This window comes from Lithobates pipiens, unplaced genomic scaffold, assembly GCF_037356315.1.
Source record: "Lithobates pipiens isolate NorthernLeopardFrog02 unplaced genomic scaffold, aLitPip1_a1.2 Scaffold_25, whole genome shotgun sequence".
In the NCBI taxonomy this organism is placed as follows: Eukaryota; Metazoa; Chordata; class Amphibia; order Anura; family Ranidae; genus Lithobates; species Lithobates pipiens.
Window position 1 is genome coordinate 147,550,155 of NW_027507787.1, and position 138,247 is coordinate 147,688,401.

At 44.9% G+C, this 138,247-nt stretch overlaps 1 protein-coding gene across 2 annotated transcripts; it reads right to left on the reverse strand.

Annotated features, from left to right (window-relative positions):
- Positions 1–7,461: 7,461 nt before the first annotated feature.
- Positions 7,462–89,470, reverse strand: TRUB1 (TruB pseudouridine synthase family member 1). 2 transcript variants are annotated; one of them, XM_077454934.1, is made up of 8 exons: positions 89,200–89,470; positions 86,312–86,404; positions 70,816–70,871; positions 53,879–53,960; positions 47,234–47,306; positions 40,226–40,365; positions 24,173–24,229; positions 7,462–11,433 (listed from the first exon to the last, which is right to left on the reverse strand). In XM_077454934.1, exons 1-8 carry the CDS (start codon positions 89,453–89,455, stop codon positions 11,231–11,233), a joined length of 960 nt encoding a protein of 319 aa, XP_077311060.1. In that variant the 5' UTR covers positions 89,456–89,470; the 3' UTR covers positions 7,462–11,230. The 2 variants fall into 2 exon arrangements, with proteins under 2 accessions (XP_077311060.1, XP_077311061.1); XM_077454935.1 differs by lacking the exon at positions 7,462–11,433 and adding an exon at positions 11,484–11,642.
- Between the last annotated feature and the right edge of the window lie 48,777 nt (positions 89,471–138,247).

The following is a 138,247-nucleotide window of genomic DNA, read 5'->3' on the forward strand; positions in this document are numbered from 1 at the left end:
ACCTGAATAAAATTAAAATGAAACAATCCAAATGAATCATCTGGGTCAGATGATGTCTTATTAGATGAAATGCGTCAGTCAGGCTCTGCTGGTGCCACTGCTTCACTTTATACCAATATTGCAAAACGCTTTTTATCTTCATAAAATGTGAGTGTTCCCTTTTTTTTTATATACAAGTAAATGTTTGATCCATAATGGAATTACACTATGTGGCTTATTCCTTCTTCTTATAAATATATACCCAGGAGGAAAATTCTCTGATATATCCTTTGGCCAATATTCCTTCGGTGGGCATTGAAAAATAAAGAGAAGGACTATAGAAGTCTCTCCCTTCCATTGGATATCATTTGTGCCGAATGATCCCCCTGGGTGTATTACACCACAAGCCTTACTGAATCATTAGGCATACGCCTATTTGGGTTCAACTTTTCCGGTAAGCCTTATATATATCGGTGGTGGATTATCTACTGACAAACTGTCTGCACCAAGTTTTTTCAAGTCACCATGTTGTCATATATGGACGTTGAAGTTATTCCATGAATATATTTTTTGCTTCACGTATTACTGTTTACTATACAGCTATCAATTCCAATCATTTGATAGTTTATTTATTTGATTTTATGAGGTTTTTTGAACTCATTATATGTATAATTTTTTGCTATCACTATTTGCAGTTATTGCATTGGTGATTTATTCATATTATCTTGCCATGCAGTAATTTGATATGATTGTGTTCTTTTACATGTGAGGTTTTGCACTGCACCTGTTGTCACATTTGTTGTCTAGTATATCTGACATCATATTAGCGCTACACTTTCCTTTATACAATTTTTACCACTTTTTTGCAAACCAATCTTTTGCTGTGTCAGCTGCTAACACATTCCTTAAAGAGACAGCGAGGTTTTGTTCACATATACTTACACAGAGGAGGGAAGCATCACTATAATAGTTCTTGCTACTACAATGATCCTCACTGTCTTTCTTGTTTCTTGTTTCTGTGCCAAACAACTGCCTCTCTGCATAGTGGACGTCAGGGGTCTCTAGCTTGGCACAGGCACCATTCAGAGAACACCTTGCACTTTTCTTAATGACTGGATGAGGTGGAGAGGTGGGGCGGTGATGTCATGATATGCTCCTATCCATTCAGAGAACGCTTTGCATTAATTGAGAAAACTGCAAGGTGTTCTCTAAACTGTGTCCATGCTGATCAAGCAACCCTGTGTTAACTATGCTGCAGGCCAGCAGCTTGGCCCAGAACACAGAAGATGGCGAGGCACATTGTAGTATTGGTGGTTGCTACAGCAATTCTCTGCCTTCAGCACACTTAACATTGGTCCAAGCTGGAAATCCTCCAAAAGAGGACGCCTATTATAAAAGGACGTTCCTAACTGTCTGCATCAAAAATTCACTCGTTGTTTGGCTTGTTGGGAAGAAACCAGGTTGCCTGCGTGTACTTTCTGCACTCTCCCATTGTGGTGCTTTTCACCTTTCCAAACTTTACATGTAGAGTTTCTTGGTTATGTATGTCATTTGTTTATTTTTTTAACAATTTCCATAAAATGTAATTAACTTGTAACAATTAATAATATCAAACTTCAGCGAGCAGATGGATCTTTCTCCATCCAACATGCTTTGTCCATCACCCGTTCAGCGTCTTCGCCATTGTTGTTCTCTTTCACAACAAACAGAGCAAAACATTTGAAATTTGTCTGCCAGCTCTGGAGCAGAAGGTTCTGGAGAATGAAATGTTTATTGGATGTTTATGCTTTGACTTTCCTGTAAATCAGGAGGGTGTGGGCACGTTGGCCAATTTCCACCAATCTCATGGAGTGTTGTCTCTTGTGCTGGCACTGTGATCGCTGATGCTGGCACTGCGCTGTGCCCTGCGGACTATATGTCTTGTGACCAGGACAGGGAAGGTCCTCCAATATTTCAGCTTGTTCTGTCCATAAAATATAAGAGAGTTTTTTATGATATCATCTAATAATAAAGCTGGTGGAATTGAGCCTGGAAATGTTACCAGAAATAACAGCCCCCCCCCCCCCCCCTTCATTTTTGGTGCAACTCATCCTTGCTACTGCATAAGAAACTTGTCATTGCTTTATCTACTGTTTATACCCTTAGTAACATCATTGTGTTCTCATTCAACTGCACTCTTCCTCTGTGTCTCATTCGCCGGATATGTCAGGCATTGTATCTGTCACTGTGCATGACTTTATATTGTATCTCCGCACTCCTTGTTTGGAAAAAAAAACAAAAAAAAAACATTAACACTTAGGCCTGGTTCACACCTATGCATTTTTTAGTGTGTTTTCTGTTGTGCAGAAACGCACTACAGTCCATTTAACATGGTTTCCTATGGGTGTAGTTCACTTCTATGCATTTTATGGAAAGGGCCAGGGACTTGTTTCTGCTTTTTGATTCCATAGACTTCATTGGATCAAAAACATGTATTGAAAAATGCAAAATGCACCTGCAATATGAAAACTGCAACCTGCATAGGTGTGAACCAGGCCTAAAAGTGATTGTAAACAATCACCTTGTAAAACAACCCATTCAGTTTAAAACAGAAATGAAAGGCAAAACATTTTTCTATAGATATAAAAAAAATTATAAATACCTTTTTTTTCCCCCTTGATCACATTCCCTCTGCATAAGAGCTGGGGGGAGAAGCAGCAGCACACTGAGCTTTTCAGTGAATGGCTGTGCAGGACAAGCCTGATCATTGAAGGAGAGCATAGCTAGAAATCTGACCACAGTATGTTTTTCTTATAGGCATAAAGATGAAAAAAAAAAATCCCCCCCCAGCCCCACTTTCTTAACTGAGTCCAATCTTGATCCACACTGTGCCCAAGATCTCTGGCTCCCTCCTTCCTCATAGGCTCACAGATAGCAGCGGGAGCCGATGAGGAGGGGGTAGAGGGATGGGGCCGAGCTGTGCTTTGTGTGGACACACAGATCTGGCTCAGGAGCGAGCCCACCCGAGCCACCCTAGTGAGGGGGGAGGGGTGGGCCAAGCTGTGCTTTGTGTGGACACACAGATCCGGCTCAGGAGCAAGCCCACACAAGCTCCCCCAGTGAGGAGGGAGGTGTGGGCCAAGCTATGCTTTGTGTGGACACACAGATCCGGCTCAGGAGAGAGCCTACACAAGTGCCCCCAGTGCGAAGGGAGAGGTGGGCCAAGCTGTGCTTTGTGTGGACACATAGACCTGGCTCAGGAGTGAGCGCACACGAGCGGCCCCATCAACAGGGATAGGCAACCTGGGGCCCTCCAGCTGTTGTGGAACTATATTTCCCATGAGGCATTGCAAGGATGGTAGTTACAATAACTCCCAGAGGCATGATGGGACTTGTAGTTCTGCAACAGCTGGAGGGCCCCAGGTTGCCTATCCCTAAAACAAAAATATATAACATCAATACCATCTCAGTCTACATTGACCATATGTTCCCTGCTCCAGCTCAGGATTGAAGGGCAGGTCCTTCATTTATTGGACATTTTGCATGTGGACAATGGCCATCTGACTAGTGTGCATTGCTCCTTTATCACTATTCTATCTCTGTGATTTTATGTTATATATTTTTGTTTTATGCTCACAGGTCACTTGAATTTATTACATTTTGATTTTTTATTGTGGCCCTTTTATATTGGGTCTAATTTAGCACTACACTTTTTATTTGACATTATTACTTGGACTTTGTGTGTTAGTAGCTTTCCAATTTGCACTTATTTCATTTGTCTTTTTGGGTTTAGCACGGTATTTTCCCTTTATTTACATACGCTGTAATTTGTGTCCTACCGCTGGAATTACAAGTCCTGACTCTGGTAGGAGACTGTGGCCTGAATAACTTTTATTACCCTTACTACCAACCTGACCCCCTGCAACCTGGCTTGTTCCACTACTATGCAAATCTTGACATTCACAGAGAAAAAGTGGAGGGCTGGCCTATCTGCCTTCACTACTTCTTATTGGTTCTTCCATGTGCTGGGAGACCTCAGTGTCCAATAGGGAGCCGTTGGCAGGCGGAACTTGCCAGCAATGTTTTCAGACAAATCTGAAATTTACATATTAGGGAGCCCCGCCTCTGCGGGCTCCTGGCACACTACTGAAGATAATGAAAGGTACAGTCACATCTGAGGCTATATGCATTTCATCCCATATTCAACTGAGTTTATTAGGTTTATGACATAGCCCAGCTGGTCACAGAAATAGATATGCAACCGAATGGAACTTGTACTCAAACACTGCCCAATTCCATATTCCCTTCTGTTACAGCAGTTGTGCCGGATGTGTGAGTATGATTGCACAATGCAATAGGTGCAGAGCTTAAAGTGGAGGGCCACCCTGAAAACAAAAAAATACTAAAAATTACAAAAAAATCTAAAAAAAAAAAAAAGAAAAAATTTTTTATTTTTTTTTACTTACCAGAAATGCCTGTTGCTAGGCACATAATCCTAATCTTCCTCTTCCTCCTCCGCGGAGATCTTCTGTCTTCTCTCCTCGTCGCGGCGTCTTCTGGGTAATGGGTCGCGCTGTGTTCTGGGAACTGTGTGTTCCAGAACACAGCGCGTCCCATTCAGAAAGTGCTGCGGGACTCGCGCATGCGCAGTAGGAAACGGGCAGTGAAGCCATAAGGCTCCACTGCCTGTTTCCCTTAGAGGGAATGGCGGCGCCGGGACCCGAGAGCCGAGGGACGGGTCGGCCTCGGGCGGCCGACATCGCAGGCGCCCTGGACAGGTAAGTGTGTTTATTAAGTCAGCAGCTGCAGTGTGTGCAGCTGCTGACTTTTTTTTTTTTTTTTTTAAACGGCCCTCCTCTTTAACCTAAAACACTCAGTACAGAGTGTCACTGAGCAACAGACCAGGTCAGACACACCCCTCCACTTCTTAGCATGATAAGTTTATGTGGAGGGGTGTGGCTGTTACTCAGCTCTGCCAGCACAGAGCACTGCAGGGTGAGAGAAGGAAGCAGCATTTTCAAGCACAAATCATTACACATGGGGTACAGGACCTAAAAAATAAAAGCAGTTATATCAACAAGGATATTTTTTTTAAATACTGTTTTTGTCAATAAACTTTACCTCAAATGTAGTCAGATTTTTCCATCAAACTGATTAATGAATACAATTTTTGAAAAGTGAAGGGGTAAATCACTGGATCAAACTGCTTCCCTATAATTCATGGTTTATACTCATCCGGAGGAGATACAACGAAGGGGACGGGGTATGCGATTCTTGAAACGCTCTCTCCTTTTCCATAATCTGTCTGCTCTGTGGAGATAATGTTGAAGCTCTCGCTCACACACACCAGGCTGAATGACATTTTTATTGTAATAACAGATACAATTATACACAAATCTCAGCAAATCCACCTTTTCCAGCAATTGGTGAGGGGATTTAAAGTTAATCTGTCGCTAGCTGCAGTATCAGTTATTAACAAGAGAGCAGGGGGTACTGTGGTCAGTGTCACAGGGCAGGGGGCTCCGGTCAGTGTCACAGGGCAGGGGGAGGGGGGGGGGGCTCTAGTCAGTGTCACAATTGCAAGGGGGATCCCGTTAGTGTCACAGTGCATTGGGGCCCTACCATCAGTGTCACAGTGCATTGTGACCCTGCGGTCAGTGTCACAGGGTGGGGGGCTCCAATCAGTGTCAGGGGGTGGGGGGCTCCAATCAGTGTCACAAGGGAGATCCTGTTATTAGTGTCACAATGCATTGGGGCCCTGCAATCAGTGTTACAGTGCAGCGAGGCCCTGCGGTCAGTGCCACAATGCAGCGAGGCCCTGCGGTCAGTGCCACAGTGCAGCGAGGCCCTGCGGTCAGTGCCACAGTGCAGCGAGGCCCTGCGGTCAGTGCCACAGTGCAGCGAGGCCCTGCGGTCAGTGCCACAGTGCAGCGAGGCCCTGCGGTCAGTGCCACAGTGCAGCGAGGCCCTGCGGTCAGTGCCACAGTGCAGCGAGGCCCTGCGGTCAGTGCCACAGTGCAGCGAGGCCCTGCGGTCAGTGCCACAGGATGGGGGGCTCCAATCAGTGTCACAACTGCAAGAAGAGCCTGTTATTAGTGTCACAGTGCATTGGGGCCCCTGCTGTCAGTGTCACAGTGTAATGAGGCCCCACGGTCAGTGTCACAATACATTGGGGCCCTGTGGTCAGCGTTACAGTGCAGTGAGGCCCTGTGGTCAGTGACAGTGCATTGGAACCCTGTGGCCAGTATCACAGTGCATTGGAACCCTGCTGTTAGTCTCAGAGCGCATTGGAACCCTGCGGTCAGTGTCACAGTGCATTGGGACCCTGCTGTCAATGTCACAGTGCAGTGAGGACCTGCGGTCAGTGCCGCAGTGCATTGGAGCCATGCAGTCAGTGTCACAGGGTGGGGGGCTCCAATCAGTGTCACAACTGCAAGAAGAGCCTGTTAGTGTCACAGTGCATTGGGGCCCCTGCTGTCAGTGTCACAGTGTAATGAGGCCCCAGGTCAGTGTCACAATACATTGGGGCCCTGTGGCCAGCGTTACAGTGTAGTGAGGCCCTGTGGTCAGTGACAGTGCATTGGAACCCTTTGGCCAGTATCACAGTGCATTGGAACCCTGCTGTTAGTCTCAGAGCACATTGGAACCCTGCAGTCAGTATCACAGTGCATTGGAACCTGCGGTCAGAATGACAACGCATTGGAACCCTGCGATCAGTGTCACAGCACATTGGAACCCTGTGGTCAGTGTCACAGCACATAGGAATCCTGCGGCCCATGTCACAAAGCATTGGAACCCTGCAGTCAGTGTCACAGTGCATTGGGACCCTGCTGTCAATGTCACAGTGCAGTGAGGACCTGTGGTCAGTGCCACAGTGAATTGGAGCCCTGCGGTCAGTGTCACAGGGTAGGGGGCTCCAATCAGTGTCACAACTGCAAGAAGAGCCTGTTATTAGTGTCACAGTGCATTGGGGCCCCTGCTGTCAGTGTCACAGTGTAATGAGGCCCCACGGTCAGTGTCACAATACATTGGGGCCCTGTTGCCAGCGTTACAGTGCATTGGAACCCTGCAGTCAGTGTCAGTGCATTAGAACCCTGCAGCTACAGTCAGAAGCACGATTGTCTCAGGAGTTCTTCATACAACCGTCTACAACTTTTTATCCTGGTAAGAAAGAAGTGCCCAACTAGTGGAACATCAAGAAAACAGGAAATGGCGTTGTATTGCATTTACCATCCACACTGAGCCAGCCACAGAGACATGAGAACATGCCCTTCAGCCTGCTTGTGTCCAACCCATTAGGGCTGAATCAGTACCATACACAGTACCGTCCTCAAGGACCCCAACAGCACATCAGTTTCAGTTCTGTTCCCCAACTGACCCAAGAAATTAATGTTTTCTTATCACACAAAAAAGTAAATTCTGCATTTTTAAAATAACTATTTTAATTGAATGTATTTTTTTGTGATGTATTTCAAATAATTGCAATTACATGTAAAGTCACAATCTCTTGAACAAAATTATCATTTATTTTTTGCACACTGTAAAAGGAACAAAGTCTCTCTTTTATTCCACACAAAGTATAAGCAGTTAAGTTTTTTGCAGCTTTGAAGGCAATAACAATGTAATTTACAATAATCAACACAAAAATAAAGCAGAGCTGCTACACCTTATACACAAGTAAATACATTAATGGTATACAAGCAGTGACTTCAACCAACAAAATAAATCAGTGTCAAAACACATGGAAATCAAATAGTACCATTTACAGTTCATATACAACAGTAATCTTGTAATGAATATATATCCAAATCCCTGAGCTTCACCTTTGCATGTAAAACTGACCCCTTATCCACTTGCCCTCCGGAAGATTTACCCCCCCTTCAGGACCGGGCCATTTTTTGCTATATGGTACTGCATTAATTTAACTGACAATTACAGTCATGCAACACTGTACCCAAATAAAATGTATGTCCTTTTTTTTTTTCCCTACAAATAGATCTTTCTTTTGGTGGCATTTGATCACCACTGCATTTTTATTTTATTTTTATTTTTTTGAGCTATAAACAAAAAAAAGCTGACAATTTTGAAAAAAAACAAGATTTCTTACTTTTTGCCAATATATCCAATAGAAAAAAAAAAAAAAATTGAGCCAATATATATTTTGCTACATATATTTGGTAAAAAAAATGAGCGTATATTGATTGGTTTACGCAAAAGTTATAGCGTCTACAAACTAGGAGATATTTACTGGAATTTTTATTTATACTAGTAATGGTTGCGATCAGTGGCTTATAGCTGGACTGCGATTTTGCAGCAGTCAATCTGACACTTTGTGGGAACCAGTGACACTAATACAGTGATTAGTACCAAAAATATACACTGTTACTGTACTAATGACACTGGCTGGTAAGGGGTTAACATCTAGGGCGATCAAAGGGTTATATGTGTGCCTAACCACTGCTTTGTGTTTACTATGTGGTGCTTGTACTAAGGGATGTGCTGGATTTTATTCCCTGCTTTGTAGGGAAACAAAATCTCTAGTTCCTCCCCGCTACCAGCACAGAGCTCTGCCTGGTTTACATAGGCAGAGCTCTGTTCTGTCGTTCACCTCGCTGATCAGCGTGTGCCGGCAGACATCCATTGGCCGGCACACGCTGATCTGCTTGTGCTGTGACGAATCACAGCACAAGCGGTGTGCCTCTTACCTGGAAGTGGTGCAGGAGAGACAGTCTGCCGCCGTAGATGGTCGTTAGGCGGTGAAGGTCAAGTGAAGGGAAATCTCTCCAAAAAGGGACACAGATAGCAAAAATAAATAAATACAAAATTGACAATGTTATAACCTACCTTACTCTATCCAAAAACAAAAAAAAGTTTTGTCTTTTGTTGCACTTAAATGAAAAGGCGGTCTGCAATGCTATAATTGATGCTCCACACCATCTACCACTGGAAACCTTTCCTCCAGGTCCTCTAACACATTAAATTTAAGTAAGAAAATATTGTCTAAATAGATTTACGGTATCATGTGTATTCTTTAAATCTTGGTGTGTTTTCTGTATTTCTTCTAGATCTGTGCAGTAATCCATTGTGACACTTTTCCTGTAATAAAGACCAATCACTGCTGCTCTTTCCTTGTGCAGGCTGACTGGTCTTTTCTCCGCCCCCCTCCTGTAGTTTTCTGCAGGCAGCCTGCAGTGGGTGGAGTTGATGGCCCCTCCCACAGCTCTGCTCTCTGCACAGGATGTACAACACAGTAATGATGGTTCAAATAAATATCTGGGTCTGCAAAGGGTTTTGGTACACACAAACGGGATCGATATCTTTTGTGGCTAATAATCAAGTGATTTTATGCCAGGAGTTTAGCTATAAAATAGAACCAATGTATTTTTTTATTTTTAGTCAAACACTTTGAAATTTAATGTTTTTGCACAGCAGCTGGGAAACCTATTGAGAAAAACACAAGACGTACTTTTGCATGCCTTTTTTTTTTTAACTTGCTATTTCAGAGAGTGTTTGCATTAAAAACCATACTTTACAGAAGACAATTTTAGCCATGTAATACCTTTAAAGTGTTTTCCATACAGGAAAAGCTGATTACTCACCAGTAATAAGTGCATTAAGCACACCATGCAATGTTTTAAACATCCAGCACAGTGTCATGATGTACAATACTGGAATTTTCCAGTATAATTCTATGCATTGTTGAGCTCTTATAAAGCCGAGGTTTAATTTTCTTGGAGTTACCCTTTAAGTGAAGAAAGTTTAGAGTGGCTGATGGTTCAGAGAGTCTATTATTGTGCAACAGTCCTCCTCTCAGGTTTTATTTTTGTCCGTGTTTCCGAAGGGGGGAAGTTGGCTCTCTATATTTGCCCTTGGGACACTGAGACAGAAAACGGGATGGAAGACCCAAAATGTTACACTTGTCACTAGAACAGGAGTAGAGAGGAGATCTACCAATAGGGATAGATATTCCAATAGAGCATTGCTATCTAAAAAGCACTGAACATGCAGTGAGGGGTGTTGTATTCCCTCTTCACGGCCTGCTCTAAACCCTGCAGAAGAGCACTGCAGTTGCAGAGCAGCTCCATTCACATGCGACAGGTGGTACATATAAAAGCATCACAACTGAAGCACATGTACATCCCTGGCCTCTGCAGCTTAAAATGTTTGAAATCTTTAAAAATAACAAAAGTTTACAAAAGTAATACATACCTACTCTGTGCAATCGTTTTGCACATAGCAGCCCCAATCCTCTTCTTCAGGGGTCCTCCACTGGCACTCCAGGCCCCCCCCCCCTTCATCGGATGCCCCCATGGAAAGCCGCTTTCCCTGGGTGTATCCATGTCGGCTCGCTTCTGGGACTCAGCCCCTTGCATCACAGGATTTGACTGATAGCAGTAGGAGACATTGGCTCCCACTGCTGTCAATCTGTCCAATGAGGAGAGAGACAGCTGCACATCGCTGGATCGGACTCGGGTAAGAAAGAGAAAAAAAAAAGCTGCCGCACAAAGGGTTTTTCACTTTAAGCATAGAATGCATGAAGGTGAAAAACCTTGAGACTTTACAGCCACTTTAATGGGGTAGGGGTGAAGGAGCCCTAAGGGAGGATGACTCATTCTTTGGAAGATTTACTTTCTGTTGTGTATCGGACAAGAAATGATGGGAATTCTACCAATTGGTGACACAGGCAGCTAAAAATAAAATACTGACTGGGTTCTACCCCCTTCCCCCCCCAAAAAAAAATGGCTACAAATACACATTAATGAATGGAAAAGAAATTAATGGAAAATAATTAACATTAATGAATGGAAAAGAAAATACATTATATTCCAGTGGTGATTAAAGTTTTTGGGTAAAAAGAAGTCGTTTTTGACAACGTGGTTGGAGATGCTGCGCAGAGCATGACAATCAGTAATCAAAGGTAATAACATATGAAAAAGAACATGTTATAAAATAAGCAGGCACTAAAATAGTACTATAGGTTAGGGTTTGGTGCCAAAGAGTGAACGGCCCTTCGTGATTGTTCTATATTCAGGGATGTCCATGTATCATGAAGGGGAAATGTGTTTTTATTCAGCATGAAGGTTTCCTACACTGCTCTGCTACCCAATTCCTGAAGCACCAATGATGCTGATAAATGAGTCTTCAAACCAATTCCCAGGAAGACGGAGCTCCTGAATCTGCAAGATTGAAATCTCTTTTGAAGGGCTTTTTTCTCTCATCTTTCTGGATGTGCAATTCACATGTGGATAGTTTATAATGTGGCCATCCAACGTCACTCTCCAGTAGGCTCGCACACCTCCTCTGTTCTAAGGCGTTTGGCCCCTGGCTTTGCCGGCAGGAGTTGGGAATACTCCTGTAAGGACTGGGCGACCTGTTCAATGCTCCAGCTGTCCTCTCTGAGAGCATGCATCTCCAATGTGAAGGGGCCCTGCTTGGTGCGGATCAGCTCCTTGACGCTGGCACAAGTTGACAGGGCTGTCAGGAAAAGGAAAAAAAAAAAAAAAGAGAGGACATGAAAAACCACAAAACACTGCCCCTGTGAAATTATCAATGTCTGAGGATTTAACTCTCATCAGCTGAAAATCATCCAGATGAGCCGAGGGGGTCTGAACTGGCAGACATGGGGCTTCGCTAATGCCGGATTAGAGACTGTCATGGGTGGGGGAAGGTTTATCCGTTTATGCCTAGAGTAGTAGGGGATGGGTGAGGTTGGAAGAAAAATGAGGGGAAAAAAAAAAAAATTCCAAGAAGTTCATTGAGATCAATATATATATATATATATATATATATATATATATATATATATATATATATACACACACACACACACACAATATATATATATATATATATATATATATATATATATATATATATATATATATATATATATATATATTTTATACCTGTATTTATGGAACGCTATACCCACAGTTGAGCCAGAGAAAAGCAAAAAATAAAAAAATAAATAAACCCTTATGAAGCATTGTCCAATTTGTTCCAACAGGGAAAATAAAATCCTTTCCGACCTTCTAAGTCAGTTGGGTATTTGCTGGATCAACAACCTCTGGTGCTATTACTTATATGTGTAAACATCCAATTATATTCAAATGCGAGGGTCGGCAACCCGTCGATTGCAATCTACCCGTGGATCGGCCTCCCTGGCTTACCGACCCTGGTCCAAAGTGCTTTTCAATGGTGCGGAGAAGGAACATACCTAGCATGCAGCACTGATCCCCGCCCCCTTCTCTCAAGTGCTTCCCAGCCACTTGAATGGATGAGTGAGGAAGGATGGTGGAGATCAGCTGGCACTTCACTGTTCTACCTATGCAGGAAGTTTCTGTCCTGCTGCGACGGCTGCACACAGCCTACATCTGTATGCAAATGCCCTGTGTGCAAATGACGGACATGCTGAGCCCATCCATTGCCCCACTGCTTACTAGCAACCCATTGCATACTGACCGTCCACTGCCTCACTGCTTACTGGCCACCCACGCATACTAGGCATCCACTGCCCCACTGCATACTTAGCCATCCGCTGTATACTGGCCACCCATTGCATTCTGACCATCCACTGCTTACTGACCACCCGCTGCATACTGGCAGTCCACTGCCCCACTGCTTACTGGCCACCCACTACTTACCGACTGTCCACCGCCCCCCACTGCATACTGGCCGTCCACTGCATACTGGCTATTTACTGCACACTGAACATTCGCTGCCCCACTGCATACTGACCGCCACCGCTCCACTGCATACTGTACATCCACCACCCCACTACATACTGGCCAACCGCTGCCCCACTGCACACTGTCCGTCCATGGCCCCACTGCCTACTGGCCACCCAATGCTCCACTGCTGTCCCACTGGCCACCCACTGCGTTCAGACTGTCCACTGCCCCACTGCTTACTGGCCACCGACTGTCCCACTGCTTACTGGCACCCCATTGCATATTGGCCGTCCACTGCATACTGTCTGCCCACTGCTTACTGGCCAATCACTGCCCCACTGTTTACTGGCCACCCACAGCATACTGACTGTCCACTGCCCTGCTGACACTGTCACACACTGTCTACTGCCTTAATGCCAAGTTTCACACCCAAGCTAAAATTTTAAAGGTAGGCTAAGCTTATATTTTTACAGAGATGTTTGTTTTCTTATATTTTTATGGGTTTTCTTCATACTATCCTTACAATTTGTTGGAGGTTTGCTATTTATTTTTTCAAACAAATGTATTACAAAAAGGGGCTGAACTCAGATGATCTTTGATCTTTTTCATGTTGTTCAGAAAGATCTCCACCTCTTAAAATGGTTGCCTACCCCTGTTCTAATGCATCCAGCTTTAAAAATAAATAAATAACTGAGCTGACTAGAACTAGTTTCTGAGATGTCTATTCCACATTTGAAGAAGCCTTTTCCATACGCAGATGTTAAACCTCATTCTTTAAGAGGGTCCTCTGGACTGATCTCAAAGTGAAAAAATGTCCACAATGTAGTGTCTGCAGCCTTTTACGACCTACAAATAGTACTAAATACCTATGCTGTAATATTCTGTGTCTATACCAAAACCATAAACCAACTTATACTAAATCTATACAGATCAATTAAATCAAAAATGAATACAGTCAATAATGAAAAAGAGCATATGAAGTGCATACATTAATGACTGGTGTACCAAAGTCCAATCTTAATAGTGAATATCAAATAAATCAATAAGAAGTCAATAACAATTGAACCACACCAGCAGAAGTAACAAGAGGATATTGCAGAAGGATAGGTTCCCCCTAAAGACTTACAAGCACAGTAGACTCCTCTTGCTATATGGGAAGGGAGTCCAACATATTTGGTGAGTGCGGAGTATTGCCAGTCCCCCACAAGGTGGATGCACAGACACCATTGGAGTACGGAGCACAACAGCACTTTTTTTTTTTTTACAAGGAATAGACTTTGATTTGCACTGCCATCACATTATCCACTATATATGTCACTTTAATTTACTTTGGTACATAGTCATTAATTTTTAACAATTGAAAGAACTTTTAAAGTAATTAAATGTCAGTAAAAGAAAATAGTTGCATGGTATACAGAAAAGTGCAGGTATACATGTTCACAACTAAGAAAACTGTACAGGGGAAACCATTCATAAACATCTAAACAGAATAGACTACTTGTTTGGAGCATCTGATAAAAGGTCAGGATCACATCTTCATCTGAACCAGTGGTGGATCCTGGACAGACATTGGAGGGTCTCGTATGGAAAAGGGGGGGGGGGGGGCAAGGGAGTGAAGGGTAGGAGAGGGAAGAGGCAAAGTGATGGGGGGGGGGGGGGTTCGGACCCAAGGATAAAGGGGGAGGAAATCACAAAAAAAAGGGGAGGGAGTGAGCAGTAGGGGAACCTCAATCATATTGGGGAAGACCCAGTCAAGTAGCATGTACAATTCTATGGGTCCACCTCTGGGCTAGGTGGAGAAAGCTCCATTTGCAGGTAGCCCCAAGAGTCTATCCAGGGAGGACCAGATCTTGTTAACCACTAGGCATCTGCGGTATAGCCGAAAGACTGCTACAGTGCGGACTCCAATTGCCGGGAGGGCATCCATGGACGTCCTCCTGTTTACCTCTGCAATTCGCGCGCCCGCGCATCGGAGAAATTCTTTGTTGGCCGTGTCCCTTGGACAGAGCCAAACACGATCATGCTAAATGGCCAATCACACCGACCATTTAGCACTCGATCTGAGCGTGCAATGAGAGATGATCTCATATGTAAACATGAGTTCATCTCTCATTGCCATCTCGCCCTCCTCCCCACAGAGACAGCATGTGAGGGAGAGCGAACGGCTGCAGAGTCGGTGTAAGTTAAAAAAAAAAAAAAAAAAAAAAAAAAAAAAAAAAGGAAAAGAAAATAAAGTGCCCACAGTACCTGCCAGTGCCATCTGTCATCAGTGCCATGTACAAGTGCCATATGTTAGTGCCATTTGCCATCAGTGTGACGTGTCATTGTCCTGGTGCTCCAGGGCCTTAAAAAGTGTAATAGGTAGTCAACAAGTTAGATGTGTAATTTATGCTCCTAGAACACCTGATTGCGCTCCCTGCATGTTGGGCCTCTTTGAGTGGCCAGGGTATGAAAAAGTCCCACACATGTGGTATCATAATACTCAGGAGGAGGAGTAGCAGAATGTATTTTGGGGCATCATTTGTGGTATACACTTGCCATGTGAGAGAAATAACCTATTACAATGACAATTTTGTGTGAAAAAAAAAAAAAATCTTTATTTTGCAAACAATTGTGGGTAAAAATGACATCAAAAACCTCACCAAGCTTCTTACTAAATACCTCGGAACGTCTACTTTAAAAAAAAAGGTCATTTGTACTTTCCTGGCTTGTTCGGGTCACAAGAAATGAGATAGGCCACCAGTACATCAGGTGTGATCAATTTTTTATGATTTGCACCACAACTTGTAGACTTTCGATCTTTCACAAAGACCAAATAATATCCAGGAATTTGGGTTATTTTTACCAAAGATATGTAGCAGTATAAATTGTGGCCAACATTTATGAAGAAAAATAATAATTTGCAAAATTTTATCACAGAAACTAAGAAAAATTTGTTTTTGTTTTTTTTCAAAATTGGCAGTCTTTTTCCATTTATAGTGCTAAAAATAAAAAAACCGCAGAGGTGATCGAATACCAACAAAAGAAAGATCTATTTGTATGAAAAAAAAAAAAAAAAGGACAAAACATTTATTTGGGTACAGTATTACATGACTGAGTAATTGTCATTCAAAGTGTGAGAGCACTGAAAGCTGAAAGTTGGTCAGGTCACGAGGGGGGTTTAAGTGCCCAGTAGGCAAGTGGTTAAATTTACTCGGACAGTTCCTATTGATGTACACAATTCTATACAGAGGTAGGACATTATTAAGATTATTTCTCCAGGGGACAACGTAGGGTGGTAGTGTAGCCTTCCATTTCAGCAAAATCTCTCTACGGCCATAGTATGTAGCGTATATTATGAATAGTTTGGTATATTTCCGCACAATGGAGTCTGCGATTACATTCAGCAATGTGAACTCAGGGGTTAGTGAAATGGTAGTTCCTGCAGCCTGATTAACCACCTTAATACAGGGCACTTACACTCCCTTCCCACCCAGACTAATTTTCAGCTTTTGGCGCTCTCACAGTTTGAACAATTAGTCATGCAACACTGTACCCATATCAATGTGCAGGTTTTTTTTTCACACAAATAGAGCTTTCTTTCGGTGGTATTTAATCACTAGTGTTTTTTTTGTGTGCTATAAAAAAAAATTCTAATTTGTAATTTTTGCCAAAATTTATACAGCTACATATCTTTGGTAAAAATAACCCAAATTAGTGTATACTATTTGGTCTTTGTGAAAGTTAGAGTGTCTACAAACTATGGTGCCAATCACTGAAAATTGATCACATCTGATCAGGCCTTCAGTACATCAGGTAAATCTCATTTCTTGACACATAGTCCATTCACACAGGGGAAACACGACTTCCAGCGAGACTTTGGGAGGCAACTTGGACACGACTTGAGTATGAATCACAGCACGACTTGAAGCAACTTACAAGGCAACTTGAAGTTGCCTCCAGGACAGGGGACTTTGCCAGTGGCAAATCACATAATAATCAGCTCTGTGGGAGGGAGGGGTTTACCTAGAAACTATTGTTACTTCCTGGAAAGTTGCTTCAGTTAAGACAGGGGATCAGACTTGAAGGCAACTTCCATTGAAATCAATGGGTACAAGTTGCCTTGAAGGCAGATTGAAGTAGTACAGGAACCTTTTCTGAAGTCGGAGCAACTTCAGTAGTGTACATTATGTGCCCGTTCACACAGGGGCGACGCGACTTGCAGCGCGACTCACAGACGAGACCTGCACACAACTTCAGCGGCGACTTGCTAAATGACTTCTGTATAGAAGTCAATGCAAGTCGCCCCAAAAATAGTACAGGAACCTTTTTCTAAGTCAGAGCGACTTGAGTCGCTCCTATTAGAACGGTTCCATAGTACAGAACGGAGCGCGGCTTGTCAGGCAGCTAAGTCGCCTGACAAGTCGCGGTAGTGTGAACGGGCACTAAGACGGCTCTCATTCACTTACATTGATTTTATCATTTTGCGTGACTTGAGGCAACTTGGGACGACTTCAAGTCGGATCTAAAGTTGCCCCTGTGTGAATGGACTCTCACAAGCCAGGAAAGTACAAATACACCCCCAAATGACCCCTTTTTAGAAAGTAGACATTCCAAGGTATTAAGTAGGTAGCACGGTGAGTTTTTTTAAGTTGTAATTTTTTCCCTCAATTCATTGTCATATTATCAGGTTATTTCTCACACACAGCATATATCCATACAAATTACACCCCAAAATACATTCTGCTACTCTTCCCGAGTACGGAGATACCACATGTGAGACTTTTACAAAGCCTGGCCACATACAGAGGACCAACTTTGAAGTGGCACCTTCAGGCGTTCTATGAGCATAAAAGACACATCTCATTTCTCAATGACCTATTATACTTTTGAAGGCCCTGGAGCACCAGGACAATGGAATTGCCCACAAAATGAGGACCCAATTTTGGAAAGCAAACGCCCCAAACGTATAATCTATGAGGCAAAATTAGTCTTCTGAATGGTTGATTTTTTCCAGAAGCTTTTGGAAAATGTGGAAAAAATAATGAAAATGCATTTTTTTTTTTAAATACAAAGTTGTCAATTTATAAAATATTTCTAAAACATAGCATGTATTACACCCCAAAATACATTCGGCTACAAAAATTACACCACAAAATACATTCTGCTACTCTTTCAGAGTAGGGCAATACCACATGTGTGAGACTTTTACACAGCCTGGCCACATACAGAGGCCCAAGATTGAAGTAGTACCTTTAGGCGTTCTAGGAGCATAAATTACATATCTAATTAATGAAATACCCATCACACTTTTGAAGGTCCTTGAGCACCAGCCCAGTGGAATTACACATAAAATGAGGCATGGGCAGCAAATAGGTACTCGAGTACTCTGATGAACTGGTGACAGGTACTCGGGTACTCTGATGGCCTGCTGACAGGTACTTTTGATTTAATTGATCTGTTTAGTACAAGTTGGTTTAGTTATAGACAAAATATTACAGCATTATAATAGGTGGAGCAGGTGCTGCCTATTATTCAGCTAATTTTCATTTGGCCCACTAGTGGGGACAGTATTGACAGCAGCAGCCCAAATTATATCACCCTCTACCTCCATGGAGTGAATGCCCAACATTTATACTATTTGCGAACTACAAGTCTCAGCCTGCCTAGCTGGGATTATACCATTTTGTGCTGCAGATCAGTGTCCAAATTTTTTTTTAAAAAAAATCTTCCCTCAATTTATCCCAGATAGACCCCTACAAACAAAATGCATCTAAGGACAAACCATTTTTTATTAGGAAGTCAGAGGGAAAGCCTCCAGTGGTGACCCCCAGTGACATCAGAATTTCCTCACTTCCTGTTGTGTCTTTTGGACTGAAAGTAAAGTAAAATCATTCCAATGGGACACGGACAAAAAAAAACTGATACAGAGGCCCCAAACCTTTTGTACTTCATCCAAAACTAAAAGTTTAGGCTTTAGTTATGCCAAAAAAAAACTGATACAGAGGCCCCAAACCTTTTGTACTTCATCCAAAACTAAAAGTTTAGGCTTTAGTTATGCTCCCACCTATCAGCATGTCCCTTGTCAACACATAAGTACTGGAGCTCAACTGACTGGCTCCTTGTGCTTCTCCATCCTCACCACTGGAGCCTTGCTGTACAGCAACTGCAAGATGCTGATACCAGGTCGGATTTAGATATTTACACTGCCTGTATTTAAAAAGAACAATTTACTGATGTATTAATGAATACAGTGCTGTATTAACTTTATTTTTATGTATATATGCCTGGACGTTAAATATTTTCACATTCAATAGTTTTTATTTAAAACAGATTTTTCACAGACCAAAAAGAGCTACATATTGATAATGGTCACCATTAATAAGGCTACATAAGATGGAAATCTGCAGGCAGCCTATGGGGTGGAGAGTACAAGCCAGTCTTCCTGCATGCAGCCCTGGCCTTGACTCTAAACAGACTTACATCAAGCATCAGATGCCGGATGTCATTGCATCTTGCAGTCTCTCTCCAGCATCCAATCAAACCCTGGCAGAGGGTAGATGGCGCAGGCAGCTGTGTGCTGCAAGACATCCTATTGGACATCTCACAGCTCAATCATCAGAGATGGTGCAGTCACCCTTCAATACTTATGAGACTTCCAGGTATCAGGGGGAGAAGAGTGTTGGCTCCACACAGTGCTCCGTAGCAGTGTTGAGCTGGCACTGTCCACCAGAGATGGCGTGCTCTGGGGCATGATGTCAATAAGTGATGAGAAAGCTGCACAGGGCTGGAGGACAGGAAAGTGTTTTTTTTTGTGACAGTGCCCCAACAGGAAATATAAGGGACACTTTCCCTATAAGGCCACTTTGGATTTTTTTATTTTTTTGGTGGGAGGGAGGGACAGGGGCCATACAGAGGCCATAAGGGGCTACACAATTTTGATGCATGCCCTCTCTGCACTAAAAACAAAATGGTGAGTTGGATACAGGGGGTAAATTTGCTGTTGGGCTGGGACCAACCGATAACAGACCAATAAACTTTTCCAGCCAGGAGAGGATAGAATATTCACCTGCCACATGCCTTCCAAAAGGCTCTGTGTTTGCAAGCAGCAGCAGTAGGTGAATATCTGGGTCAGGAAGACAATAGAAGCCAGGAACATAAGACAGGAAGATCCGCCGACCTTTTCATAAGGACTGCAGATAGCAAAAATCAATATTCTTCCTCTGTGACACCCCATGTACGAGGCTAGCAATCAGCTTCATCCAAGAGGTAACAAATGCAGAACAATAAGCACATCAGAGACTAGGAGGACGTTATAGGGACAAGAAAAGCCTAGCTGACCTAGTTCTAACGAGCGCAATGGAGAGCACAACTTATTCCATTTATTTATACTACATTTTTGTCAGATGAAAATACCCAAGAAAAATCGATTTTATCAATATATTTTTTTAGAAATATTTGTTTACATATCAAATTGACACTTTCTCTAAAGTATAAAAACAGCAGCAGTACCAGATAAAGCTTATAGTGATACTAAATCCAGGACCCTGCATTCACTATATCTGGTCTCCCATGGTACACAGAACATGGAAATGCACTTATTTTAGTAAATATAAACTGCTAAATATCTTCTCACCAGCAGTATAAAGCAGTCTTGTGACTTTTATCAGTGTCTGGTTAAAGCTTGTAGGAGTTTTATCTACTCCGAGTGTCCAATGATGCTGCAGGACCCCTGACCCTCTGTCTGGACAGTGCCGATTGGCCCTGTGCCGATCACATCAACCCTCACAAGCGAAAAAAAAAAAAACCCTCTCTAGTAATACACACCAAACTGAGCATGTGCAGAGTGACTCCAAAGGCTCTGTCTTATCAGGAGATGGATTGGGGACAGTGGAAGAAGGTGAGGATCAGAGAAGACAGGATCAAACAGCCTTTTTACACAATACAGAGGATTAACCCCTTCGTTCCACAGTGTGTATATGCTTTACTGCATATACACACTGACTTTACTGTTGTGGGTTTTGTAACACTTTAATCGCTGTTTTTGTGCATTTGAGAAACCTTTTAAAGTGACAGAATTTACATATTAGAATTATGTCCAAAGCCTGTTTTTTTCCCCACCTGATCAGCGTAGTGGTGACAACACGTCCGCCTCTTCCCTAAACAGCCCATTTATTATATATTTATTTATATTTTAAATTGTCCTTTGAAAGTCACTTATAAGGACATTATGTTAGTCACTTTTAAAGTGACTAATGCAGTAAATCGATCACAGCTCCTGTGCAGAAAAGTGAATAGCACTTGTGCTCCCCTCTCAATTCCACACTCACCAGATAGCTGCACCCCTGCAGGGGTAAGGCACATGTAACCAGATCTGCCTTGGATGCTGGTATCCAGTAGAAGAGCCTCCTCAACGGGATGTTAAATCATGGGATGTCCGTATACAGGGCTGCTGATAGAAATCATGGGGCCCCGTACAGCCTACCTGATGGGGCCCCCTTTAGCCACATCCCTGGCCCCGCCCCTATACCGAGAGGCTAGGGTATACAGGCAGCACCCCCCACCAATTTAACACAACTAGAGGATGATCAAATGAAATGGAATCAGTATATAGAGGTTAACTTTTTCTGAGAGATATTAAAGGAACACTCTAACCACAATGACCACTTCAGTGATTTGAAGTGATCAAAGGTGGTAGGAGTCAGTATGTGGGATGGCATATGAATATACCAAGGTGGTATAATGATTGGCTTCTAACACGGAGGGCTACACATAGATCAAAATTTGTCCGATTACTGCTAAACTGAATTTTGATGTGTGTGTACCCAGCTTTACCCAATTTCTTGCTTTAGCTGGCTTCTTCCAGCGCTGAATGGTTCCCTACAGCGCTTGTGTATGTTTTACTGACACATAGGTGTCCTTTTATGAAGCAGTGAAATCTATTCACTACTTCATTCTCCGGCATTCACAGAGGAGCTCTTTCTCCTCTGTATGTCAGTTTATAAAGCGGAGTAGATCGCTTCACCCTTGGAGGAGTGAAGCGATCTACAAACGCTTCTAACACTGGAGAACGGCCCCTAATACTGGAATCTCGTGAGACTTTACAAGTTTACAGTACGAGAAATTCACCAATACACAGAGATGTCAATTTATTAAGCAGTGATAAATTATCACAGCTCAATACACTGACACACGGTGTGATTAATGTTAGTAAAATAAAGAGTCCCCCTACATAATATATACATGTATACACACACAGACATTATATATACATGTATATACACAAACATTATATATATATATATATACACATTATATATAAATATGACAGGGGGACATGGTTACAGTGTTGGGGGTCTGAACGAGGCATAAGGAAGTTGATCATCTTCCTCTTTCCTCTTCAGATCCCCCCACATTCTGTCTTCACTCCCCGATTCTCCACCTCTGAGTTGGTGAATCGGGGAGTGTGAATTCTGACACAGATCGCCAGTGAAGCGCTGAGATCGCAGCTTCATAAACTGGCCATTACTGTGTCATTCAATGAGGATTCTCAGTGTGCGGAGATAATCGGCGGGAGAACATATTCAAACACTTCTCCCCCGATTATCTCTGGTTCATAAACTGTTTATGGGCTGTGATCAGCGGCGATCCTCTGGATCTCCACTGATCACTGCTTCACAAACAGACACCTAAGCCCAGTTGCTCACACTTCAGCCCCCCTGCGATGTGATGAGGTTTGGTGGAGGAAGAGGGCTCTGCAGCTGGCTGGAGCATGGAAACAGGTAAGTGAAAGAGTCTATTCCCCCCCCCCCCCCACACACACTGCAAGGTTGGACTTTATTTCATTTCCTGGAGATGGGTTGTATTATATATATGTATACACTTTCTTTGCTGTTAATACTCAACTTTATGAATATGTTAGGAATATACTGGGACTTTTCAGGTGCTATATAAATATATTCAACATACAACTATATTAAAAGAATGATTTTGTGAAATGCATCTGTGTGTAGTCCCTGAAAAGTCCCATTATTTTCCTAGCATATTCATGAATTTAGCTTTCACTTCCACCAGACCTGTCCTGCTGAGGTGCAGGGCAAGATTACAGCACAGATTTGTACAGAGGCAGAATGGGGATCACAGGAGAAGAATGCAATCTGTCACCTGTTATCTTGCCTTGAGGAGAGCTCCAGTGTTCTGTCCTTCCCGAGGAGGGGGGGGGGGGGGGGGGAGGCTCGGGTGCTGATAGTAATACACTAGGAATACACGTCCCCTCTTCTCTTATCCATAGACCCCTGTGTTATCTGAGATCCAGGCTCCTGGGGTGATGCTCTCCTCCTCCCTCGGTCAGCCCTGTGCAGTCAGACTTTTTTTTTTTTTTTTTTTATTATTCTAAATGCTGTTAAGATTGCTCGGGCCCCCCCTACTGGCTGGGCCCAGTACAACAGGGTCAGCTGTACTGGCTTATCAGCGGCCCTGTCCGTATATGGATAGAAAAAGGGACACTCCTAGTGCAAGTCCGAAAACATAAAAAAAAGATTTTATTGGGTTAAAATAGGCACTCAATCATGCCAGGAACAATTGCAATGAAAATCCATGCGTTCCACAGCTGTCCCAGACCCACGGATTTTCTTTGCAATTGTTCTTGGCATGATTGAGTGCCTATTTTAACCCAATAAAAAAAAAAATAATAATTTATGTTTTCAGACTTTCACTAGGAGTGTCCCTTATTCCAGCCATCCATATACGGACATCCCATGATTTAACACGCCGTGGATTAAGCTCTTCTACTGGACACCAGGATCAAAGGCAGATCTGGTTACATGTGCCTTACCCCTGCAGGGGTGCAGCTATCTGGTGAGTGTGGAATCGAGAGGGGAGCACAAGTGCTATTCACTTTTCTGCACAGGAGCTGTGATCGATTTACTGCATAAGTCACCTTGGAATTGGAGTCACTTTGAAAGTAATTTATAAAAAGGACATTTACATTAGTCACTCTGGAAAGCTATTTAAAAAATATATATATATATAAAAAAATATATATTTTTATTATAATTATTTATAGTATTGACAACCTTTTTTTCTTTTGTCCGAATGCAAAAAAAACAGAAAAATAAAAAGTGGCACGCAAATGCAGCAGCTACCAGAAAGCCTCCCTTTGGCTTGTGTCATATTGCACATCAGAGGACTTCTATCAGCTCTGCAATGCTTACTGTCTGCTTTGATCTGACAGGCTGTGGATAGGGTCAGGAGCTGGCACAGTAAGAGGTTACCCCTCACATGGCTGTGATAAACAAACAGATCTAGATTGACCAGTTGCCGATTCCTGGTCTAACATAATTCTAGTACTAGGGACTGGAGGGGGAAGGGAGGAGAACTACAGAAGTTAAGCACTGGCACAATCCTCAGTAGAGATGTGACACTCATTCATAGACTAATGTGCATACGGAAGGAGAGAGGACATGGGAAGATGAGAATCTACAGGCTCCAAATATACAGTATAATCAAAGGGTGACACTGCTGTATTTAGCTCTTTGGGCAGGAGCCCACTTTAAGGCACTCACCTTTGCCAAGGTCTCTGACCAGACTGCGGACATAGAATCCGCCTCCACACTCGATGTCTGTGGGGAGAGAAAAGCATATTATATTGGCAGACTTAGTACAAGCAAAGCTGGAGTCAAGACAGGAGCAGAACTGTTTTAGGTCTATAAGAGGTTATATCTGAATAATTCATTTGTCAGTGTCATATAATGTTCAGCAAAAAGAACAGTATTTAAATACGCGCAATAAAGTATTGAATGACGTGAACAGCCATCCACAAACTCTAAATTTTACTCTGTAGTCTCATATTAATGATATCGGGAAGTGTGCTAGGACCCATCCCCATGTCATTAATAAGAGGGGTCAGGAGGTGTTCTGTAGTCCTGTCCTAGGGCGACAATGCTGATCCTCTATAGATACAATACAGAGAACAAGTGTGGTCACCCTAGGACAGGAAGTGTTTAATTTGTATGATCACCAGGTGAAAACTAGGGAATAAAATGTAAAGAAAACAAATTCAGTGAACACTTCTAGAGACTCGTAAGCTGCAATATTACATTGTTGATCTTGGGTTCAGATACATTAAGAAACTGCAGGTACCACTCAATACAAAAATAGTCATTCTTTTTAAACATATAAAGAAAAATGCAACACTGCTCTTTTCTTTATGCGTTTAGTACAGTGTTCTGTATAACTACATTGATTGCACGCTGCTTTACACTGACCAAATCAGCACTGATACACACTTGTCATTTCTTAAAGTTGAAGTTCATTCTGCGGATATCTTTTCTTTTCAAGTGGCTGTAAACCCAATTCATGAAATCTGAGCTGGGCACATATCTGTAGTGTTATCTTATCTCTCTCCAAAACCCTAAGTCTTTCTGCTGTTTCGTTTCTGTTATCAGCATGGTAACTTCTGCCAAGTTCTCCAAGATGGGAGATAAATGCAGCCTAAGATTTGTATTGGGGTGGGTGCTATAAACAGATTAGCAGAGAGCTTGTCTTGTCACAGTACAGCTCTGAAAATATCTTTGTACTTCTGCCTATGTGGAGGAGGGGTGTGCGCCTTTCCTCCAATCAGCCGTCACACAGTGTATGCCCAGACTCCACACCCAGTGGTGAACAGAAAGAAAAAAATCTCTAACACGATGTGTACTTTGTAAAGAATATAGCAAGCTGAAGACAGCAGATATAAAATGTAAAACTTATGTAGGGAGATTTGTTTCATCTCAGTATCATCTGTGGCCGTTCACTTCACTGGGTATAGGAGAGGGTTTACATCCACTTTAGGGGTGGATGTAGTTCAGTGCATCAAATGACTTTGGGACAAAGCACCCCAAAGTCATTCAATGGATATGACAGAACCTCTACAATTCGGAGTACTTAATAAGGGCCAGTTCCACCACATGCAGTCCAGTGCATTTTTTCTGCATCATAAACACATGGATAGTATGTTATATGGTTTCCATAAGGCATAGTTCACACCAGTGCATTCCAGTTACAGAAAATAATAAAGTATAACATGCTGCAGTTTTTCTGCACGTAACTGTACTGGAACACAGTAAAACATAAAAACGCACTGGAATGCATAAAAAATGCACTGGAACACACGTCACCATTGAGCCTAGGTTCACATTGGTATGATTTAGCATGCGATTTGACATGTCAAATCAGTCAAGGCGGTGCTGCATCAATTCCCAAAAGTAGTTCCTGTACTGCTTTTGGCGACTTCAGAGGGCGATTTGTATAGACATCTGTGCAGGAACCCGCACAGATGTCTGTCAAATCACCACTGAAGTCAGACTGCATTGCTGTGTTAGAATCACGTGAATTCAGCTGAATTTGCATGATTTCTAACCTGCTCCAATGTGAACCTAGGCTTAAGGTGAAGGGGGAAAAAAAATGCACTGTAATGCATCAAAAACAAACTAAAAATGCATCAAACACGCACACGCAGAAATGCACCCGGATCGTATCTAGACTGAGTTTCTCTCTTCCTCTCTTGATGCGCTTGTGTGACGTGGGGAGGAGCCCGTGGGGTGTGCTGAGTGTATTGGTGGCAGCACCTTTTTGTGCACACTACTTGGAATTCACTTTTTTACATCAGTAACAGGTAATTACATGGTCATTTTTTTCCTGTTCATGCTCACAGAGGCTCACACTAAGGACCCTTTCACACGGGCAGATAGAATTCAGCTTTTAGGTATGGATAGATCAATTTCTCTACCGCAGCTAAACTCAGACAATGCTTTCCTATGGCCCCATTCACACACTGCATTTAACAACGGTTTTGTTACGTGGGGTTGGGTGCAGTAAAAAAAACAATTGACTGCGTCCAGGACCGATTTATTGCAGCTATCTGCACATAACTGCAGGTAATCTCAGTGTACTATTCCTCCTGTAGATAGCATTGGCAACAAGGAAAGAAAAACAGGAACAGCACAGCAGAAATTGCAAGAATGTTCCAATGCAGCCGCATGTAAACACAAGTAAATGTTGCTAATCGCAATGTACAACTGCAAGTGAACGCTGTGCCAGGATTCTCAGAATTTTAAAATAATCAAACATGCTTTTAACAGCAGCAGAACATCTATACCCGTTTCATGTTTTTTTTTTTTCCTCATCTCTGATCTGCTCTTTTCTCCTCACACACCATTTTCCTTTCCACTCACTTGTTCACTTGCACCTTGCTGTTGGGCTCTAGCAACGTCCCACATTATAGAGTATTTACAGTATACACAAGATATTGTTAGATATGAAGCTCACTCACACCACTATTTGGATCTTTGTCCTTCGCTTTCTTGGGGATCATGTTTATGCACCTGGTCGGTCCCTCTTCTGTGGGTCTCTTCCACAGCTCCCGGTACAGATGAATTTGGACAGGCTCTGACTGACACCTCGCCCCCCATTTTCCAGACTTATTACGATGTAATTACTCATTAGGGATGAGTAACTCTCTACCTTTTTTGTACATATCCTGCCCATTGAGGACTACAACATTGGATCATACTGGTCTACTCATGTTTTGAGTTCTATAGATTTGTGTGCACCCGCCCCTTAAGAGTGGCACTATCCACGAAACGCGTTGGTATAATTTTGAATGCACTTATTCTTATGCAGACCCCCCTACTCAATACATTAGCTTGAGTTCTCCACCATGTAATTTTAAGTGTTTTTACTACATCCAGGATTCGTTCCATACCACACAGTGGTTGGCTGGTTGCTACCAATGTTTGAATTTTTATATATGGTCTGTAATATGTGATTGACAATTTTATTCATTGCTGCGGGTATCATGTCATTTTGCCATGTTCCTTGTTTCACCAATAAAAACATGTTTTTGATACCTACTCATCTTCTAGCCATGTCTACTCATCTCATTAAGACCCTTTTCACACTGGGGGCGTTTTGCAGGTGCTATAGCATTAAAAATAGTGCCTGCAAACTGCCCTAAAACAGCTGCTTCATTCACTCCAGTGTGAAAGCCAGAGGGCTTTCACACTGGAGTGGTGCGCTGGCAGGGCATCAGAAAGAGTCCTACCAGCAGCTTGTTTGGAGCGGTGAACTCACTGCTCCTCCCTATTGAAATCAATGGGACAGCGCTGATATAGCACCGGCAAAACACAGATGTGGCGGCATTTTCTGGGCCGATTTAACCCCTTTTCGGCCGGTAGTGGGGGGTTTAAAAATGCCCCCCGCTATCGGTTGAATAGCAATGTTAAAACAATCTTAAAGTGGCGCTAAAATTTCACAAACCTATGTTTTATGTATATGTGGGATTTGTACTGGGGAGACAGCAGGCAGCACCTTCAACAGTGCTAATGCAGAGCGGTGTTAGAGGAATAGCAGGAGACAACGCCATACCTCTTGACAGGTCTGTTCTGCACCAATTCCTCTGCATATACAGTGCTGCAGGGAAACAAGATCCAAAAGAGATCTGCTCAAAGCAGGAGGAAAAACAGGAAAAAAAAAAAAAAAACACACAACTGACACTCAACATTAAGAAGGTGATCAACCGCCGATAGCAAAAAAAAAAAAAAAAAAAGAGAACATGGAAGCGGATTCTGATAATGTAAGGGTGTAGTATTTTTCCAAATATCCTTTTTGTATTTTTGTGATCTTATAGAAAGCTTTAGACAGCTTAGCTATGTGTCTGTTAAGCCAGCTATACATGGATCAAAATTTAGCCAACTCAGCAGGGACCAGACAAATTTCAATGCTTGTATGGGAAGGGTGGTTGTAAAGAAATCGATCACATGACTGACTGCTGTACATCCGTCCTGGAAATTTCCTCACAAATCAGTGCCACCGGCAATAGCCACCAGCACTGATCATTGTTTTCAGATGGCAGGAAAGTCCCTTCACTGTCCCCCCAAACTCCAAAGGCACGATGGGAAGATTTCCCCATCCACCACAAATGTGTGGATGGGGGGAAAATCAAGTAATTTTTTTCATCAACCCACTGATAAAATAAAAAAAAAAAAAAAAAACTAAAAACCTGAATTATCTATGGGATGCCTCAATGTTCTCTAAACATGGCGCAGGGCAGGGCCGCTGATAAGCCAGTACAGCTGACCCTGTTGTACTGGGCCCAGCCAGTAGGGGGGGGCCCGAGCAATCTTAACAGCATTTAGAATAATAAAAAAAAAAAAGAAAAAAGTCTGACTGCACAGGGCTGACCGAGGGAGGAGGAGAGCATCACCCCAGGAGCCTGGATCTCAGATAACACAGGGGTCTTTGGATAAGAGAAGAGGGGACGTGTATTCCTATCAGCACCCGAGCCTCCCCCCCCCCCCCCTCTGTACAAATCTGTGCTGTAATCTTGCCCTGCACCTCAGCAGGACAGGTCTGGTGGAAGTGAAAGCTAAATTCATGAATATGCTAGGAAAATAATGGGACTTTTCAGGGACTACACACAGATGCATTTCACAAAATCATTCTTTTAATATAGTTGTATGTTGAATATATTTATATAGCACCTGAAAAGTCCCAGTATATTCCTAACATATTCATAAAGTTGAGTATTAACAGCAAAGAAAGTGTATACATATATATAATACAACCCATCTCCAGGAAATGAAATAAAGTCCAACCTTGCAGTGTGTGTGGGGGGGGGGAATAGACTCTTTCACTTACCTGTTTCCATGCTCCAGCCAGCTGCAGAGCCCTCTTCCTCCACCAAACCTCATCACATCGCAGGGGGGCTGAAGTGTGAGCAACTGGGCTTAGGTGTCTGTTTGTGAAGCAGTGATCAGTGGAGATCCAGAGGATCGCCGCTGATCACAGCCCATAAACAGTTTATGAACCAGAGATAATCGGGGGAGAAGTGTTTGAATATGTTCTCCCGCCGATTATCTCCGCACACTGAGAATCCTCATTGAATGACACAGTAATGGCCAGTTTATGAAGCTGCGATCTCAGCGCTTCACTGGCGATCTGTGTCAGAATTCACACTCCCCGATTCACCAACTCAGAGGTGGAGAATCGGGGAGTGAAGACAGAATGTGGGGGGATCTGAGGAGGAAAGAGGAAGATGATCAACTTCCTTATGCCTCGTTCAGACCCCCAACACTGTAACCATGTCCCCCTGTCATATTTATATATAATGTATATATATATATATATAATGTTTGTGTATATACATGTATATATAATGTCTGTGTGTGTATACATGTATATATTATGTAGGGGGACTCTTTATTTTACTAACATTAATCACACCGTGTGTCAGTGTATTGAGCTGTGATAATTTATCACTGCTTAATAAATTGACATCTCTGTGTATTGGTGAATGTCGCGTACTGTAAACTTGTAAAGTCTCACGAGATTCCAGTATTAGGGGCCGTTCTCCAGTGTTAGAAGCGTTTGTAGATCGCTTCACTCCTCCAAGGGTGAAGCGATCTACTCCGCTTTATAAACTGACATACAGAGGAGAAAGAGCTCCTCTGTGAATGCCGGAGAATGAAGTAGTGAATAGATTTCACTGCTTCATAAAAGGACACCTATGTGTCAGTAAAACATACACAAGCGCTGTAGGGAACCATTCAGCGCTGGAAGAAGCCAGCTAAAGCAAGAAATTGGGTAAAGCTGGGTACACACACATCAAAATTCAGTTTAGCAGTAATCGGACAAATTTTGATCTATGTGTAGCCCTCCGTGTTAGAAGCCAATCATTATACCACCTTGGTATATTCATATGCCATCCCACATACTGACTCCTACCACCTTTGATCACTTCAAATCACTGAAGTGGTCATTGTGGTTAGAGTGTTCCTTTAATATCTCTCAGAAAAAGTTAACCTCTGTATACTGATTCCATTTCATTTGATCATCCTCTAGTTGTGTTAAATTGGTGGGGGGTGCTGCCTGTATACCCTAGCCTCTCGGTATAGGGGCGGGGCCAGGGATGTGGCTAAAGGGGGCCCCATCAGGTAGGCTGTACGGGGCCCCATGATTTCTATCAGCAGCCCTGGCGCAGGGTGTACTACAGATAACATCTGGTTTAATACTTGGCCAGTCGGTAGGCTCAGGTGGTTCTGTTGGTGCAAGCTGTGAGATTAAATATCTGGAGCACCTTCTACCAAAAGGTCTTCCCTGCTGGGCTTTTGCCCTCTGAGGATGCATCTGTAACATCTGTCTTGTCGCAGTTTTTAAAGCCTAGAAAAATGGAGTGCTGAAAAAAAATCTCCCTACCTAGGAGGACCCATTGAAAAATAGGATTTTGTACTCGCCGTAAAACTTATTTTCTCTGTAGTTCACCGACTGACACAGCTCCTCTCTTAGACCATTGGGTTGTTACACCACCTTACTAGGCCTAGGCATAACATGTAATAATAAAAACTAGATCTTTCTAATTCCGCCCAGGGGTCGGTCCCTTAGGCAACAACCCCACAGCCTGCCTTGCAGCTTTAATACGTCAACAAGCAGTATAACTTAAAGAAAAAATAGGAGGGGCGGGTGCTGTGCCAGTCAGTGAACTACAGAGAAAAGGATTTTTTTACGGTGAGTAAAAAAAATCCTATTTTCTTACGTTCACCGACTGACAGCTCCTCTCTTAGACCACTGGGACGTTCCCAAGCAGTGCCAAAACGAGGGGTGGGGGGAAAAAAAAAAAAAAAAAAAGCATAAAAAAAAAATAACTTCACCCACCATGGCATGTGGGAACAGTGCATTAGACATGTGTGATTCGTTTTGTACGAATCTCAAATTCGTATAAATTTCCCTAAATTCGTACGTTTGGGAAGATATGAAATACGAATTGCCCTGCGTAAGAATTTTGTACGAAAAAAGGAACTTTTGTTTACGAATCCGAAGGAGGAAGTCAGCACAAGGATGGTGGGAGCCCCTCATCTAACAAAAATTCGTATTTCGCATAGGAAATTCAACAGAATTTCGTATTTCAGATAAAAACCAAACTTCCATCAGCATCGACTGTCATATTGAGGTATATTTTTGCCTTTAAATTCATTGTAATGAACGTTCGTACAAGTTAACGAACCGAACGACAATTCGTATTTCGTATGAATTGAAATTGAATTTTGTATAGGAAATACGAAGTATGAATTTTAATACGAATCTTAACGGAACAGAACAAAACAAATTTATTGACGGCGCCCATGTCTACAAGTGCATTACTTACATTTTTTCCTGTTTTTTTTGGTAAAAACGCAGTAAGTACAATTGCAATTATACAGCCGCCTGCAAAACTTTGCAGCCAAAACAGGCATCAGCCTGACATCTACCTGACATCTACCTTGTAGAATTTTGTAAAGGTGTGAACAGACGACCAAGTCGGAAGGCCCAAGATGTTCCGATTGCCCTTGTGGAGTGGGCCGTGACCAGAAAGGGGGGGGTCACCTGCCCCTTCAAGGCGTAGGCCTGTACTGCAATCTGCCTGATCCACCTGGAAATGGTGACCGGTGAGATCGCCATGCCTTTTTCGGACCTGCCACTGAAACAAACAAGGAGTCTGACTTGCGAAAGGGAGCTGTAGCAGACAAATACACCCTCAGAGCCCGAACCATGTCCAAGGCATGAAGGGCCACCTCCTTAGAATGTATCGGCTTAGGAGACAGAGATGGTAACACAATCTAAAAGGAGGTAACACAATCGAAGGAGAAAACACCTTTGGCAGAAAAGAAGGTTGCGGACGCAACACCACCTTATCCTTGTGGATAACCAGATAGGGCGACTTGCAAGACAAGGCTCTGATATTTTCAAATGGCACTTCAAATGGTTTTTGAAGCGCCATTAACACCAGGTTCAGATCCCACGGGGGTAACAGTGGACACACCGGAAGAACTACATGTCGTACCCCCTGAACAAAAGTGCTCACTAGAGAGAGACATCAGGGGTTGCTGAAAAAAGACAGCCAAAGCTGAGATTTGTCCTTTAATGGTGCTTAAAGCCAATTTCTGGTCTACTCCTTGCTGTAGAAATAGTAGGATCCTGGATATAAAAAAGGAGCATGGACACCATCCTTTCTCCTAACACGTGAAGATCTAGGCCTTTCAGGTATGATGATATATCTTCTGGGAAGAAGATTTGAGCTCTCAGCATTGTTGGGATCAGTGTGTCCGAAAGACCCTGGTTCCTCAATACCTGGCTCTCAATAGCCACGCCGTTAGAATCAGCGATGGTAAAAGCTCTGAGAGTCTGCCGCTTGTCTGAAGGGAGAAACGCTCTCGCTTCCATGGAGTCCAGCAGTAAGCCTAGGTACTCCAAGCGCTGAGTCAGTACAATCACCAACTTTTTTAGGTTCAACAGCCACCCAAATTCCTGCAGGGTCTGCATGGTGATCGTCACATCCTCCTCTAACTTTGTGGCGGAAGATGCTCTCAGGAGGAGATCGTCTAGGTAACCCACGATCGTGATCCCGCAGCAACGCCAAAACAGGAGTCAATACCTTGGTAAAGACTCGGGGGGCTGAAGCCAAACCAAAAAGGGAGAGCCACAAACTGGTAGTGGGCTTCCCCAACTGCAAATCGCAGAAACCTCTGATGCCGAAGATATATGGTTATGTGCAGGTATGCATCCTGGATATCCAAAGACGTCCAAAGACATCAGGGAGTCCCAACTACTGAGCGAACTGATTCCATTCTGAACCTCTGGACTTTTACAAAGTAATTGAGGGCTTTTAGGTCCAAGATTGGACATACCCCTTCCTTTTTGGGGACTACAAACATGTTTGAGTAGAACCCCTGGAAACGCTTCGATTCCGGAACAGGTACTAACATCCCGTGACTCAGCAGGTCCCTTACCGCTCCCAATAGGGCCTAACGGCGAGCCGGGAGTACGTGTATGCTGGAGGGGAAGAATCTGTTTTGTGGCCAAGAGAGCTCTATCTTGTAGCCTGAGGAAATCAGATTGCAGACCCATTGGTCGGGCAGCCGAGAGGTCAACTGGGCTGCAAACCCCCGAAGGCGACCCCCCACCCTTGTTGCGGGCAGAGGCAAACCTTCAAGCGGTAGCACTTTTGCTCGCAGGCTTGCGGTTCCAGGGACGCTTTGGTCCTTCAGTGGACGTCCTGTCGGGCTGGGGACGCTTCGCTGAAGCCCCGGGCGGACGAAAAAGCCGTTTGTGAGCAGAAAATGAGGGCCTTTGCCTGCGGCGTGGCTCCTTAGCCTTCCTGGCCTGTGGGAGTAGTATACTCTTACCACCTGTAGCATTCTTTATAATGTCATCCAATGAGGCTCCAAAGAGCCGGCCGCCAAGGAAGGGAAGCCCTGGACAACAGGGGAGAGTGTCCAGGGCCGTGTCACAAATGTACTTGAGGCCTTGCACTAATTGGTCTGCTAGTTCCACGCATACAGGAGAGGCTTGTTGCTCTCCCAATTTGCTGTGCAAAAGTTTTGCCCACTCAGTGAGCATCTGCGACACAAGTGCGGATGCCAGCACTGGTCGCATAGTTGATCCCACATCAGTAAACAAGGAACGAGCCACTGCCTCGGCCTTCCTGTCCATGGGGTCCTTAAAAGCAGGAGTCCCCTCTACTGGGATCGTGGTTACTTTGTTTAACCTGGATACTGGGGGGTCCACAACCGAAAGAGCATACACATTTTTGAAAAGGCTCTCCTCAAAGGGGTAATGCACTGCCATGTATTTGGGGACCGAAAAGGTCCGTTGCGGTCGACCCCATTCCTTGTAAATGAACTTATCGAAATAAGTCATATGGGAACACCTTAGGTGAATGGGCTGGCTTACAGGACCCAAAGGGGACCGCTACATCAGCAGAGGGATCTGCTGGCTCCTGAATTTTCAGGGTATCACGCACAGCTATGATAAGTGCTCCAACAAGCACTTTGTCGCACAAGGACCTGAGCGGGGACTCATCCTCACTGTCCGTTCGGTCCTGGTCAGCATCATCTGAAACGAAAGAACAGGGGTCACCAGCCTCAGCAGGGCCCGAGTCTGTGTCAGAGCTCTCCCCTTTTTTTACCACCTTTGCGCCCACGCACCGCCTCCATCTTGCCAATGAACGAATTAAGGGCCACGACAAAGCGTCCAGAGGCACTGCACTGTCTGCACACGAACCAGTTGCAATTGCCTGGATTTCGGGAGAAGAAACACCAGTTTCTGAAGCCATGCTGACCTTACCCTGTCTGCCACCTGTTGAGGACTTAGGTCCCACCCTCCTAACTGCTGCTGGCTGATGGACTCTTTCCCGCAGGACTCACCACCCTGACTGGTTCTGCGCCAACTAGCTAATAGTGCCTACGTCCTGCGTCAGCTCCGAGGTGCATGGGAGACCACACTGTGCTGTGCAGAGCTGCACTGAATGGTGCTGAAACTGACCAAAAACGTGTTCGGGCTTCAAGAAAATGGCCACCGAGCGTCCAGTATAAAAGGACATAATCACTGGGAAAATGGCTGCCAAACGACAGTAAAATGGCTACAGAGCAAGCTGCTCCTTGGTCACACAAAAAATGGCCACCGAGCACTGTATACCATGAGGGACAATGAAAAATAATTATAAAAATGGCGGTGAAACAGCGGTGGAGTGATCAACAGACACAGCCTCCAGACACCTCCAGGGAGAGACCTACACACATCCAGGCACAGCCAGCCAGTGCAGCCCTCCCCCAGGTGAGAGCCCCCACAGAGAGCCCCATGTCTATGCCACAGACACCGCTCAGCAGTCCATGCCGGGAGAGAAGAGAGGGAGGAGAGGGACCCCCGAATCGACCTCCCAGGGAATGCCCAGCTGCTCAGCCTCACCGAGGCAGGGAGAGCTGTACTTACCAGTCCTGCGGAGCTGGGAGACATTCCATCACAGACCCACTCTCCAATCAGTACGGGGTGGCTGCTGGCCCAGCACACCGACATCAGTAGCCCGGTTATGTGTGTACCCCAGAGCATTTACGCTCACAGACCGCCTCTGGAGCTGAGGCATGTCGTGGCCGACCCAGCGTGGAACTCTGGTCTGCATAAGCTCACTGGCCAAGCTGGGGAGACTACAAGGATAAGATTATCCAGTCTGTCATCCAGCCGGCTGTTGATAGCAGATCACAGGATCTTTAATCTTGCGCAAAAAGCAAAGCTTATGCAGAAAAAAAAAAAAAAACATGGACCGTAGGGTTCCTAGGTCCTTCTTCACTAGGCAGAAAAACTGAAGCTGCAAGGCAGGCTGTAGCTTTGTTACCTAAGGGACCGCCCCTTGGGCGGAACTAGAAAGTTCTAGTTTTTATTATTACATGTTAACATGTTATGCCTAGTCCTCTCCTGAAGGTGGCGTAACAACCCAATGGTCTAAGAGAGAAGCTGTGTCAGTCGATGAACGTGAGAGAAATACTGGCTACCATGGATGTTCTACTGTTGACCTAAAAGAAGCAGAGTGCAGTTGTCCCCTACATGGATGTGGGGAGTTGAAAGTCAACACAGGAACTTTCCAAGCTGTCCTACCTTGAATTCTCAAACTGAGATACCACTAGCACCTCAGCTGTCAAGGAACCACAATTGAAGTTTAAGAGTCCAGGCAGCATAGAACTGTGAGAGACCCAGAAGGTTAGGAAGATTGGCAGGTATCATATGTTTCCCTCCACCCTCCTTCATGTTCTCCATATGCTGGTGCAATACAATTCTACAAAACCATAACTAAAAAGTGACTTGGGGCCAACCATTCTGAGCATCCAGAGAAGATAATCCTTCCTAGAAATGAATCTGTCTGGGACCCATATTGCCAAGTGGAATGTGGGCATTCACAATGTAGACACTGATGAGCTGAAGATCAATACATAGTCATATCTATTAAGGGTAAATTACCAAAAGCACTATATACAGACAAAAGGAAAAAAAACAAAAAACAAAAAACAGATCTGCATTCAATAGGTACCCCCAACAGACATCAACACTGGGTTCTGGCCTCCATAGGGCCTATCTCCACTTCTCAGTCTCAGTAACACATGAACGAAAAAGGCCGCACTACAAAACTCAGCAGCTGTATACTTTTGTTGAGCCACCAGGTACAAGACAGACCACATAGTGTTTGTTACTCTACCTTGTACCTGGTGGATCAATAAAAGTATACAGTGGCTGAGAGATTTGAAGAGCGGCTCGCTTTCTCCTTTAGAACTTGGAAACGTCTGAATGAGAAATAAGTGAGGTGCAATGGGGGAAAATAATGATACAAAACTATTTTTTTTGCTGGTCAGCAACAGGCATGTAAATACGGTTAAAATTTATATTATGAAAAAAAAAAAACAGAACAGGAAACAAAAACATGAGTCCGATTAAACTAAATTTTCAGGTAAAATGTGACAATAACAACTTCAGAACATGACTTGCTTTAAATCATTTGTGGTCAACTTGACGTAGGGGCCTCAAGTGTTGCCGCTGACATCACCAAAGGGCCACACATGATATTTACTGACTATAATGCTACAGAAAGCTTTTGAAGATTGCAGACATGCGACAAGAGATGGTCAGAGACTGCAGACATTACATAAGAATTACTGAGGATTATGGACATGGTTCCTTCTAAGCGATTGCCCATTCAAGGGCCATGTTTGCCTGCACAGGGATGCCCATGTGTTCCACGCAAACCTGTACAAGCAGTCCTGTTCACATCAACTGGGACACAGCAGCTGCATGGAAAACTGCTGCCCCCAATTTGACATCTGTGCAGGTATGTGTCCCTGAAGGTACACTGTGTGTTTGAGGACATGCACCCGTTTGCACCTGCACCCATATGGCTGTCATATTGGGAGCAGAGGCTGTGTCTGTGCATTCACTGCACTCCAGAGCTGCACGATTAACCCTTTCATGACTAAGCCTATTTTTGGAATTTGGTGTTTACAAGTTAAAATCCATATTTTTTGCTAGAAAATTACTTGGAACCCCCAAACATTATATATATATATTTTTTAGCAGAGACTCTAGAGAATAAAACGGCGATTGTTGCAATATTTTATGTCACACGGTATTTGCGCAGCGGTGTTTTAAACGCAACTTTTTGGGAAAAGGGACACTTTCATGAATAAAAAAAAAACAAAGCAGTAAAATTAGCCCAATTATTTTGCGTAATGTGAAAGATAATGTTACGCCGAGTAAATAGATACCAAACATGTCACACTTTATAATTGCGCGCACTTGTGGATTGACGACAAAGTACGGTACCTAAAAATCTCAATAGGCGAATCTTTAAAAAATTTTTACAGTTACCAGGTTAGCGTTACAGAGGAGGTCTAGTGCTAGAATTATTGCTCTCGCTCTGACGATCGCAGCGATACCTCACATGTGTGATTTGAACACCGTTTACATACGCGGGCGTGACTTCCGTATGCGTTTTCTTTGCTTTGCGAGTTCGCGGGGACGGCGGGCGCTTTAAAAAATTTATTTTTATTTATTTATTTATTTTATTTATTTTAAAATGACTAAATTGTTTTAAAAAAAAAAATTGATCACTTTTATTGCTGTCACAGGGAATGTAAACATTTCTTGTGACAGTAATAGGTGGTGACAGGTACTCTTTATGGAGGGATCGGGGGTCTAAAAGACCCCCCACCCCTCCTTTACACTTCAATGTATTCAGATCGCCGAAAACGGCGATTCTGAATACCGGATATTTTTTTAAAACCGGTGTTCTGCCGTATAGTGTCCGGCCATGAAATGGTGTCCGCCCCGTACTGCGCATGCGCAGTACGGAGCAGACGAAGCTTCGGAAAATTTCCGAAGCTGAACGGCGCCTGCGCCGTGAGTGGAGGTGGTGGCCCCACCATCCAAGCGGACATAGGGTTGTGAGTATTAAAGGGCCCCACGCGGGCGAGCTTCGCTCGCCACGCTTCGGGCTCGGCCTCGCTGCGCTCGGCTCTTTTTTATTCCTACTCTATGTCCACTTGGATGGTGGGGCTAGAACCTGGACTCACGGCGCAGGCGCCGTTCATCCTCGGCAATTTTCGGAATCTGTGTTGCTGTGTACTGCGCATGCGCAGTACACAGCGGACACTATCCGATGGAGGACGTTATTAGACAAGACACCGGCGCCATTGGCAGCTGAGTAAATGGGAAGTGACGTCGCTTCCGTGTTTACGATTACGGCTTCATTCCAGTCTCTGCCCAGCAGCCGGAGGCAGCGGAATTTGAATCGGTGCTCCCGATCGAGCGGGAGCACCGGTAACAGCGGCGGGAGGCGGCGGGAGGGGGGGGGGCGTCCCCTCCCGCTCCTCCGGCATAACAGCCAAGCGGCTTTTAGCCGCATCGGTTGTTATACCTGGATAGCCAATCGCCAGCTGAACAAAACGGTACCGGGATGATGCCTGCAGGTGCGGGCATCCCGGTATACCCCCCGGAAGCAGAGTACGCAGATCTGCGTACGCTCGGCGGGAAGGGGTTAATTGTCAAGAATCAAAATCGCGATTCTACTCCTGTCCCGATTTTATAACAGCATTTCCCAATTCTATGCAACATGTGCACAGTGCTCTGCTCACTTCTGACGAAAAAAAGAATTCCAGGCAGCCTGCCAAGTTAATTTCAACATCTCATATAAAACAAAGTATCATTTCATTCTTAGATCAAAGGGATGAACTTTGTGTGCAAATGAGGCAGTTTAACCACTTAAAGGCTGTGCAGCGCTCTTTCAAATGCAATTTTCAAATGCAATTTTTAAAAAAATACACAAATGAATTGAAAAAAATAACTAAAACAGTAAAATTAGCCCATTTTTTTTTTGTATAATGTGAAAGTTAAATGTTACCCCATGAGAATCGTGTTCTTTCTTCTAAGCCAAAATATTGCGATTCTCATTTTAGCCAGAATCGTGCTGCTCGACTGCATACCAATTGACATTAATAGCAATGTTTGCAAGAAGATGGACAGAACATCTGCCCTAGTGCATCTGTACGCTTATGTAGGTCTATTTGAACAAGGCCTAAATCTTCCTTTAAATCTCACCCGTGGCACATTTGATATTTCTCTCAGCAAGATCCATTAGAAAGAAAAAAAATTATAAAAAAAATAAATAGTATGACAAAAGGAATGGACATCATAGAAAATAAAGCGTGAAATAAATAAACCAAACCATTTAACTCAGAAGTGCCCCTGGAAGAAGGGAGAAAGGTTTGGACCATCTCGGTACCTCACGGACGTAGACAAGGAGATGTCTAATTTTATATAAAAGAAATGTAATAATATATAGAATATAAAAACATTGCATGACAAAATAGTTAGATACAATTGATAATTACAGCCCTGTTTGCCGCTTCGAACAATTATACAAGAAATGAAGGTGACCCCCAGTGCTGAAGTGGGGTATCAAATATGACGAGTCTTGGCGATTGTCCTTAAATTAGTTTGGCAGCAATTGCCGCTTCTTCATAAAAACTCTCAATTGAGGCAATATCCCATTGACAAACTACTAGAAGCCAGTCTAAAGAATATTTTCTTTTACTGGCTTGAGCAAGAACCAAGACACAGACTACCATCCACAGGGAGGAGGGCTGCAGGTTGGGCACCAGGGATATAAACAGACAATTGTTTCTTGTTCAGGTGCAACACCCAAGTGAGAAAAGAGCAGGGCCGATGTCTGGCACCAAAAGCAGCACATGAAGTTTTAATTCTGATATCTGTGATAGAGATCTTACCGAGAGTGAACAAAGGGGGCTGGAAGTCAGTTATGGACAGCCCATAGACAGTGACCAGCCTGGCAGGCTTTTCTTCCACTTTGACGCCTTCTCTGACCAGGCAGGAGAGTCTCTTCCCATCCTTCTTCAGAGCAGAGAAACTGAAAATAAATAAATAAAAAAGTTCCAAATCTCTGACATTGCATCCTGCTATCAAACTAGGATATGGAGAGGGGCCAAACTTGCCATGACTCTATAATCACAGGGGACTCAACAGTCCTGACCCAGTTGCGGTGCAGACACATTGCCACCAGTCCTTGGATACCAAACTGTGAAAATATAAATCACTTAAGCCTTGTACACACGGTCGGAGAATCCGTTGGAATGTGTCCTATCCGACTGTGTGTGGTATGCATCGGACTGATTCCGTCAGAATATCCGTCCGACCCAATTTTCCAACATGTTGGAAATATTTCCCGACCAACTGGGCCGGACGGACCCAATCCGATCATGTGTAGAGCATTTTCATCGGACCAAGTGCCACACATGCTCAGATCAAATTCCTACATCAAAGCTATTGGCTACTAGCCTGAATGTAGTCCCATCGTAACGAAATTACGTCATCACGTTCTGAAAGATCGGATTTTTCGCCAACTTGGCCCGACCGTGTGTATGCAACAGTTTCGGACACAATCCGTCGGACTAAATCCGTCGGGCAAAATCCGACGGGCAAAATCCGACGGGCAAAATCCGACGGATTTGGTTGGGAGAATCTCCGACCGTGTGTACAGGGGCTTAGACTCCTTTCATACTGGTGGAGTCCACCAGCAGATCTGCCTGCTCAGCAGGGGATCTCTCCTCTGAGCAGGCAGATGACAGGTCCGTGTCCGCTCTGCCACGGACACAGCCTGCTCTCCTCTATGGGCTGTCGGATGGAAATGGACCCCCTGTCCCGTTTCCATCCAAGTGTCATCCGATCTGCCAGACAGATGGGGAACGGATACCAATTAGCCTGCTTATAGCTGACAGGATTGGATGACGGTGGGTGTCAACAGACACATGTCCATATAGAGCATGGATATGCAATTAGCGGACCTCCAGCTGTTGCAGAACTACAAGTCCCATGAGGCATAGAAAGACTCTGACAGCCACAAGCATGACACCCAGAGGCAGAGGCATGATGGGACTTATAGTTTTGCAACAGTTGGAGGTCCGCCAATTGCATATCACTGATATAGAGCAATGGATGGTCTGGTCGGCCTGAAAAAATTACAGGTGGACCCAATCGGTCCGTTTCTGTCAAAGGGGCCTTATATCACTTCAACGCCCACATCTTCATAACCCTTAAGGACCAGAACAAGATGATTGCAGGCCTGGAAATTTGACCATAGCATGTCCACTTTTACTGACGGCAAAAAAGAACTGTTGGATTGCACTAGCTGGGATTCATCAAGCTGTGCTTTGGAGGTATTCCATCTGGATTTATTTCACCTCTCCATAAAACACACTCAAATTAATAAATTCATGTGAAGGTACAAGTATTTTTTGTTTTCTATGAAGGAGGGAAGGGTTAGGCCCTGTTGTCTATTTGACACATATGGGAATATATTGGAATGTTCTCATGGCAAATCCAAGGCTACCATGATTCGCTGGCTTTAATACTTGGAGTCAATGATTAAAGGATGCATCCAGTGAAGCCAGAATTTATCTCCACAGCTATAACAGCTTACAGGCACAAATTATTTGACAAGGAACTCATTCTCCCTCTCTCATTTTTTTTTTACCTTCCCTTACTTGTTATAAAGGTTTGCCCTCAATTCACAAACTTGCCTGCCGAGCGAGTCCAGCTACTCACGTGTCCCAGATCAGGTCCAGCGCCACCATCTTTCCTTCCGACAGCGGGCGCCCAGCTGCCTTGTTTTGGTTGCTGCAGCCAGCCCGCAATGCCATGCACCAGGCCTGACACCCAACTGCTGAAATTCCCTGCTCCCGCAGCCTCCTGAATACAGGATGAGGACATCCCAAGAGGCTTCGGGAGAAGGGATAGGTCGTTCACACCTGGGTAAATACGGTAAACAGTTAACCCTGCCAATGACATTTATACAGTAATCAGTGGCTATTTTTTAGCTCTGATCGCTGTATAAAGGTCAATAGTCCCAAAAAAAAAAAAAGTGTCAAAAGTGTCCAATCGTTTAAAAATCGTGATAAAAATCGTGGATCACCACCATTACTAGTTAAAGAAAAAACTACTAGTTAAAGAAAAAAAAAAAAAACATAAATCTATCCCCTATTTTGTAGACGCTATAACTTTTGCACAAACCAATCGATATATGCTTACTGCGACTTGTTTACCAAAAATATGTAGAAGAATACGCATTGGCCTAAACTGAGGGAAAACATTTTTTTTTTTTTTTTTTTTATTAGGAATATTTATTATAGCAAAAAGTACAAAATATTGTGTTTTTCAAAATTGTCCCTCTTTTTTTGTTTATAGTGAAAAAAAAAAAAATCTGAGGTGATTAACCACTTTCAGACCGGACCATTTTGCTGGTAAATGACCAGAGGTCTTTTTACAATTTGGCACTGCGCTGCTTTAACTGGTAATTGCGCGGTCATGCAATGTTGTACCCAAACAAAATTTGCGTCCTTTTCTTCCCACAAATAGAGCTTTCTTTTGATGGTATTTGATTGCCTCTGCGATTTTTATTTTTTGCGATATAAATGGAAAAAGACCGCAAATTTTGAAAAAAAATGATATTTTCTACTTTTTGTTATTAGAAAAATCCAATAAATTCAATTTTAGTCATACATTTAGGCCAAAATGTATTCAGCCACATGTCTTTGGTAAAAAAAAAGTCAATAACTGTATATTTATTGGTTTGCGCAAAAGTTGTCACATCTACAAACTAAGGTACGTTTTCTGGAATTTACGCAGCTTTTAGTTTACGACTGCCTATCTCAGTTCTTGAGGTGCTAAAATGGCAGGGCAGTACAAAACCCCCCCAAATGACCCCATTTTGGAAAGTAGACCCCCTAAGGAAATTGATAAGTGGCATGTTGAGCCCATCGAATATTTTATTTTTTTGCCTCAAGCGATTGAATAATGACAAAAAAATATTTTTTTTTTTTTTTTACACAAAGTTGTCACTAAATGATATATTGCTCACACATGCTATGGGCATATGTGAAATGACACCCCAAAATAAATTCTGCTGCTTCTCCTGAGTACGGGGATACCACACGTGTGGGATTTTTGGGAGCCTAGCCGCGTACGGGGCCCCGAAAGCCAAGAACCGCCTTCAGGTTTTCTAAGGGCGTAAATATTTGACTTCACTCCTCACTACCTATTACAGTTTTGAAGGCCATAAAATGCCAAGATGGCACAAAACCCCCACAAATGACCCCATTTTAGAAAGTAGACACCCCAAGTTATTTGCTGAGAGGCATGTTGAGTCCATGGAATATTTTATATTTTGCCACAAGTTGCGGGAAAATTACAAACTTTTTTTTTTTTTTTTTTTTTTCACAAAGTTGTCACTAAATGATATATTGCTCACGCATGCCATGGGCATATGTGAAATGACACCCCAAAATTAATTCTGCTGCTTCTCCTGAGTACGGGGATACCACATATGTGGGACTTTTTGGGAGCCTAGCCGCGTACGGGGCCCCGAAAACCAAGCACCGCCTTCAGGCTTTCTAAGGGCGTTACAGTTTTGAAGGCCATAAAATGCCAAGATGGCACAAACCCCCCCCAAATGACCCCATTTTGGAAAGTAGACACCCCTAAATTTAGGGGTACACTAGTGAGACTAGGTAATAAATGGCGGGTGCCCTGAAACTATAAAAAAAATAACTAACCAACCAGCGTCACCTGTAACAGTTATATGGTGATCACTGGTGAAAGGGTTAACTAGGGGGCAATCAGGGGGCTTTATGCGGTAGTATATGGGGGTCCCTGGCGCTATAAAAAGCTGCGGCGAACCTAAATACCTACCTGCCTAACTAGCGTCACCTGTGACACTAATACAGTGATCAGAAAAACGATCGCTTATTAGGCTGGGTTCACACTGGAGCGATGTGGGAACGCCACGAATGCGCGGCGGGTTCCCGCATCACATGCCTCCCGGCGGCAGTTCACACTGCCCTATGTGAACTGCTGGGAGTGTCAGTGAAATGTTAATGACACCCCCAGATCAGTTCGCATATCGCAGTGCGATCTGCAAACTCGGATCGCATGGTGTGAACACCCATGCGATCCGATTCTGCTGCGGACCAAAAAAAGGGTCCCGTGCGAGTTTGCGGCGGGTGCGGCGGGTGCGACACGAATTCAGCCATACTATCTGTATGGCTGAACTCGAATCGCACAGAGATCGGATGTGATTTGCACTGCAGTGCGGTGCGAATCACATCCGTTCTCATAAACCGCTGCAATGTGAACCCAGCCTTAGTGACACTGGCGACGGGGGGTGATCACGGGGTTAAACCTTTATTGGGGGGGTTAGGGGGGTACCTTAGAACTAAAGGAGGCTAACCCTAACTGCCCTAACAGTTATTACAGTCACAAATGACACCCGCCGGGTGATCAGGGGGTTAAACCTTTATTAGGTAATAAATGGCGGGTGCCCTGAAACTATAAAAAAATAACTAACCAACCAGCGTCACCTGTAACAGTTATATGGTGATCACTGGTGAAAGGGTTAACTAGGGGGCAATCAGGGGGCTTTATGCGGTAGTATATGGGGGTCCCTGGCGCTATAAAAAGTTGCGGCGAACCTAAATACCTACCTGCCTAACTAGCGTCACCTGTGACACTAATACAGCGATCAGAAAAATGATCGCTTATTAGGCTGGGTTCACACTGGAGCGATGCGGGAACGCCACGAATCCGCGGCGGGTTCCCGCATCGCATGCCTCCCGGCGGCAGTTCACACTGCCCTATGCGAACTGCTGGGAGTGTCAGTGAAATAATGACACCCCCAGATCAGTTCGCATATCGCAGTGCGATCTGCAAACTCGGATCGCATGGTGTAAACACCCATGCGATCCGATTCTGCTGCGGACCAAAAAAAGGGTCCCGTGCGAGTTTGCGGCGGGTGCGACACGAATTCAGCCATACTATCTGTATGGCTGAACTCGAATCGCACAGAGATCGGATGTGATTTGCACTGCAGTGCGGTGCGAATCACATCCGTTCTCAAACCGCTGCAATGTGAACCCAGCCTTAGTGACACTGGCGACGGGGGGTGATCACGGGGTTAAACCTTTATTGGGGGGGTTAGGGGGGTACATTAGAACTAAAGGGGGCTAACCCTAACTGCCCTAACAGTTATTACAGTCACAAATGACACCAATGCAAAAAAATAAAAAATAAAAAAAAAAGCAATTGGTGTCACTGTGACTGGGGGGGCAGGGGTAATTGGGGGGGTAAAGGGGGGTAAAGGGGGGGTGTGAGTGTGCCTGGCATGTTCTACTGTATGTGTGGTGTGTTGGTGCAACTCACCGAACCTCTCTCCTCGGTGCCGGAACGAAAAATACCGACACGGAGGAGAGAATACATCACTTCCTCTCCTGTGTTTACATTACAGGAGAGGAAGTGATGTCACGGAGGATTTCCATTCGTCGAGAGCGATCGCGAGGGGGTGGCCATGAATGAATGGCCGCCCCCTCATCCCGGATCGCTCTCGAAGGAATGCCGACCGCCGCAGGCACCGGGGGGGGGCCCGATCGGGCCCCCCACCCGCGGGCAGGCAGGGACTTATATATACGCCCATATGCCTGCCCGTGCCATTCTGCCGACGTATATCGTCGTGCGGCGGTCGGCAAGTGGTTAAATACCACCAAAAGAAAGCTCTATTTGTGGGGGGGAAAAAAAAGGACATCTATTTTGTTTGGCTAAAACGGCGCACAATTGTCAGTTAAAGCGACGCAGTGACGCATCACAAAAAATTGCCTGGTCAGGAAGGGGGAAAATCCCTCCAGGGCTGAAGTGGCACACTTACACAACCATGTTATTTTTTTATTTTTACTTCCCTCCACCTAAAAGATTTCAGTTTGTTGTTCAACTGAGTTGTACAGTTCATAGGTCACATTAAAAGGTGGAAAAAGTTCCGAAAAGATTTATCTTTGTATCATTTTTTTACATCACAGAAACCTGACATTTAAACAGTGGTGTGTAGGCTTTATCCACTGTATATTCAACATTACTGTAATAACTATGCCACTCAAATTAGTGTGTGCTGTAAAATGCCTCCAGCATTGCTCCTGTTTCTTCTTGCCGGGAGGCTGCCATTTTGCTGAAGCGCAGAGCCCCTGAACAGCAGTAAATCAAAGCAGAACTAAACCCATCAATTTAATGGTTTTAATCTGTCCTTAACTAAACTGTAAAACCATCAAATGGCTGTTGTCCTTGGCTGTAAAGGTCAGTAGGGTTTAATTCTGCTTAAAGGCTGTCAGCCGCTACAAACTTAGCAGTGCCTAAAAGCACATAGCAACTGAGCATGGGTGAGATAGTGTATTGGTCGATTTTAAACAGTATAGGCACTTATTTGTAATATTTTAGCAGCTATACCCGCAAAAAGGGCACAGCATAAAGTCATCAAGTAGGACTTAATTTTCTGACTAAAGGAAAAGTAAATAATTTAGAGAGCTGGAGGAGGAGAAACAGCAATGCACTGGTCTTCCCAGTGCACAGGGGAAGGCATGATAGAGCAAGTCAAATCATTGGAGAGCAGACTGAGTTCCCAGCACAGTTATAAAACTGACCTCTATGCTTTCCTTGCCTAGCGTGGTCAGTTTTTAATGGGAAAGCAGAGGGACTGGCAGCAACACCAGGGATTTCACACAAAGAAAGCAATACAAAGTACATGGTACAGCAGGCACATATCAGGAATATGAAATGTTGGGTTTAGAGAGTCTTTAAGCCAGTGCATTAACAAGCCAGCCAGGCAACCAGCATTGCAGAAGTAGTCAGCAATCTCAGCCCCTTATTTTCTTTTACAACAGTTATAAGAATACAGATATACATACAGCGGAGGAACCTGCATGATGTTTCCTGTAAATGTCTTCAGTGCCTTCTCCAGGTCCTCTCTAGTGATGTGATCTGCAGAGAGAAAACAACTATTACTTAACTTTAATATAGACAGAGAAAGGAGTGGGGGATGGATGGATGGATGGATGTCTTGAGCAGGACATAGAGCAGCTCATCCAGCTTTTTCTCTGTACATTTTAGCGATACAGTGACTTTTCAGCATTGGCTAGGTGGAAGGAGAGATGGGAAACTTCTAAAATTGTTCATTTGCAGTGAATTGCCCCCAACAACTTTCCTCTACCATTTATAAATGGTCTCAGCAGCTGCCACTTTCTATTACTACAACAAAGACAACTCTGTAAGTAACTAGGAATGGAAATTCACACCAAGGCGGCACATGTCTGCACTGGTTTCAAGGAATTGTCACAAATACCTGTCCAGTCCTACCATCAATAATATGCACTGTGTATCAACAACGGAATGTATTTTTCCATAAAATCCAAATTGTCACTTTTTTTCTATCCTTTGTTACATCTCAGTGCTGCAGTTCTCCTGTAGCCTTCCAGTGTACATGCACTCCAAGGATGGCTGCCTGGCATTTCCCAATGGATGGGGACAACAGACCATGCCGGTGTACTGTGTGACAGCATGGCCACTTACAGTCATAATGGGAAGCCCGTGAGGCAGGGGGGAGAACACCGCATTTAAGGGAAACTGCAGTCTGTTCTGAAGCTTTCCTCCAACCACTTTTCAATAATAATATAAATATATATATATATATATATATATATATATATATATATATATATATACACACACACACATATATTATATATATATATATACATACATATACACACACATAAACTGTATTCGGCAAATATGCTGCAGAAATCTCCCTCCACTGAGTCTGGCTGCAACCATTTTAACTGTGGGCAGCTGAAGCTGCTGCCTGTTCACTTCCTGAATTTACAGAGGCACACCTCCAGCTCTGCAGCTCTCATTGGCCCTCTTACGACTTATCCCTCCCCCCCCTTCCTGGCAAACACTCACGAGAATGAAGAATGAGAGAGCGAGCTGTGCATGTCGTCATAAGCCCAGACGACAAAACATGAAGTGGGCTGTATAACGTATTTACTGTCAGAAAAAAAAAAAAAAAAAAAGGTACTATCCAAAGTTAAAACAAGGGCAGCAGATTTAATAGATGGAAAGATGAAAAAATGACTAAGGTTCCGCTAAACAATTGCCGACCGCATAACTTGGTTACTTGGCGGCAGATAATGGGCACTTTCGGGTAGGGGACGCGTGCACGCTGGTGCCCGCGCCGCGCTTCGACAGCGCAAGCCAATCAGTGGGTCCCGGTAAATGGATTTCAGCTGACACCAACTGATTGGTAAGGGAATAGACAGAACAGAGCTCCGCCTACGTAAAAAAAATTCTGTCAGAGGGAATGTGATGGATTTTCTTTCCCTGAAAAAGAAGGGAATAAAATCCAGCACATCCCTAAATGAAAACAGAGCGCGCACGCGCACACACACGCACACAAACACTGGCTAGGCACACATTCAACCCTTTGTTTGCCCTAGATAATTAACCCTATCCCAAACAGTGTCATTAGTGCAGTGAGCATGCATATTTTTAGCACTGATCACTGTATTAGAGTCACTGGTTCATAAAGTGTCCATAAAACGTATTAAAAGTGTCTATTCGGAAAAATATCACAGTCCCACTACAAGTCGATGATCGCTGCCATTACTAGTACTAAAAAAAAAAAAAAAAAAAATAAAAACACACCACACACAAACAAAATTCCAGTATATATTCCATAGTTTGTAGATGCTATAACTTTGGTGTAAACCAATCTATATACGCTTATCTTGATTTTTATTTTTTTACCAAAAATATGTAGAACACAAATTTGCATAAATTTATGAAGAAATTAGATTTTTTGGAAAAAAATTTTATTGGATGCGTTTTATAGGAGAAAGTAAAAAATATAGTTTTTTTTCAAAATAGTCTGCCTTTTTCTGTTTATAGTGCAAAAAAATAAATAAAAAAAAATAAACCCAGTGGTGATTAAGCACCACCAAAAGAAAGCTCCATTTGTGAGAAAATAATAAAAATGTAATTTATGTACGCTGTCGCACGACTGCGCAATTGTCAGTTAAAGGGGTTGTAAACCCTTTTGTTTTTTCACCTTAAAGCGGGGTTCCACCCTAAAGTGGAACTTCCGCTGATCGGAACCCTTCCCCCCCCCCGGTGTCACAATTGGCACCTTTCAGGGGGGTGGAGATACCTGTCAAAGACAGGTATTTACACCCACTTCCGGGCATAGACTCCCGTGGGAGTCTATGTCATTTCCTGTCCTGTCCTGCCGCGCTGTCTGCTGGGACACACACGGGTCCCAGAGACAGCGCGGACAATTCCTATTGCGCTGCACGACTCGCGCATGCGCAGTAGGGAACCGGGAAGTGAAGCCGATTCACTTCACTTCCTGATTCCCTCACCTAGAATGGTAGCGGCAGCAGCCGAGAGCCGAGCGATCAATCGGCCTCGGCATCGCTGGACCCCGGGACAGGTGAGTGTCCATTTATTAAAAGTCAGCAGCTGTAGTATTTATAGCTGCTGGCTTTTAATATTTTTTTTGTAGGTGGAATCCCTCTTTAATGCATCCTATGCAACTCTGTGCAAAACGAGCTGCACAGTGGAGGCAAGTATGACATGTTTGTAAAAAAACAAAACAAAAAAAAACCCTTACAATCACTTTAAAGTAAACAGCATATTGCAAAAAATGGCCTGGTCATGATGGGGGGGGGGGGGGGGGAGAATCTTCCAGTGGGTGTGATTAAAGGTTATATTTCAGTGGTTGAGTTTAGATTTACTTTAAGTAAAACACACATCAGCCAAAAAGTTACCCACCAGTGTGACCTTACATGTAATGCAGTGATTCCCAACCTCAGTCCTCAATTTGCCCTAACCAACTCAGGTTTTCAGGATTTTATTTACCCTTTTACAAGCGCTATAAAAAAAAAAAATATAAGTAAATGCATGGAATTTACGAAGGGAAATTTCCAAAACATGGCCTGTTAGGGGTACTTGAGAATTGAGGTTGGGAAGAAATGATGTAATGAATTGCATCACACAACATTCATTCCTACTATGGCAAGCTGGATTGGGAGCGCCCCCTGCTGTCTCAGGATACAACATCTCCAGAACTGCTGTGTGCTTCCCATATGACAATTGCTAGAGTTCTCAGATGGAACACACAGGGCCTGAAAAACATCAAAACAGCCATGAAACAATGATGCACAATTTATGTTCCAGTGGAATGCAACATGTGTGCTAAAAAAAAAAAAAAAAAAAAAAAAAAATCCTATTTCCAACATCACAGAAATGTTGCAATTTGGTTGACATATAATGGAAATGATTGCATACAATTTCTACGGAGAGAATAAACACATCAGTATGCCAAGCGGTAGGTGGTTCAAGACTCCTTTTAAACTCTGGTCACTGTGATGTAATAGATAATCTGTTGCAAATTGTTTCCCTGACAGTTCCCCACACAATTACTGTCAGAATGTATCACGCTCCGGGCCACCAATAGTTAAAGCTGTGTGTAATATTTATATATATATATATATATATATATATATATATATATATATATATATATATATATATATATATATATATATATATATATATATATATATATATATATATATATATATATATATATATATATATATATATATATATATATATATATATATATATATATATATATATATATATATATATATATATATATCCCTGCTCTGTGCATTTTGCAAAGAGCAGCTCTGATCAGGTTCCCTACCTGTGCTCCTGCCTCCTCCCCCTTGAGTAGTGCCCCCAAAGAAAGGCGCTTTACTCTGGGGGCACCGCTGCGTGCTCCTAAGTCACTGCTCTATGCGTTCATCTAGACACAGAGCTGTGGCTCGTCCCTGCCCCCACTCACTACTCACTGGCTGTGATTGACAGCATCGGGAGCCCGCTGGCTCAGCTAATGAGGAAGGAGAATCCTGGGATATTGTGAACATTGCTGGATTGGAGGGAGCTCAGGTAAGGATAGGGTATTGTCTATGCACAAAGGTAAAAATCCTTCATCCTTTAGGCTGGGTTCACACCACTGCGATGCGGGAACGCCGCGAATCCGCGGCGTTTTCCCGCATCGCATGACTCCCGCCGGCAGTTCACACTGCCCTATGCGAACGGCTGGGAGTGTCAATGAAATGTTAATGACACCCCCAGATCCGTCCGCATATCGCAGTGCGATCTGCAGACTCGCACAGGAATCGGATCGTATGGTGTGAACACCCATGCGATCCGATTCTGTTGCGGACCAAAAAAAGGGTCCTGTGCGAGTTTGCTGCGGGAGCGATGCGAATTCAGCCATACTATCTGTATGGCTGAACTCGCATCGCTACGGAGATCGGATGTGATTTGCACTGCAGTGCGGTGCGAATCACATCCGGATCTCCCCCCGCAGCAGTGTGAACCCGGCCTCACAACCACTTTAAAATGGTCCCAAAGTCTTAGGCTGGGTTCACACCGCTGCGGGGGGAGAACCGGATGTGATTCGCACAGCAAATCACATCCGATCTCCGTAGCGCTGCGAGTTCAGCCATACAGATAGTATGGCTGAACTCGCAGCGGTCCCGCAGCAAACTCGCACGGGACCCTTTTTTGGGTCCGCAACGGAATCGGATCGCATGGGGGTTCACACCATGCGATCCGATTCCTGTGCGAGTCGGCAGATCGCACTGCGATATGCCGACGGATCTGGGGGTGTCATTAACATAACATTGACACCCCCAGCCGTCCGCATAGGGCAGTGTGAACTGCCGGCGGGAGTAATGCGATGCGGGAAAACGCCGCGGATTCGCGGCGTTCCCGCATCGCAGCAATGTGAACCTAGCCTTAGGCCGGGTTCACACCGCTGCGATTCGGGAACGCCGCGAATCCGCGGCGTTTTCCCGCATCGCACGACTCCCGCCGGCAGTTCACACTGCCCTATGCGAACGGCTGGGAGTGTCAATGATATGTTAATGACACCCCCAGATCCGATCGCATATCGCAGTGCGATCTGCCGACTCGCACAAGAATCGGATCGCATGGTGTGAACGCCCATGCGATCCGATTCTGTTGCGGACGAAAAAAAGGGTCCCGTGCGAGTTTGCTGCGGGACCGCTGCGAGTTCAGCCATACTATCTGTATGGCTGAACTCGCAGCGCTACGGAGATCGGATGTGATTTGCGGTGCGAATCACATCCGGATCTCCCCCCGCAGCAGTGTGAACCCAGCCTTAAAGTGACTGTAAGCCCTCACCATGTAAAACAACCTGATCAGTTTAACCATTCCAGCTCTGGAAGATTTACCCCCCTTTATGACTAGGCCATTTTTGCTATTCGGCACTGCACCACTTTAACTGACAGACAATTGCGCGATCGTGCAATGCTGTACCCAAACAAAGTTTATATCATTTTTTTCACACAAGCAGGAGCTTTTTTTGGTGGTATTTGATCACCTTTTTTTTATCATTATAAAAAGACTGACAATTTTGAAAAAATAATAGGATTTTTTTCTTACATTTTTCTATAAAACCTATCCCATAAAAAAAATAAAGATCAAATCTCTTAATAAATTTAGACCCGAATGTATATGTCTTTGGTAATAAAAAAAAAAAAAAAAACACTAACTGCCACGACATTACCAGTGCCATTATTACAATGATCAATAATAATAACATGCACTGTCATTGTACTAATGACATTGGGCAGGAAGGGGTTAACATCTAGGGTGATCAAAGGGTTAAATGTGTGCCTAACAAGTGTTTGTGTGTGTACGGTGTGCTGCTTTTACTGGGGATATAGTCGTTTTCATTCCCTTTTTAGCAGAGAATGAACAAACAACGAGATCCCCTGTCCCTAAACACAACACTGTGCCGTTTACACTCACAGAGCTGTGTTTGGGGAAACTTCGAGCTGATGACCGACTGGCTGGGACCCAGTGATTGGCATTGGGGGGGGGGGGGGGGTGAATCAGGACAAGTCTAAACATTAGAGGAGAGCAGGCTGAGTTCCCAGCACAGCTAGAGAACTGACCACTGTGTGTACCCCTGCTTAGCAGTGTACTCCTGCTTAGCGTGGTCAGTTTTAAATAGGAAAGCAGAGGGACTGGCAGGAGCACTAGGGATTTCACACAAAGGAAGCAACACAAAAAGAGAACAGGCTACATACTCATACAAGTACATGGGACCAGAGACTCATATCAGGAATATGAAATGCTGGGTTTATATATTTTTTAATAAGGAAAACTGAGCAGCGCATAAAAATAAACTATTTTTGCACTGAAGAATGCACTTCATATTTTTTTTTTTATATTCCAAAAGAGGAACTGGCAGACAAGAATAGACTGTTAAAATCCTATAACAGAAAGTGCCTAAAAATGGACCTTCAAGGCAGACCACCAATTATTATTTTACTGAAAGCGGATTTAAAAAAAAAAAAAAAAAAAAAAAAAACTACTTTTGAAATGACATTAGCATGTTAAAGATAAAGTGTGATTTTAGTTTGCATCTACTTTAAAAGTGCAGCCCATACCATAAGGTTTCTCTGCTGTTACGGTCCCTGATGCGTCCAGAGTGTCAGTTTCCTTTCCCAGCTCACCTATCACGGTGTATTTCTGCAGAGTGGAGAAAAGGAGAGAGAGAAAAAAAAAAGTATAACAGCTAAAGTGCCATAACATTCAGGTAGAAGTTAGGAAGGCCAAGCACGGCAACAACCAGATCTGACAAATATGCTGCCGCCCAGTGATGCATCTGCTTCCTCTTTTTGTTTATAGCGCAAAAAATTAAAAATAAAAACAGAGGTGATCAAATACCACCAAAAAAAACTATTTGTGTTAAAAATATTATCAAAATCTAATTTGAGTACAGTGTTGCATGACCGCGCAATTGTCATTCAAAATGTTACAGTGCTGAAAGCTAAAAATTGGCCTGGGCAGAAAGGGGGTGAAAGTGCCCGGTATTGAAGTGGTTAAAGCCCACTCCTTTGCCACCACAAATACTGTATGTTACACAAGAGGCATCAGGTTAATGGTGGTCACTATCGCTATTGCCGCGTATTGCTGGCGGTTTTAACCCTTTCTCGGCCGCTAGGGGGGGTAAAAGCGCAGCGTTTTACCGCCGACGCAATGGCCGGTGTCGTGTGAAAGGGGTCTTAGGGTCGGTTCACACAGGGGCAATGCAACTTTCAACATGACTTTTGGAGGCAACGTGGACACGACTTGGGGCGACTTGCAACATGACTTTAAGTCGCCCCAGGGCAGGCGACTTTTGCCGTAGCCAATCAGAGAATGAGCTCTCAAGGGGGAACTCCACGCCAAATTAAAAAAAAAAAAAACTGCATGGGTTCCCCCTCCCAGAGCATACCAGGCCCTTAGGCTCCTCCGCTAGTAAAAGAACTAGCAGAAGATAGCGGAGGAGTCTGGCGAGAAGACCCCCGGAGCTGTGCAATAAACCATTTTAACCCGTGTGTTGTGTTTTTTTTTTTTTTTTTTTCCACAGGGTGAATGGGTAGGGGTACATTGTACCCCATACTCATTCACATAGGGTGGGGGGCCGGGATCCGGGGGCTCCCTTATTAAAGGGGGCTCCTAGATTCCGATAAGCCCAATGCCCGCAGACCCCGACAACCAACGGCCAGAGTTGTCGGGAAGAGGCCCTTGTCCTCATCAACATGGGGACAATGTGCTTTGGGGTGGGGGGGCCGCGCGTCCTCACCCCCTTTCCTGGCCGGCCGGGTAGCGTGCTCGGATAAGGGTCTGGTATGGATCTGGGGGGGACCCCCACGCCATTTTTTCGGCGTAGGGGGTTCCCCTTAAAAGCCATACCAGACGCTAAGGGCCTGGTATGCTCTCGGAGGGGGAACCCACGCCCAATTTTTTAAATAAATTTGCCGTGGAGTTCCCTCTTGAGAGCTGATAATTCTGTGAGAGTCGCCTCCGTATAGACGGAAATCCGACTTGGAGGCGACCTCCATTGAAATCAATGGGTACCAGTCGCCTTCAAGTCGGATTGAAGTAGTACAGGAACCTTTTCTGAAGTTGGAGCGACTTCAGTAGTGTGCATTAAGACGGCTCTAATTCACTTACATTGATTTTTACATGTAGCGCGACTTAAGGCGACTAGGGGAGACTCAGATCCGACTTCAGGTCGCCCCTAGTCACCTTAAGTCACGCTACATGTGCCTTAGTGCCGGTTCACACAGGGGCGACACGACTTGCAGCGCGACTCACAGACACGACCTGCACACGACTTCAGCAGTGACTTGCAAAACGACTTCTGTATAGAAGTCAATGCAAGTCGCCCCAAAAATAGTACAGGAACCTTTTTCTAAGTCGGAGCGACTTGAGTCACTCCTATTATAACGGTTCCATAGTACAGAACGGAGCGCAACTTGTCGGGCGGCTAAGTCGCCTGACAAGTCGCGGTAGTGTGAACGGGCACTTAGTGTCTCAAGAAATGAGATACACCTGATGTACTGAAGGCCTGATCAGATGTGATCAATTTTCAGTGATTGGCACCATAGTTTGTAGACTCTATAACTTTCACAAAGACCAAATAATATACACTAATTTGGATTATTTTTACCAAAGATATGTAGCCGTATACATTTTGGCCAAAATTTATGAAGAAAAATTACTAATTAGCAAAATTTTATGACAGAAACAAAGAAAAGGGCATTTTTTTTTTTTCACAAAATTGAAGTTCTTTTTATTTATTGCAAAAAAAAAAAAAAAAAAAAAACACTAGTGATTAAATACCACCAAAATAAATCTCTATTTGTGTGGAAAAAAGGACGCAAGTTTCATATGGGTACAGTGTTGCATGACTGAGCAATTGTCATTCAAACTGAGAGCGCTGAAAGCTGAAAAATCTGGTCAGGAAGGGGGTGTAAGTGCACTGTATTGAGGTGGTTAATGTCGTTTTTAGGCTTTTCTTTGAAGGCAAAAAAATTTGTTCAGACGCCAAAGTTTCTGATGTTTCAGGAGCTAAACGCGGTAACTCGCTTTGTTTATAGCCATTTTTGGCTATTTTGGAAAAAAATATAAATATTTTTTTAAACGTGGCAAACAGATGTTTTAAACGTGGTTTACTATCTGTTAAGTTAAATCGTTCAGGAGAGGTTGTAAAAACGTCCCATGTACATTAAGTCTAAGGGTTCAGTGTCTGCCAATCATTACAATAAATGCATCCGCACTAAATCTGTTGGGACCCAGCCACCTCTACCTATTCCCAGATCAGGTGATTTTCAGTGCATTGGGGAAATATGCACATGACCAGATGACATCATAAGGCTGTAGTAAGACCTCACACAGCACTGGCTACAGGAAAGTTTGGGGAGGGACAGAAGTGCAGACACGGCTTCAGAGGATGTTACAAAAATCAGCATTCGACCATAACTTCAAAAGTCATTGGGGGTCGATTTACTAAAACTGGAGAGTGCAACATCTGGTGCAAATAGTAAATCAAAAATAGTGCAGAGCTACCACCTAATCATTTGAAATAATGAGTACTCAAAACTGATTATATAAACTATGCACCGTGTGATCCCAAAATATGCAATAGTAATCCAATCATGGTATAAATGCCCAAACAATATAACATTCACATAAAGGTTAAAAAAAAATTAAAAAAAAAAAAAAAAAAAAACCCACAAGGATGACCTATATATAGTGGTTGCTTTAAGAGTACAGTACTGTGTCCACAGTATAGTTACTCCAATACCATGTAAAAATGAAGAGGGTTTTCCTAATAGTGCAAGATAATCAATAACATTTTATTAAGATATTTTAGCTTAATAATTACATTTTTATAAAATATGTTATTGATGATCCTGCACTATGGGGAGCACCCTCTTCATTCTTACATGGTATGGGAGTAACTAATACTGTGGACACTGTACTGTACTCCTAAAGGAACCAATACATTGGTCATCATGGAAGTATGGGTGTGAAAGCACCCATTATAATGAATGGGAGGCAGTTTTCAGGCGCTTTAAGGTGCCATTTCTAGCGCTAAAAAACCTGAAAACTGCTGTAGTGTGAAAGTGGTCTTATATGAATGTTATATTGTTTGGGCACTAATGTAATTTATATCATGATTTTATTATTATTGCATATCTTAGGATTACACAGTGCATCGTTTATACAATCATTATGATTAGGTGGTAGCGCTGCACTAATTTTGATTTACTATTTAGACACGCTGTAGAAATACAATTGTGTGCACACAGTGGTATTTTGTCTACAACTATACACTCGTTTACATTCTCACACATTTATTTTACACTTTTGATTTAAATATTGTATTTTGAGGATAGAGCACTTGATGTAGATCTGGGAGCGAAGAGGTCATCTTATCTTAATTACATAAACATCTGATGCAGCTGTCCATAGAAACCAATCAGCTTCCAGGTTGTCAAATCTTAATTGAACAAGCAGAAGTTATAAGCCGATTGGCTACCATGCACAGCTGCACCAAAATTTGGCACTCACCAGTGTTAGTAAATCAACCCTATTGCCTTAACATTTTTTATTATAATGAACTTAACCCCTTAACCACTTCCGGACCAGCTGCCGCAGTTTTACTGTGGCAGGTTAGGTCAGCTGGGCAAATTGATGTTACCTTACGTCGCTTTACCTTCTGGCCAGTAGGGGCACGCGCAGTGTGTGCCAGGTGGTCTCCCGTGATAACCCATGAAAGAAGGAGAACTGTGTATGTAAACACACAAATCCCGGTTCTTTCAGGGGAGTAGAGACAGATTGTGTGTTCATACTAAGTATGAACCCCGATTGATCTCTCCTCCTAGTCAGTCCCATCCCCCCCACAGTTAAAATACACCTAAGGAACACAGTTAACCCCTTGATCGCCCCTAGTGTTAACCCCTTTCCTGCCAGTGATATTTACACAGTAATCAATGCATTTTTATAGCACCGATTGCTGTATAAATGTCAATGGTCCCAAAAATGTTTCAAAAGCAGCCAATTTGTCCACCACAATAACGTAGTCCCAAAAAAAAAAAAAAAAATAGGATTATTAAAACAGCTTACCTGTAAAATCCTTTTTTTGATGTACATCAGGGGACAAAGAGCCATAGTAATAACTATGTGGGTTATATCGGCATATCAGGTGCTGGACACTGGCACGCCCCTTAAGGCGTGAACTTCCCCCATGTAACCCCTCCTATTACTGGGAGTCCTCAGTTTTGTAGCCAAGCAAAGTGTATAAGAAGAAGAAGGGAGGGACCTCTGTGTCCCCTGATGTACATCAAAGAAAATAATTTTACAGGTAAGCGGTTTTAAAAATCCTATTTTCTTTTCTTACATCAGGGGACACAGAGCCATAGTAATAACTCTGTCAGATGTCCCATAGCAATGGCAACTGAAGGGGAGGAGACAGAACCAGGATGCCAGAGGACTCATACTGCAGAGTATGCTGTGCCCAAAGGCAATCTCCTCATGACCTTTAATATCAATTAAAAAAAAAAAAAAAAAATCGGATAAACGTCTGAACCAAAGACCAATGTTGCGGTCTTACAGATCTGAGCCATAAAGGCCTGATGATGCACCACCCAAGAGGCACCAATCACCCTGGACCAGTGTGCTCTTAATATGAGAAGGAAGAATTTTATGGCTGAAACTTGAAACTTGATCAATCACTTGACAATCCATTTGGAAAATTGTCGATCTTGACGCTGCCTGCCTGGGGTAAAACGGCTGCGATTTGCCCCAAAAACAAAAAAAAAATTTCAAGAAAAAAAGGCAGTGGGCTGGCATCCAAAAGGAACAAAAACTGCCAATCTGGGGGCTCAGGAAGTGATCAGACCCCACTTCATACCTGAGGGCCTGAGCTGGCTTGAACGGAGAAGAGAGTGCAAGCTTCTGCTGTTTCCAGCGTCAGAATGGTGAGTGCTCAATACAGCCTCCAGTGGTGACACATAGACATGACATGACAACATAAATACATGGAAGGCGAGATTCCTTGCAGAAAATCTCCCCTACCTTTCTGCCACAGGGCTTTATCATAGATAAAAAAAAAAAAAAAAAAAAAAAACAATCTTCGCCCTTCACGGTAGGCTCCAAGACCTTGAAAGCAAACCTTCAGGAACAGGGGTACACTCAGGTAATCCCACAATTGTGGACCTGCGAGAAGACCCTGCCAGTAAACTTTTATTGGCTTTACTACCAAAAAGTGCTGGATCCTAGGGCCCAGCTTAAAAGCATTCGCAAGCAAAACCTTGTGTCTTCGGATTACGATGCCCGGGTACCATTCATTTAGTCCATTACGGAGACATCAGAATGGATCCGGTCAAGGTGGCTGGCTCTCATCAAAGGATTACTGCCTGTGGAGCTCAATACAAACATCCTTACACGTGCCCAACACCTTAGACACTGGCGAAAAAACTGACTCCCCCCCAGTAATGGGAGGGGTTATATGGGGGAAGTTCACGCCTTAAGGAGCGTGCCAGTGTCCAGCACCTGATATGCCGATATAACCTACATAGTTATTACTATGGCTGTGTCCCCTGATGTAATAAAAGAAAAAAATTACATATAATTGCGGATTGCTGCCATTAATAGTAAAAAAAAAAAAAAAAAAAAAATTATGAAAATGCCATTAATCTCCTATTTTGTATACGCCATAACTTTTGCGCAAACCAATCAATATACGTTAACTGCAATTTTTTTACCCAAAATAAGTCGAAGAATACATCGGCCTTAACTGAGGAAAGAAATTGTTTTTTGAAAAGAAAATGTAGGATATTTATTATAGCAAGTAAAAGATAGTGTGTTATTTTTCAAAATTGATGCTCTTTTGTTTATAGCGCAAAAAATTAAAACCTTAGAGGTGATCAAATCCCACCAAAAGAAAGCACCATTTGTGGGGGGAAAAAAAAAGGGTACAGCCTCCCAAAAAAGCGTATTTATTAGTTTAAACGACGCAGGTCATATCAAAAAAAAAAAAAAAAAGTGCCCGCGCATGTGTAGGCTGGAGCTGCACTCCAGCTGATTTGGCAATCAGCTGGGAGTGATGTGACCATGGCGCATGCACACATCAGAGGAGGCATTTTTCAACGGGAGAGAGAATGTACTGGACACTTAAAAATTCACAAAGCGGAGGGACACTGTAGTTCTCATATTATGCCTTGCTGTTGCAGGGCGGGGTTTGTTTGCGTAAGGTCGCCTTTTTCAAGTGGTGCACGGCGGCTTTAGTGTCTTGATCAGCATCTGTTGCTGGTGTCTAAGGTTGCAACACAGACAAAACCCGCCCTTTAACACCCCCACAAGCTGCCCTGCAACAGCGAAGCAGAATGTAACAACTACACCACCCCCCTCTGCTCTGTGAATAGCTTTCAATTGTGTCCGTGAAATTCCCTCTCCCGTTGAAAAATGCCTCCTGTGATCTGCCATGGTCACGTCACTCCAGCTGGTTGGGAAATTAGCTGAAGTGCGGCTATGTCCTGCGCATGCGCGGGCACTTTTCAATAGAACACCGGTGGTCATCCATTGGCCAGCCCCCAGCTGATCAGCTTCTGTTGTGACTAATCACAGCAAAACTGGCGCTCCCCCTCCCTGGAAGTGCAGAATCATGTGTACATACGTAATTCTGCACAGAGCTGGGCAGACAACAACCATTGCCATTTCCGCAAATCTTGCATAAGTGAAAATGGCATACGTTTGGCCCACCCTTCTGGGACATGTCACACGTTCCTGAAGACTGCAGGACCGATCTGACAGAGCGACCTTGCTTATGAGCAGTGGGGAGCCGGCTGTATAAAAGTAGGAAGCCACAGCTGGCAACCGCAACCAAGATGGTGGCGCCGGGGAGCTGAACACTTTTCCCTTCATTGACCATGGTGAATACAGCACTGTACTTCTGGGCTGGTAAGTATCTATTTCTTTAAATTCAGCAGCAACAGTATTTCATTCTTTAATGACTGGCATTTCTCGTTAATGCCCAGGAGGTGGTACAACTTCTGTCTCATGTGTACCCTGTAATTGGCTCTCACAGCATTCACACGATCAAGAACCTGTCCCACTGGTTCCAGATCAGAAGCCTTGCCAGACAGCTGTCTCTAACAGGTCAGTCAGTGTGCTGGCACAACATGGCAAGTACACTCCCAGCACACAACCTCATGGATGTGTATGTGTGATAGCGGGGCGTTACAACACATCTTTCTTGCTGCCACATTCAACACTCACCAACCACTTTATTTAGGTACACCTTTTACAATTGGTTGGTATTGGCAATCACATGGCAGCAACTCAATGCATTTAGGCATCTAGACGTGGTGAGGACGACTTTCTGAAGTTCAAACTGAACATCAGAATGGGGGAGAAAAGGGATTTAAGTGACTTTGTATGTGGAATGGTTGTTGGTGCCAGACGGCTGGTCTTAGATTTCAAAATGCTGATCTACTGGGATTTTCACATACAACCATCTCTCGGGTTTACAGAGAATGGTCCAAAAAAGAGAAAATAACCATTCCAGAGAGAGACAGCTGTGTGGAGTAAAATGCTCTGTTGATGTCATGAGAATGGGCAGACTTGAGCTGATAGAAAGGCGACAGTAACTTAAAGTGGTTGTAAACTCTATACAACCACTTTTACCTACAGGCAAGATATTAAGGCCTACCTATAGGTGCTGGAAATATCTCCAATATCTCAACGTCATCGGCGCAAGGGCACTTTAGAAACTGCGCGATTGTGCCCTTTCTAAAGGGATCATGCCGTGACTGGCTCCCGCACGCATGCACGGGAGTGACGTCATGCGACTCTGGCAGTGGTGTCACTAGGGGGTGGCTTTTGGGGGTATAGCCCTGAATCTGGGGCCCATAGCCCCGAGTCTCTGCAGGAGTCCCCAAGGGGAGGGGAGGCTCTCAGGGGACCTTCATACAAGTGGGGAGGCTCTCAGGGAATGTATGTATGTATGTATGTATGTATATATATATATATATATATATATATACACATACACACACATATATACATACACACACACACACACATACATATATACACACACACACACACACACACACACACATATACATACACACACACACACATGTATATTACTTTATATACATGTGTATGCCCGCCCAAGTATATGACTTTCTTTACTACGCTGCTATGGGCTCTAGCCCCAGAAAGAGGGGTGAAGGATGGCCGCTTCCAGTCAGTGGGGACAGCATCAACATTGCTGGCTTCGGTTTCAGGGAAGTGACACATAATGGGCTACTATGCAATGCATAGTAGCCATTATGCTTTACCTTTGCAGGGAAATAAAGAGGAAGGAAAACACATCAGGGTTTACTTCCTCTTCATATAACCGCTCGTTACATCCAAGGTATACTTGAAGCAGATGGGCTACAGCAGCAGAAGACCACGCCGGGTGCCACTCCTGGTGGCTAAGAACAGGAAACTGAGGCTAAAATTCTCACAGGCTCACCAAAATTGGACAACAGAAGACTGGAAAAACGTTGTCGGGTCTGACGAGTCTCGATTTCAGCTGTGATATTCAGATGGTGGGGTCAGAATTTCATTTAAACAACATGAAAGCATGGATCCATCCTGCCTTGTATCAACGGTTCAGGCTGGTGGTGGTGTAATGGTGTGGGGGATATTTTCTTGGCACACTTTGGGCCCCTTAGTACCAATTGAGCATTGTTTAAACACCACGGTCTACCTGAGTATTGTTGCTGACCATGTCCACCCCTTTATGACTACAGTGTACCCATCTTCTGATGGCTCCTTCCAGCAGGATAATGCACCATGTCACAAAGCTCAAATCATCTCACCACTGGTTTCTTGAACATGACAATGAGGTCACTGTACTCCAATGGCCTCCACAGTCACCAGATCTCAGTCCAATAGAGCACCTTTGGGATGTGGTGGGAGATTCGCATCATGGATGTGCAGCCGACAAATCTGCAGCAACTGCGTCATGTTATGTCAATATGGACCAAAATCTCTGAGAAATGTTTCCAACACCTTGTTGTATCTATGCCATGAAGAATAAAGGCAAAAGGGGGTCTGACCCAGAAACTAGCAAGGTGTACCTAATAAAATGGTTGGCGAGTGTATATGTTACTCAGATGGCAAGAGGTTAAAGAAGCATAGATACTGTCTGGTGCTATAGGCTTTTCTTCTCTATCGCTCTACTTTAATAGTGGATATATAGTAAGTAACTTGGTGTCTGCACTGCACTCTGGGAATATACATTGTACTCTAATGCATTTTCTGAGACCAGTAGCATTAGCACAGCGCTGAGGAATTGACCAGAAGCCTGACAACCACCACCTTTCATCTGTGGGCAGCAAAAAAGGATTTTACAAAGTACAGGAGAGGATTATGGAAAACAGGAAAAGATGAAAGGATGCCCGGGAGCTCAATCCTTTCCGATGCAGCAGCTGTTCTGTCCAGAACTGTAATCGGACTAAACTGATATGCTCACTTCAAGTGGTGCGGTCAAAAAAATTCACACATCCCATATCAGCACTTCTAAATCACATTATAAAGTCCCTCTTGTTTGCCATAAAAAAAAAAAATAAAAAAAAAAAAAAAAAAAAAAAAAAAAACACACATCACAATAAACTCAAGCTCAGTTATGCAAACTAAAGCTTGGGCAAAAAACTGTCTATCAAGCACATTGTAAGTGTTCATCATGATTAGAGAGTCTGTTGGCCATCAGACAGACCCTGTCTGGTATATTTGCATTGAGATAAGAGGATTTGCAAGCCACACTCACTGTGCAGCACTACTAAGCAGGCAGCAGTCTGCATATGTACAGCTGTTGCCAAAAGTTTTCAGAATGACATATTACATTTTCAAAGTCTGCTGCCTCATTTTTTATGATGGCAATTTGCATATACTCCAGAATGTCATGAAGAGTGATCAGATGAATTGCAATTCATTGCAAATTCCCTCTTTGCCATGAAAATTTACTTAATCCCAAAAGAAACATTTCCACTGCATTTGTGAAGGAGACTTCAGGGCGCCCAAGAAAATCCAGCAAAAACCAGGACCGTCTGCTACAGCTGAGGGATCGGGGCCACACCAGTGCAGAACTTGCTCAGGAATGGCAGCAGGCAGGTGTGAGGACATCGGCACACACAGTGAGGAGAAGACTTTTGGAGGATGGCCTGCAAAGAAGCCACTTCTCTCCAGGAAAAACATCAGGGACAGACTGATATTCTGCAAAAGGTACAGGGATTGGACTGCTGAGGACTGGGGGAAAGTCATTTTCTCTGATGAATCCCCTTTCCGATTGTTTGGGGCATCTGGAAAAAACCTTGTCCGAAGGAGAAAAGGTGAGCGCTACCATCAGTCCTTTGTCATGCCAACAGTAAAGCATCCTGAGATCATTCATGTGTGGGGTTGCTTCTTAGCCAAGGGAGTGGGCTCACTCACAATTTTGCCTAAGAACACAGCGATGAATAAAGAATTGTACAATAACATCCTCCAAGAGCAACTTCTCCCAACCACCCAAAAACAGTTTGATGAGGAATAATGCCTGTTCCAGCATGATGGATCACCTTACCATAAGGCAAAAGGGATAACTAAGTGCATAGGGGAAAAAAACATCAACATTTTGAGTCCACGGCCAGGAAACTCCCCAGATCTTAATCCCATTGAGTACTTGTGGTCAATTCCCAAGAGGCGGGTGAAAAAAAAACACAAATTGTGACAAACTCCAAGCATTGAATATGCAAGAATGGGCTGCCATCAGTCAGGATGTGGCCCAGAAGTTGAGTGACAGTGTGCCAGGGGGAATTGCAGGTCTTGAAAAATTTACAGTTACTTACCGATAACTTTTTTTCTAGGTTATCTTCCAGGATGACATAACCTGGAAGATGACTGGTCCACCTGACAGGAAACAATTACACACAAGGTTAAAAGGCCCCTCCCTTCCCCCTGTACCTCAGTTTTCCCAAAGTAATAGGTTATCCGGGTAACAGAGAGGAACTCTTCCCGTAATACTTACATTAAAAACCTAGGTGGGAAGTAGGCCTGCTGTCCTAGAAGATATCCTAGAAAAACAGTCATCGGTAAGTAACTGTCAATTTTCTCTAGTCATCTTCCAGGACGGCATAACCTGAGAGGATAGACAAGAAGTTCAAAGCCTACCTTAGGGCGGGACCACCGCTTGTAGAACCTTCCTTCCAAAATGTCACATCCTGAGGCGATAGCAGTTCCACTCTATAGTGCTTCAAGAAGGTATCTTGCTTCGCCCAAGTGGCTGTGCGACAGTCCTGCTCTATTGAGGGCCCAGCTCTCTCTGCCCAAGAAGCCGCCAAGGATCTTGTTGAGTGGGCTTTAAGGCCCACTGGTACTGGCACCCCTGTCTGTTCATAGGCCAACACTATTGTCTGTCTAATCCACCTAACCCCCGTAGATTTAGATGCCTGCTCTCCCTTTCTGGGGCCGCTAAATAAAATTAACCACTTCAATACCAGGCACTTATAGACCTTCCTGCCCAGACCAATTTTGAGCTTTAAGCGCTGTCGCACTTTGAATGACAATTGCGCGGTCATGCTACACTGTACCCAAACAAAATTTTTTATCATTTTTGTTCCCACAAATAGTTTTCTTTTGGTGGTATTTGATCGCCTCTGGGATTTTTATTTTCTGCTAAACCAATAAAAAGACTGAAAATTTTGAAAAATAAATAAAAATAACATTTTTGTTCCAGTTACAAAACTTTGTAAATAAGTAAGTTTTCGCCTTCACTGATGGGCACTGATGATGTGGCACCAATTAAGTGGCTTTGATGGGCGGCATGGAGAGGTGGCACAGAGTGGCATGGATAGGCACTGATAGGCAGCACGGATGGGCACTGATAGGCAGCATTGTAGTGTAAAGTATTATAGGGATGGATGCCAATCAGTGACAAACAATGCATGGCAATCAGTGATGCCCATTGTGGGCACTGATTGGCATCCCCGGTGGGCACTGACTGGCATACCTGGTGCTGGGCATCCCTGGTGGTCCAGTATGGGCATTCTCGGGGGGGGGGGCTGCACTGAAAATCGATCAGCACAGACCACCCCCGTCAGAAGCGCAGCTGATCAGCTCTCCTCTACTCGCGTCTGACAGACACGAGTGAGGAAAAGCCGATCACCGGCTCTTCCTATTTACACTGTGATCAGCCGTGATTGGACATGGCTGATCACATGATAAAGAGTCTCCGTCAGAGACTCTTTACCGAGATCGTAGTTGCGGTGTGTCACACTGACACACCGCAACAACGATTGCCGCGATGCACGCCCCGGGCTTAATATCCTGATCACGTCATATGACGTCCGGTCAGGATATCAAAACCACTTTGCTGCCGTCATTTTGCTATATGGCGGGTGGCAAGTGGTTAAAGGGCGATTCGACTTCCTGTAGTCCTTTACTCTATTCAGATATGTCAACAGACATTTCCTGACATCTAATCAATTCAATTTCCTCTCCTTCTCATTCTTTGGATTATCATAGGAGGGCAAAATGATCTCCTGAGACCTATGGGAAGATATAGTGGATCCTGTCTTAGAACCACTCTATCTTCCAAAACCAACAGAAAAGGCTCCTTAACCGACAGGGCCTGTAGGTCACTCACCCTTCTGGCCGTGGTTATGACCAGTAAAAAAGCTAACTTCAGAGTCAAAAAACGTAACTGAATTTTCCTTCGCTGGTTCAAAAGGCGTTTTCGTCAGTGCCTCAAAAACCAGTGTTAGATTCCAAGGAAGGAATAAATTCACCCTAACTGGGGTCAACCTCTCCCGGGTCGGGGTGAAAGACTGGTCCTTGTAGGAGAAGATCTCGTCTGGCTGGAAGACGGAGCGGAGGAGAAATTGACCACTCAGAGTGGCAAACCATGTCCTCTTTGGCCACCAAGGGGCTATCAGGATCAGTCCGCAGTCTGAGCAGGCCAGCTTTTGTAGTACCGGTGGTATCAGGACGAGTGGAGGAAAAGCGTATGCTATACGCAAATTCCAGTCCTGAGACAGAGCGTCCACTCCTTGAGATCCCCTTTCTCTGCTGAGTGAGAAGAACCAATCTACCTTTTTGTTCCCTCTGTGGGCAAAAAAGGTCCATGTCTGGGAACCCGAACTTGTGAGTTACCTGGAGAAAGACCTCCTCATTTAACTCCCATTCTCACTGGAGGATGGGTTACCGACTTAGAGAATCTGCTACCACATTGGCTGTTCCTCTGATGTGAACCGCCGATATGGACAGAAGAGTTTCTTTGGCCCAAATTCAGCAGCTTCCTAGATCTGGTGTCCCCCCCTGACGATTTAGGTAAGTCGTCACATTGTCCGATAGGACTTGAACCTCTAAACCCTGAATCCTGTCTCTGAAGGCTCTAAACGCCTGGCCCACTGACAGAAGTTCCCTGTGGTTGGAGAAGGCCCCTGCCCGAGAAGCAGTCCAGGCCCCCTGTGCCTGGATGTCCTCTAGGTGAGCTCCCCAACCCCAAGCACTGGCATCGGTAGTGATTCTTGTGGGATTCCACTGGTCCCAGGGGCGACCCAACGCGAGCCTGTCCTGAGCCAGCCACCAGTCCAGGGAGGCCTCTACTATTGCTGGTATAGACAATTTCCCGTCTAACGATTCCCTCTTTGTGTCCCAGGAGGATAGAAGGAAGAACTGCAGCTCCCTTGAGTGGAACTGAGCCCAGGGGACCGATGGAATACATAAGGTCATCAGACCTAAAACCCTCATGATATATGCCTGCGAGAGCACTCGCTGGCTTCCTTTAAAGAGGAGACCGCTGTCACCACTTTCAGTCATTTTTCCTCTGGAAGAAACAGTTTCTGATCTCCTGTATCCACCAGATATCCCAGAAACATCTTTACTTTTGATGGTATCAGAGAAGATTTCTCTGTTCACTATCAAGCTGAAGATTTCCAGGTTAGAGATCACTCTCTCTACGTCGACTTCCACCTGCTCTTGAGACTGCCCGTACACCAATAGGTTGTCTAAGCAGGGTATAAGGGACACCCCTTGTAGATGTAAGTAAGCTACAGCCTCCTCCAGGACTTTTGTGAAGATCCTTGGGCTTGCTGTCAAGCTCGGAATTGCCAATGTTGAATTCCTCTGCTCGTAAGGACTGCAAACCTCGACAGGGACTGGTGTTCCTAGGCAATCAGAATGTGGAGGTAAGCATCCCTGAGATCTATTGTGGCTAAGAACGCATCCTTTAATAAGTGCCTGCGCACTGTGTAGATACTCTCTATGCGGGAGGACTTTTGTCGCAAAAACCTGTTCAGCTTTCTGAGATTTAATATAAGGCGAAATTTTCCTGACAGTTTTTTAAGGACAAAAACAGGGGAGTAAAATCCCTGGTAATGCTCTTCCGGTGGGACATGAAAAATAATTTCTTGGGAGGCCAGTCCCTGCAGGCTGTCCAACAGCCCTGCAGCCCTTGCGGTCTCCTCGGGGAGACGGGTCAGGAAAAAGTTTTGGAGGGGGAGGGGAGAGGAGTTCCAGACGGTAACTCTCTGTCAAAATCTGCAAGATATAGGGGCTTCCGGAGATCTTGTTCCACTGTGGGACAAAGTGAGCCAGCCTGCCCCCTACCCTGACGTCACTTGGACTGCTTGGTGACATCTTTAGGTCCAGAAAAGAGCAGTTAAGGAGGGCCGCAGACGTAGCCGTGCTCCTGATGCCCCGTACACACGAGCGGACTTTTCAACATCCAAAGTCCGAAGGACCGAGTCCGTCAGACTATCCGATCGTGTGTGGGCTGCAACGGACTTTTGATTCGCCAAAGTCTGACGGACTTTAGAAATGAAGCATGCTTCAAATTTTCCCGACGGAACTACGCCGGACCCGGTCCCCTTCGAAAACTCCGCTCGTGTGTATGCTACTCCGACGGACTAAAACCGACGCTAGGGCAGCTATTGGCTACTGGCTATGAACTTCCTTATTCGAGTCCAGTCGTACGTCATCACGTTCGAATCCGTCGGAGTTTAGTGTGATTGTGTGTGGCCAAGTCCGTTCGGCCGAAAAGTCTGTCAGAACTCCGTCGGAATTCCAGCAGAACTCCGACGGAACTCCTTTGGAAGTCTATCGGACTTAAGTCCGCTCGTGTGTACGGGGCATTACAGATTCTACAGCCGCATCAGCTAAATATGCCACATCCTTACTTATTAGCTCCAGCGAATCTGACTTCTTTAGAGTTACTTCCTCTAGACACATGGCTGGAAAGTCTACCTAAATATACATTCACATTTCTTGCTACACAAGCTGACGCCAAGGCAGAGGCCATAGCTGCGGCATTGGTATCCCATGCTCTCCTCAAGAGCGTCTCCGTCCTTCTGTCCATTTGGTCTTTTAAGTTACCCGAGTATTCAAAAGACAAATCAGATTTCTTAGAGACCTGAGACAGGGCTGCATCTAACTTGGGGGGTCTTAAACTTCTGTTCTTCTTCCTCCCCAAAGGGAAACCTACTCTTCCACGTCTTGAGTCTGAGAACCTTTCTTTCTGGGTCTTTCCACTCTTTTAATATCACCTCCTTTAGAGCCTGGTGGACAGGGAACACCCTGGTTTGTGACTTTCCCAATCCCCTGTACATCTTATCCCTGGCTGGTCGCCTGAACCAGAGGTTCTGGGATATCCTCAGAGACATAGATTGCCCTGAGTAACTGCCCCATATCCTCCAAAAAAATGTTGGTGTCGAGTGGAAACCGGAAGTAGCTGCGCCCGGAACCGGAAGTGGTAACGGCGCCATCTTGCTCCACCCGGGATGCTTACAGCACATGGAATCGATCCCACCACCAGCCCAGCACTACCAGACCCTAGGGCGGGATCACTCTTCCTCCGCAGCCATAGACTCTGTCCAGACTCTGCTTCCTTCAACACCCCTGTACCTCACTGGGTGTAAGGAAAAAAAAGGTAAGAGGAATTAGCTCACAGGAGTCCTGGGATTCCCCTCTGTACCCGGGAGACTCCTTTGCCAGGGAACCCCTCTCCCCCCGGCCGTTGGGGACCCCTGAGAAGGAAGTGAGCCCTGGCTGGACCCGCCACCCCCCCCCGGTTTTGGCGTCCAAACGTTTTCGCTGCCCGGAAACACAAACAAAAAAACTGAGGTGCAAGGGGGAAGGGAGGGGCGTTTTAACCTTGTGTGCGATTGTGTTTCCTGTCAGGTGGACCAGTCATCTCTTAGGTTATGCCATTCTGGAAGATGACTAGAAAAAAGAAGGGTCAACACTGCAAATATTCACTCTTTCTATAAATGTAATGCACTTGTCAATAAAAGCCTAAGACACTTATGAAATGCTTGTTATTATACCATAGTGACATTTGACAAAAAAGGATCTAAAAACACTGAAGCAGCAGACTTTGTGAAAATATTTGTGCAATTCTCAAAACTTTTGGCCACAGTTGTAAATGAGCAAGTAAGGCAGCAACTATGGCCATAGAGAATTAAAAATCATAAACAGAAACAAAGTTAATAAAACACTCATACTATTCAAGTCTTACCTTACTTCCCGCCAACATGGTGCCCAACATTTTTGTTCCTTCTCCGATGCCAACCACTGCATAAAGAGATCAGGAGAGATTCAGGGGCAAGCAGAAATAACCAATGCCCTGTATACACAGAGCGACATAAAACATGGGAGGATTCTACAGCCTAACAGAGCTTAACCACTTGAGACCCGCGCTATAGCCGTATGACGGCTACAGCACGGACCTCCTTTGCCGGGACTATGTCTATTGAAGTTGTCCCATGCACGAGCGGCCTGCACGCCCCCTGAGGGGCGCGCTCTGTGATTGGCGAGTCTATGAGACTCGCCTGATCACCGATCCGAGCAAGGGGTTGATCCCGACCCCTTATCACGTGATCAGCTGTCAGCCAATGACAGCTGATCATGTGATACAACGGAGCCGGTGTGGTAAAATTTCATGCGACTCCATAAAACTTCCTCACCCCGTCACTTCCGGTGAGGCTCCGTCACTCTAACAGCTGACGGCGGGCCTTTACTGCGCATGCGCCAAGTCCGTGATCTGAACGGCGCATGCGCAAGATCGTAAGTTCAGCGGTGGTTAAAAATTATAGACAAAGAAATGCTGGTGGGCGGGCGGAGCTGAACAGATGCTCAGGACGTCAGCAGCAGCCCCGCCCACCCTAGTAACATGCCCCTGAATCTTAAGTGGTGGTGAAAAATCATACTCAAGTGGGCGGAGACTTGCGGGTGGGCGGGCGGAGCTAACGATGGCTTTATTATATCATCGGCAGCACCAATATGTATATATTTGTATATATTTATTAAAGCTGAACAATAAGCAGTGTATTTATTAAAGCTGAACAATTAGCAGTGTATTTATTAAAGCTGAACAATAAGCAGTGTATTTATTAAAGCTGAACAATAAGCAGTGTATTTATTAAAGCTGAACAATAAGCAGTGTATTTATTAAAGCTGAACAATAAGCAGTGTATTTATTAAAGCTGAACAATAAGCAGTGTATTTATTAAAGCTGAACAATAAGCAGTGTATTTATTAAAGCTGAACAATAAGCAGTGTATTTATTAAAGCTGAACAATAAGCAGTGTATTTATTAATGCTGAACAATAAGCAGTGTATTTATTAAAGCTGAACAATTAGCAGTGTATTTATTAGACTGCTTTCACACTGGGGCGGTGCGGGCGTCGGCGGTAAAGCACCGCTATTTTTAGCGGCGCTTTACCGTCGTTTTAGCGGCGGTCTGCGGGCGCTAGCGGGGTGGTTTTAACCCCCGCTAGCGGGCGAAAAAAGGGTTAAAACCACCCGCAAAGCGCCGCTGCAGCGGCGCTTTGCCGGCGGTATTGCTGCGCTGTCCCATTGATTTCAATGGGTAGGAGCGGTTTAGGAGCGGTGAATACACGGCTCCTTCACCGCTCCAAAGATGTGGCTAGCAGGACTTTTTTCACTGTCCTGCCAGCGCACCGCTTCAGTGTGAAAGCCCTCCGGCTTTCACACTGGAATGACAGGGGCCGGTTTTTTTCAGGCGCTACACAGGCGCTATTTTTAGCGCTGTAACGCCTGAAAACCACCCCAGTGTGAAAGGGGCCTTAAAGCTGAAGAATATGGGCACAATATTGGGGACAGTGTGTGCGTTTGGGGACAGTGGCTGCATTTGGGCACAGTGGCTGCGTTTGGGGCACAATGTCTGCGTTTGGGGACAGTGTGTGCGACAGTGTCTGTATTTGGGCACAGTGGCTGCATTTGGAATGATCACAGTCAATTGCGTGGTAAACGGCCAATGGCTGTTTACCAGCATCAGTGGCGAGCAGTGTTCCCGGGAACACGCCGCCACCAACGTGCCCGCGCAGAGCGCGCCCGCGATTGCCGTGGGGCGGCCACCAACGTAGACGCGCAGAGCGCGCCCGCGATCACCATGGAGAGGTGGGGCGGCCACCAACGTACACGCGCAGAGCGCGCCCGCGGTCGCCGTGGAGGGGTGGGGCGGAACCATCTGTGATCACGCGGTAAACAGCCTCATGGCTGTAATGGGGCCTAGTCCTCATGTGATGGGGACCAAGGCCTGATGTGATGGGGGGTCCTGTGATGTGATGGGGGTGTCCTGTGATGTAATGGGGGGCCTAGGCCTGATGTGATGGTAACCAAGGCCTGATGTGATGGGGGGTCTTCTGATGCGATGGGGGGGTCTTCTGATGTGATGGGGGTCCTGTGATGTAATGGGGGCCTAGTCCTCATGTGATGGGGACCAAGGCCTGATGTGATGGGGGGGGTCCTGTGATGTGATGGGGTCTTCTGATGTGATGGGGGTGTCCTGTGATGTAATGGGGGCCTAGGCCTGATGTGATGGTAACCAAGGCCTGATGTGATGGGGGTCTTCTGATGCGATGGGGGGGTCTTCTGATGTGATGGGGGTCCTGTGATGTAATAGGGGGCCTAGTCCTCATGTGATGGGGACCAAGGCCTGATGTGATGGGGGGGTCCTGTGATGTGATGGGGGTCTTCTGATCTGATGGGAGTGTCCTGTGATGTAATGGGGCCTAGTCCTCATGTGGACGTGTGATGTGTTGCCCTGAGTTGCTAGGTCACATGGCTAGCTTCTATCCCAGGGACATCTGGCTGCTAGGCTGCCTGAGGGACATTGTGGGAGAGCAGCGTAGGGTTGGGACTTACAGCTTGTAGTCCAACCAGAAGCAACAGTGCTCCTGTCTGGGAAAACAAGCTGCGGTCGGGAGGTAAAAAGGAACAGCTGTCGCCACAAAGGGACCATACACCGTGGTACCAGAGACCATTGTGAGTAACTAAAGCCATTACCCAAGCAGTCTTCTCACTAACCAGAGATGCTGAAGTGGGAAAACTTGAGTTAGTGCCAAGCCAGGGACCTATCTGAGGAGACGCTTTGAGAGCTCCTTTGAGTGCTGGTCACCTGAGAAGGTCGGAGATGCTACACTGTATCCAAATTAAATTTTTATCATTTTTTTCCCACAAACAGAGCTTTCTTTTGGTGGTATTTGATCACCTCTGCGGTTTTTATTTTTTGCTAAACAAATAAAAAAAAGACATAAAAGTTTTCTCCTTCACTGATGGGGCTGCAGTGACGGGTACCGATAAGGCCACACTGATGGGCACTGATGAGGTGGCACTGATGGGCGACATGGATGGGCACTGATAGGTGGCACAAATTGGCACTGACAGCTGGCAAGGATTGGCATGGATAGGCGGCATGGACGGGCATGGATAGGCGGCACAGATGGGCATGGATGGTCACTGATAGGGGTCCTGTGATGTGATGGGGGGTCTTCTGATGTGATGGGGGTCCTGTGATGTAATGGGGGCCTATTCCTCATGTGATGGGGACCTAGGCCTGATGTGATGGGGGAAGGGAATGCACTTGCATTGTCCAGTAGGGGTGCAATGGATCATCACCGATCCGTGATGCGAACAGGTCACCCTGTTCAGATCAGCACACGCCACGATCCGCGGAGTGCCCCGGCAGCCTCGGCCTTAGGAAAGGCCGTGGCTTCGGCCTAGCTCCGTAGCGGCGGCCATCTTGGTGCACCCATTTACAATGTGATCCCTTCTTCAAATGACGGAGCAATCGCTTGTAAACAAACTGGCGTCATAGTGACGCCAGTTCCTCTCTCCCCTCTGTGTACTGATCTGTACAGTGGAGGGGAGAAATTGGAAGGCAGCAGCGCTGCGGGCTGCATCTGTTGTGTCCACAGAACTGCTCTGTGACAAGTGCAGTCACAGCCATCCCTCCATACCCAGCCAATACTCTGCCGTACCCAGCCAATACTCTGCCGTACCCAGCAAATACTGTGCCATACCCTGTAATATCCAGCCATACTCGGCGGTAGCCAGCCGTACCCAGGCATGCTCAGCCAATATTACAGTGGGGGAGATATATATTACAGTGGGGACTATGTTGTGGTGGAATTTTAACAGGTTTTTCATACTTTTTTTATTTGCACTAACATACAATTTTTCAGGACAAGCTTTCGGGGTATGTCCCCTTCTTCAAGGTCCAAGCAGTACTGATTTACAAATTTTCTTCAAGGTCCAAGCAGTACTGATTTACAAATTTTTAAAAATTTGTAAATCAGTACTGCTTGGACCTTGAAGAAGGGGACATACCCCGAAAGCTTGTCCTGAAAAATTGTATGTTAGTGCAAATAAAAAAAGTATCACGGACAGTACTCAATTTTCTCTGTCACAATTGCACTAATACGGCTACAATCACATTAAACAGGTTTTTTCTAATTCAATTATTATTGGCTGATCCGAAAACTGATCCAATCCGTGACTCAGATCCGAGGAACGATCCGGTCCGTGAGTTTTTTGGATCCGTTGCACCCCTATTGTCCAGTAATAGGAGACTTGTAACAGCGAAGCAAGGGCGTACTGTTCCGGGGGCCAGATGGTCAAAAATCATGATTGTTTTTCGATCAATGCAACTAGCTGGTGTATCAAGAACCCATTACATCACAGTGTGGCTGATGCTGCTGTTAGAAGTTTTTAGTGTTTAGGAGTGTGTGCACTGTGCCACACTCCAAAGATTCCTCACCTACTTGTGGTACTTGTACTAATACCTGGGTTTCTGTGTAGCGCTCTTTCCTCTTGTAGTAGAGTCCTGGGCTCTTGGAGGCATATTGGTGACTAAGAGTTAGGGACAGCTGACATCCTTCTGTGTAGAGTGGGTTAAAAGGCAAGTTGGGTGCAGTGCAAAAAGAATTGATGGGCACTAGACACTTTTTTAATGCAGAGATTTATGGTCTCTTAACCACTTTGCCGCCTGGCCTATAGCAAAATGACAGCGGAAAAGTGGTTTCAAAATCCTGACCGGGCGCCATATGAGGTCCTCATGATTTGATCCACTTTGCACCCCCGGGGGCGTGCATCGCGGCGATCGTTGTTGCGGTGTGTCAGTCTGACACCCCGCAACTACGATCTCAATAAAGAGCCTCTGACGGAGACTCTTTACCACATGATCAGCCGTGTCCTATCATGGCTGATCACAGTGTAAATAAGAAGAGACGTTGATCGTCTTTTCCTCACTTGCGTCTGTCAGACGCAAGTAGAGCCGATTGGCTGCTCCTCTGACAGGGGGGGGGGGGTCTGTGCTGATCGATTATCATTGCAGCCTCCCCCGAGTATGCCCACACTGGACCACCAGGGACACCACCAGGGATGCCCAGCACCAGGTATGCACCCCCTAGACCACCAGGGATGCCAGTCAGTGCCCACAATGGATGCCAATCAGTGCCCACAATGGGCATCACTGATTGGTATGCATTATTGTTTGGCACTGATTGGCATCCATCAGTACTATATAATACAATACAGTGCCGCTTATCAGTGACCATCCATGCCCATCTGTGCCGCCTATCCATGCCGTCCATGCCGCCTATCCATGCCAATCCTTGCCAGCTATCAGTGCCAATTTGTGCCACCTATCAGTGCCCATCCGTGTCGCCCATCAGTGCCACCTCATCAGTGCCCATCAGTGTGGCCTTATCGGTACCCGTCACTGCAGCCCCATCAGTGAAGGAGAAAACTTTTATGTCTTTTTTTTATTTGTTTAGCAAAAAATAAAAACCGCAGAGGTGATCAAATACCACCAAAAGAAAGCTCTGTTTGTGGGAAAAAAAAATGATAAAAATTTAATTTGGATACAGTGTAGCATCTCCGACCTTCTCAGGTGACCAGCACTCAAAGGAGCTCTCAAAGCGTCTCCTCAGATAGGTCCCTGGCTTGGCACTAACTCAAGTTTTCCCACTTCAGCATCTCTGGTTAGTGAGAAGACTGCTTGGGTAATGGCTTTAGTTACTCACAATGGTCTCTGGTACCACGGTGTATGGTCCCTTTGTGGCGACAGCTGTTCCTTTTTACCTCCCGACCGCAGCTTGTTTTCCCAGACAGGAGCACTGTTGCTTCTGGTTGGACTACAAGCTGCAAGTCTCAACCCTACGCTGCTCTCCCACAATGTCCCTCAGGCAGCCTAGTAGCCAGATGTCCCTGGGATAGAAGCTAGCCATGTGACCTAGCAACTCAGGGCAACACATCACACGTCCACATGAGGACTAGGCCCCATTACATCACAGGACACTCCCATCACATCAGAAGACCCCCATCACATCACAGGACCCCCCCCTATCACATCAGGCCTTGGTCCCCATCACATGAGGACTAGGCCCCCATTACATCACAGGACCCCCATCACATCAGAAGACCCCCCCCCATCGCATCAGAAGACCCCCCATCACATCAGGCCTTGGTTACCATCACATCAGGCCTAGACCCCCATTACATCACAGGACACCCCCATCACATCAGAAGACCCCCATCACATCACAGGACCCCCCCATCACATCAGGCCTTGGTCCCCATCACATGAGGACTAGGCCCCCATTACATCACAGGACCCCCATCACATCAGACGACCCCCCATCACATCAGGCCTTGGTTACCATCACATCAGGCCTAGGCCCCCATTACATCACAGGACACCCCCATCACATCAGAAGACCCCCATCACATCACAGGACCCCCCCCATCACATCAGGCCTTGGTCCCCATCACATCAGGCCTAGGCCCCCCATTACATCACAGGACACTCCCATCACATCAGAAGACCCCCCATCACATCACAGGACCCCCCCCCCCCCCATCACATCAGGCCTTGGTCCCCATCACATGAGGACTAGGCCCCATTACATCACAGGACCCCCATCACATCAGAAGACCCCCCATCACATCAGAAGACCCCCCATCACATCAGGCCTTGGTCCCCATCACATGAGGACTAGGCCCCATTACAGCCATGAGGCTGTTTACCACGTGATCACAGATGGTTCCGCCCCACCCCTCCACGGCGACCGCGGGCGCGCTCTGCGCGTGTACGTTGGTGGCCGCCCCACATCTCCACGGCAATCGCGGGCGCGCTCTGCGCGGGCACGTTGGTGGCGGCGTGTTCCCGGGAACACTGCTCGCCACTGATGCTGGTAAACAGCCATTGCCCGTTTACCACGCAATTGACTGTGATCATTCCAAATGCAGCCACTGTGCCCAAATACAGACACTGTCGCACACACTGTCCCCAAACGCAGACATTGTGCCCCAAACGCAGCCACTGTGCCCAAATGCAGCCACTGTCCCCAAACGCACACACTGTCCCCAATATTGTGCCCATATTCTTCAGCTTTAAGGCCCCTTTCACACTGGGGTGGTTTTCAGGCGTTACAGCGCTAAAAATAGCGCCTGTGTAGCGCCTAAAAAAAAACCGCCCCTGTCACTCCAGTGTGAAAGCCTGAGGGCTTTCACACTGAAGCGGTGCGCTGGCAGGACAGTGAAAAAAGTCCTGCTAGCCACATCTTTGGAGCGGTGAAGGAGCCGTGTATTCACCGCTCCTAAACCGCTCCTACCCATTGAAATCAATGGGACAGCGCAGCAATACCGCAGCGCTTTGCGGGGGGTTTTAACCCTTTTTTCGGCCGCTAACGGGGGTTAAAACCACCCCGCTAGCACCCGCAGACCGCCGCTAAAACGACGGTAAAGCGCCGCTAAAAATAGCGGTGCTTTACCGCCGACGCCCGCACCGCCCCAGTGTGAAAGCAGCCTAATAAATACACTGCTAATTGTTCAGCTTTAATAAATACACTGCTTATTGTTCAGCTTTAATAAATACACTGCTTATTGTTCAGCTTTAATAAATACACTGCTTATTGTTCAGCTTTAATAAATACACTGCTAATTGTTCAGCTTTAATAAATACACTGCTAATTGTTCAGCTTTAATAAATACACTGCTTATTGTTCAGCTTTAATAAATACACTGCTTATTGTTCAGCTTTAATAAATACACTGCTAATTGTTCAGCTTTAATAAATACACTGCTTATTGTTCAGCTTTAATAAATACACTGCTTATTGTTCAGCTTTAATAAATACACTGCTTATTGTTCAGCTTTAATAAATATATACAAATATATACATATCGGTGCTGCCGATGATATAATAAAGCCATCGTTAGCTCCGCCCGCCCACCCGCAAGTCTCCGCCCACTTGAGTATGATTTTTCACCACCACTTAAGATTCAGGGGCATGTTACTAGGGTGGGCGGGGCTGCTGCTGACGTCCTGAGCATCTGTTCAGCTCCGCCCGCCCACCAGCATTTCTTTGTCTATAATTTTTAACCACCGCTGAACTTACGATCTTGCGCATGCGCCGTTCAGATCACGGACTTGGCGCATGCGCAGTAAAGGCCCACCGTCAGCTGTTAGAGTGACGGAGCCTCACCGGAAGTGACGGGGTGAGGAAGTTTTATGGAGTCGCATTAAATTTTACCACACCGGTAATCAGCTATTATTCCTCCTCGCGCTGACAGCGCGAGGAGAAAAAAAAAAGAGCCGATCACCGGCGGCCGTGATCGGGACATCAGTCCCGATCACGGCCAGCCCTGCCAGTGCCCACCTGCCCCCTGCCAGTGCCACCTCATTAAAAAATAAGTGCCCCCAGCAGTGCCACCCAGCAGTGCCCACAATCTGCCTCAACAAAGGTGCTGCACCCCAGTGCCACATACCCATGCCCACCAGTGTCATCTACCAGTGCCCATCAGTGCCGCCCATCAGTGCCACCTATCAGTGCCCATCAGTCCCATCTATCAGTGGTACCCATCAGTGCCCCATAGTGCCACCCATCCGTGCCATCTTATCTGTGCCCATCTTTGCCTATCAGTGCAGCCTATCAGTGCCGCCTCATCAGCGCACTTCAATGAAGGAGAAAAATTACCTGTTTGCAAAATTTTATAACAAACTATTAAACATGATTTTTTTTTTTTTGCATCTTTTTTTTGTTTGTTTAGTAAAAAATACAACTCCCAGCTGTAATTAAATACCACCAAAAGAAAGCTCTATTTGTGGGAAAAACTGGAGTTAGTACTTACCGGTAACTCCTTTTCCGGTGGTCTTCCAGGACAGCCCTTGAGAGATGGAGCTCCTCCCATCGACACAGGAAACACATTGCCACAGTTCAAAAGGCGGTCCCTCAGGTCCCTGGTCAGTCATTCACCAAGAACCGAAGGATGGAACTGAAAAACATATAAACCATAACAGGTAATAACATTAGTACATCACTACAATCAAATAAAGGGTGGGATCGTGCTGTCCTGGAAGACCACCGGAAAAGGAGTTACCGGTAAGTACTAACTCCAGTTTTCCCAAGTGTTCTTCCAGGACAGCCCTTGAGAGGATCCCCAAGTACTTACCAGATTAGGGGGGGACCACGGCCTGGAGGACTTTCCTCCCAAAGGCCTGATCCTGACTAGACATTAAGTCCAGTCGGTAATGCCTTGTAAAGGTGGAAAAGCTTGACCATGTGGCTGCTTTACATACCTGCTCCGGGGTGGCACCAGCTCTTTCTGCCCAGGATGCAGACAACGCTCTTGTGGAGTGAGCTTTAACACCCTCAGGAGGATCTCTATTCAAGGCCTTATACCCCTCTGCTATAGCTAGCCTAATCCATCTAGCTATGGTTACTTTTGAAGCTTTCTGTCCCCTACGCTGTCCGGAAAAAAGGACAAAAAGGGAGTCTGAGATTCTGAATGGATTTGTTATTTTAAGATATTCTAGAATACACCTCCTCACATCCAATAAATGAAAACGTTCCTCTTTCTCATTTGCTGCATTTTGACTAAATGAAGGGAGGACAATATCTTGGGACCTATGGAAGCTAGATGCTACCTTTGGTAAGAACCCAGGGTCTGTCTTTAGAATGACTCTGTCTTCTAGGATCTGTAGGAATGGTTCCCTGATGGAAAGTGCTTGGATTTCACTGACCCTACGGGCTGAAGTGATTGCCACCAGGAGAACTGTCTTAAAGGTAATAAGCCTTAGGGAGGCCTCTGAGATAGGCTCAAAGGGTGACCCCAAGAAAGCTTTTAGCACAACTGCTAAATCCCAGGATGGGACTTTTGTGATTCTGACTGGCTTGCGTCTAGCGACTGCCTTACAGAATCTAGCGACAAAAGGATTTTCCTGTAAGCGTTCATCTAGGTATACACTTAAGGCAGCTATCTGTACTTTAATAGTACTTAGGGTTAAACCCTTGTTTACACCTTCCTGTAAAAACTGTAGAATATTAGCCGTATTTATGTCCCGGCCATTCAGCCAGCTATTGAATTTTTTCCAGACTTTTTTGTAAATAGCTCTCGTGACTGGTTTGCGACTCTGTAGTAAGGTCGCAATTACCTCGTCTGACAGGCCCTTACTCCTTAAGATTTCCTCCTCAGTAACCACGCTGACAGCTTCAGTGTGGCGACCTGCGGATGGTAAAGAGGTCCCTGCGACAGGAGGTCCTGTCTGTAGGGAAGTCTTAGAGGCGGACAGTCTGTCAATTGTAGCAACGTTGTGAACCACGGTCTCCTGGGCCAAAAAGGTGCTACTAGAATCAAACGGGTTTTCTCCTTGAGGAATCTTGCTAGGACCCTCGGAATGAGATGAAGAGGGGGAAATGCATACGCCAGACTGAAAGTCCATGGAGTTTGCAAGGCATCTACCGCCAGGGGTTGATCTCCTGGGTTTAGCGAGAAAAAATTGGGAACCTTTGCATTTTTCTTGCTCGCAAAAAGGTCTACCTCTGGTTCTCCCCAGTGAGCTGTTATGAGATTGAATGCCTCTGGGTGTAAGGACCATTCTTGGTTCGAAATCCTCTGTCGACTCAAGAAGTCCGCCTTGTTGTTCAGCTCCCCTTTCAGGTGAACTGCAGAAATGGATTCCAGATTGGCTTCTGCCCACTGGAGAATGCGTCTGGCTACCAACATCAAACGAGGACTTCTGGTTCCTCCTTGTTTGTTTATGTATGCTACAGCCGTCGTATTGTCTGAACGGACTTGTAGATGGTGACCCTGTATTGTGGGGTGGAAAGCTAGAACAGCTCTCAGGATTGCTGTTAGTTCTTTCCAATTGGAAGAGAAACATTTCTCCTCCGGGGTCCACTTGTCCTGGACCCAGCTTGAGCCTAGGTGGGCTCCCCAGCCCCAACTGCTCGCATCCGTTGTTAGTGTTGAAGTGATAGGAAGGACCCAATGAACCCCTTTGTTTAGGTTCTCCCTGTCCTTCCACCACCAGAGGAAGCGTTTTACCCTTGAGGGGATCGATACCTCCTCCTCCAGATCTCTGCCTTTTAATTGTTCTAACAGAAAACCCTGAAGTTCTCTTTGATGGAACCTGGCCCATTGTACGGCTGGAATGGCTGCCGTCATAAGACCTAAGACCGACATTACTTCCCTCACCGTACACTTGGGGCTGCATTGAAGAAAAGATATTCTCTGCCACAGATTCAAAATCTTTTCTTCCGGCAGTATAATTTTCTGATCTACAGACTTGATCCAGTACCCCAGATACAGGATCTCCTGTGTTGGGGTTGTCTTGGATTTCTCCTGACTGACAATCCACCCTAATCGACTCAGACTGAGTTGAGTCAATTCTAGGTCCTGAGAAAGACGGCTCTCTGAGTGGGCTGTTAGGAGCAGATCGTCTAGGTAGGGGATAATTGAGACGGATTGAAGCCTCAGAGGAACTAAAGCCTCTCCGAGAACCTTGGTAAAGATTCTCGGAGAGGATGATAGACCGAAGGGAAGTGCTCTGCACTGAAAGTGGTAAACCTTTGTGTCTATCTGCACTGCCATCCGAAGGAATTTCTGGCATTCCTCCCTTATTGGAATGTGCAGATAAGCATCCCTTAGGTCCAGGGTTGCCATAAATGTCTCTTTCTGCAGGAGATTCTTTATGGAATAAATGGACTCCATCCGAAATCTCTTGTAACGGATGGAGCGATTCAGTGGACGGAGGTTCATAATTAGTCTGAATCTCCCTGACGGTTTTCTTACCACAAAGATGTGCGAGTAAAAACCGTCCCCTTGTTCCTGAATAGGGACTGGTGTCAATACTTCTTGATCTACCATTTCCCCTATTAGTAAAGGTAAGGCCCTGGCCTTTTCTGAGTGACTTGGAAGCTTTGTCACCAGAAACTTGGAAGGAGGGTTGCTGTGAAATTCCAGCGCATGACCCCTTTTTATTATATTTAAGACAAACTCGTTCGAGGTTGTCTCTTCCCATTGAGGAAGAAATTTGCTTAATCTTCCTCCCACAGGAACCCTGACGTCACTGGGGTTTGGGATCCTGATTGGGGCGGCTAAACAGTATGCCCCCTTTTCCTTTCCCTTTATGTCCCGACCAATGTTTTTTGGGGGTTGAACTCTTCTCTGATTTAGAGGGTTCCTTAAAGGGACGAAAAATTTTTCTTTGAAAATTTTTCTTTTTTGCGGGAAAGGTTTTCTTTTTGTCCGCCGTCCTTTCTAAGGCGGAGTCTAATTCAGGCCCGAAGACTAAGTCTCCTGTAAAAGGGACGCTGCACAGGCGGGTTTTAGACGCCGTGTCTCCCCCCCAGGTTTTCATCCATACTGACCTCCTTGCTGCCACTGAAAGTGCTGCAGATTTAGCCGTAAATTTAACGGAGTCCGTGGAGGCGTCAGAGATGAAACTGGTGGCCTTAAAAAGCATAGGGAAGGATTTCAAAAGCTCCCCCCTAGGAGTGCCTGCCTTTAAGTGTTCTTGTAGTTGTGATAACCAGAACTCCAGGTTTCTAGCTACACAGGAAGTGGCTAGAGCTGGTTTTAAGCCTGCCATAGAGGCATCCCAGGCCCTCTTTAAGCCAATGTCTGTTCTCCTGTCCATGGGATCTTTCAGGTGGCCCATATCCTCAAAGGCCAGATCAGCCTGCTTTGAGATTTTGGACAGAGGGGCGTCTAGTTTTGGATTTTTATTCCAGACCGCCTCTGGGCTCTCATCAAAAGGGAACCTTCTCTTAAGGGATTTAGGAAAGAAAACCTTCTTGTCTGGTTCAGACCACTCCTTAAGGACAAGGTCAGAAAGCACCTTATGTATAGGAAAAACCCTTGCTTTCCTTTTCCCCAGAGCCTCATACATTTGATCATGTCTGGATAACTGAGTTTCTTCCTCCTCAATTTCCAGCGTATCATAGATAGCCCCCATTAGCTCATCTACTTCCTCGAGAGATAATCTATATTTTGAGGCTTTAGATGCTGCTTGATCCTCTTCCTGACCCGAGTCAGTGTCAGAGGATTCGGGGCTAATCAACGTGGGGCTAGGCTCCCTGACCATACGGGGCTCCCCTGAGCTGGGTGTTGTAAGGCATGGTGAGGATGAGATTATAGTTGTTTTACTCGTGGAGGCAGCTGCAGCTGATCCCACGTCAGTGATTAACTCCCGGAGGGACTTAAAGGTCGACGCCATTTCCTCTTTAAAGGAGCCCAAAAACTTTGCTAAAGGGGAATCTGCCTCAGATTTAAGCAAGCTTGCAATGCATTGCTTGCATAGGGCTTTGTTAGAGCCAGAGGACAACCTATTCCCACAATTAGGGCACTTTTTGCGGCCTGTCTTGTCTTCCCTTGGCATCTCTTTAGCCTGAAAATAAGAAGACAAAGGATTTCTTAGCGTCAGCACCATGTCCCTCTTAGAATCACCACTAACAAACAACCTCACTGTGAGTAAACCGCCACCGTGGGGTACTACAGGGCCCAGCCTACCAACACCACCACTCCACCAGAGTAATAGCATGCCCAGCAGCCTACCTGGGTTTGGCTGGTGCCTGTCTCCGCCGGAGTATCCTGGGGAATAGCCTCCATGGTCCCCCTCTGACGCTCCGAATCCCGCCGCTAATCCGGTATAGCTGGACGCTGGTCGGGCTTCACAGGCACAGCGCTGGCTCTCCCTCTCCTCCTTGTACCCTTAGAGACCCGGAACCGGAAGTCTCGGCACGCAGTGATGACGCGGTTCCGCCGGAAGTGAACGCTCGGCGTCTCCGACCCCCTGCAACGAGGAGGGAAGATGGAAGGTTCCACTCACCACTCCTGGGGGAAACCGGCGTCATTCTGCCCCTGGCCACCTCGGCACTGGAAGGAGGAGGGTAACGGGTCTGCTCCGGTTCAGCTGGACGGTACCCGAGCCAAAGAAAAAAGGTATGGACCCAAACTGCAGCCATAAACCAGGACCCGGTCCCTTAGGCTTGCAGGTTCTCAGGCAGCCCCTGAGAGGGGCCTCCAGGTTCCTGGCAACATGTTCCTCCGACGGAGGAAACACAAATGACTGACCAGGGACCTGAGGGACCGCCTTTTGAACTGTGGCAATGTGTTTCCTGTGTCGATGGGAGGAGCTCCATCTCTCAAGGGCTGTCCTGGAAGAACACTTGGGAAAAAATGATAAAAATTTCATTTGGGTACAGTGTTGTATGCCCGCGCAATTGTCATTCAAAGTGCATCAGCGCTGAAAGCTGAAAATTGGTCTGGGCAGGAGGGGGGTTTAAGTGCCCAGTAAGCAAGTGGTTAAAGAGAAACTGTCTAAAAGAATAAACATAGGGCTGCCATTGCTGACTTCCTGACAATGCTAGGTGCCTGGCTGTTATGTTGACACTCAGCAACTTCTTGGCTCACTGATCTAGACAATGATAAAGCCAGGGAGAAGTTTGAACTCCAGATGTGTGTGTAACTATGTAAGATGTCAGATGTCTATGTAAGATAACTGGCAGGAATGCAAAGGTCCCAATTGTGACTGGGCCTTGATGTTCTGCCAGCGGGAACTTTTTTTTTTTTACCTTTGTGACTTGAGTCGCATTGATCATGATGGGAACTGCTGAAATAAATGTTTTGACTTGTCATGCCACTGCGTGTCGCAAGATATGTCAAAGCAGTGTGAACATGGGCTTATAACAGCCCCCCCGGACTGACGGAATCCCTTGATGGTTTCTTGCACCAGGGCCCTGAAGGTTCTAGTTACACCTCTGGCTATACACATAGGAAAGCCTATTCATTTCAATTGGCTGCCCCTATGCGTGGCAAAATAGTTAAGGCTCAAGCTGCACGCATTTTTATTCACTTGAAAAAACGTGCATCTGTTTTGCTATGCTTGGGATGCCATTAACACTGAATTGCATGGCAAGCGCACAGTTCTGCAAACGTCATAGTGTAAATGCAGCATCAGAAAGTACTGAAGCCAAACATCAGACATTTTCAGAAGGTGATCAGCAATGCCAGGCCTTCCATTCTAACAGGTTTCTTCTAAAGGGAAGGAGAAGGAACACCTGCATGAAAAGCCTCAGATGGAAGCCGCCATTGTCTCTCACTTTGGCTTTACATGCCAGTCTGGTGGTGGTGAAGATGAACCATCCCTGTTCTAGAACTAATGTGATGCTGGGAGGCTGGGCAATGGCTGCTCCAATACAAAGCTTTTAAAACAGACCTTAGACCAAAGGGAAAATAATTTTCCTGCACACAGCCAACTTCTAGTCTGTAGCCCTAGTGGAGGGCATCTGAGACTATTCCATATTCAGTGTGAGATCCCTCCAGTCCCCTATAGATGGGTAGAATGCTATACACAATATACAAACTCTGCATAAGTCATTAGTAGCCAAATTTATAAAAAAAATCCCCTCTACAGGAGCTCACCCAGCACGCCGGAGGCACTGCAGTCCAGGGTTCCGCCATGTCCAATTTTGAGTGTCTGCTTCCTTTTCTTCCTGTGTTCCTTTACACCGGCCTCTGGAAGTTGGAGACAAGCACAGTGAGTAAAAGATTGAGACAACTTTGCCTGGGTTCACACTATAGTGATGCGGGAACCAGCACAATTCCGGTGAAACACTGAGACCCAGTAATGATATCAATGGGACTAAAATAAGGTATGTAATGAAAACAGGGATATTAAAGAGTAACTCCACTTTGGTTGAAATAAAAAAACACAACATTCCCCTCTGGGGGGTTTACATTGCAATGATTTTAAATGCTGCCTTTTTTTGTTTTGTTGCTGACCTGCAAAGTACAGGCATAATGTTCTAGTATGCATCACATACTAGCACATTATGTGCAACCCCACCTGCAAATGAAGCCCTCATTGTCATCGCCGAAGGCCATATTCATTTTCGTCTATCTTCTTTCTGGGTCCACGGACTCAAGCTGTGTGACATCACTCCCATGCATGTGAGCTGCCGGTCACAGCACGGGGGGCCGTTCCTTCAGAGCACATGTGCCGATGACATCGGCGGCGTATACAGTAAATATCTCCTAAATAGTGCAAGTTTAGAAGATATTTACAGAACCAATAAGTAAGCCTCATTATAGGCTTACCTATAGGTACAATCTGTCCAGGGAAGTTTATGTCTTTAACAAACTTTGCTGCAGATTCCTACCTTGTGTTATTATTAAGAGATCAGTGTGTTTTTGTCTGTGTGCATGTGGTGAGTGAACCCAATGAGAGTGGTCTCATACTTAGCAATCAGCTGCTGCACCTGTAGGGTGAGGAAATTGCTAGGGTTTGCATCCCTTTAGATGTGATTTCTTATTGGGAGTGTCTTACCAAACATTATATTTTTGTTGCAGGGGATCCTGGATTCACACAAGTGTGAAATTATGTTTCTGAGGGTGTTCTGTATACAGAACACCTTTAGGTTACCATATTGCATTTTACAAAAAATTACAGAGCTGCGGGTTGAAAAGGAAAGGTCATTTTTAATAGCATTCCTTTACAATATGACTTGTGTTACAATTGTATACGCTATATTATTATTTTTATATGCTATTTATTTTTTTTATTACGAAAGTGGAGTTATATAGGCAGATAAAACTTCAGCTTTAAAAGGTGGCACAAGCAATCACAAACAAGTAATTTATAATTGATTAAAATATTAAAAGATGTAACAGACACGGCACTGATCTGCATCATTGAAAAAAGGGTGATGGATGATTTATTAGTCATACATTTAAACAAATGTTTTATAAATCTGATATTTGTTCAAGCAATCAGAAGCAGAAAGTGAGCAAGTGCTCATTAAACTGGATGAATGGAGGGCCTTGTGATGGTTTGTGATGGCCAGTAGTTTTGATAAAAAGTCACACTGAATGGTCAACTGAATGATCATATCAATATGTGTGTGGGAAACCATTAGGGCTTAGTAATCCCTATGCCATTACTCTAATACATCATGCATGTGTAAGCGTGTCGCAGCATCATTCATTTTTAATAGCGGCCTAACATGCTAAAGCAACGCACCTCATAAACACATGCATTTCAGCACACTACTGTACATTGCAGTACACTGCATTAATGGATGCCTTAGCACAACATGCTGTAATCGACCAGATAAATTGTAAATAGGTCCTTAGTGGTTGAGGACAAAAAGTTGGGCAGGGACACCCAATACTGTTTTTTCCCTGCCCATCTTTGTGTGTTACAGCTACTCCCAGTACATTGTCCATTATATAAGTAAAAAAATCCAACAGTGATGGTGAGAACTTCTCATAATGCACACAGCTATTCTGGAAACCCAGGAACCCCCAAAAACAAACTCAGTACAGGTATGGTGGGAACCCCTCATAATGGGCACAGCAGGTGTACAGGGCCATGAACTCCAATCCGGGGATGGCGGGCACCCCTCACAATGGGCACAGCGGGTGTAGAGGGCCAGGAACTCAAATGCAGGGATGGTGGGAACCCCTCACAATGGGCACAGCGGGTGTAGAGGGCCAGGAACTCAAATGCAGGGATGGTGGGAACCCCTCACAATGGGCACAGCGGGTGTACAGGGCCAGGAACTCAAATGCAGGGATGGTGGGAACCCCTCACAATGGGCACAGCGGGTGTACAGGGCCAGGAACTCAAATGCAGGGATGGTGGGAACCCCTCACAATGGGCACAGCAGGTGTACAGGGCCAGGAACTCCAATGCAGGGATGGTGGGAACCCCTCACAATGGTCACAGCAGATGTACAGGGCCAGGAACTCAAATGCAGGGATGGTGGGAACCCCTCACAATGGGCACAGCAGGTGTACAGGGCCAGGAACTCCAATGCAGGGATGGTGGTAACCCCTCATAATAGGCACAACAGGTGTGCAGACCCAGGAACTCCACACTGGGATGATGTGTTCCGCTCACAATGGGCACGGGAAGTATGCAGACCCAGGAATTCAGAGCAGAGTTCTTAACAATAAAGTCCCTGAGAGAAAGAAACGTAATCTATTGGGTATTACGTATAGTAGGTAGACTTTATGAAATCCCCCTGGCCCCTTACACTTTCCATTCTGGTGAGTTACGATAACAAACATTAAGGTCTCTGGACTGGCTAGGAATGCACCAGAATAGACATAATAACCTACACCTGAAACACTTCTTTCTTTGATGCGGTGCAGGGAAGCACATTACCGTGTGTTGGGGTGTCACTGAAAATGAATGACACCATACTAACAAATGCACTGTGCATTTATCTGTCACTGAAACATATAGGTGTGGAGGGGACCTTCAAGAAGGAAAATAGGAAACATACACATATAATCATACCCCCTACCATTCAGCAGCTTCATCTTCAGCTCATTCAGTCTCTGGGCTGATGTTGGCCCTTTAGGTTTGTAGACAGGGAAGAGCCCATTCAGGGACAGCAGTCTTACAGCCTTGTCTACAGCAGCCATGCCTTCTCCTGGAGGAAACACACCTGTGACATCATCAGTAGGAGCCCAGCCCTGGGGGATTCTGGGAGATGTGGTCTGTCTTCCAGACAGAGGAAACAACAGGTCTCGTCTAATGTGTGAATTCTGCTGTTCCATATTACTCTTGCTCTGATGTCTAAAGAGAAATAAAAAAAAGATTTGTGATGTTTTGCAGAAAAAGGTGATAGTGAAACAATCCTTTGTTCATCGAAGATTTTTGGTACAAAACGATATTTACTAGTCTGGTTAAAAAAAAAAAAAAATGGCAGAGCTTTTTTTCTTTTCTTTTTTAGCAGGCAATGCATATTTCCACGTGATTCTAGAGAAGTCCGTACACGGAACACATGTAACCAGAAACATTGTTACAATATTACACAATATTACCAAAAGTCTTGGGACGCATCCTTTACACTCGCATGAACTTTAATGGCATCTCAGTCTTAAGCCTCGTACACACTATGTGAAATTCAGAAGGGGATTGTCGTTTGTAAAGCCGTTGTCTGAAATTCTTACCTACACTCCTTTCGACAACTGTTTTCCAATTTTCGGACAACAAATGTTGGATGACAGGCTAGTACATTTTTGGCGAGTGACGACTCCACGTGTGATTTTGGTCAGTACTCAAATCCGTCACACAAAAGTCGAAAGTACAAACACGTATGTTCAGAACCAAGGAACGACTGGGAAGAGTTTGGTCTTGTAAACTAGCGTTCGTAATGAAGAATTAACATTCAAAAATTATGAAATGTCGAAATGCAGCACACATTCTATTCTTCTTTAACCACTTAACCACTTTCAGACCGGACCATTTTGCTGGTAAATGACCAGAGGTCTTTTTACACTTTGGCACTGCGCTGCTTTAACTGGTAATTGCGCGGTCATGCAATGTTGTACCCAAACAAAATTTGCGTCCTTTTCTTCCCACAAATAGAGCTTTCTTTTGATGGTATTTGATTGCCTCTGCGATTTTTATTTTTTGCGATATAAACGTAAAAAGACCGCAAATTTTGAAAAAAAATGATATTTTCTACTTTTTGTTATTAGAAAAATCCAATAAACTCAATTTTAGTCATACATTTAGGCCAAAATGTATTCAGCCACATGTCTTTGGTAAAAAAAAAGTCAATAATTGTATATTTATTGGTTTGCGCAAAAGTTGTCACATCTACAAACTAAGGTACGTTTTCTGGAATTTACGCAGCTTTTAGTTTACGACTGCCTATCTCATTTCTTGAGGTGCTAAAATGACAGGGCAGTACAAAACCCCCCCAAATGACCCCATTTTGGAAAGTAGACCCCCTAAGGAAATTGATAAGAGGCATGTTGAGCCCATTGAATATTTTATTTTTTTGCCTCAAGCGATTGAATAATGACAAAAAAAAAATTTTTTTTTTTTTTTTACACAAAGTTGTCACTAAATGATATATTGCTCACACATGCTATGGGCGTATGTGAAATGACACCCCAAAATAAATTCTGCTGCTTCTCCTGAGTACGGGGATACCACATATGTGGGACTTTTTGGGAGCCTAGCCGCGTACAGGGCCCCGAAAACCAAGCACCGCCTTCAGGCTTTCTAAGGGCGTCAATTTTTGATTTCACGCCTCACTACCTATTACAGTTTTGAAGGCCATAAAATGCCAAGATGGCACAAAACCCCCACAAATGACCCCATTTTAGAAAGTAGACACCCCAAGCTATTTGCTGAGAGGCATGTTGAGTCCATGGAATATTTTATATTTTGCCACAAGTTGCGGGAAAATTACAAACTTTTTTTTTTTTTTTTTTTTTTTCACAAAGTTGTCACTAAATGATATATTGCTCATGCATGCCATGGGCATATGTGAAATGACACCCCAAAATAAATTCTGCTGCTTCTCCTGAGTACGGGGATACCACATATGTGGGACTTTTTGGGAGCCTAGCCGCGTACGGGGCCCCGAAAACCAAGCACCGCCTTCAGGCTTTCTAAGGGCGTAATTTTTTGAGTTCACTTCTCACTACCTATTACAGTTTTGAAGGCCATAAAATGCCAAGATGGCACAAAACCCCCACAAATGACCCCATTTTAGAAAGTAGACACCCCAAGCTATTTGCTGAGAGGCATGTTGAGTCCATGGAATATTTTATATTTTGCCACAAGTTGCGGGAAAATTACAAACTTTTTTTTTTTTTCACAAAGTTGTCACTAAATGATATATTGCTCACGCATGCCATGGGCATATGTGAAATGACACCCCAAAATAAATTCTGCTGCTTCTCCTGAGTACGGGGATACCACATATGTGGGACTTTTTGGGAGCCTAGCCGCGTACGGGGCCCCAAAAACCAAGCACCGCCTTCAGGCTTTCTAAGGGCGTTACAGTTTTGAAGGCCATAAAATGCCAAGATGGCACAAACCCCCCCCCCCCAAATGACCCCATTTTAGAAAGTAGACACCCCTAAATTTAGGGGTACACTAGTGAGACTAGGTAATAAATGGCGGGTGCCCTGAAACTATAAAAAAATAACTAACCAACCAGCGTCACCTGTAACAGTTATATGGTGATCACTGGTGAAAGGGTTAACTAGGGGGCAATCAGGGGGCTTTATGCGGTAGTATATGGGGGTCCCTGGCGCTATAAAAAGCTGCGGCGAACCTAAATACCTACCTGCCTAACTAGCGTCACCTGTGACACTAATACAGCGATCAGAAAAACGATCGCTTATTAGGCTGGGTTCACACTGGAGCGATGCGGGAACGCCACGAATGCGCGGCGGGTTCCCGCATCGCATGCCTCCCGGCGGCAGTTCACACTGCCCTATGCGAACTGCTGGGAGTGTCAGTGAAATGTTAATGACACCCCCAGATCAGTTCGCATATCGCAGTGCGATCTGCAAACTTGGATCGCATGGTGTGAACACCCATGCGATCCGATTCTGCTGCGGACCAAAAAAAGGGTCCCGTGCGAGTTTGCGGCGGGTGCGGCGGGTGCGACACGAATTCAGCCATACTATCTGTATAGCTGAACTCGAATCGCACAGAGATCGGATGTGATTTGCACTGCAGTGCGGTGCGAATCACATCCGTTCTCATAAACCGCTGCAATGTGAACCCAGCCTTAGTGACACTGGCGACGGGGGGTGATCACGGGGTTAAACCTTTATTGGGGGGGTTAGGGGGGTACCTTAGAACTAAAGGGGGCTAACCCTAACTGCCCTAACAGTTATTAGTCACAAATGACACCTGCCGGGTGATCAGGGGGTTAAACCTTTATTAGGTAATAAATGGCGGGTGCCCTGAAACTATAAAAAAATAACTAACCAACCAGCGTCACCTGTAACAGTTATATGGTGATCACTGGTGAAAGGGTTAACTAGGGGGCAATCAGGGGGCTTTATGCGGTAGTATATGGGGGTCCCTAGCGCTATAAAAAGCTGCGGCGAACCTAAATACCTACCTGCCTAACTAGCGTCACCTGTGACACTAATACGGCGATCAGAAAAATGATCGCTTATTAGGCTGGGTTCACACTGGAGCGATGCGGAAACGCCGCGAATCCGCGGCGGGTTCCCGCATCGCATGCCTCCCGGCGGCAGTTCACACTGCCCTATGCGAACTGCTGGGAGTGTCAGTGAAATGTTACTGACACCCCCAGATCAGTTCGCATATCGCAGTGCGATCTGCAAACTCGGATCGCATGGTGTGAACACCCATGCGATCCGATTCTGCTGCGGGCCAAAAAAAGGGTCCCGTGCGAATTTGCGGCGGGTGCGGCGGGTGTGGCGGGTGCGGCGGGTGCGGCGAATGGCTGAACTCGAATCGCACAGAGATCGGATGTGATTTGCACTGCAGTGCGGTGCGAATCACATTCGTTCTCATAAACCGCTGCAATGTGAACCCAGCCTTAGTGACACTGGCGACGGGGGGTGATCACGGGGTTAAACCTTTATTGGGGGGGTTAGGGGGGTACATTAGAACTAAAGGGGGCTAACCCTAACTGCCCTAACAGTTATTACAGTCACAAATGACACCAATGCAAAAAAAAAAAAATAAAAAAAAAAAATGACATTGGTGTCACTGTGACTGGGGGGCAGGGGTAATTGGGGGGGTGATCGGGGGGTAAAGGGGGGGTGTGAGTGTGCCTGGCATGTTCTACTGTGTGTGGGATGTGTTGGTGCAACTCACTGATCCGCTCTCCTCCGTGTCGGAACGAAAAATACCGACACGGAGGAGAGAATACATCACTTCCTCTCCTGTGTTTACATTACAGGAGAGGAAGTGATGTCACCGGGGATTTCCATTCGTCGGGAGCGATCGCGAGGGGGTGGCCATGAATGAATGGCCGTCCCCTCGTCCGGGATCGCTCCCGAACGAAAACCGACCGCCGCAGGCACCGGGCGGGGGCCCGATCGGGCCCCCGACCCGCGGGAGGCAAAGGACGTACATGTATGTGCTTATGCCTGCCCGTGCCATTCTGATGACGTACATCGGCGTGCGGCGGTCGGCAAGTGGTTAAGCCCCGGACCAATTGTCAGCCTAAGGACCACAGGTCTTTTTCACTGCACTGCTTTAACTGGTAATTGCGCAGTCATGCAATGTTGTACCCAAACTAAATTTGCGCCTTTTCTTCCCACAAATAGAGCTTTCTTTTGATGGAATTTGATTGCGATTTTTATTTTTTGTGATATAAACAGAAAAAGACCGAAAATTTTGAAAAAAAAAATATTTTCTACTTTTTGTTATAAGAAAAATTGAATAAACTCAATTCTAGTCATACATTTAGGCCAAAATGTATTCAGCCACATGTCTTTAGTAGAAAAAATTTCAATAAGCGTATATTTATTGGTTTGCGCAAAAGTTATGGTGTCTACAAACTAAAGTACATTTTCTGGAATTTACACAGCTTTTAATTTATAACTGCCTATCTCATTTCTTGAGGTGCTAAAATGGCAGGGCAGTACAACCCCCCCCCCACCCCAAATGACCCCATTTTGGAAAGTAGACACCCCAAGGAAATTGCTGAGAGGCATATTGAGCCCATTGAATCTTTTTTTTTTGTCCCAAGTGATTAAATAATGACAAAAAAAATGTTTACAAAAAGTTGTCACTAAATGATATATTGCTCACACATGCCGTGATTATATGTGGAATTGCACCCCAAAATACATTTTTCTGCTTCTCCTGAGTATGGGGATACCACATGTGTGGGACTTTTTGGGAATCTAGCTGCGTACGGCACCCCGAAAACCAATCACCGCTTTTAGGATTTCTAATGCCGCGTACACACGACAGGACTTAAGTCCGGCAGACTTTCGACGGAGTTCTGACGGAGTTCTGACAGAGTTCTGACGGACTTTCCGAATGAACGGACTTGGCCACACACAATCACACCAAAGTCCGACGGATTCGAACGTGATGACGTATGACTGGACTAGAATAAGGAAGTTCATAGCCAGTAGCCAATAGCTGCCCTAGCGTCGGTTTTAGTCCGTCAGACTAGCACACACACGAGCGGATTTCTGGGTCCGGCAGAGTTCTGGCGGAAAAATTTGAAGCATGTTCCATTTCTAAAGTCTGTCAGACTTTTGCGAATCAAAAGTCCGTTGCAGCTCACACACAATCGAATAGTCTGCCGGAATCATTCCGTCAGACTTTTAATGTTGAAAAGTCCGGTCGTGTGTATGGGGCATTAGGGTGCAAATTTTTGATTTCACTCCTCACTATCTATCACAGTTTCGAAGGCCATAAAATGCCAAAATAGCACAAAACCCCCCCAAATGACCCCATTTTGGAAATTAGACACCCCAACCTATTTGCTGAGAGGCATGTTGAGTCCATGGAATATTTTATATTTTGCCACAAGTTGCGGGAATATTACAAACTTTTTTTTTTTTTTGCAGAAAGTTGTCACTAAATGATATATTGCTCACACATACTATGGGCATATGTGGAATTGCACCCCAAAATACATTTTGCTGCTTTTCCTGAGTATGGGGATACCACATGTGTGGGACTTTTTGGGAGCTTAGCCGCGTACGGGGCCCTGAAAACCAATCACCACCTTCATGATTTCAAATTTTTGATTTCACTCCTCACTACCTATCACAGTTTTGAAGGCTATAAAATGCCAAGATAGCACAAAACTCCCCCAAATGACCCCATTTTGGAAAGTAAACACCCCAAGCTATTTGCTGAGAGTCATGGTGAGTATTTTACATCTCTCATTTGCAGGGCCGTCTTTAATTTGGATTGGGCCCTGGGCAAACATTTTCTTGGGGCCCCCCCTCCATTCTGAGACATACAAAAAATAGCAGGTAGACTCAAAATCAGTTTACTGCAGCAGATCACGCAGTGATTGCAATTGTTTGCCAGAGGTTACAGCCTATCCTTACTGCTCGCTGGCTGGTTGCTAGAGGTTGCAACACATAATTTCTGCTTGCCGATTGGTTGCTAGAGGTTAATGCACATCCATACCACTTACTGATTGGCTACTAGAGATTAAAGCAGATCACTACTGTTCGCTGATTGGTTGCTACAGGTTAATGCACATCATTACCTCTCACTGAGCAGTGGAGTAATCCTAAATAATTGAGCAAGTAAAGGGGCACATTAATACACACACATACTACAGGAGAGTGTCAGAGAGTGCAGACATATTACAGGAGAAGTTCAGAGACTGCAGACATACTGCAGGAGATTACCAAAGACTGGGGAAATACTACAAGAGACAATCAGAGACTGCGGACATACTGCAGGAGATTACCAAAGACTGGGGACATATTGCAGGAGACAATCAGAGACTGTGGAAATACTACAGGAGACAATAAGAGACTGCGGATATACTGCAGGAGACAATCAAAGACTGCGGACATTCTGCAGGAGACAATCAAAGACTGCGGACATACTGCAGGAGACAATCAGAGACTGTGGAAATACTACAGGAGACAATAAGAGACTGCGGACATACTGCAGGAGACAATCAAAGACTACGGACATTCTGCAGGAGACAATCAAAGACTGCGGAAATACTGCAGGAGACAATAAGAGACTGCGGACATACTGCAGGAGACAATCAGAGACTGGCGACATACTGCAGGAGACAATCAGAGACTGGCGACTAGGGATGAGCCGAACACCCCCCGGTTCGGTTCGCACCAGAACTTTCGAACGGACCCCAAATTCGAACGAACGTTAGAACCCCATTGAAGTCTATGGGACTCGAACGTTCGAAATGAAAAGTGCTAATTTTAACGGCTAATATGCAAGATACTGTCCTAAAAAGGGTTTGGGGACCTGGCTCCTGCCCCAGGGGACATGGGTCAATGCCTAAAATGTTTTAAAAAATGGCCGTTTTGGCGGGAGCACTGATTTTAATGACGATTAAAGTGAAAAAAAGTGAAATATTCCTTTAAATATGGTGCCTGGGGGGGGGTGTCTGTAGTATGCCTGTGAAGTGCCACGTGTTTCCCGTGTTTAGAACAGTCCCTGCACAAAATGACATTAAACGGAAATAACACCATTTAAAACTGCTTGCGGTTTTAATGTTATATATGGTTCCTGCAATATGGTTGAAAATCATTGAGAAAAATGGCATGGGTAGCCCTCCCTGCCCATTACCAGCCTATTTGGGTCTTGTACGCATATTAAGGGGAACCCCGTACCCATATTAAAAAAAGGAAATGCGTGTGGCCCCCAGGCCCTATATACTCAGAACAGCAGTATACAGGCGGTGCAAACAAGACAGGGACTGTGTAGGTTTGTTGTGTTAAGTTGAATCTGTTTGTAATTTTCAACTGGTACATTTTTAAAGTGTAGCTCCAGTCAAAAAAACTATTTTAAAGCTTTTTGGAAAACATAGGGAAGGGTTATCACCCCTGTATAATTTGTTTTGTCGTCCATCTTTTTTCATCTCACTTGCTGTTGTCTCCTTCCGTTTGCAAGTAGGAGATGTTTGTAAATTGGATGTTTCAAAGTAGGGGCCTGCCCTATATGCTCTGCAGAAATGGCGGAACAAGGTGTTGGTTTTGCCACAACATTGTAAGCCCTCAAAGTGACTCTTGGTGGGCGCTGGAGCGCCCTGCTGTGAACGATTATATCAAGAATTGTAATTACATGCCATTGTTGAACAGTGGTAGAAAAATTGACCTTTGGTGGTTGTGGTGCTGGTGCCACAACACTATAAGTCCTCACCGTTACTCTGGGTGGGCACAGGAAGGGGCCCTCCTGTGAAATATTATATCAAGAATTGTAATTACATGTCCCTGTTAAACAGGGGCAGAAAAATTTGGCCTTATGCACTGCTGCTGGTGCCACCACACTGCAACCTCTTCCATATACTCTAGTTTTATTGCAGGAATTAGCCCTGCTGCAAAGCATTGCATCAAAAATTGTACTTAAACGCCCCTGTTAAACAGGGGCAGAAAAATTGGGCCTTAGGCACTGGTGCTGGTGCCACCACACTGCAACCTCTGCCATATACTCTAGTTTTATTGCAGGAATTAGCCCTGCTGCAAAGCATTGCATCAAAAATTGTAATTAAACGCCCCTGTTAAACAGGGGCAGAAAAATTGGGCCTTAGGCACTGGTGCTGGTGCCACCACACTGCAACCTCTCCCATATACTCTTGTTTGATTGCAGGAATTAGCCCTGCTGCAAAGCATTGCATCAAAAATTGTAATTAAACGCCCCTGTTAAACAGGGGCAGAAAAATTGTGCCTTAGGCACTGGTGCTGGTGCCACCACACTGCAACCTCTCCCATATACTCTTGTTTGATTGCAGGAATTAGCCCTGCTGCAAAGCATTGCATCAAAAATTGTACTTAAACGCCCCTGTTAAACAGGGGCAGAAAAATTGGGCTGATGGCATCAACCAGAACCAGAAATGTTCTTCCAACATATCAGCGGAGGAGGAAGAGGATAGACAATCAACATAACAGGACAGTCACTCAGCATCAGCATAGGCAGTCTTGAAGGGATGTGGTATTTCAAAAAAAATTATTCGGTTACATCAGCTTCAGGTGCTTGGTAGCTGTGGGTGATCCAAGACTGATTCATCTTGATGAAGGTCAGTCGATCAACTGATTCGGTGGACAGGCGCACCCTGTGATCGGTAACAAAGCCACCAGCAGCACTGAAGGTGCGTTCCGAAAGAACGCTGGATGCAGGACAGGCCAGTAGCTCAATTGCATACTGTGCAAGCTCTGGCCAGTGATCCATCCTCAAGACCCAGTAAGCCAGAGGATTTTCGGTGGGAAAGGTGTCCAAGTCTGACCTTGCCCCTAGGTATTCCTGCACCATGTAAATCAGACGCTGGCGATGGGTGCTGGAACCGATCATACCTTGGGGCTGCGTACTAAAAAATTGTCTGAAAGCATCAGTCAGACGGCCACCTTCTCCACCGCTCCTTCTGACCGATGCCTCAGCAACACGTTGTCCAGGACCAGGAGTTTGTAACCTCCCAGTCTCTGGGAACGCGTTGCACAGACCTTTCTGCAAGGCCTCCCAGAGATGTCTCATCCTCTGCTCCCTCTGCGATGGCAAGATAAGGTCGGCAACCTTACCCTTGTACCGTGGATCAAGGAGAGTGGCCAGCCAGTAATGGTCCCTCTCCTTGATCCGAAGAATACGAGGATCCTTCCGCAGGCTTTGCAGGATCAGGGAGGCCATGCAGCGTAGGTTAGCTGAGGCATTCGGTCCGGAGTCCTCTGGGTCACTAAGGACAACATGATCCGCAGCTACCTCCTCCCAGCCACGTACAAGTCCACGTGTTTCTAAGGACTGTAAATCATCCCTACAGGACTGCTGCTGCTGCTGCTGATGCTGATGCTGAGTGCCAGCCTCCACCTCCATGCTGACACAATCATCCTCCTCCTCCTCCTCATCCTCTTCCTGTGTGATGGGTGGCACAGCAGGAACACTGTCTGGATAAAGGGGGCCTTGAGAGGCAAGGAAGTCCTCCTCTTCCTGCCTCTGTTCTGCCTCAAGTGCCCTGTCCATTATTCCACGCAGCGTATGCTCCAAGAGGTGGACAAGAGGTACAGTGTCACTGATGCATGCACTGTCACTGCTCACCATCCTTGTGGCCTCCTCAAACGTTGACAGGACAGTGCATGCATCCCTGATCATGCCCCACTGGCGTGGTGAGAAAAAACCAAGCTCCCCTGACCCTGTCCTGGTGCCGTAGTCGCACAGGTACTCATTGATGGCCCTCTGCTGCGTGTGCAGCCGCTGCAGCATGGCCAATGTTGAGTTCCATCTGGTGGGTATGTCACATATAAGGCGGTTCTTGGGCAGGTTCAACTCCTTTTGGAGCTCAGCCAGGCGAGCACAGGCATTAAATGATCGGCGGAAATGCACACAGACTTTCCTGGCCTGCTTCAGGACATCCTGTAAGCCGGGGTACCTGCCCAAGAACCGCTGCACCACCAGGTTAAGGACGTGAGCTACACAGGGCACATGGGTCAGTTGTCCCTGTCGGAGGGCGGAGAGGAGGTTGGTGCCATTGTCGCAAACCACCATTCCTGGCTTAAGCTGGCGTGGCGTCAACCACCTCTCGGCCTGCCCCTGCAGAGCTGACAAAACATCCGCCCCAGTGTGGCTCCTGTCCCCCAAACAAACCAGCGCAAGCACGGCATGGCATCGTTTTGCCTGCGTACTTACGTAGCCCCTGGAACGCCTACGGAGCACCGCTGGTTCTGAGGACAGAGCACTGGAAGAGGCCATGGAGGAAGAAGAAGAGGAGGGGGTGGAGGAGAGAAGTGTGTCACAACCAATAGTAGCATTTTGGAGGCGTGGTGGCGGAACAACCTCCAACACTACTGCACCTTGTCCTGCATCCTTCCCAGCTGCCAGAAGAGTGACCCAATGGGCCGTGAAAGACAGGTAACGTCCCTGTCCATGCCTGCTGGACCATGAGTCAGCGGTAATATGCACCTTACCGCTGACCGCCCTGTCCAGCGAGGCAAGGACTTTGCCTTCCACATGCCGGTAGAGAGCCGGAATTGCCTTCCGTGAGAAAAAGTGGCGTTTGGGGACCTGCCACTGAGGAACCGCACATTCAACCGCTGGGCATGTGGATGGCTGGGAGTGAACTTCTTCCGCCGGTCCAGCAGCTGGGGCAGGGACATTTGCCTGCTATAATCGGACGTGGGTGTACCACTAGCAGAGTTCCCGGAAGCACTTGGCTGTGACACACCTAATTGTACACCTTCATTCCTCTCAGAGCAGGTTTCAGAGAGGACTGAAGGTCTAGTGGGGTTGGAGATGCCAGCTGATGAGGAGCAAGGAGAGGTCCGCTTTGTTCTTTGGTGTGGGTCTTTGAGGTACGCTTGCCAACTAGCTGCATGGCAGGTCAACATATGTCTGGTCAAGCATGTGGTGCCCAAGCGGCTGATGTTTTGGCCACGTGAGATACGCTTGAGACATATGTTGCAAATAGCAGCGGTGCGATCTGATGCACTCGTCTCAAAAAAGGCCCACACCAAAGAACTTTTAGAATAACGCGCAGAGGCAGCGCTCTGCACAGGCGGAGCTCTGCGGTGTGATTCAGTCGTGTGCTGCCCCTAAGCTGGCCCCCGGAGGGCATCCTGCCTCGTTGGACATGTGCCTCCTCCTCCTCCCTCCTTCCAGGCACCCACGTGGAGTCAGTGCCCTCATCATCCCCTCCCTCTTCATCGCTGTAGCAAACCTGGCAGTATGCTGCAGCTTGTGGAACATGACTGCCAGATTGCTGTCCTTCTTGAGCATCCCCTCTGTCTGCGCTCACGCTACTGCCTTCCTCTAGCTGAGTGTCATCATCAGAGCCCACAAAACACTGGGCATCCTCCTGGAGCATGTACCCAACACTGTGCTCAAAGAGTTCAGGAGACTCCTCAGGAGGACGTGGTGGGTCTAGGGAAGGAGTCACTGATGATGACATTGAGAGGAGGGAAGACGATGCGTTGGCAGCTGCTTTGCTACTACCCTGAGACTGGGTGAGAGAGGATGAGGAGGATGAAGAGGGCTTGGTCATCCACTCTACCAAGTCGTTGGCATGTTGCGGTTCAACATGTCCAGCTGCCGAAAAGAAGGACAAGCATGTCCCATGGCCACGTGCTGATGACAATGCACCGCGTCCACGACCAGCACTGTTGTCTCTAGACACAGAGCCTGCTTGCCCTCTTTTATCGGCTCGCGCCTGTCTGCCTCTCCTTGCTGGCCTTCCAGACATGGTAATGGCCTGAAGGGAGTTGGGTAAAACAGCAGTTGGGTAGTTTATATTGTGCTGGAGGCACACAACACCCACTAACTCCTGCAGATGCCTTTATTATAGAACACCAGAGATAAAGGGGTATATACAGATGTATACTGTGCTGTGCTGGAGGCACACACAACTTCCAATAACTCCTGCAGATGGCAAGTGGGCTCAAATAGAGAACAGCTATGTAGGTGGATATAGCGGTATGTACTGGGTACAGAGCACGCAGACAGCACGCACTATCTCCTAACACTACTGGGTACAGAGCACGCAGACAGCACGCACTATCTCCTAACACTACTGACTGCAAGCTCTATTATAAAAGATAGATCACTACTACTAGCTATATAGGTGAGGTGAATATAGCGGTGTATACTGCGGTCAGGGCACGCAGACAATAACCAGAGAACACCAGAGATAAAGGGGTATATACAGATGTATACTGTGCTGTGCTGGAAGCACACACAACTTCCAATAACTCCTGCAGATGGCAAGTGGGCTCAAATAGAGAAGAGCTATGTAGGTGGATATAGCGGTATGTACTGGGTACAGAGCACGCAGACAGCACGCACTATCTCCTAACACTACTGACTGCAAGCTCTTTTATAAAAGATAGATCACTAGCTATATAGGTGAGGTGAATATAGCGTTGTATACTGTGGTCAGGGCACGCAGACAATAACCACTACACAACAGCAAGATAGAAAATCGTCCGAAAACGATCGGTGTGTACTGTGTTGAAGGTACACAGAACACCCACTGCTTCAGACGCCAACACACTACATGAGGCTGCCGCGATGGCAGCCTTATATAGTGTGGGGCGTGCACTACACAGCCTGAGCTATGATTGGCCACAGGCATCCTGCCTGTGGCCAATCATGGCTCTCCTCGCTGCTGGCGCTGCGATTGGCCAAGCATGCGGGGTCACAGTGCATGCTTGGCCAATCATGAGCCAGCAATGCACTGCGCCATCGCAGTGCATTGTGGGCCGTGAGCGCCACGCGAATTTGACGCGAACGGACCAAAATGTTCGGATTTCGCCGAACGGACGAACAGCCAATGTTCGAGTCGAACGTACGTTCGACTCGAACACGAAGCTCATCCCTACTGGCGACATACTGCAGGAGACAATCAGAGACTGGCAACATACTGCAGGAGACAATCAGAGACTGGCGACACACTGCAGGAGACAATCAGAGACTGGCGACATACTGCAGGAGACAATCAAAGACAGCGGACATACTGCAGGAGACAATAAGAGACTGCGGACATACTGCAGGAGACAATCAGAGACTGCAGACATACTGCAGGAGACAATCAGAAACTGCAGACATACTGCAGGAGACAATCAGAGACTGCGGACATACTGCAAGAGACAATCAGAGACTGCGGACATGCTACAGGAGATGGTCAGAGAACTTTCAGCAATGCACAGCTTGACAGTTGAATAACACAGCTCAGGGTTTAAGCAGTCAGGCATTTTATGGGTGCAAGGACATAACTGGGCAGCCAAACACACTACATACATTTAGAGGGATTCCATTCTCTGCTCTCACTACAACAGCCGGGGGCTCCACTGATGCTTTGTAGGGGGGCCCCGTTACCCGTGAATTGGGGCCCCAATGAAGGTTTTGCAGAGTGCACAGAGGACAAGAGGACTGGAGGCTGTATTCCCGCGCTAGCCAGCTGAGGGGGCGGGGCCCGGAGCTCCACTGACGCTCTGACCCCGCCCGTGCAGCCTGTATGCTCGGAACAGAGCGGCTGTAGTGAGAGCCAGTGCTTGGAGTGGAAGCGTCAGTGGAGCTCCCGGCCCTGCCCCCTCTATACTGGCTGGGGGAATACAGAGGTCCGGGGGCGGGGCCAGGAGCTCCACTGACACTCCCACTCCGATCACTGGCTCTCACTACAGCCGCTCTGTTCCGAGCATACAGGCTGCACGGGGCGGGGTCAGAGCGTCAGAGGAGCTCCCGGCCCCGCCCGCTCTCAGCTGGCTAGCACGGGAATACAGCCTCCCGTGTCCTCTGTGCACTCTGCAAAACCTTCATTGGGGCCCCAATTCGCGGGGTAGCAGTGCGGGCCCCCCTACAAACATTGGGCCCAGGGCAGGTGCCCCGTTTGCCCTGCGCTAAAGACGGCCCTGCTCATTTGTTTTTGAAAATGAAGAAAGTAAAGAATTTTTTTTTATTTTTTTTTATTTTTTAAATTTTCAAAACTTTGTGACAAAAAGCGAGATCTACAAAATACTCACCAAACCTATCAGCAAATAGCTTGGGATGTCTACTTTCCAAAATGGGGTCATTGGGGGGGGGGGGGGGGGTTCCATGGCCTCCGAAACTGTGATTGGCAGTGAGGAGTGAAATAAAAAATTTACACCCTTAGAAAGCCGATGCTTGGTTTTTGGGGTCCCGTACCTGGCTAGGCTCCCAAAAAGTCTCACACATGGGGTATCCCCATACTCAGGAGAAGCAACAGAATGTATTTTGGGGTGTAATTTCACAGATGCCCATGGCATGTTTGAGCAATATATCATTTAGTGACAACTTTGTGCAACAACTGTCAAAATATAAAATATTCCATGGACTCGACATGCCTCTCAGCAAATAGCTTGGGGTGTCTACTTTCCAAAATGGGGTCATTTGGGGGGGGGGGGGTTTGAACTGTCCTGGCATTTTATGCACAACATTTAGAAGCTTATGTCACACATCACCCTCTCTTCTAACCACTTGAAGACAAAGCCCTTTCTGACTCTTTTTGTTTACAAGAAAATTACGTTGAACCCCCAAACAATATATATTTTTTTTAAAGCAAATGCCCTACAGATTAAAATGCTGGGTATTGCATTTTTTTTCCACACAGTATTTGTGCAGTGATTTTTTGGGGAAAAAATACACTTTTTAAAATTTTAATGCACTAAAACACACTATATTGCCCAATTTTTGATGAAATAAAAGATGATCTTAGGCCGAGTACATGGATACCAAACCTGACATGCTTTAAAATTGCGTACAAACGTGCAGTGGCGACAAACTACATACATCTTTAAAAGCCTTTACAGGTTACCAAACTAGATTTACAGAGGAGTTCTATTGCTAAAATGAGTGCCCTCGATCTGACCTTCGCGGTGATACCTCACATGCATGGTGCAATTGCTGTTTACATATGACGCCAGACCGATGCTTGCGTTCTCCTTTGCGCAAGAGCAGGGGGGACAGGGGTGCTTTTTTTTTTTTTAACTGTTCCTTCCATTTTTTTTAATAATTTTTATTATCTTAGGGAATGTAATAGCAATAGGTAGTGACTGGTACTCTTTTTTTGAAAAAATTGGGGTCTATTAGACCCTAGAGCTTTCCTCTGCCCTCAAAGCATCTGACCACACAGTTCGGTGTGATAAAATGTTTTCCCAAGTTCCCAATGGCGCTGTTTATATCCGGGAGGTGGAACATTCCCTCCCACTGCTTGTAAAAGCAGTTTAGAGGCTAATAAGCCGCTAGGATTGCTTTTACATGAAAGCCAATCACTGGCTGAAAAGAATGATACCAAGATGAAACCTAAACCCGCAGGCATCATTCTGGTATAACCATTCAAAGTCCAGCAACATGCCAGTACGTTGCTGGTCCATGTTGGACATATATTGTAATTTTTTTTCATGCAGCCTGTTGGCTGAACGAAAAAAAGAGATTGATCGTTGGGTATGCCCACCATTAGAATACCTCCCTTCATCAACCCACTTCTAATGATGGGCATACATGCACCATTTATATATGCCAAAGCATGGGGGCATCCTCCCATAAAAGTTATGCCATGTACACAAGGTCAGACTTTTCCACGGGCAAGCCTCCGTCGGAATTTTGACCGTATGTACGCGGCATTAGGAGCAAATTGCTCCTCCACCCCTGCTGCCCCCATGCTTTGGCATATATGCTCTTTTTTTTTTTTAACTGTGGTGGTGAAATTACCTCCTACAGCCTTGGAGTCACGGCTTTATCGTGGGAGCAAACGCTGTTGCTGTCAAAATAAATAAATCTGCGCTGCAACTGAATGGCGTACCTGCTAAGCAAACTATGGTTAACAATAAAGACCTTACTATACCATACCTGCAAAGCAATACCAAAAAAAAACATAGTAAAAAATAAAACATTTTTTAACGCAGCCTGTGCTTAAAATATATATATATATGCGGAAGCATGGGGGCATCCTCCCGCAAAAAAGTTATGCCACGTACACACGGTCGAACTTTTCGTCCATATGTATGCGACATTAGGGCAAAGTCACTCCTCCGCCCCTGCTGCTTCGGCATATATGCTCTTTTTTTTTTAACTGTGGTAGTGAAATCACCTCCTACAGCACTGGAGTCACAGCTTTATGTATCGTGGGAGCAAACGCTGTTGCTGTCAAGATAAATAAATCCGTGCTACAGCTGAATGGCGCACCTGAAAACAAATAAATGGTAATAAAACACAGTAAAGTATAAAAAAAATGACATACCTGAAAAGCAAGCATGATAAAACATAATAAAACATTGCAGAATAGAATACAGTAAAAAAGAGCCACAATAGAGAGAAAATAGAGAGAGAGAGGGAGAACAATAAAACGACAACTATTTTTGGTTTTTATATATATATTTTTTTTACACTTTATTTTGTAACTGTAACAACTGTAATGGTTCGGGTCTCTCAAAATGCGAATGCATCTTGGGAAACTCCCTGTGTAAGTGTGTCCTAGCCTGTGAAATGCTGTACCCTATGCTAAAACCTCACTAGTGTGTGGTAGCGTTCAAAACATTCACCAATGCAAAGACCAGGATTGCCAGGACAGCGTGGGCAATAACAACGGGTGTCATGCCTATATCCGCGCTTGCTACAGACACAACATCTTCTTTGGTGGGCTCGTTGGGTAGGGGTACTCGGGAGGACATACAGAAAATGCCTCTCATGCAGCCGGCTTACTGCATTTGGTTGGGAATGGTGAGGTGCAGAACCGTCTGGATACAGAAGGTCTGTGACAATCTCTTTCTGGAATAAAAGAAAGGATAAAGTCCCGCCTGAAGCTCTGTATAGCCCATGAGCATTCAGCAAAGCCAATTGAAATAAGTAAACAGATGCTTTTTTGTACCAGCGTCTGGCCTTACGGGCAACTAGATACGGCGCCAACAACTGGTCATTGAGGTCCACCCCTCCCATATTTTGGTTATATTCGTGGACACAGAGGGGTTTCTCCACAACACCAGTCGCCGTAGTAATTTGGACCGTCGTGTCTGCATGAAGGGAGGTAAGAACGAAAACATTCTTATTATCCCTCCACTTCATAGTGAGGAAATTGACACTGCAAGCTCTCTCCCCCAGCCTAAGACGAGAAACTACAAGCCCCTGGGGAAAGCCCAGGTGATTAGGTTGCACGGTGCCACATTCTCCAATCTGCTGATCAAACAAATGACTAAACAGTGGCACGCTCATGTAATAATTGTCCACGTACAAGTTCCACACTATCTTGCCAGCGCTCCCTATTTAATCTGGCAGTTCTCCTGCTCTACGTAACTATCTTTTCCCTCATAAACCGTAAAGCTCCATACATTGCCTGTTGCCCTGTCACAGAACTTATAGAACTTATAGAGCTTGACCCCGTATCTGGCACGCTTGCTGGAAAGGTACTGTTTGAAAGTTTGAAAGGTACTGTTTGAAAGGTACTGTTTGAAAGGTTGACAGAGGATGGAGAGGATGACAATGTTCATTGTCGTTGAAGTGCAAGAACCACAAGATCTGCTTGTATCGTTTCCTGGACATGGAGGTAGAGAACACGGGCATATGGTCAATTGGATGCTTGGACCAATATGACTCGCCACGTCACCACATGTTACTGCAGTGCTGGATGTACGTCCAGGGTGTACTAGGCCGCAAGTGCTTGCCAGTTCACCAGGAGTAGCAGAGCTCTGTCATAGAGCTGCTGTCCTCTACAGGATCGTATTCTGAGCCTGAATCTAACAGATGAGTGACCTCCTCTTCACTATCTGTCATGCTCAGAAACGTGTAGGCCTCTTCACTAGTGTACCTTTGCTTTGCCATTTGGGCTCTAAATTTAGTGGTACACTAGTGAGATTCACAGGTAAAAAAACACCTAGGCTGTCAGCGACTGTATAAAACGCTACCAAAAAAAACTGTTAGCCATCGCAGGGATTAGGCCTGTCTCTGCGAATGCTGCAGTTATTTGTGTTGTGTTTTGTAAGTGACAGTGATCAATCTATACTGCACTTGGGTGGGCTGGGCTGGGCGGAGGGGCAAAACGCAGGTGCTAGCAGGTATCTGGGCTGATCCCGCTAACAATGCATTTTTTTGGAACCCTAAACTGCTGGGGATGCAGTATAGATCTGATCAGATCAGATATTGATCTGTTCAGATACTATACCACTAAGGGAGGTGTATGCTTTGCGCGTGGGTGTTAGCGGTACTGGCACTAACCTGGCGCTGCCTGGGGTGACGCAGACCCTATCTGACCCTAAAACCTAATTGATATCACCTGCCGGGTGATCAGGGGGTTAAACCCTTATTGGGTAATAAATGGCGGGTGCCCTGATGCTATAAAAAGCAAACTAAATAACCAGTGTCACCCATAACACTTATACGGTGATCACTTGTGAAAGGGTTAACTAGGGGCAATCAGGGGGTTAAAACCTTTATTAGATAGTATATGGGGGTACCTGACGCTATATAAAAACCTGGCGGGGAACCTAAATAACGAAATGGCTAACCAGTGACACTTATACGGTGATCACTGGTGAAAGGGTTAACTCTAGGGGTAATCAGGATAATTAGGTAATATATGAGGGTAGGGATCTCACGGCTCCAGGAGCACACATGCAGGCTGTAAACTGTCTCTTTGGCTGGGAAGCCACAGGTGCTGGCTATTACCACTAGCAACAGACGAAAAACAAGCTCTGGACTGCCGTACTCTTCAGAAGACCACTTTCTTTTATTGGAAAATCACATCGCAGCTCACCAAACACAGCGAACATGTAACATTAATATCTTTTTATTTAATTATTTATACCATTCATCCATTCATGGACACTTGATCACTATATGTCGTTTTTCCTTACACTCAGCCAAGCTAATAAATTCAACCTTTTGGGGTTTTATTTCAATAATTTATTACATTATGGAATTTTTTTTTTTTTACATCCTTATTCACTCTTTTTATATATTTTTATATATCTTTACATTTTTCATTTCTCACACAATCATATGTGGTCATGTGTATTTACACACATTTCCATAATTTGTAAATTTTTGTGACACATTATTATCTATCATCGAGTATTACCGTCTTTATTTTTGTTTCAAACGATATTCACCAATGTCTTATAAACGGTGTTTATTCATTTACTTAATTTTCATTTTGTTATCATGGGGGTTTTAATTATTTCAAATATTTGATTATTTTAATCACTTAATCAATTATTTAATTAGAGATGGTACAAAGTGGAACTTCCGCTGATCGGAACCCCCCCCCCCTCCGGTGTCACAATTGGCACCTTTCAGGGGGGAGGGGGGTGGAGATAGCTGTCAAAGACAGGTATTTACACCCACTTCCGGGCATAGACTCCCGCGGGAGTCTATGCCTCTTCCTGTTCTGCCGCGCTGTCTGCTGGGACACACACGGGTCCCAGAGACAGCGCGGACAATTCCTATTGTGCTGCGCGACTCGCGCATGCGCAGTAGGGAACCGGGAAGTGAAGGCCATTCGCTTCACTTCCTGATTCCCTCACCTAGAATGGTGGCGGCAGCAGCCGAGAGCCGAGCGATCGATCGGCCTCGGCTGCCGGCATCGCTGGAACCCGGGACAGGTGAGTGTCCATTTATTAAAAGTCAGCAGCTGTAGTATTTATAGCTGCTGGCTTTTAATATTTTTTTTTGTAGGTGGATTCCCTCTTTAATAATCTTTTTGTGCTGTGATTGTTTGCTATGATTAAGCACTACAGTTAGTGCGAAACGTCAGCAATTTTTCCTTGTTCGCTGTGTTTGTTGAGCTGTGATGTGATTTTCCAATAAAAGAAAGTGGTCTTCTGAAGAGTGCGGCAGTCCAGAGCTTATTTTCGTTTGTTAATATATGAGGGTACCGACTCTATATAAAAACCTGACGGGGAACCTAAATAACTAACTGGCTAACCAGCGTCACCAGTGACACTTAAACGGTGATCACTGGTGAAAGGGTTAACTCTAGGGGCAAGCAGGGGGTTAAAACCTTTATTTTGGTTGTATATGGGGGTACCTAACGCTATAAAAACCTGGGGATGAACCTAAAAAATGAATGACTACCTAGCGGCACCAGTGACACTAATGCAGCGATCAGAAAAACGATCGCTTAGTGACACTGGCAAAAGGGGGTGAAAGGGTTACCGGGGGGGGGCAATCAAGGGGTTAAACCTTTATTGGGGGAGTAGGGGGCTACCCTGGACCTAAAGGGGCCTAACACAAACTGCCCTGGCACTTTTTAGTCACAACTGACACTAAATGCAGTGATCAGTAAATAAATGACCACTGCAATCAGTGACACTTTGACTGGGGGGGGGGCATGGGGTGATCTGGTTGTGACTGGGTGAAAAGTTGGCCTATGTGTACCTACGTGTCGGTGTAGTGTTGGTGCACTTACTTAGATGTTTTCTCTCCTTGCCGTCCAGTCAAAAAAAACACAACAAGGAGAGTGACATCACTTCCTCCTGCCTGTGTTTACAATACGCCAGGAGCGATCGCGAGGGGATGGCCAGAAACCAACGGCTGCCCCCTCATCGTGGATCACTCCTGTCTGAGCCATTGTGCCAACGTAAATGTACAGGCGGCGGCCCTTAAGTGGTTAATGGGATAATAATGAAGCTGCTTTGCTGGTGATACTGATGGAGTTATGCCAAACTTATTTTAAAAGGCATTTGTTTTGTATGATGTGAAAATCGCAAATCAATGCTCATCAAAATTCTACTAACATGAAATTAGCATAAGGGGCCCAAAGGGTCTTGCTTGAGAAATTAACTTTCTCTTTATACTCTCATAGTACCTCACTACGTTTGTGTTTGCCAAACAACCATCTGTGGATAGTTAGTATGCTGGACAAAAACCTGCACACGCGCTTTTGACAAAATTCAGACACTCGGTCGTCCAACAGTCAGACCATGTGTACGAGGTTTAAGTCCGTAGGGTTCAATATTGAGTTGGCCCACCCTTTGTAGCTATAACAGCTTCAACTCTTCTGGGAAGGCTGTCCATAAGAATGTTTGACCATTGTTACAGAAGTGCATTTGTGAGATCAGTCACTGATGTTGGACGAGAAGGCCTGGCTCGCAGTCTTCACTTTAATTCATCCCATGTTCTATCGGGTTAAGGTCAGGACTCTGTGCAGGCCAGTCAAGTTCCTCCACCCCAACCTCGCTCATCCATGTCTTTATGGACCTTGCTTTGTGCACTGGTCCAAATAATATGGTGGAGGGGGGATTATGGTGTGGGGGTTGTTTTTCAGGGGTTAGGCTTGGCCTCTTAGTTCCAGTGAAGCGAATTCTTAAGGCATCCGCATACCAAGACATTTTGGACAATTTCATGCTCCCAACTTTGTGTGAACAATTTGGGGATGGCCCCTTTCTGTTCCAACATGACTGCGCACAAGTGCACAAAGCAGGGTCCATAAAGACATGGATGAGTGAGTTTGGGGTACAGGAACTTGACTGGCCTGCACAGAGCCCTGACCTCAACATCTTTGGGATGAATTAGAGCAGAGACTGTGAGCCAGGCCCTCTTGTCTAACATCAGTGCCTGACCTCAAAAATGTGCTTCTGGAAGAATGGTCAAACATTCCCATAGACACACTCTAAGCCCTTCTACACACGATCCGAGATTCCGACGACCAAATCTGTCTGAGTTATTCCGACTGATTAATTCCGGACGTGGTCCGGAAGTGATGTTGCATACACACGGTCGGACCAAGTTGTCGGAATTTCCGGTTGCCAAGAACACAGTGATGTAAGCCGCGTATCAGCACCACGTCCGGCACCCTTTGGGCTCCTTCTGCTGATCTCGTGTCTATCGCGTGTTAGTAGAAGTTTGGTGAGAGATGATTCGCGCTTTTCAGATTTGTGATTTAGATCGCTACAGCTCTTCAGTTTCTGCTTGTCGGTGCGTATCTGATAATCAGTGAGTATCTGATAATCAGTGAGTGCAGTCAGTATTTGTTGATCATTGTGGACTATATCTTGGTATAGTACACTTTGATTTGCATTTCTTATTGTCTGCTTGCTTCTGCTATTCAGTTCTTTCTTTCAGGCAGTTTGTGCTGTGCAGGAGCTTCGTGTTGGGGTTCTTACTTTGACACAAGCCCGGTCCATGAACAGGGAGGGGAGGCGTTTGTGGACCAAGAATTGGTTGCACTAGCGTGACCAGTTCTCGCACATGCCTTTGCTCCGTGAGATCCGGGAGAATAATCCTGATGATTTCAGGAATTATCTCCGGATGACGGACCCCGTTTTTCACCGTCTGCTGGCTTTGTTCACCCCTTATATCACCAGGCAGGATACCTGCATGCAGCAAGCCATCACTCCGGAGCAGAGGCTCATCGCCACGTTGCGCTACTTGGCGACAGGGAGAAGCCTTCAGGACCTCAAGTTCTCTACAGGCATCTCCCCCCAGGCTCTGGGGCTCATTATTCCAGAGACCTGTTCTGCCATCATTCAGGTCCTGCAGAAGGACTATATGAAGGTAAGTTTTAGCCTTTAACGTCACATTCTATGTATTTCATTGATGACTCTCATAAGGGGACTTTAGGCTTTAAATACTCAGTTCCCAAAATGTTATACTAATCTTGGCCAAAAATGTTTGTGTCTAATCTGCTTGCAATGTTGATTTTTTTAAATTACTAATTTTTGTTCTTGTTTCACTCCACAGTGTCCTTCAACGCCACAGGAATGGCAGACTGTGGCCTCCCACTTTGCCAGTCGTTGGGACTTTCCCAATTGTTGAGGAGCAATTGATGGGAAGCACGTCCGCATCGTTCCACCACCCAACTCGGGGTCGTACTATTATAATTATAAGGGGTTTCATAGTATCGTGATGTTGGCGGTGGTGTCTGCGACATACGTGTTTTTGTATGTGGACGTGGGGCAAAATGGACGGATGTCGGATGGTGGAGTGTTCGCACGGACGGAGTTCTACTGGCATCTCCAGAGTGGCAATCTGGGCTTGCCACCCCCAGAGGAGAATCAGGAAGGACTCCCGTTCGTCTTCGTCGCGGATGAGGAGTTTGCCCTGGCGAACCATCTGATGCGGCCTTTCCCGATGAGGACCCTCACCCCAGACCAGAGGATTTTTAATTTCCGCCTGTCCAGAGCCCGAAGAGTGGTGGAGAACACTTTTGGTATACTGGCCAGCCGGTTCCGCCTTTTTCTAACGCCTATTCACATGGCGGAATACAAACTCAATCACATAGTGCTGGCCTGCTGTGTTCTGCACAATTTTCAAAAAAGGCTTTCAGCGAACTATGCGGTCTCAGTTGGCCAACAAGAAGCAGACTTGCTGGAAAATGATAACCTCACGGGCCTTGAATCTGCTCATCCTGGCTTGCCCCCCCAAAGCGCCCGTGAGGTTAGAACCCAATACACGGACTACTTTGTGGGTAGGGGGGCCATTGATATGCCAGACAATGTCTGAGAGGCATTTTCACAATAAATTATTCTTTGAAACTCCTTCATTTACTGTTTGGCTTGCTTTTAGGTGTCTCCTAGGTAAATTTATGTTTTTTCTGGTTGTGCCTTTTTCACCAACAGTGCAAACCCAAGTTCAGAGCGAGATGAGGGGACAGTCTCTTCTTCAGATAATGTTATTATGTTGTGGGTCTGCTACACACACACCTTGTTTTTGGTAACTAATGTATGTAGTGCATTACTGACCAAAATCGTGCTCATTTTCAGCACCATGGCAGGAAAATGGCACGATTGTCCAAATTAACACATTACTGTGGGTGTTTTTTTACTAAAGGCACATCCACTATGCACTACAAGTGCACTGCAAAAGTACACCTGAAACTGCACTTGGAGTGCAAAGTTGAGTTTCCTTTAGTAAACACCCATTCTCCCCGCAATCAACAATTTTACTCCAAATACATCTTTGGCGCAATGAAAAAGGAAGCCACACATTGATGATAAGTTAACTTTTTAATCCAAGCACATTCACATGTGCGTTTAGAAAAGGGTTTTACAACAAACCAACAAATTGTGTGTATCAAAAACAGTCTTTCAGCTAATTTTTGTTTACTTGGTGTTTTTGTGTAAACAGGTATGTATCAAAGCGTAACATACAGAACACAGGAACTTACAAAGTTCAACTTTGAAAAGTGAAGACAATATCAGACATGAGTATGTACAAACTGGGCTGATATTGCCTTCATCACATGGGGTGTCACCCCTGGAAGAATCTCCCATCATGGGGGATCAATGTACATGTTTTGGGGCTGCAACCCCTTCATCTCAGCCACTTTACACAAAACACGTACATTGATCCCCCATGATAGGAGATAGTGCATGTTTACACACTCTGTGCATCTTCCAAATTTGGATTTTCTAAAAATACAAAAGTTGTGGTTTAAAATACAAAAACTAAAACCCTAGCTAGTTTGGGCTGTTTCACACTCTCCCCAAAACATCAAAGATGTTCTTCATTTTATTTTTAACATCATTGATGTTTTGCTGTATATTTTCCAAATCCCGATTGCACCCCATTATCTCCCCAATCAGGATCTGGGCACTTTCACTGGTAAAACGGGATTCTTCTTCCACATCACCTACAAAACAAATAAAAAAAAACACACCATGTATTAAAAATATGGTGATATACATTGATGAGCTTACCGGAAGCTGTGCTCACCGACACTCACCTGTTGTGGTGACAATTTGTCCAGCTTCAACGATCTCTCCTTCCTCCTGCTCCTCTGCTTCTGGTTTTGGTATTTGGCCTTCTTTGGGAGGGGTGTAGTCCCTGGTGTCCTCATACTTGCCGAGTCTTCTCTCCCCTATGAGAATGTAAAAAAATAATAATTAGCACACAGAGGGCAGAATTAGGAATATGAAACATTGCTTGGAAGTGTTGTACAATAGTTTTTTTCGGCCGAGCTCCAAGGTGAGAACATTATTGGGGACACTTTGTTTAGCTGGAATACTTCCCTGCAGAACGATGTTTCTTACGAACGAATGAAACCATGAACTTGAAAGTGGCCATTTTAAAATGCACAACATGAAATCAAAGCACATGGAGCATTTATGCAAGCAAGAATAATGATATGAACACACGACAACAACTTACTTTTTTGAAGAACACGCTTGATCCTTCTGTACTGATCGTGCTCCCTCAGTTTCAGGTCTGACCAGCGTTTTCTCAGTTGATCCTTGGATCGGTGTACCCCAAAATTCTTATGAAGACTCTTCACAACTTTAGTCATGATCTTGGCCTTTCTGATATTTGAGTTTGGGTAAGGTCCATACTTCCCATCATAGTCGGTCCTGTTCAATATGTCGACCATCTCCAACATCTCTCCAAAAGACATATTTGAGGCCTTAAATCTTCTCTTCCTGGATCGGGAAGTTTCAGGCTCCGGGCTTTCCTCGCCCTCCTCGTTAGTGGAACTGTGATTGCGCACCTGCGTTCTCTCCGCCATGTGCTCTCCCCACTGCGCCGAAAGCGAAGGGGTGGGGAATAGTCTAGAAAGAACGTCAGGCGGAGTTTTATGCATGCGCACTGTATATATATTTTCCTGATCTCTAGGACTTCTGGACCAGACTTCTCTCCCTGAGATATGTAGTCCTCAGGCCACCAATTTTTCTTTTTCTAGTTAGTTCATGTCTGCCCTGGGGGCCAAAAGCTGCACCAAAGTAACAAGTTTCTCCAGCGCTGCCTTCCTCTTTTTATTTTATTGAGACCAAAATAGTTTTTTTTGTCTGATGAAATACTTGCGTATGTGTTTTCCTTCCAAAAGGACAGTTTATTTGTGAGCAGGCAGGTACATTTCCCCCCAAAAAAGTGAAATGAATAACAAGGGGTACCAACACTAAACAACCTCTTGTAGATTAAAAAAGAAAATCAAAAAAATATAATAATGTTGTTGTGGTAAGTTTACACACAAAACACACCCCAAAAAATGGAAAGATGAGCAAACTGTCAAAAAAGGAGATGTTTAGGAAAAAACAAAAAATAAATGCAGCCAGAAAAGAATAAACAAAATCTAAAATTGTGTAGAATTGTGACGAATTCAAAAATTATATTGCCGAAATGAGTAAAAAAGTCAGGAAATACGTTCGGGAGAAGTGTGTGTGACTATGAGCATCAAAAGAAGTTCCTTCTTGCAGCATTGTAAAGAACAAGAGAATGCGCTTCATGAAAGAATTTTTTTTTTTTTTAAGCCACGTCAGCGAATCATCAAGCGAGACTAGAATCAACTTTACTTTCATCGATGTCTCTTATTAATCTTCACATCATTGTAGCTATATTTTATTTACTCCCACTTTTTTATTTACTATTTGTGTTATTATTTTTTGATTTACTTTATGACATATCACAGCATGGCGGATGAGTAGTTGGGATTCTTGCTTTGTGTTTTTTAATGGTTCTAATGTTTTTTTTAAATAGTGTTGCCTCAGAAGGGGGGTAGTCTTATACCGCGAGTATTGCCCAAAACCTATGTTTTCACTTGAAAAATAGGGGGTCGTCTTATACACCCGGTCGCCTTATACGCCGGCAAATACGGTATTTAGTGGGTTTATTCCCGTCTTGATATCTTACTTTCCTTACTTGATTAAAGTATTTTTTGTTTCTTGTTCCATTAACCCGTGTAGTTCTTCTCTTTTGGATAATAAGTTCTGATAAATCTTCTTATCCACTATCCCCAATTTGTGTTGTTGTTCTATACTACGAATTTCCTCCCTGAGTTTGTTAGTCCTTTCGGCCCGTTCTTTTTTTTTTCTGTGAACCTCGAGCAATCAGGGTCCCGCGGATATACGCCTTATGGGCGTCCCACAGGACTTGCCCGGAAATGCCCTCAGTTTCATTTATTGAAAAATACTTTTCTAGTTCTCTACCTACTACTTCGCCACCCTCTTTGTCTTGGATTAGTTCTTCATTTAACCGCCACCTAGTGGCTGGTTTACTATGTCCGGGGATCTGCATCTTCATTTTTATCGGAGCGTGGTCTGACTGTGTTGTTATTTCTATACTTCTTTCCAATACTGTCTCAAGGACTCTATGTTCCACCAAAATATAGTCGATCCTGGAATATGTCCCATGCACAGGGGAGAAGAACGTATAATCCAATATTTTGGGGTGTTGTACCCTCCAAACGTCCACTAGTTGACTCTTGTTCAAATCTTGAATTATCTTTTTCAATTGAGCATTGCTCCTTCCCTGTGCACGGGACGTGCTGTCAAGCTCAGGATTCAGACAAAAGTTCAGGTCTCCCATCATAACCACATAACCACTTTTCAATTCCTGTATTTTAGTCAGTATTCCCTTAAAAAATTTTATAGGGTTTTTATTCGGGGAGTAAATATTTACCAGTGTATACTTTATATTACCTAATTTTCCTTTTAGAAATAAATATCTTCCTTCTGGGTCTGTTTCTCTTCCTTCTACAATAAAACGGGTATTTTTCCCAAATCCTATTGATACTCTTCTTGCTCTATTGGATGGTCTTTAGAATAAAGCCTGATCTTTGACGTATGTGAGATGTGCGTCTCTTGTAGAAAAATCACGTCTCCCTGATACTGTTTTAGTTCTGCCAAAATTTTGTGCCTCTTTTTTGCTGTATTGAGCCCCTTAACATTATAGGACAGAAAATTTAAATCCTTTTTTTTGTTATCCATATCCTATATTTTGACCTTGTTTGCTTTTCTTTTCCCATAGGATTTCACTACTGACATGTCCCCTCCCTATCATCCCCAATCCCTCCCCTACCAACCCTCCCCCCTCCCTTTGGCCAACAATCGGCCCTCGACTTGTTAATAAGCCAGAATTCTCTGGCCATTTCCAAGTCTTTAGTGTTCTTGAGGTGGGGTTCTACATTTGGCCTCCATATCCTCCCTCCTTAGATGTATCTCTGAAAAATGAGGGGGGTACTGGGCCCATCTCCCATCCAGCCCTATATTCATCCAATCTCCTCCCTACCCCCTCCACCCGCACCACCCCCCACCCCCCCCCTCCTGAAAACTTAGCGACAGTGCTCTCATAAATTTTCATCATGCCCCTCCAGCCAGCCCGGAATAGTTGGAGTTTGAATTTCCAATTTCTCACAGAAAACCCCTAACTCTTCAGGGAAGCTTAGCTTAGCCGTTCTTCCATCTTTAAATGCTAACAGACATGCCGGGAACCCCCAACTGTATCTGATATTCTGTGCTCTCAACAGTTCCAGCAGGGGTTTTAAGAGGCGCTTTCTAGCCAGAGTCTTAGGCGCTAGATCTGGGAATATTTGTATCTCTATTTCTGCATATTTTAAGGGGGCTTTTCCCCTTAGTTTTTTCCAGATCTCCGCCTTATCTTCGTAATGTTCAAATCTAATAATGATGTCTCGCGGTCTTCCTGTTTCTTCTAACTTTTTCTTGCCGACCCGATGCACCCTCTCAATTTTGGGAAATGCCTCTTCTCCTCTATCTAGTATAGGCCGGAATATATCTTCCATAATCTCCCTAAGCTCCTCTTTCTTATTTTCTGGGACAGATCGTACTCTCAAATTTTGTCTTCTATTTCTATTCTCTTGATCTTCAAGTCGATACAGAATTCTTCTCTGGTTTCGGTATGCGACTTTGACTTGTTCCTGTACTTTATTTAACTCCTGAACTTGTAAATTAATTCTTTCGTCTGCTGCCTCGACTCTTGTTAATAAATGTCCCAGATCACTTCTTAGCATACTTATCTCTGATTTTATGGCATTCTCCAGTTTTAAGAGCATCTCCCTCATCACTAGGGATGAGCCGAACACCCCCCGGTTCGGTTCGCACCAGAACTTGCGAACGACCCCCGCGTTCGGTACGAACGTTAGAACCCCATTGAAGTCTATGGGACTCGAACGTTCGAATTGGAAAGTGCTAATTTTAACGGCTAATATGCAAGATAGTGTCCTAAAAAGGGTTTGGGGACCTGCCTCCTGCCTCAGGGGACATGGGTCACTGCAAAAAAAAGTTTTAAAAACTGCCGTTTTGGCGGGAGCACTGATTTTAATGACGATTAAAGTGAAAAAAAGAAAGTGAAATATTCCTTTAAATATGGTGCCTGGGGGGTGTCTGTAGTATGCCTGTGAAGTGCCACGTGTTTCCCGTGTTTAGAACAGTCCCTGCACAAAATGACCTTAAACGGAAATAACACCATTTAAAACTGCTTGCGGTTTTAATGTTATATCTGGTTCCTGCAATATGGTTGAAAATCATTGAGAAACATGGCATGGGTAGCCCTCCCTGCCCATTACCAGCCTATTTGGGTCTTGTACGCATATTAAGGGGAACCCCGTACCCATATTAAAAAAAGGAAATGCGTGTGGCCCCCAGGCCCTATATACTCAGAACAGCAGTATACAGGCGGTGCAAACAAGACAGGGACTGTGTAGGTTTGTTGTGTTAAGTTGAATCTGTTTGTCATTTTCAACCGGTACATTTTTAAAGTGTAGCTCCAGTCAAAAAAACTATCTTTAAGCTTTTTGGAAAACATAGGGAAGGGTTATCACCCCTGTATAATTTGTTTTGTCGTCCATCTTTTTTCATCTCACTTGCTGCTGTCTACTTGCGTTTGCAAGTAGGAGATGTTTGTAAGTTGGATGTTTGAAAGTAGGGGCCTGCCCTATATTATAGCGGTATGTACTGGGTACAGAGCACGCAGACAGCACGCACTATCTCCTAACACTACTGACTGCAAGCTCTATTATTAACCACTTGTTAGCCCAATGTTTGCATAAAGTGAAAGATGAAGTTATGCTGAGTAAATAGATATCAAACATTAGAAATTGGTGGTCCACACTATCCCAGAGACACATTCATGTTATAGGTACCTCATCCCCTAATATTTTGAAAATACTATATTCGGGAAAAGGGGAAGGAAAGAGGGAAAAAATGCAGCAGGGGATTTTTGTGCGGTACGATTTACAAAAAAACAAAATATTTATAAAAATTCATTGAATTTTATTTCAGGTATATTAAAAATATTATATCAATACATTAAACACGACTACACGGATAGTACAAAATTTGCACATTCATAGCTACAAGATATAAGGGATCCTAAAAGTATTAGTTGGTTGCACTTCATCCCGACATGTTTCGCTGTGTGCTTCTTCAGGGGAGTGTGCGGCTAGCAATAACATACAAAAAAAGGGAATTTTTATATGTGCATATAAAATATACAAATACAAAAGTCAATGCTATACAAAATTTATAATACATGATGTTCTCAGTATGCTTGGACCAATAAGAAGCAATGCTTACCCAAATGGAGGAATATAGGCAACGCAATACAGAGGCCGTTCCAAAGTATGGTAAAGAATGGCGAGATAATTGGAGTAGGATCAATTGAAAACCTCCCAGGCCCAATGCAGGGCACAGATGGAGGAAAGCGGACGCTACAAAAATAATACAACAGTTTTAAAAAAAGGTAATAATTAATATTTAATTCTACTATAATAATAATAAAGAAGTCCTTTATGACATAAGAGGGTCGGGGCTGAAAAGCCTCCTTTTTGGGAATAAATATTTCTGATAATTTATGAAATGCGCCTTTAAATTAGCATTATGGTTAAATAAAACCAGCTATACATATGAATTTGGAATTTTGAATTTTAAGTTATCTAAATTAAGCATGTATTTTATATTGTATAGAACCGATGTATAACAGAAAAGTGAATACATTGTTTCAAATAATTTTACCTGCAGAGGAAATGAAGAATCAAGGGATTGTTTGTTTGATAATAAAGTGCTGTACATATGCAGTGAATCGCCAAAGGCAGGTTAGCCAATTCGTTGGACTGCCTTTTATAAGCTGCAGAGTGCAGCTTGCTACTGCCCCTCAGAGCCTACTGAACCTAAGAACGAATGCAAAGAGAATGAATAGAAGTATTTGGACATATGGTAAACATAAAATCCTATTGAGAAAATGTATTAGTGTATACCTGAGCCAAGAGATCCGGCGTGGATACGCTGCCTGTATAGTGTCTGTAGTCTATGTGTGAAAACGACAGCGCCGCCTTTTATTTCCTCCATCCATCGAGCCGGCGTCTGACGTCACCGGCTCGATGCGGACAAACAGGGGGGAGGCCAAGGCGCACGCGTAGAGTCCGCAGCGTCGGCCTCCATACTACAATCCCCACAATTCCCCAGTGCTGACATGAATGTCAGATTTGATGGACAACTACGGAGATGGGGCTGTAGAGGCTCTCCGCCCAAAAAGGGGGCGGGAAAGGGAAAAGCCATTGCAGGAGCAGATGTAAAAACGGCGCCTTGGGCTTCTAACCCTTGCGGGATTGCGTGCCCACAGCCACCCCAATTCGGGCGCCACCTGGGTGAAACAGCCCCGCGGCGCCCTTGGGTGTCCATATGCCCTAGCATAGTTGGTGCCGGAGGGAGAGAAAACCAGAGATCCACTCCGGCGCCACAGGTTGAATCGGCCTCTGATTGTGACATGAAATAAATTGAAAAAAGGAAGGGCAAGGCTCCTATATATGAATGGGACTCATAGAGAGCAACAGAGATCCCAACATATGCGGACCATGAGTCCCAAACGTGGGCCAAGCAATATGAGACAGCAAAATCAACAATTCACTATATATATGAAAAATAAGGTTAATGGTAAATAATAACAAAGATATTTTACAGAAAGGAATTTGAGATATTAAATAATCATATATAAAAAATAATAATAATAATGGGAAAAAAAAAAAAAAAAAAAATTTGGGAAATGAGGGAAAATTCTCTCCTTTCACTCTCAGAAAACAGGCCCAATAAGGGGCTCACAGCGGGGGGAAGAGGAAGGCCCCCACGAAAGACAAGGGCATCAAACTATAAGAAAGATCTATAGCTTATATTTTCATTGAATCCAGGATGTTTTGTAGCTTTTAAAATAAAGATCCACTTGGCTTCAATTTGTAAAAGAAATTTATCTACTGAGCCACCTCGTGAATTTAAAGGTATATGAGCAAGGGCAGTGAAATTGATCCAATTGGGATTAAATGCATGATAAGTACCGATATGCCTACTAATCGCTGTAATTATTTTCTTATTGAGAATTGGTTTTATGTGATCTTTTATACGAATGGAAAATGATCTCTTTGTCTTACCGACATAAAACCCTCCACAGCGGCATTGGGCTAGATAAACAATGCCTGGAGTGGAACAGGTAACATGGAATTTGGGCACAAACCAACTGCCATTAGGCAGTTTAATCTTACGAGAGTTGTTAATGTAGGGGCACATGTCACATTGACCACATGAGTAAGTGCCTGGTTGTTTAAACGTATTTTCCTCGGAAACATTCTGAAAATGGCTACTAACTAGATGGTCCTTAAGTGACTGGGGTCTCATATATGTGATGGATGGTACATCGTTTATATATTGATTAACGATGGGATCAGCTTTTAGGAGCGGCCAAAACCTCTGAATTATGGTACGAAATAAATGGTGTTGATTAGAGTATCTTGTAACAATGCGTACTTTATCCTCTATATTTTTGGATTTATTAGAAAAAAGAAGAGAGGTCCTGTCTTTACTTTTTACTCTGTTATATGACTTCTTCAAAGATGCATGACTATATCCTCGTGCTTTAAGCCGTCTGTATAAATCATCAGCTGCTACCTTAAAGTCTGAGACAGTACTGCAGTTTCATTTTGCTCTTAAATATTGGCTATAAGGGATGCTCTTGAGAAGAGGTTTTGGGTGAAAGCTTGTCGCATGCAAAACCGTGTTGCCAGCGGTAGGCTTTCTATATAAGTCAGAGTGCAAGTGTCCAGTAGCATCAATTTTAATTGTAAGGTCCAAAAATTCTATAGACTTTTGACTATAATTTAACGTAAATTTTAAATTGAAAGAATTCACTGACAATAGCTCAAAGAAAAGCAACAGATCCGATTCTGATCCTGACCAAAAAAATAAAATATCGTCAATGTACCTATGCCAGGCTATGATGTTGTCTAAAAATGGAACAAGGTCTTCACGCGCAAAAGTATCTTTTTCCCACCCCCCCAGGTACAGGTTGGCATACGATGGGGCACACTTAGTCCCCATCGCAACCCCCTGCACCTGGAGGTAGTGGGATTGATTGAATTGGAACACATTATGCTTCAAAATGAAGTCCAATAGTTCCATGACAAATTCATTATAAGCAAAAAAGTTTGAGCCTCTCTCTCTCAGATAGGAGCATATTACTTGTAAACCTCGATGATGTGGTATGGCATTATACAGACTTTCCACGTCGATAGAGACCAACCAAGATTGTATGGGTAAACAAGTATCATCAAGTATCTTTAAAAGATCGATGGTGTCCTTAAACATGTCACTCTTCAAAATTGCACATGCCCGTGGAATGGCGCCAAACGTCGCTACTTAAAAAATCCCCATAGGCGACGCTTTAATTTTTTTTTTTACTGGTTACATGTTTTGAGTTGCAGAGGAGGTCTAGGACTAGAATTATTGCTCTCGCTCTAACATTCTCGGCGATACCTCACATGTGTGGCACATGCGAGCACATGGGGACATGGGCGCTTTAATTTTTATTTTATTTTTTTATTGTTCATTTTACTTTATTTATGTTAGTTTGACATTTTTTTCCCCAAAAATATATTTTTGATCACTTTTATTCCTATTACAAGAAATGTAAACATCCCTTGTAATAGGAATATGGGGTGACAGGTCCTCTTTACAGTGAAATCTGGGGGGTCAATATGACCCCACATCTCACCTCTAGGCTGGGAAGCCTGAAATAAAAAATAAAAAAAAGATTCTGGCTTTGATCGTACTGGCGAGTTGGTAGAAGCACCGGAGGGCGGTGAGGGGTGGGGGGCGTCTATGGCTGGGTATTTCAGGGTATCACCGAGTATGGCTGGGTATCTCTGAGTATGGCTGGGTATGGCAATTTATGGCAGGGTATTACAGAGTATTGGCGGGGTATTGGCGGGGTACTACAGAGTAATAGCAGGGTACTGCAGAGTATTGGGGGTACTACAGAGTAATGGCAGGGTACTGCAGAGTATTGGGGGTACTGCAGAGTAATGGCGGGTACTGCAGAGTAATGGCGGGTACTGCAGAGTATTGGGGGGTACTGCAGAGTAATGGGGGTTACTGCAGAGTAATGGGGGTACTGCAGAGTAATGGCAGGGTACTGCAGAGTATTGGGGGTACTGCAGAGTAATGGCGGGTACTGCAGAGTATTGGGGGGTACTGCAGGTTAATGGGGGTTACTACAGAGTAATGGCGGGTACTGCAGAGTATTGGGGGGTACTGCAGAGTATTGGGGGTACTGCAGAGTAATGGCGGGTACTGCAGAGTATTGGGGGGTACTGCAGAGTAATGGGGGTTACTGCAGAGTAATGGGGGGTACTGCAGAGTAATGGCAGGGTACTGCACTGCAGAGTAATGGCAGGGTACTGCACTGCAGAGTAATGGCGGGGTACTGCAGAGTAATGGCAGGGTACTGCAGAGTATGCACTGGTATTGCAGAGTATTGGCAGGGAATTGAGGGGTTAAATTCGGTGAGCAGCGATGTGGGCACTGCAGATGCAGCCCACATCGCTGCTGACACCGATCTCTTTCCCCTCCGCTGTACCGATCGGTACAGAGAGGGGAGGGAGGAACAGGCGTCATAACATGACGCCGGTTTGTTTCCAAGTGATCACTCCGTCATTTGACGGAGCAATCACGTGGTAAACGGTCGCTATGAGCGGCTGTTTACCGTGATCCGTGATGCGACCCGGCGGTCACGGATGCTCTCGAGTGCGCACACCTCGGGGCACGCGAGAGCAGAATTCTGGGAGGCCGTTAATTAACGGCCTCTCAGAGTTAAACAACCCCCCTGAAGCCGTTAATCAGCAATGGGCAGTTGTTAAGTGGTTAAAGCTAGATCACTAGCTATATAGGTGAGGTGAATATAGTGGTGTATACTGCAGTCAGGGCACAGACAACAACCACTACACAGCAGCAAGATAGGAAATCAGCCAAAAACGATTGGTGTGTACTGTGTTGAAGGTACACAGAACACCCACTGCTTCAGATGCTAAGTAACACACTACACGAAGCCGCCTCAAAGGCGGCCTTATATAGTGTGGGGCGTGCACTACACAGCCTGAGCTATGATTGGCCACAGGCAGGATGCCTGTGGCCAATTATGGCTCTCCTCGCTGCCGGCGCTGCGATTGGCCAAGCATGCGGGGGTCACAGTGCATGCTTGGCCAATCATGGGGCAGCAATGCACTGCGCCACCGCAGTGCATTGTGGTCCGTGCGCGCATCACTCGAATTTTGACGCGAACGGCCCAAACGTTCGGAATTCGCCGAACGCCGGAACAGCCAATGTTCGAGTCGAACGTACGTTCGACTCGAACACGAAGCTCATCCCTACTCATCACCTCTTTTGTTAACCCTTGATCATCCGGTCTTTGATCTTCACATTTACTTAATTCTGGTTCACTCTCAGTTGTCATTTCGTCCCTGGATTGACTCTTCTCAGAATTGGAGGGCTGCTTTTCCTTCCCCCCGCTCCTCGGGCTCACTCCTTGGGTCATGTATTGTTTTATAGTGCTTTCAGTGGTTACATTTTTTGGGGTCTTGGGACCTCCCCCCTTGGTTTGTTTTGAGGCTCTACTCATGGTGCTTTTTTTATCTCTCGTGGTCGTCTCCCCAGGTTGTTGATCTTCTTATAGCCCCACTGGTTTATTGTATCTTCGCAACTTATTTTACAGGGCGAGATCTAATATTTTAACTTAGTGACCTCCTGTACCCCTCTGCTATGTAATTCATCTTACCAACAGAGCCAGGTATTAGTAGGCCCTTGAATATGATTCCCTGGTAGATATAGAGTGGAGAACAGCGACCGAGCTTATCTGATCCTGGCGTTGCTCTTCACGTTCCTGGTAGCTAACCAACCAACCAAATGGCCTCTTATATAATATCCGCCGTACTGATCTGCGTCCGTGACTACTAAGGGGATTTCCAGACAATTGTGGCGTATGTATTTATTTACGGTCTATTACTTCCCGGATCACAATCAGTCAATCAATTAAATTAAATATATTTCACGTGCAGTCTATTAAATATAGAATTTAGGGCAGTGGCCAGACTTGTCCTATTCCAGGTATTATTTCTCTGTGTTTCTTAGCATTGTACAGCTGGTACCCTCATGTGTGCACCATTTTAATTATCTATGTTGCAAACGGCAGGAAGTTTCCCAGCTGTTGTAGCATACCTATTATTTCCAGCCAATCACCGCTGTTTATCGGTCTGAGTTAATATTGTACATGTAAAAACAGGTGGAAAGTACATATCGGTGATTGCTGGGAATAACTGCATGCCCCTAAAAACCGACTAGTAAAGTTTCCAGGCAATTCTATCATTATACTGTTCCTTGCCAGTTACTATGGTGTTAGCAATCAGGTTAGTTAATTCATATGATGATAGTTCTTATGTCGGCAAATGGGGAAAACACAGTGACTACCAAACATTGACTGTTTCATATGTTACTCCTCAGAGATTCACGATGTTGTCCACCTGGTAGCCTCGTTTGACCATCTCAGTAATATTCTATTTTGCAATCAGCCAGGTGGGTTTCAAAGCAATTTTGTCAGTCCTCCCATTCCTGGCCTGCAACCACGGGATTAGAAATAGGTCAGTGACATATACTTCAATGCAGGCAAATGGGGTGGTACAGGGCAGCTTTAAAACGTACTATCCCTCTGCATTTACAGATCTTATCAGCCGGTGACCATATACAGACAGCCGCTATATAAATCAATATTGAGTCTGTCCCCTGCTTTTACCACAGAATTAGCACTATATTGGTGAATAGCAATAGCAATCTGTCAATCAAGCATAGTTCATACACAGACCCAAGCAAGATGCAGAATATCAGCCAGACTTATCTGAATCCAAACATTGTGCCTCTCGTGCTGGTCTCCTTCTGGATCTGAGTTCCGTCGCCACGCTGGTCTCTGTGTTTCTCCAGCGTTCCGCAGCGTTATGTGGAGGAGGTGGAGGGGTGGCGGAGGGGGAGCGGGAGAGCGAGGTCCGGGAAGCCTTTTACCGGCGCTGCCTGCTTAACCTAGCCGGTGGGTAGATGGATGCCAGAGAGGTCCCGCACGGAGATCAAGCGCATCCGCCGGAGCCTCTCACCCTCCGGACGTCTCGCCTTTTACTTCCGGGCGCCCTCTCCAGCAAGCCTCCTCTGAGCCCCTCCCTCCATACTGAACGTCCCTACGTCATCCCCTCCCATGAAATAATTTTTAACATTGCAGCGTGACGAATGTGCTATATCGATTACGAGTAGTAGTTTTACCTGAACAAGCGATTCCGTGTCGGAATTTGAATGTGAGCATGCGTGGCACCTTGTCCGTCGGAGTAGGCTACACGTGATCGGTGTATGTCCGATCGGAGCATTTTGTGGGAAAATATTTCCGGCAAGTTGGAAAAGTTGGTCCGACGGATATTCAGACGGAAACAGTCCGACGCAGACCACACACAGTCGGAATATCCGACAAAACGCGCCAAACGGACACATTCCAACGGAATCTCCGACCGTGTGTACAAGGGCTAAGGCCACTTTCACACCGAGGCACTTCTAAACTGCCAGTAAAAACACTGAGTGCTTTTGAAGAGCTTTCCATTCATTTCAATCGAGAGGGGAGTTTTTCACAGCCCTGCCAGCAAATTGCCCCAATGTGAAAGCGTTCATTGATTTTAATGGAAATAAGTTCTCGTTTTTTTAGGCAATGTTTTTAACGTGAAAGCGCCTGAAAAGCGCCTCAGTGTGAAAGTGGTCTTAAACCTTGTGGACAGCCTTCTCAGAAGAGTTGAAGCTGTTTTAGCTGCAAAGGGTGGACCAACTCAATATTGAACTATACAAACGAAGATTGGGAAGCCATTAAAGTTCATGTGCGTGCAGAGGCAGGCATCCCAATACGTTTGACAATATAGTGTATATAGCACTGTCACAGGTGTCATGAACATAGAATGGAAATTTCAGAAGGACTCAGGGGTCAAAAATGTGTAGGAACATCTTCAAAAGATGTAAATCCCCCCCCCCCCATTACACTCCTGAGCCCCAACCACAGTCTTTAGCAGGGGTCTCTAAAATTTTCAGTGTGGGGGCCACATAATATATTCAACAAATATCCAAAATATTCAGAATGAGGGCCACATTGTATATTCTAGAAATAGCCAAAATTGTCAAAGCCCCTCCCCCCTGTATCAAATCAGTAACACCCCATAGTCAATCCTACACAACAGAATTCCTCCCCTTCACATCAGAAGCCCCTATTACATGGGAACCTCATATTACATCAGAGCCCCCCATCACTTTAGAGCCCTTCTTACATAGCAGAGTCCCCCTTTATATCAGGGTTCCATCCAGCATTCCCCCTTACATCAGGATCCTTATCAGAGTCCCCCCCCCCTCCCATCAGGGTCCTCATCAGAACTGGAGACCAACTGATCTGAATCCTGAATCAGGAATATGCCACTGTCCTTAGCTGTGGGCCGGATACAATCTCGTAGCAGCTGGAATGTGGTTTATGGGTCATAGTTTTCAGACCTATAGTCTATAGAGCCTTCAAAAAAAAACTGTTATTACCCTAATGTAGGTTTGGGGAAAACAGTTTTTCTTTTTAAGTCCCTGAAAGTTCAACTAAAATTAGGAGATCTTGACCTGCCCCTCATATTTCAGTTCTGGACAGAGGTGGTAAAAGTGATTATTGAAATGGCCTTGTCTCATATCAACCTGAATCCCAAGCTGTACCTTTTCGCCCTTGTAGAACTCATGGCCCTCAGTAATGCTGGGCGAACTCTACTGGGCCTCCTACTTTACTACTCCAGGAAATCAGTCGCGATGCATTGGAGAAAAGTAGCCACCCCTTTAATGACCTTTTGGAAGCACTTAGGTAATTTTAATCTTTCCTTTTATCAGGAAACGCATGAGAAAAGGGCAAAAAAAAAAAAAAAAAAAAAGTCATAAGATATAGGCTTGTTAGCTGGAGGATTGATATGAGCTCATAATGCCCGACTGAGAACTCAGCCTTATAGTCAATCTACCTTCTTTCATTGTTCTTTACAACTTTCTCACCCATAAGGGCACATCTCAGGGCTCGTCCTGGAGCAAGGTAGACTGTTGTGTAAGCCAACTCTTTTTAGTTTTTCTTGTAGAGCAGTGATGGCGAATCTTGGCACCCCAGATGTTTTGGAACTACATTTCCCATGATGCTCAACTACACTGTAGAGTGCATCATGGGAAACGTAGTTCCAAAACATCTGGGGTGCCAAGGTTCACCATCACTGTTGTAGGGTTTCCGTACTTCACACTTTAGTGGATCAGAGCGGGTCGGATGTCAGCAGATGCCCTGTATGGAGCGTCCGTTCAGGTCCGCCTAAAAAAACTGACAGGAGGACCTAAACAGTCCACCCGTGTGAAAGGGGCTTTATTCTTACTGTATGGTCAACCCTACTTGTTCTTCACAGAAGCGGTCTTCCCTGTGAAGGTAGACCATTTGGCGCAGAGCACCAGTTAAGAAATAATTTATAGCAATTTATTGCACTTACCATATCTACAAGCTATAAAAGTGTATAGCACATATGTTCTGTTAAAACCCATGTTTCACCTTCTGGCTTCCACAGGGGACCACCTGCAGATATTTGAATTAACCAAATATGCTTGTACAGGGTTACACCATCATCCTGTAGTAATCATCATAGAGCGTGCCACCAGGTATGCCAAGGGTGCTATTGTGTTCTAAATACAAATTGGCTTATTCTCAACCTCTGTTGGTGTCAGTGACATGGGGATGAACGAAAGTGATAAAACAAAGTAGCATCAGGATATAATTCTCATTTAGAAGCAGCTAAACACCCTCCAGTCCGCTAGACTCACAACCAGCCTATCGGAGCAGGAAATAAACTAATGGTGTCCCTATATCAGGAGTAGTGAATTCAAATTCAAGGCGGTCGGTCGCTGAAAGAAAAAAATTCCGGCAAAGCTCCAAATCGAACGTCTGTGCCATGAAAGATTGTGCGCATCTTCTTTACTTTTCGCACTCTCTTGTGATTTTCTTACTGTTTCCTCCACACACGCTGGTAATACTCTAAATGTAAATGTCCCCAATAGTGTTCCCCCTTACCAGTGTTAATTTTGGCAGCAAATTTTGATTTAGTTTTAGTCTTAGGACTAAAATGGCATTTGCATTTTAGTCTTCTGCAATTGTTTTAGTCAACTAAAATCTCCAGTACATGAATGCGCTAGTTAACATTTTGTCTACAATTTAGTCTTTTGACTAAAATGGCATTTTTGTTTTAGTCATTGCAGTTGTTTTAGATTTAGTTGACTAAAATGTTAGTTGCTTTAGTCGACAAAATTAACACTGCCCCTTACATAAAGTGCCTCTACCAGATTTATCAATTACACCAGGTTTGCCCCTTTACATGAGGTGTCTCCTTACAATGCTTTGAAAAAGTATTCCTTACCCCTTGACATTTTTCACATTTTTTTTTTTTTTTTATAAAATCTTTATTTTTCCCTCTTTTTTTCCATAAATTTCACAATACAATTCATTATACTCCTACATCATCTTTAACAGCTATGTCTTACAATATTTCCAGTTTATACCTTGTTTCCATACAATTTTTCACATTCTGTCATGTTACAACCAAAAACGTAAATTAATTTTATTGAGCTTTTATGTAATAGACCAACACAAAGTGGGAAGATAATGATAAATGGTTTTCAAAATAATTTACAAATATGTAAAAAGTGTGGAGTGTATTCATTTGTGTTCAGCCCCCTTTACTCAGATACCCCTAACTAAAATCTAGTGGAACCCATTGCCTTCAAAAGTCAACTAATTAGTAAATAGAGGCCATCTGTGTAATTTAATCTCCGTATAAATACAGCTTTTCTGTGAAGCCCTCAGAGGTTTGTTAGAGAACCTTAGTGAACAAACAGCATCATGAAGGCCAAGGAGCACACCAGACAGGTCAGGGATAAAGTTGTAGAGAAGTTTAAAGCAGGGTTAGGTTATTATAAAAATAAAATAAAATTAAAATTAAAAAAAAAAAAACATCCCAAGCTTTGAACATCTCACAGAGCATTGTTCCATCCATCATCCGGAAATGGAAAGAGTATGGCACAACTGAAAACCTACCAAGACATGGCCGTCCACCTAAACTGACAGGCCGGGCAAGGAGAGCATTAAACCCCATACACACTAAAACCATATAATATGGAGGTCAAACCTTAGGAGGTTCAATTTGTATGCAATCAGGCAGGCCCTTGCACTACATGGTTTTGGTAAATCTGACAAAAATCAGCAGAAAATCTGATAGTGTGTATGGGCCTTTAATCAGAGAAGCAGCCAAGACGCCCATGGTAACTCTGAAGGAGCTGAAGAGATCCACAGCTCAGGTGGGAGAATCTGTCCACAGGACAACTATTAGTCGTGCACTCCACAAATCTGACCTTTATGGAAGAGGGGCAAGGAAAAAAGCCATTGTTGAAAGAAGCCCCATTTGCAGTTTGCGAGAAACCATGTGGGGGGACACAGCAAACATATGGAAGAAGATGTTCTGGTCAGATGAGACCAAAATTGTGCCCCTCTATACAATACATCCCACATACCTTCAGGGCAGGCAAGGAGTGGAAGCCAGCAGGGGTAGCAAGTTGCAGAGGGAGACAACTGCGCCGGGAGTTTTGCTGGAGGGGGCAGGGGTGTGCATCATACCCCGCGACTGGCAAGGAGTAACAGCCACACAAAAAACGAGCAGCAGGGGGCGGGCATGCACATGACGTTACATCTTACCTCACGGCCCTGCTGGGAGCCACAGGGGGTGAGAGGGGGTAGCCAATCAGCTTCAAACTTTTTCAATTAAAATTGGGCAATAAAACTAGGAAGCTGATTGGTTTCTACACAGAGCTGCACCAGATTTTGTACAATCCAATTTTAGTAAATCACCCCCACTATGTCCTGATTTAAGTGAAACGCTGAGACCTTAAGCAGGAAGGAGTTTCATGATCTCAAAACAACCTTGTCCTGAATTACAAGAAAATGTTGCTTACAGGAGAAGCTGCAAGCTCAGACGTCCTGCTAATCGAAGTGATAGAAACAAGAAAGGCAACTGTACATGACAAGAGTGAGGAAAAACATCCCAAAAAGGTTAAAACGGTACAATCTTAAGGGCCAACACCACCAGATTGAGCCACCCTATTGCACAAAGGCTCTGACTCACGAGTGAGAAGCTAGGGTCTTTAAAAGAACACCACTAATGCAGAAATCTGACGTCTTATAGTCCTCAGGGCTATGGGCTTGCCCAGTCCTGACTGAAGAAAGAGTAAGGCTTGGTTCACACTAGCCGACTCCAAAGTTGTGGGATTTTCAGTGCAACTTTGGAGTCCAACTTTGACAAGACTTTTACACTCTCTGGCTTTGAAGCCATGTCAACGTCGAATCAAAGTAATGCAGAAACCCTTTCTGAAGATGCTGTAACTTCAGTAGTGTCAATTGGAATGGCTCTCAGAGATACATGGCATTTCACGTCCCGCAAAGTGAGATCCTAAGTCATAGGTGTGTGAACCAAGCCTAAAACCTGTGCCAAAGAGTATTACCTGTGATGAAGCTTTCCATTTTTGAACCAAAGTACATTTAACACTTGTTTTGTTAACCCTATGGGAGGAGGGCTTCAGCAAAGTCCTCAAATCCCTGTTCCATAGGGCTAAGGCTTCAACAGCCAAGCTATCAAAGCCAGCAACCGTGAAGCAGAAAGCAGCATTAAACCTTGGCCTGATGCACACTGGACGTTTTTACAGCAGCTGTTTTTTGGCTTCAGATGTTTTTTTTACAGTCAATAAACTACCCATCATGTATGTGCCCATGCACAAATAGGCTGTTATCAACAGTTTTTGGCTGGGACATTTTTTGGCTTTAAAGAAACCCAAAGCTTGTGGGTCCTGGAGGAGTTTTTCAGCGGTAAACGTCAAAAAACGCTGATAAACGCTCACCAGCATTTTTTGACGTTTTTTGATCCATTGGAAAAAAATCAATAAAAATCAATTAATAATTAAAAAAAAAAAAAAAACTAAAAAAAAAAAAGCTTGTCCTTTTTGGAACAACATATCCAGAGCATTGTCAAAATGGCATTTACTATCAAAAAAGGAAAGTTCTGTCAACCATCAACTTTGCCAAATTGCTCACCTTTGTGCACTGAGAGTTCCTTTAGAGAAACTCCCAACCCATTCACACAGAATCAGAATACTCGATAAACCGGACCTAAAGGCTCCAGGTTCCTTTGCTATGTACTTAACAAATCCCCACAGATGCAATGATGAGTTGCATGGCCACATTGGCCATTGAAGTGCAAGCCCCAAAAAAGTATTCAAATGTTTAATGGTACCCCTATTAATATGAATCAGTGGTGGATCCATGGTGGGAACAAACTCATTCTAATACGGAATAAGTACACTGTCAGGTAGGACCCAGCATCTTTCAGTGATTGTAGTGAACATAGAGAAATAGACCCAAGGCAGCCAGCTGATCCCAAAATGCAGGTTAACGCACTGAATCATAAAGGTTTTAAATATTCCCCTGTGAATCTGGGTCAAAATCAGACTGTGGTGCCCCCCCCAAAAAAATCTATTTAAAGACAGACTGTTGGGGATCTGAATCAGAGAGAGTAATAGAAGGCCTCAAGAGTCGGTTTGATTGAATGGCTCAGGGGGGTTTAGAGAGAGGCTCTGCATGGCATAGCACCAGAGCATACATAGAGCCTCAGCAGAGTGTTCCAGTAGCTGAGCGCATACAGCTAAAAAGTCCACAGTGGACATGGAGAAGGTCTCTCCCACATTCAAAGTAGCTAGAAGTCCTAGGTTCTGGATTACTGGTGTTGGTTCCTTCTAGCGATCCTGGGTAAACATTCCCAGATGGGAAGTATGGGCCAAGTTTATCACCTGTTGGCTTTGAGAAGACACATGGCACAGAACTCTCTAAGGATCTGAAAAAAAGAATTGTCACTCTACATAAAGATGACCTAGGCTATAAGAAGATTGTCAAGACCCTGAAACTGAGCTGCACGGTGGCCAAGAGCATACAGTGGTTTAACAGGGTAGGTTCCACTTAGAATAGGCCTCACCATGGTCGACCAAATGAGCCGAGTGCACATGCTCAGCGTTATAGCCAGAGGTTGTCTTTGGGAAATAGACGTATAAGTTCTGCCAGCATTGCTGCAGAATTTGAAGGGGTGGGGAGTCAGCCTGTCAGTGCTCAGACCATACACGAAACACTGCATCAAACTGGTCTCCATGGCTGTTGTCCCAGAAGGAAGCTACTTCTAAAGATGATACACAAGAAAGCCGCAAACAGTTTGCTGAAGACAAGCAGACTAAGGGCATGGATTACGGGAACCGTGGTCTCAGGAGACCAAGATGAATGTATTTGGTTCAGAATGTATTTGTTGTGTGGTGGCAACCAGCTGCGGAGTACAAATACAAGTGTGTCTTACCTACAGTCAAGCATGGTGGAGGGAGTGTCATGGTCTGGGGCTGCATGAGTGCTGCTGGCACTGGGGAGCTACAGTTCATTTAGGGAACCATGAATGCCAACATGTATTGTGAAATATTGAAGCAGAGCATGATCTCCTCCCTTCGGAGACTGGGCCACAGGGCAGTATTCCAACACGATAATGACCCAAAACACACCTCCAAGATGACCACTGTCTTGCTAAAGAAGTTTAGGGTTAAGGTGGTGGACTGGCCAAGCATGTCTTCAGACCTAAACCCTTTTGAGCATCTGTGGGGCATCCTCAAACAAAAAGTGGAGGAGCGCAAGGTCTGGAACATCCACCAGCTCCGTTATGTCATCATGGAGGAGTGAAAGAGGACTCCAGTGGCAACCTGTGAAGCTCTGGCGAACTCCATGCTCAAGAGGGTTAATTTTAAGGTAGTGCTGGAAAATAAATTGTGGCCACACAAAATATTGACACTTTTACTTAACCTCCCTGGCGGTATGATAATTTCAGATTTTAGGTGCTGAAAGTGGTACCATTATTTTGCATGGAAATTTGGCATTTTATATTGTAGTCTTGTAATTCTTAGGAATAACTGACTTAAATCTGTCTAAACCAGAGTCTGATAGACATCACGGGTATGATAAAGTTTGAAAAATTAAATCATAAATTATAATAAATAACTATTATACAACAGTAATAAAAAATATTCAATAATGTAATCAAATCAAAAACACTGAAATTTGCTCAGTTGCAGAATTGTCACCGTCATTACTTTTCAGTATTTGAAGACTGATCTCCCGACTAATCGCCATCGCTCAATTCTGCGCGTGATTCTAATTTATTATCGCCATTTTTGATGTAAACGGACAGTTTTGGTTGCTATGGACAATCTCCAGTTTCCAGGCATAAAGAACAATTTTTATATTATAAAACTGCATGCAGGACACTGGAGAAACCACTAGGGACAAAAGGGAGGTGAAATAATTACATACAGCAATGTAATCTGTAAGATTATACTGTATGTTTTATTTATTTATTTTTTTATTTGGCACCGTTCTCGGTCCCCAGGCGTCACAACGCTCGCAGGGAACGGAGCTCGGCTTCGTGATAGATCAAGCGGAGGACGGCTCACTCGTACAGCGGGGGGGACATTGCCGGATCCAGGGGACAAGGTAAGTAAGCTCTCCCTGGATTCAGTGATGCGATCCTGCTTTTGGTACAAAATTTTCACCCGGAGCCAGACTCGGGAATACCGCCAGTGGGGTTAAAAGTTCCATATTTCAAAAAAAAAAAAATTCCTGAAACTTCCCTCTTAAAATGAATGTGCTTGTTATACGCCGATAAATACGGTATATACTTGAGCTAGATTTTGTCTTTGGTCAATTTTAAGTAATTTGCTATAACTATATTTGATTGATAGTAGGAGCTCCCTTTGTGCTGATTATAATGGCGCTTTACACCCGTGAGAGGACTGGGCAGGGAGACAGGAGAGTGCTCATTGCCTCTGGGCCATACATATATTGGGCTGGAAGCCCTAAGTGTTTCTCCCCATTCCGACATCGATCATTGCAGGACCCACTGTCATTGACACAATGAGGGAAAGTTACTAAAACTGGTGCACACACAATCTGGTGCAGCTGTGCATAGTGACCAATCAGCTGCCAGGTTTTATTCTCAAAGCTTAATTGAACAAGCTAAAGTTAGAAACTGATTTGCTAGTTTGCAAAACTGCACTATATTCTGTGTGCACCAACTTTATTAAATTTTCCCCTTGGAATGTGTTAAGTATCTATCGGCTCCCTGTGCAGAACTGCAATCATGATCGCAGCCTTTGCCAGAGGAAGTCTTCCAGTACCTCTTTCCTGCAGTATGTACAAGCTAGCGTCAGGAACCACAGCATGCAGAGCAAGTATTCACACACCTGAAAGTGCCAAATACCTGCAGCTGGAGAGCAGAAATGCAGTAGAGTTTGAAAACACTGGCAATACGAAAGACAAGTATAGATGCTCCTGTTTTACAGTGGAGACGTTAGCATACAAATATCCCCCATGTTGACAGAGTTACCACTGGGGGCTGCAAAGTAGGAGCCCAATGGACACGAGGACCAAAATGCACCACTAGGAGATAATGCCTGCTATAGAATAGTGACACATTTAACCTGTATGCCTCAAACATGCGACTACATGCAATAACTCTTTCAAGTGATTTTTTTCACCTTTGGACCCCTTTCAAACCACACCGCCCATAGTGTGGGCGGTAAAATGCCGATATGTTTAGCGGCTTTTTACCGCCAGATTTGCAGCGCATTTCAGCCGCTAGCAGGGCGCTTTTACCCCCCCACGCTAGCGGCCGAGAAAGAGTTAAAACCACCGGCAATACGCCGCATTTTGCTGGCGGTATTACAGCGCTGCCCCATTGATTTCAATGGGGAGCAGCGGTGGAGGAGCGGTAAACACACCGCTCCAAAGAAGCTGCTGGCAGGACTTTTCCCTGACATCCTGCCAGCGCACCGCTGTAGTGTGAAAGCCCTCGGGCTTTCACACTACTAACAATGGTGAAGCTTCTTTAGGGCGGATTGCAGGCGCTATTTCTAACGCTATAGCGCCTGCAAAATGCCCTGGTGTGAAAGGGGTCTTATGCGTGCATTCCATCCCATTGCAGTTAAACCCAAGCACACAGGAAGCCCTGAATTCCTGGACTCCAAACCACTCCCCTGCTCCTCCTCATTTGATCGACGGTGGCTCAAAAGACAGCACGGTCTGTTCAGCGTACACACAGTAACGTACGCATGAGAACATGTGACTATTTTGTAAAGAAAAAAGTATATGCTCCTTGACAGCACTACTGAGTGATACCAAATCAAGATATTTTTCTAAATTTAAGGCCTAATGCACACGGGTCATTTTGAAAACTCTCCTAGAAACCTTTCCTCCTGGTAGCAGCGTTTTGGCAGAAAAATGCCCGACGCATGTAAAAGTGTTTTACAAGCGCTTGGGTGATTATTCATTTTATTAGTCAGAATAATAATTTATTCTGCCCATTGAATTGAATTAACGCTCAAGCACTAAATGTACTCTTTTGCTGCTGCACTTGGACGCTCTGGCAGTGGTTTTTTTTTCGGCCTCTAAAAGCCCCTACCACTAAACACTGCTAAAAGTCTATATGTGCAAGATGACATAGGCCAACATGGAGGGGCGTTTGGAAGCAAAAAAAACAAAAAAAAACACAAACACACACCTGTAAGCCCAAACGGGAGTAAAAGCAACCTGTGTACATGAGGCCTAAAATGTGAATGACCAGAGGCATATTGAGCCTATGGGGGGTATTTACTAGAACTAGTACATGCAAAATCTGGTGCAGCTGTGCATAGTAACCAGTTTCCAACTTCAGCTTGTTCAATTAAAGCCTGGCATACATAAGTTGAATTCCGCACAATTTTTTTTAGTGCATTTTTTTGATCTGATGGTGCCACTATTGTTTTTGAAATTTGACCAACCAAGCCTTCAATTTCACCTCACATGGCTACAAAAAAAAAAATTGGGGCCGGGAATCTGGTTTCTTTCTGGGAATTTTGTTTTCTTGCGCTCATGCTCACTTCTTTTTCAATTAAATTTCTCGCACGATTCTCCCATCATTGATTATGATGATTGTTTTTCAAAAAAATTTCCAACATGCCCGATCGCTCAGATTCGATTGTTGCACAAAAACGAGCCGTTGCTGCGGTCCACTAATGGGGCAAAATCCAAACAAAAATTCTTAGTTAAGATTTTGGTGGATGGGTCGGGAGATGGCATACTCATGGAGTCTTTCCTCAGCCCCCCCCTTCACACCAGTGTCATCAGATCCCCTTCAAATCACAGCCCCCTTTAAAATTTCAGTGCCCCTTTACAGTGCAGTCCCTTTTACATCACAGGGCCACTTTACATTAATGTAACAGGCACTGCTCTGTAAAGCAGGCACTGTAATG

Bases quoted from the DNA above. Each gene is read 5' to 3' on its own strand.
- TRUB1 (XM_077454934.1), bottom strand. From the start codon at position 89,455: ATGGAACAGCAGAATTCACACATTAGACGAGACCTGTTGTTTCCTCTG. The intron at 70,872-86,311 runs GTGAGCTCCTGT...CTCTTTATGCAG, and splicing joins CAGTGCCTCCGGCGTGCTGG to TGGTTGGCATCGGAGAAGGA. The intron at 11,434-24,172 runs GTGAGTGCCTTA...TTTTCCTGACAG, and splicing joins GGTCAGAGACCTTGGCAAAG to CCCTGTCAACTTGTGCCAGC.